Below are 129,120 nucleotides of genomic sequence, written 5' to 3'. Positions count from 1 at the left end.
ACGAGCAATACATTCCACATGAACCTCGTCTGGTTCCTTCTCCGATTGAGACTGGTATGCTTTGACTGTGAGATGCAACAGATATACCCTCTGTTCTCAAAGCAGCAGCACTTCAAAACTTGACACATGTTTATACCTAAAATTGCTTTAGTACACAACTGTCTTTTTCAAAGTTCTTGCTTCAGGATACTCTTCTAATGTAGCAGATCCCACAACTACGCTAGGAGAAAGCTTGTCTGTGTGCCAAATGGCGCTTATTTCCTTTATAGTGCATTACTTTTGACCAGCCATTATGGGGCTCTGCACTAAAAGGGAATATTGCACAAAAAATAGGATGCCATTTGGGGCGAACCCTTTGCCACGTCATGCAAACGAAGCATTCAAGCTGCATTTGTGAAGTCGATCGCAAAGATTTCCTATGTAAGGGATCAAAATTTCACTAAACCACAGAGCCTAGGGAAGGTTGCGGGATACTAATGGGCACTAGCTAGATCTGTTTGGCATAACTCGCATCTCGAAATTAAACATGGAAACCCTACACACACAGATTCCTAATGTCCTTGAGTGATCAAGCATCATGTAGAACCCCGACTTCAAACAGGCAGAGGTTGGCTTTGAAGAGTAATCGCAGGGGAGATCAGCTTTAATATTGCAGAAAGATTGTGGGTTCTATAAATGTAATTGTCTTCATCATTTCCCATACCACATATATATTTTAAAAACATTTGACTTCTTTATTATTTCCCCCCAAGCCTACCTCCCCTAATTTGAGTAAACCAATGGACAACAATACTTAGGCATCTACTCCTAGTTTATTAATTGCATTCGGAAAGTATTCAGACCCCTTCCTTTCCCCCACATTTTGTTACGTTAGTCTTATTCTAAAATATGTTATATGAAAAAAAAATCCTTACCAATCTACACACAATACCCCATACAAATGTGAGCAAATGTATAAAAATATAATTTTTTGCATATTTACATAGGTATTCAGTCCCTTTGCTATGAGACTCGAAATTGAGCTCAGGTGCATCCTGTTTCCATTGATCATCCTTGAGATGTTTCTACAACTTGATTGGAGTCCACCTGTGGTAAATTCAATTGTTGGAAATGATGTGGAAAGGCACACACCTGTCTATATAAGGACTCACAGTTGACAGTGCATATCAGAGCAAAAACCAAGCCATGAGGTTAATGGAATTGTCTGTAGAGCTCCAAGACAGGATTGTCGAGACACAGATCTGGGGAAGTGTACCAAAACATTTCTGCAGCATTGAAGGTGCCCAAGAACACAGTGGCCTCCATCATTCTTCAATGGAAGAAGTTTGGAACCACCAAGTTTCTTCCTAGAGTTGGCCACCCGCCCAAACTGAGCAATCGGGGAAGAAGGCCCTCGGTCGGGGAGGTGACCAAGAACCCGATGGTCACTCTGACAGAGCTCTAGAGTTCCTCTGTGGAGATGGGAGAACCTTCCAGAAGGACAACCATCTCTGCAGCACTCCACCAATCAGGCCTTTATGGTAGAGTGTCCAAACGGAAGCCACTCCTCAGTAAAAGGCACATGACAGGCCACTTGGAGTTTGCCAAAAGGCACCTAAAAGACTCTCAGACCATGCCCATGGTCACGTCTGGAGGAAAAACGTGGCACCATCCCTACGGTGAAGCATGGTGGCTGCAGCATCATGCTGTGTAGATGTTTTTCAGCGGTAGGGACTGGGAGACTAGTCAGGGTATAGGGAAAGATGAATGGAGCAAATAGATCCTTGATGAATACCTGCTCCAGATATTTTTTATATATTTTTTGAATACATTTGCAAAAACATTTCTAAAAACCAGTTTTTGCTTTGTCATTATGCGGTATTCTGTGTAGATTGATGAGGGGGGAGTATTTGAATCAATTTTAGAATAAGGCTGTTACATAACAAAATGTGAAAATGGTTAAGGGGTCTGAATACCTTCCAAATGCATTGAATTGAAACTTCAGGTTTCAACAATTTAAGTATATGTTTTATTAAAAACGCACAGGCCTACTCCCTCCAGCTCATTACAAAGTGGTGTGTGATGCACTGACGAAGCCTGCCTTCCGTTGCCGTTTGATGCCGTGTTCAAAACAATTTGCAACTCAGAAATATCCAACTTCCGACTTCATGTGCGTTCAAGATAACTGGGGAGAAAAAACAAGCTCTGACTCATAAAAATAATTTTGAACAGTCGGAATTTAAACATCGGGAACTCGGGCCTCTTTCTAGAGCTCTGATTTACAGACCTGAAGATCACTGGTGGTGTCTGACAGATTTTCCATTTAAAGGCTCTGTATCTGTATGCTGTACACACTAGCCAATTTAATTCCACTAAATGTAGCTAATTAATCTATAGACCGACAAGCATGACCAGTCAAATGTATTTCCATCAATGAATTGGTTTAAAAAAACATTTTGCGCCTCCCTAGTGGCGCAGTGGTCTAAGGCATCACTACAGACCCAGGTTCGATCCCAGGCTCTGTCACATGACCGGGAGACCCATGAGGCGGCGCACAATTGGCCCAGCGTCGTCCGGCTTAGGGGAGGGTTTGGCCGCAAGCTGACTTCGTTTGTCAGGTGTACGATGTTTACTCCGACAAATTGGTAAGGTTGTCTTCCGGGTTAAGCGGGCAGTGTGTCAAGAAGCAGTGCGGCTTGGCAAGGTTGTGTTTCGGGGGACGCGTGGCTCTCGACCTTCGCCTCTCCCGAGTCCGTTTGGGAGTTACATTGATGGGACAAGACTGTAACTACCAATTGGATATCATGGAATTGGGGCAAAAAAGGGGTAGAAAGTATTAAAAAATATATATTAAAAAAACGTTGCGATGGGCTTTTTTCTTCTTCTCCCAGCCAATTTTATTGATCAACTTTAGAATTTCTTTAAACGGATGAAAGCCAGCTGTTACCGGCTAACAGAAACCCTGGTGTGCTTGTGTGAGAGAGAGCTAGTGTGTTTTTGAAAATGTCTGTGTACGCGTGCATGAGAACTAGGATTGGGCAGTATCCAGATACCTTCCTACTGACCTTCCGCTAATACCTGCGCTGAACAAGCGGCGCTATTGTCAAACCCAACTGAGCCTCTGTAATCCGAAGGTTAGCACTTAGCTAGATAGCTAACTATCTACTAAATTAGCAAACCCAATGCACAACTACAGAGTATTTAGCACATTTTAGACAGTTCATTTAATAGTTATAAGATATCTAGCTGGTAAACATTTAGTTATGAGTTCCATACTGTAACTATATAGATCCCTTGGCATGTGCTGCACAACAGTGAGTGACTCAGAAGGCTCCGGTATCTCGTCGTTGTGCGCTTAAAAAGTAGCTTCAAATAATCAAATGTATTAAAAAACTTCAAATAATTAGGGTTAGGGTTAGAGATAACTTGTATTTCAACACGTGTGTGTGTGTGTGTGTGTGTGTGCCCTTCAGTTGCTGTGGTTTGGATAAGGACTTTGAAGGGTGTCAAGGAACACAGTGCACATGGCATTACCATGGAGACAGATCTTATGAAATTAGAGTTGGGAAAGGTAGAACATGATAGGATCAATGTTCCATTGTGGTCCTCTATTGGTAGGCAAGTGGCTGCAGAGCAAAACACGGGACATGGACACTCTGTGCCATACATCAAATCCTGATGGCGCCGACAGATGGTCGCCTCTCTTCAGGTCCTTAGGAAACATTTTTACAATGTATTATGTCTTACATTGTTAGCACAGAAAATCTCAAGTGTTATTACATACAGCCGGAAAGAAGTACTGGATACAAAAGCGACGTCAAATTACCAACATTACAACCAGGAATACGACTTTCCCGAAGCGGATCCTTTGTTCGGACTTCCACCCTGGACATGGGATCTAATCCCAGAGGCCGACCCCAAACAACTCGGTCGCCGCAGGAGAGGCAGAGGGAGCGGCTTCCTGATCATCACTAGCCACGTCCCCAGAGCATGCGCAAACCAGCTGTCTGGTGTTGTGCCTACATGCTTCAAGATGGCCACCATTGTTCCTGTTCCCAAGAAAGCTAAGGTGACTGAACTAAATGACTATCGCCTCGTGGCACTCACTTCTGTCATCATGGAGTGTTTTGAGAGACTAGTCAAGGATCATATCACCTCCACCCTACCTGATGACCAAGACCTACTCCAATAGGTCCACGGACGATGCAATCGCCACCCCACTGCACAATCCCCTAAACCATCTGGACAAGATGAATGCTGTTCATTGACTACAGCTCAGCATTTAACACCATAGTACCCTCCAAACTTGTCATTAAGCTTGAGACCCTTGGGTCTCGACCCCGCACTGTGCTACTCGGTCCTGGACTGTCTGACGGGCCGCCCCCAGGTGATGAGGGTTGGAAACAACATCTCTACCCCGCTGATCCTCAACACTGGGGCCCGACAAGCGTGCGCTCTCAGCCTCTCCTGTACTCCCTGTTCACCCATGACTGCGTGGCCGCGCACACCTCCAACTCAATCATCAAGTTTGCAGACGACACTACAGTGGTAGGCTTGATTACCAACAACAACTAGACAGCCTAAAGGGAGGAGGTGAGGACCCTCGGCGTGTGGTGTCAAGAAAATAACCTCTCACTCAACGTCAACAAAACAAAGGAGATGATCATGCACTTCAGGAAACAGCAGAGGGAGCACAACCTCTATCCATATCAACAGGACAGTAGTGGAGAAGGTGGAAGTTTTAAGTTCCTCTGCGTACACATCACGGACAAACTGAAATGGACCACCCACACAGACAGTGTGGTGAAGGCGCAACAGCACCGCTTCATCCTCAGGAGGCTGAAGAAATTGGGCCTGTCACCCAAAACACTCAGACTTTTTACAGATGCACAATCGAGAGCATCCTGTTGGTCCACAACCAAGACAACCCTCTGTCATTTTTATGTTGATTTGCAACATGCAGGTTAATCGCAAGATTGAACCCAACATGGGGGGACTGTCATGACATTGGTCTGGGGGTAGGTTTATGACAGTCATAAATACATCTTCCCCCCTTTTTCCTCTCTCTACCCTACTGATGTTACATTTGCAAACCCCTTTGGTTAACATAGAGATTCTGGGAACAACAGAAGGTGGGGGGAAATTAACTATATTCTGGTAATCCGACCATTGAACATATGCAGTGGTACTTAATGAATATGATGTCAGTTCGGTTGTCATCTGAGACATTCTCATCAGTGATAAGATGACATAAACTCTACAGTGGAAAGTCTACACATCAGAGTTATCGGATTCACATGGAATTGCTTTTCAATTTAAATGCTTGAATATGAAATTGTTCGTGGTGGGATGTAATGTGATTTTAGCTTCTAAAATGTGAGATTTGGGTTTTCATAAGGTTAGGGCTATGCTCAATCAGTGGCCCGCCCCTGTGAAGGGACATGGGCTATAAAACGTTTCAAATGCCCTCCTCTCCCTTCATATATAAAGCCTTGGCGACAAAATAAGCTCCTGTTCCGAGGATGTGAGGACGATGGTCCGATGTCAGAAAGGTCAGATAATATCTACAGAACGAAGCCAACATCAGCGGGAGCTTTGGTTGCGAATGGTATGAACTTTGAACTCTTATTCACTACAGAAGTGATACCTCCTAGCCGTTGAGTTAGCAACAGCCGCTGCAAACGAGGGTTAGGAAGGAACAGACAGAGTATCCCGTCTATCACACAACGACGTTACTACAACGTATCCAATTGACAACCAGAGACATTCTTCAAAGGACTCGGTTTGGCAACACGGCCTTCCATCAACCACCAACCTACTGAAGCGCAGCTCAGAGTAAATATTTATTGCATTTTCCTTTTCCAAATGTGCGGTAATTTAGAATGCATAAGATACTATATTTACGATAGCACAGCTTCGCCCTTTGTTCCTCAGTCTTCCCGCTCTTTCACTCAAACCCGCCCCTTTTCTTTTGTGTAACAAGCTGTCAAATCTCAAATCAAATCAAATTTCATTTGTCACATACACATGGTTAGCAGATGTTAATGCGAGTGTAGCGAAATGCTTGTGCTTCTAGTTCCGACAATGCATTAATAACCAACAAGTAATCTAGCTAACAATTCCAAAACTACTACCTTATAGACACAAGTGTAAGGGGATAAAGAATATGTACATAAAGATATATGAATGAGTGATGGTACAGAGCGGCATAGGCAAGATACAGTAGATGGTATTGAGTACAGTATATACATATGAGATGAGTATGTAAACAAAGTGGCATAGTTAAAGTGGCTAGTGATACATGTATTACATAATGATGCAGTAGATGATATAGAGTACAGTATATACGTATGCATATGAGATGAATAATGTAGGGTATGTAAACATTATATTAGGTAGCATTGTTTAAAGTGGCTAGTGATATATTTTACATCATTTCCCATCAATTCCCATTATTAAAGTGGCTGGAGTTGAGTCAGTGTGTTGGCAGCAGCCACTCAATGTTAGTGGTGGCTGTTTAACAGTCTGATGGCCTTGAGATAGAAGCTGTTTTTCAGTCTCTCGGTCCCAGCTTTGATGCACCTGTACTGACCTTGCCTTCTGGATGATAGCGGGGTGAACAGGCAGTTGCTCGGGTGGTTGTTGTCCCTGATTATCTTTATGGCCTTCCTGTGACATCGGGTGGTGTAGGTGTCCTGGAGGGCAGGTAGTTTGCCCCCGGTGATGCGTTGTACAGACCTCACTACCCTCTGTAGAGCCTTACGGTTGTGGGCGGAGCAGTTGCCGTACCAGGCGGTGATACAGCCCGACAGCTCTCGATTGTGCATCTGTAGAAGTTTGTGAGTGCTTTTGGTGACAAGCCGAATTTCTTCAGCCTCCTGAGGTTGAAGAGGCGCTGCTGCGCCTTCTTCACGATGCTGTCTGTGTGAGTGGACCAGTTCAGTTTGTCTGTGATGTGTATGCCGAGGAACTTAAAACTTGCTACCCTCTCCACTACTGTTCCATCGATGTGGATAGGGGGGTGTTCCCTCTGCTGTTTCCTGAAGTCCACAATCATCTCCTTAGTTTTGTTGACGTTGAGTGTGAGGTTATTTTCCTGACACCACACTCCGAGGGCCCTCACCTCCTCCCTGTAGGCTGTCTCGTCGTTGTTGGTAATCAAGCCTACCACTGTTGTGTCATCCGCAAACTTGATGATTGAGTTGGAGGCGTGCGTGGCCACGCAGTCGTGGGTGAACAGGGAGTACAGGAGAGGGCTCAGAACGCACCCTTGTGGGGCCCCAGTGTTGAGGATCAGCGGGGTGGAGATGTTGTTGCCTACCCTCACCACCTGGGGGCGGCCCGTCAGGAGGTCCAGTACCCAGTTGCACAGGGCGGGGTCGAGACCCAGGGACCCGAGCTTGGAGGGCACTATGGTGTTAAATGCCGAGCTGTAGTCGATGAACAACATTCTCACATAAGTATTCCTCTTGTCCAGATGGGTTAGGGCAGTGTGCAGTGTGGTTGAGATTGCATCGTCTGTGGACCTATTTGGGCGGTAAGCAAATTGGAGTGGGTCTAGGGTGTCAGGTAGGGTGGAGGTGATATGGTCCTTGACTAGTCTCTCAAAGCACTTCATGATGATGGAAGTGAGTGCTATGGGGCGGTAGTCGTTTAGCTCAGTTACCTTAGCTTTCTTGGGAACAGGAACAATGGTGGCCCTCTTGAAGCATGTGGGAACAACAGACTGGGATAGGGATTGATTGAATATGTCCGTAAACACACCAGCCAGCTGGTCTGCGCATGCTCTGAGGGCGCGGCTGGGGATGCCGTCTGGGCCTGCAGCCTTGCGAGGGTTGACACGTTTAAATGTTTTCCTCACGTCGGCTGCAGTGAAGGAGAGTCCGCATGTTTTGCTTGCGGGCCGTGTCAGTGGCACTGTATTGTCCTCAAAGCGGGCAAAAAAGTTATTTTTACTCTGCCTGGGAGCAAGACATCCTGGTCTGTGACGGGGCTGGTTTTCTTTTTGTAATCCGTGATTGACTGTAGACCCTGCCACATACCTCTTGTGTCTGAGCCGTTGAATTGAGATTCTACTTTGTCTCTATACTGACGCTTAGCTTGTTTGATTGCCTTGCGGAGGGAATAGCTACACTGTTTGTATTCGGTCATGTTTCCGGTCACCTTGCCCTGATTAAAAGCAGTGGTTCCCACGGTTTCTGGTTTGGGAATGTTTTAATCGTTGCTATGGGAACGACATCTTTAACGCACGTTCTAATGAACTCGCTCACCGAATCAGCGTATTCATATCTGTTCCGCCCGCTAGGGACGTTTTCCTTTATGACGTAATTTGTAATCAAGTTATGATTAATTATGTGTATATGTAATTCTGTGTGATTAGTTAGGTGTTTAGTAAATAAATAATTAAACCCAATGTTGTATAGCTGATTCAACTTGTTAGCCAGGGTTCGTGCAGATAACCAAGAATTTACAACTTTCAGATGAGACTGAATTAAGGTGACGATTAAAATGGACTGCTATTGATGTAAGATTCCAAGAACACAGGATGAGATGTTACTATCCTTTGTGCAAGCACTTCCAAGAGTTCATGAACAGTGAACCTGGCGAAATTTGGGGAGCGCATCGTCAGTAGTGTACCTTTGGTTCCTAGGGTGTTTCGGCCTTTCACACTATACACCCTCCCCAAAGGCGGCCAGCGACAGGGTGATCAATCCTACGTTTGCGTCCCATTCCCAATTAGTCATAGGAGTTGCCTTGTTGTTGATAGCCAACATCCCATGGGACTATGCATGGCAGGGGCGTCCTCCTCCCTGAGTCAAGCATTGTTGACCGCATACCTCCTGGCACTCTCACTTCGGGGCCCAGCTGGGGTCTTTCCTCTTCATCCAGAGCCACTGACTGCTGCCTTCTGCCGCCTCCGATACAGCTTTGATTGCCGAACGCTGGCTCTGGCCCTTAATTCCCAGGTCTCTAAGCAGTCTGGTTGTAGATGTTGCCACAAAACCTCTGCAGCCCACCTCCACTGGTCGGACTTCTGTGTTCCAGCCATGATGCCGTGCTTCGGCAGCTAGATCGGCATAGCGCAGATGTTTTTGCTCATAAGCCTCATCTACTGAGTCCTCCCAGGGTACTGTGAGCTCAATGATGAAGACCTTCTTGAGTGGAACAGGACCAAGGCACCATTTCAGGTCTTAGGGTGGTGGTTGCTATCTCTGGAGGAAACACAAGTTGCCGGCCAATGTCAGCTAGCATTTTCCAGTCGTGGGCCAAGCGCAGCTGGTCTCGCTCTAATGGTGTAGAGCCGCTCTTCGGTGGTTTAGCCCCTTCGCGGACAAAGGTTGTCCGTAAGGGGTGTGATGCTGCTGGGGGTGGTAGGGAGTTGGTGGCAGCTCGCTTGTCCTCCAGGGCGGACGCAAGGTTTTTAAGGACTTGGTTGTGACGCCAAGTGTAGCGTCCTTGGGTGAGGGTTAAAGACCTAGTAAAATATTACTAGGTCTTTAAGAGTTTATTCGGAAGATAACAGCTCTATAAATATTATTTATTGGTGCCCCGACCTTCTAGTTAATTACATTGACATGATTAGCCTAATCAGGTAATATTAATTACGGATAAATTATTTTATAGAATAGCATGTCATATCACTTAATCCGGCATAGCCAAAGACACGACAACAACCCATTACAATGAAGATCTGTGAAGTTATTTGTATTTTTACAAATTATCTTTGAAAGACAGTGTTCTGAAAAAGGGACATTTCTTTTTTTGCTCAGTTTATTTTATTTTAAAACATTTACATGTTTTGCAAGAAGAACGATTTCCCCAAAGATCCTCTTCACATGGACACATCTGATAAATAAATGCAGAAAATCGGCAATCAAAATAATCAATCAAAATCTACCACAGTGACCATGTTATTTTAGCGAAGTCAATTTGATTCTGAGGGAATCTTGTGCAGATCAAATACACCGCTGGATGCCAATTTAAGCTATTTACACTTCTTAATAATTCTAAAACCTGTTGCTGTAATTGGCGTATGCTTACTTCGATTTTGACATTATGCCAATTAAGATAAGCAGAGTCAATTGTTTACATGACTATTGCCATACTCGGCCTACTGAAATAATCAGTTTAATATCTAATTATTCATGTGCATGTAAACATACCCACTGATTAGTCAGTTAACCTTATAAAAGCATCGCAGACCCATATCCCCACTTCCCCAGCCTCTCAGCCCCCAAGCTCCACAAATCCCACATCCCAAACCCCACACCTCCAACTCTCCATACTCCCAGGATGCGTCCCAAATAGCACCCTATTAGTGCACTACTTTTGACCATGGTCCCATACTGGAACTATATAGAGAATACCGCACCATTTGGAACACACCCCCAGATTTGAATACAAATCCCCCTCTAGGCTAGACACACACCATAGAATTAGATTCTTGGATTGTATTCTTGGATTGTATTTCTATGACACACTGCCCCCTAGAGGGTAGTACTAGCAGAGCGCTTTGGAGCGGTACTCCACCACTTCTCAGTTAAACGGTGCTCAGGTGAGTCAGTCTCTCGCAATGAATGTATGTCCCTGAGGCAAATACTGCATGGAAAGATAACCACTTATCATACATGCAGCAGACCTGAGATGGAAAATAGTATGTCCCTTTAGAGTAGTGCACTGTAAATGGAATAGGGTGCCATTTGGGACACAACCCAGTCTGACATTTCTTTGGGAAACTATTTACCAATTATGGTAAATGTTCACCGATACATTCGAAAGCACTTTTCCCATCCCGAACTCAATCACAACAAGTCTCTGGAATCAAATCAAATGTGCTTGGAAATGTTCAGCATGCACAGCCTGCTACCACACGCCGTCAGCTAAATACATAACTTTTCTTCCTGTGAAATTGCTGAAAAACATCACCAGGTTGACCTCGAAGCAACTAGTTTCAGTTGTAGAATGCAAGAATTGTCATGCTTGTCAGTGACCGCCAATCTGGAAATTGTTAGTGTTTGACAGATGTAACATTTCCCTGGATGTTTTATTTGGAAGACTAATCTTATGCATATTCTAACATTATTTTCCTCAAGACATTGCCTCAATTAGTTCATAGTCGGTACCCAACTTTGATTGTCCATATACACAGTGTACAAAACATTAGGAACATCTGCTCTTTCCATGACATAGCCTTCACTTGGTCAGTCTATGATACTATTATTGACTTCACTTGTTAAATCCACTTCAATCAGTGTAGACGAAGGGGAGACAGGTTAGACTTTTAAGCCCTGAGACAATTGAGATTGCTTCTGTGTGCCATTCAGAGGGTGAACCGACAAGACAAAAGATTTAAGTGCCTTTGAACGGGGTATCCTAGGTAGTAAATCAAATCAAATCTAATCTAATCTAATTGTATTTGTCACATACACATGGTTAGCAGATGTTATTGTGAGTGTAGCGAAATGCTTGTGCTTCTAGTTCCGACAATGCAGTAATAACCAACAAGTAATCTAACTAACAATTCCAAAACTACTGTCTTATACACATTGTAAGGGGATAAGGAATATGTACGTAAGGATATATGAATGAGTGATGGTACAGAGCAGCATAGGCAAGATACAGTAGATGGTATCGAGTACAGTATATACATATGAGATGAGTATGTAAACAAAGTGGCATAGTTAAAGTGGCTAGTGATACATGTATTACATAAGGATGCAGTCGATGATATAGGGTACAGTATATACGTATGCATATGAGATGAATAATGTAGGGTAAGTAACATTATATAAGGTAGCATTGTTTAACGTGGCTAGTGATATATTTACATCATTTCCCTTCAATTCCCATTATTAAAGTGGCTGGAGTTGAGTCAGTGTCAGTGTCAGTGTGTTGGCAGCAGCCACTCAATGTTAGTGGTGGCTGTTTAACAGTCTGATGGCCTTGAGATAGAAGCTGTTTTTCAGTCTCTCGGTCCCAGCTTTGATGCACCTGTACTGACCTCGCCTTCTGGATGATAGCGGGGTGAACAGGCAGTGGCTCGGGTGGTTGATGTCCTTGATGATCTTTATGGCCTTCCTGTAACATCGGGTGGTGTAGGTGTCCTGGAGGGCAGGTAGTTTGCCCCCGGTGATGCGTTGTGCAGACCTCACTACCCTCTGGAGAGCCTTACGGTTGAGGGCGGAGCAGTTGCCGTACCAGGCGGTGATACAGCCCGCCAGGATGCTCTCGATTGTGCATCTGTAGAAGTTTGTGAGTGCTTTTGGTGACAAGCCGAATTTCTTCAGCCTCCTGAGGTTGAAGAGGCGCTGCTGCGCCTTCTTCACGATGCTGTCTGTGTGAGTGGACCAGTTCAGTTTGTCTGTGATGTGTATGCCGAGGAACTTAAAACTTGCTACCCTCTCCACTACTGTTCCATCGATGTGGATAGGGGGGGTGTTCCCTCTGCTGTTTCCTGAAGTCCACAATCATCTCCTTAGTTTTGTTGACGTTGAGTGTGAGGTTATTTTCCTGACACCACACTCCGAGGGCCCTCACCTCCTCCCTGTAGGCCGTCTCGTCGTTGTTGGTAATCAAGCCTACCACTGTTGTGTCATCCGCAAACTTGATGATTGAGTTGGAGGCGTGCGTGGCCACGCAGTCGTGGGTGAACAGGGAGTACAGGAGAGGGCTCAGAACGCACCCTTGTGGGGCCCCAGTGTTGAGGATCAGCGGGGAGGAGATGTTGTTGCCTACCCTCACCACCTGGGGGCGGCCCGTCAGGAAGTCCAGTACCCAGTTGCACAGGGCGGGGTCGAGACCCAGGGTCTCGAGCTTGATGACGAGCTTGGAGGGTACTATGGTGTTGAAAGCCGAGCTGTAGTCGATGAACAGCATTCTCACATAGGTATTCCTCTTGTCCAGATAGGTTAGGGCAGTGTGCAGTGTGGTTGAGATTGCATCGTCTGTGGACCTATTTGGGCGGTAAGCAAATTGGAGTGGGTCAAGGGTGTCAGGTAGGGTGGAGGTGATATGGTCCTTGACTAGTCTCTCAAAGCACTTCATGATGACGGAAGTGAGTGCTACGGGGCGGTAGTCGTTTAGCTCAGTTACCTTAGCTTTCTTGGGAACAGGAACAATGGTGGCCCTCTTGAAGCAGACTGGTATAGGGATTGATTGAATATGTCCGTAAACACACCGGCCAGCTGGTCTGCGCATGCTCTGAGGGCGCGGCTGGGGATGCCGTCTGGGCCTGCAGCCTTGCGAGGGTTAACACGTTTAAATGTCTTACTCACCTCGGCTGCAGTGAAGGAGAGACCGCATGTTTTAGTTGCAGGCCATGTCATTGGCACTGTATTGTCCTCAAAGCGGGCAAAAAAGTTATTTAGTCTGCCTGGGAGCAAGACATCCTGGTCCGTGACTGGGCTGGATTTCTTCTTGTAGTCCGTGATTGACTGTAGACCCTGCCACATGCCTCTTGTGTCTGAGCCGTTGAATTGAGATTCTACTTTGTCTCTGTACTGACGCTTAGCTTGTTTGATAGCCTTGCGGAGGGAATAGCTGCACTGTTTGGATTCGGTCATGTTACAGACACCTTGCCCTGATTAAAAGCAGTGGTTCGCGCTTTCAGTTCCACGCGAATGCTGCCATCAATCCACGGTTTCTGGTTAGGGAATGTTTTAATCGTTGCTATGGGAACGGCATCTTCAACGCACGTTCTAATGAACTCGCACACCGAATCAGCGTATTCGTCAATATTGTTATCTGACGCAATACGAAACATATCCCAGTCCACGTGATGGAAGCAGTCTTGGAGTGTGGAGTCAGCTTGGTCGGACCAGCGTTGGACAGACCTCAGCGTGGGAGCCTCTTGTTTTAGTTTCTGTCTGTAGGCAGGGATCAACAAAATGGAGTCGTGGTCAGCTTTTCCGAAAGGGGGGCGGGGCAGGGCCTTATATGCGTCGCGGAAGTTAGAGTAACAATGATCCAAGGTTTTTCCACCCCTGGTTGCGCAATCGATATGCTGATAAAATTTAGGGAGTCTTGTTTTCAGATTAGCCTTGTTAAAATCCCCAGCTACAATGAATGTAGCCTCCGGATAAATGGTTTCCAGTTTGCAAAGAGTTAAATAAAGTTCGTTCAGAGCCATCGATGTGTCTGCTTGGGGGGGGATATATACGGCTGTGATTATAATCGAAGAGAATTCTCTTGGTAGATAATGCGGTCTACATTTGATTGTGAGGAATTCTATATCAGGTGAACAGAAGGATTTGAGTTCCTGTATGTTTCTTTCATCACACCATGTCTCGTTCGCCATAAGGCATACGCCCCCGCCCCTCTTCTTACCAGAAAGACGTTTTACTTCCGGCGCCGACAGAGATGGCCGCCTCGCTTCGCGTTCCTAGGAAACTATTCAGTTTTTTGTTTTTTTACGTGTTATTTCTTACATTAGTACCCCAGGTCATCTTAGGTTTCATTACATACAGTCGAGAAGAACTACTGAATATAAGATCAGCGTCAACTCACCATCAGTACGACCAAGAATATGTTTTTCGCGACGCGGATCCTGTGTTCTGCATTTCAAACAGGACAACGGTATGGATCCCAGGCAGCGACCCAATAAAACGCCTCCGAAAGAGAGGGAAACGAGGCGGTCTTCTGGTCAGACTCCGGAGACGGGCACACCGTGCACCACTCCCTAGCATTCTTCTTGCCAATGTCCAGTCTCTTGACAACAAGGTTGATGAAATCCGAGCAGGCGCACCGGTTTGAGTGCATCAAGAACTGCAACGCAGCTGTGTTTGTCACGCTCAACAGTTTCCCATGAATGGTCCAACTGTTTTGTTCACTCAGTGCTCGTCAGGGATGGGCAACTGGCGGCGACACCCCTTTTGATGGCTCTCGGGAAAGCCCTGTAAAACAACTAATTTTCCTCTCTGCTATATGGCACAATGAGTACAATTGCATGAAATGAGTTATAAAATGGCAAAATCTTCTCTCCCACCACATGGCAAAATGTGTAGAATTGCACCAAATATTTTTTTTTATGTGGGTACGCAGACCTGCAAGCAACTGTGGCCCCTCATGATGAGTTAAACAATTGTGGCCCCCCACCCCCATCAAAGCTGCCCTTCCCTGGTATAAGTAATCTAGGGACAAACCTTAAAGTTAGTGTCACTCTTAAGTGCAATGCATCGGATTCTTGTTAATTCAATGTTTAAATTGTGTCTCTCCCTACTTAAATAACGGATTACCAAAATAAGTGCATAGAGCTGTGAGCCGGAACCTACAAGACAGTGCTACACCATGGCTCGCCCCCCTAGACCCCATTATCTACACATCCCCAGACTCAGAACGTAGCTCTACTCCTCATTCCTCCAGCCATCCAGCACCCACCCAGCCTCCCAGTCTTCTAGCAGAGGGGCCAAAGATATTAGACCCCCCTCCCCCTAGACTCACTCCTCAGCCCCCAGCTTTCCATCTACCCCGCCTCCCAACTATCCATCAATGTTGCCACCCGGCCTCCAAACCCACCAGCCTTCCATTCCCGAGCCACTCAGCCTCTCATTCATGTTGCTACCCTACCTCCCAAACATTCAGCCTTTCATTCCCCAGCCAGTCATCCTCATCCACCCAACCATGTTGCCTCAAGACATCCATTTACCCATCCATCCATCCATCAATCCATACTCCCACCCACCCACCCATTCATCAGTCTTCCTGCCCACCCAGCTGTCATCCCCACAGAAATAGGGCTGTAACTTCAGCATTTCTAATCAAACACACATCAACAGGCAATCATTGCTGATGCGTAGGGCTTTGTAGTTTGACAAGTGTGTGATTATATCCAAATGAACCATGCGCACTATGAGAAGGGAGGCATGTGTTTTGAGAGCGCTGCCATCACGCACACACTTCTGAGGTCTCACTGCCCACTAGTGGGAAAGTTCCTATAGGAAGTCTCACATGGGGTACATCTCAATACTTTCAAGTAGCTTCTTCTCTTTCCATGTATACACCAAGGTAGACACACACCCTCACGTAAACATACTATAACTAGCTTTGGGAAACAACATTGGGAGTCTGTGTATTGGTTGGACTCCCTGAGTTGTGCGCTGTTCTGGTGGGTGGCGACAGAAAATAAACCTAACCCAATAGGGGAGAGTGTGGTAAGCCGTTTTTTACATTCAGCATCACTGCATCAAGGGAAATGTAGTACACTTTCTAACAAAGATATCTACATATATATTTCAGGATGTTGTGTATCCCTGGAAATAATCAGAACGCACGTAAACATAATTGTTTTAAAAACATAGCTCTCTTGGCACAATTTACCCTTCGTATGGGATAAGTTGAGCCTCCTTGGGGTATGTGGGTGATGGTGTCCCGTGATGGTGCTGGTAGGTCGAAGTTTAATATATGGAATGGGGATGTGGTATATTGTATAGTGGGGTCTGAAATTGACCACCTTGATAAAGATGAGAAATAATGACTGTATAAAATAAGTAATTAAAATACTGAGCTACAGTGTATGCTCAACATGTGGCTGTTATTATTTTATACTAACACAATTGCTGAGAGTTTTTATTTATTTATTGTTAAACATCTCAAAAAGGTAGGGGTCCAAATTGACACCCCTAAAGATTTTTTTTGTAAATAAAGTAGTCAAACGTTCAGTATTTGTTCCCATATTCCTACTGTAGCACGCAAAGACTACATCAAGCTTGTGACTCTACAAACTTATTGAATGCATTTTCAGTTTGTTTTGGTTGTGTTTCTAATTATTTTGTGTCCAATAGAAATGAATGGTAAATAATGTGTTGTGTCATTTTGGAGTCCCTTTTACTGTAAATAATGTGTTGTGTCATTTTGGAGTCCCTTTTACTGTAAATAATGTGTTGTGTCATTTTGGAGTCCCTTTTACTGTAAATAATGTGTTGTGTCATTTTGGAGTCCCTTTTACTGTAAATAATGTGTTGTGTCATTTTGGAGTCCCTTTTACTGTAAATAATGTGTTGTGTCATTTTGGAGTCCCTTTTACTGTAAATAATGTACCATGATTACAGATAATCCTAATTGAATCGTGAAGAATAATGAGTGAGAAAATTAGATGGTCAAATGTCATAAAAGTGGCTCCAAAATGACACTACATCATTTACCAATTATTTGTATTGGGCACAAAATAATCTGAAACGCAACCTAAAACTGCAAATCCATCCAACAAGTTTGTATAAAATAACATAATTTCCCCCCAAAATGTAGAATACAACATAGCTCAGTATTTGAATGATTTATTTTATACAGCCATTGTTGCTCATCTTTATCAAGGGTGTCAATCATTTCATATCGTAAATATACCTACATTCAGATATAGAGCTCTCTGTTCAATATCACTTACATTTCCATTTCTTGACCAGTTGTCTGGAACAGCGATGCTGTATCGATGTGCCACGGTGTGTTTGTAGGCAAGTTCTCTGCATTTGAGCTTACTACGCCCAATGATATGTTCATCAAGCCCAGACTCCATGTCATCAGATAAGATCTTCTGCGCCTCTGCTGCTCTCTCACAGCCTCTCTGTCACACAGGTGCATGTTTTGTTTCCATGTTTTAGTCAATGTAACCCCCTTCAGTGTCATTCAGTCATATTTAAAATAAAAAATACACATCTCTTGCTGCTGCTCGAATGGACTTCTTGCTTTCTCTTACTTCCTTGGCTGCTCTATCAAGGACCTCAAGGGAGGGGGCATGATGTCCGCTCTGTAACAATAAAAGTGCACTAGCTTGAATTCATATGCACGATACATTGCATAAAACAGACTAAATGTAATCATCATTTCAATGGGGTATGGTGGTCATTGGCTCAACTTTCCCCAAAGCAAACATTTTTACTATATTAGCACACGCGGCTACAACGATGTTTCATGAGCTGAAAAATCCCAGGAATTTTTCATACTCACAAAAAGCTTATTTCAGGTATGGCATATCAAGAAGCTGATTAAAAAACATGATCATTACATGATCATCACACTCTAAAAAGTGCAGTTTGGTCACACAACACAATGTCACAGAAGTCTTTAGTATTGAGGGAGTGTGCAATTGGCATGCCGACTGCAGTAATGTCCACCAGAGCTATTGCCAGAGATTTGAATGTTAATTTCTCTACCATAAGCCACCTCCAATGTCATTTTAGAGAATTTGGCAGTATATCCAACCAGCCTCACAACTGCAAACCACGTGTAGGGCATCGTGTGGGCGAGCGGTTTGCTGATGTCAACGTTGTGAATCGAGTGCCCCATGGTGAAGGTGGGGTCATGGTATGGGCAGGCATAAGCTACGGACAATGAACACAATTGCATTTTATCAATTGCAATTTGAATTGTCGTGCTATTCATCCGCCGCCATAACCTGATGTTTCAGCATAATAATGCATAGCCCCATGTCGCAAGGATCTGTACATAATTCCGGGAAGCTGAAAATGTCCCAGTTCTTCCATGGTCTGCATACTAACGAGACATGTCACCCATTGAGCATGTTTGGGATGCTCTGGATCAACGTGTACGACAGCGTGTTCCAGTTCCCACCAATATCCAGTAACTTCGCACAGCCATTGAAGAGGAGTGGGACAACATTCCACAGGCCACAATCAACAGCCGGATCAACTCTATGCAAAGGAGATGTGTGTCGCTGCATGAGGCAAATGGTGGTCACACCAGATACTAACCGGTTTTCTGATCCACGCCCCTACCTATTGTTTTTAAGGTATCTGTGATCATCATGCATATCTGTATTCCCAGTCATGCGAAATCCATAGATTAGGTCCTAATGAATTTATTTCAATTGACTGATTTCCATATGAACTTTAACTCAGTAAAATCGTTGAAATTGTTGCATATTGTGTTTATATTTTTGTTCAGTATACTTTGGCTTAGATCAGGGATTCCCAAACTCGGTCCTTAGGACCCCAATGGATTAATGAAGGGATGTTCGACTGGCACTATATGGTTTTGTTGTAGTCATTTTAAGTGGACAAGGAGAGTGGTAGTACAGTCGGGCTAATCTATTGTTAAATGTTGTACATTGTTACAGATATGGGTTGTGTGCTAGTTTGAGTGTAGTTATGTCAGTGTTATGCAGTAGTAGATGCAGGCTACCTGATTATGGATAGTAGGGCGCATAAAACGTCAATTCTAAGTGGGATTCATAGTGAGCAGCAATATTTCAGAAAGTACCATGTACATTATGGTTCGAAGATGTGTAAGAGCAGTAGTGGTCACATCTACCAAAAAGATGTATGTTTATTTCTAAACTCCCAAGTATGTCTAGTAATCAAGTGACAAGTCGATTGAAGCTGGTAAGTTTGTAGTAATGCTGGTATTATTTTTTTTTTAGCTTTCTGGAGCTCTTACAGAAATGTGAGAAGTGAAAGAAGCGAAGATTCCATGGAATGTCACAAGCACTAATAAGGAAAGATTCCATAGAATGTCGTGACCACTTGCTCTTGAGGGTAAGGGACTAGATATAGGAAATTGGGGTTAGGTTTGGCCAGTTGAACAGCCTTTCTTAAACAATTAGGCTGAGTTCATACAGGCAGCCCAATTCTGATACATTTTCCACTAATTAGTATTTTGACTAATTACATCAGATCATCAAATGACCAACTAGTGGGGGAGGGGGGGAGAATATCAGAATTGGGCTGCCTTTGTAGACTGCAAGGCCCCATAACAACTGCAATGGCTGAGAAGAATCAAGCCCCTCCCTTGGACCTTTCCCTCCAATGCGTTTGAGGAGGTGAGGAGAGAAGACAAGGAATGGAGGAAATGTACACACATTTAAAAACGACACACTACTTATGTTTTTATCTATTGCGTTTCTTTTGTTTTAAAACCTTACTCAACATTCTTAGCTAATAACATTTCTTATCTAACTGTATGCATTTCCAATGGCTCCATTCAATCTGTATCATAGAAGTTCAGCTTTGTAGCATGTTGGACAATTAAAGACAATGTTCCCGTGGTCGCAGAGACCGCATTCACGGTAAACGCTGCACTAAATCAGGGCCCATATTCATAATTCCTAGAGAAGCAATGCTGATCTAGGGTCAGTTTGCATTTTAGATCATAATGATTAAGATGACATGGGATAGGACACTCCGAGACGCTATATGAATGTGGGTCTAGTTCTGTTTGATTCCAGGGCAACACTCCCACCTAGTGGTCTAGTCAGTTGGTGTGGAAAAAATAAAGCACTCCGCCCATGGGAAATACTGGGGAAGTTTACTTTTTGGACTAATTATGTCTTCTTCCTCCCAAAATGTGCACCTGCTCACTTTCCTTCACCGATTAAAGGAAATTTGAAAAAAAAAAATGTGGAAACTCCCACAATGTTTTTAAACTAGTGTACACTTCAGAAGATTGTTGCAACCCCTATTACTATCCTGTTCATCCTCTCTTTCATTTCGTCTGAGATTCCCAAAGATTGGAAAGCAGCCACGATCATCCACCTCTTCAAAGGGGGAGACACTCTAGACCCAAACTGCTACAGACCTATATCTATCCTACCCTGCCTTTCTAAGGTCTTCGAAAGCCAAGTTAACAAACAGATTACCGACCATTTAGATTCCCACCGTACCTTCTCCGCTATGCAATCTGGTTTCAGAGCTGGTCATGGGTGCACCTCAAGGTCCTAAACGATATCATAACCGCCATCGATAAGAGACATTACTGTGCAGCCATTTTCATCGACCTGGCCAAGGCTTTTGACTCTGTCAATCACCACATTCTTAAATCGGCAGACTAAACAGCCTTGGTTTCTCAAATGACTGCCATGCCTGGTTCACCAACTACTTCTCTGATAGAGTTCAGTGTGTCAAATCGGAGGGCCTGTTGTCTGGACCTCTGGCAGTCTCTATGGGGGTGCCACAGGTTTCAATCCTCGGGACGACTTTCTTCTCTATATACATCAATGATGTCGCTCTTGCTGCTGGTGATTCTCTGATCCACCTCTACGCAGACGACACCATTCTGTATACTTCTGGCCCTTCATTGGACACTGTGTTAACTAACCGACAGATGAGCTTCAATGCCATACAACTCTCCTTCCGTTGTCTCCAACTGCTCTTAAATGCAAGTAAAACAAAATGCATGCTCGTCAACTGATCGCAGCCTGCACCTGCCCGCCCGTCCAGCATCACTACTCTGGACGGTTCGGATAACAACAAATACCTAGGAGTCTGGTTAGACTGTAAACTCTCCTTTCAGACTCACATTAAGCATCTACAATCCAAAATTAAATCTAGAATCGGCTTCCTATTTCGCAACAAAGCATCCTTCACTCACGCTGCCAAACATGCCTTCATAAAACTGACCATCCTACCGATCATTGACTTCGGCGATGTCATTTACAAAATAGCCTCCAACACTCTACTCAGCAAACTGGATGCAGTGTATCACAGTGCCATCCGTTTTGTAACCAAAGCCCCACATACTACCCACCACTGCGACCTGTATGCTCTCGTTGGCTGGCCCTCGCTTCATACTCGTCGCCAAACCCACGGGCTCCAGGTCATCTACAAGTCTCTGCTAGTCTCTGCCTTATCTCAGCTCACTGGTCACCATAGCAGCACCCACCCGTAGCACGCGCTCCAGCAGGTATATCTCACTGGTCACCCCCAAAGCCAATTCGTCCTTTGGCCGCCTCTCCTTACAGTTCTCTGCTGCCAATAACTGGAACAAACGGCAAACATCACTGAAGCTGGAGACTTATATCTCCCTCGCTAGCTTTAAGCACCAGCTGTCAGAGCAGCTCACAGATCACTGCACCTGTACATAGCCCATCTGTAAATAGCCCATCCAACTACCTCATCCCCATACTGTATTTATTTATTTATCTTGCACCCCAGTAACTCTACTTGCACATTCATCTTCTGCACATCAATCACTCCAGTGTTTAATTAGTATATTGTAATTACTTCGCCACCATGGCCTATTTATTGCTTTACCTCCCTTATCTTACATAATTTGCACACACTGTATATAGACTTTTTTCTACTGTATTATTGACTGTATGTTTGTTTATTCCATGTGTAACTCTGTGTTGTTGTATGTGTTGAACTGCTTTGCTTTATTCTTGGCCAGGTCACAGTTGTAAATGAGAAAGTGTTCTCAACTAGCCTACCTGGTTAAATAAAGGTGAAATAAAAATAAATAAAACATAAAAAAGCAGATATTATTGGGATGCACTCATTGTTAGTACATTGAAAGAATCAAACTTCAGAAATACGACTTGAACTTTTCAGACTTATATAAAAACATAACACAAAAAACCAAGCCATTGTGTAGTTTTTTTCCCCTTTATGCATTTCTGTGAATATTTACAAAACCATAGACCTATGTACAATACCAACTCGCAAATGAACAAATAAACTACGGACAGCACAAACAAACCAGTTTACGTAACGATCATATTTTTTTATGTACACCGAAACTGGCAAAATGATAGCATGAAACAATGTAAGATTATATGTGATTATGTTAAATAAATTCAACTAGCTATCAAGAGGTGTTGTGCGGTTTTAATCCAATAAGACAAAATGCCGGGTTTACTTGGGGCTCCGGCAGACCTACAAAGAAGCCTAGCTCTGGTCCAGGGCGTTAGTGCGACTAGCTAAAGCTGTGAAGGCTCAAGCCGGGATTCCACCCGACCGCACTTTGTCAGCTATGCACCTTTTAAAGGCAATGTTTCCGCAAACTCTGTATATGTCCGCTTAATCGGAAATGACTTTTAAAAATGTCAAGCGCGCTATAATGCAAATCTACCACTGATCGGATTGAATGCCAGCCTAAGCGTTAGCAAGCCACACTAACACCCTGGACTAGAGCTACAAGCAGCTCATCATCTAACAGCAGTGAACGATAGAAACCAGAGTTGCTGAAAAAAGACTGGAGCTACACTGGTCAGTCTGAAAAGGCAAAACAATCAACACAAATGACGCAACAACACTGCATGTAAAAAAATAACCATAGCGTGGCATAGTATTCAGCTATGCCCACTCTTCTGAAAGATTGCCCCCCAAAAATCACTTTGAAGAACACAGCCAAGTTAAATACAGAACTCTGCTCGTCGCAGAAGACTGGCCCGACGGCCTAATGCACCTTTTCAAAGCGCTTTTAAGAAAACACGTGCAACAGGCACAAAATAAAAGAAAGATGCCAACAACAAGAATATACTTGGTGTATTTTAGGCAAAGCAGTATTCAACTGCTGCCTTGTAGTGTTCATTTTGAAGGAGGGAGCAGGGAAAAGCCCCAAACTGACTATACAGTGTTTTAGGTAGTCCAAAAAGAAAATGTACAACACACTGATGGTGGCGTTTCCCCCCCCCCCCCCTTCACTCTAACCCAGGGGCTCTCTTGCTCCACTCCTGGGGTGCAGGCTTTTGCTCCGGCTCAGCGCTATTAACACACCCGTTTTAAATAATGATCTAGCCATGGTCTTTCAGTCAGGTGTAGTTTCATCGGGTGAGTTAGTACTGGAACTAAAGCATGCACTCTCCAGGACTGGGTGTTGGAGACCCTATAACATCTTCTCAGCACTGGAAACACACACACACACACTACAGCCTCAAACCCTAATAGTGTTAACTTGAGTGTGTTCAGAAACGTCCATACAACACTTGAGTATGTCAAAAACACCGAAGTCCAAAGAAAATCTAAATACAACCATCTGTGGTGCGTTCTGAACATTGTTCGTCTCGTTTTCAAGCGAAAACTAAATTAAAATGTCCACATACACAACACAGGCTGTTGTCACTCCTATACAGTCACTCCTTCTCTCACTCCCCCAGTCTCTCCCTCTTTTTGTCTCCGAGGACAATATATAAGGGTATCAATAGCTAGGTTTCCATCCAATTGGTGACAGATATTCTCAAATCCGCACAAAAACAATCTGTGCATTTTCCCACCAGAGATTTTCCATCAAATTGACTGTGCGTGATGATGTAGTGCACATGCAAATACCTTTTGCTGTTAAATTCCCATGTACCAAATAAAACAAATAAGTTAAATGGGTTTCCATCACATTTTCAACTCTACAGATGGTTTTCCCACAAAAAACTGTTCTGTTATATAGCGAGTCTGGTACTGGCACGTGCGCACTGTTGGCTAGAACACACGTATAGGCTACATGAGATTATTATGGCCAAAAGAGCGGGTTTTCTTTATTTGTCAAACGGCTGCCACGCATCGATGATCACCAAAATAAGACCCTTGATATTTATTAAACAGGAGCATCAAGCTCATCACCACCCTGTGAAGTTCAACCCAATGTATTTAATCTGTAGCCTAATAAACTGCATGCTTTCCTGACGCGCCGTAGTGGGAGGGCCACACATGTCATCGCGCGACCCCAAGTTTACTTCGATATGATGGTTATGACATCAATAGTTCCACCGACATTTCTCGCATACTTCATTTTACCGACACAAAATATCCCACCTTGTCTAGCGTATTTCGTTTTGTTGACATTTGGAAAGTGTACCGAAAAATGTTGTTTCCATCAGGCATGTCACTACATTCTTGACCCGACATTGACCCATACTTTACTACATAAAAAGGTTGGATGGAAACCTGCTTAATGAGATATAGGCTACATTCCAATACCCACATTAGCGTACCACTTCAAAGACACGCCCACTACATTGCTTCCTTAAGCGTCAACTCTGTTCCTTAAGCATCAACTCTTGTTTTTGGACCGTCAGCGAAAAAAATATTACAGAGTTGACAGCCTCTGCTGTAACGTCACGGAGTTGACCACGCCTCTGTTTTGGCTTCCTTCATTCCAAGTAGCACGCTATTGTGGATACTGTGGAGCTATTGTTGTGTCTGTCCATCAATCTCTCAGTCTCTCCGTCAGTCTTCTCAGCACACCGTGATGGGCGTCCCGTCGTCCTCACGCCGCTGGTTCTTCTTAAGCAGCTGGATGCGGTTGTGACAGTAGAATTTGATGGCCCGCCAGTCGCGCCGGTTGGTGACCAGCAGCGGGCAGCTCTGCAGGCAGCGCTCGCAGTCGGCCTTGGCAGGCACGCGCAGCTCGGCGATGTTGCAGGTCAGGTGCTCCTCCACAGCGGCGCGCTCTGCGTCCGACCACGGGCGCTTGAGGACGCCGCGTTTTCCTGTGCGGGGAGGGGGTGGGTTAGTACACACAGGGTTGGATCTGTGTAGACATGTCTTTGTGGCGGGCTGTATACAGTACACACACACTACTGTGTACATACACACACACATGACACACACTTCTGTATTGGTCTTGAATGTCTCAGCTCTTTCGGAGTTTGAGTATGGAATGAACACACACACACCTGATTTGGGCCCACCTGAGCCTCTTTTGCGGCCGGGGAGCGAGGGGGAGAGGGGCGATGTGGAGGAGGGAGTGACCTTGAGTTTCCTGGCACGCGGCGTCCTGCTGTTGGTCCTGCCCTTCCGCACCATCAGCAGGCTGGGAGGGGCCACCTCGCCCTTCTCCTTCCGCCCCTCGCCGTCAGAGTCGCCCTCCGAGTACGAGTCGGCCGAGTTGCCTGACATCACTGTAAGGGGAAAAAGAGAAGGGTCAAATACATGTAAATGTTTCTCAACTTTAACTACAACGCTGGTCCTCATCATACTAAAGGGCAGTCCAAAATGAGACGACGCTAAACTGTTTAACCCTCTAGAGTTGATTGACCGAAGTAACATAATTTAAAAAAAAATCCCCATCAAAATGTCAGTTTAAGCTAGAGATATCTTTTTCAATCCACCGCATCCGACGATGTCGCACTTCCGCATCTGCGAAAGGTGGTCGTCTCACGAAAACTTCTGATCGGTTTGACCTACAGCTAAAATTTCTCTAACGGTCATCATGTTTTGTTCCATCCGTTCCATTATATCAAGCAGGTTGAATCAAGCATACTTAATACACAGTAAAGGAGAGACAAATATATCCACTTCTAGCTTGACTATTCAGGTCTGATGTACATGTTAATCCTCAGTGTCTCCTTACCGTCAAGCTCCAGACAGATGTGGTGGAGGCTCATCCCCCGGAACAGCACGCCGTCTCTCTCCCCGCACAGCACCACGCGCCCCACTCTACCCATCAGCCCTGGGTCCTGGCCAATCCCGCCGCAGCTCTGCGTCACGTGGTACTCACGCTCCAGGAAGTGTTCCAGGCGCTCTACGGCGTTCCCACCCGGCTGTCCTGGCTCCTCCCCCTCACCGAGCAATAGCAGCTGCGTCAAGATGGCGACCTGGCGCCGGACTCGGGTCTGGGTGAGAGCGCGGGGGTTCCGGGTGCCACTGGAGCGGGCCAGGCTCCGGAGGAGGTCGGTGCCACGGAGGGGGGTGGCTGGGGAGTGGTACGGCCGGGCGAAGACGTACGGGTTCTGGGGATCGACGCCGACATCTTGCCTGGTCTGGAGGAGTAGTTCCAGACATGGCTCGCAGTGTGGTGGCAGGATAAGAGGCTGGACTCTTCCTCGTTTGCCCTGGACACCTACTCGAGGCAAATGTGGAAGCACGAGACGCTCAAAGGGCGAAAGCGATGCCTCCAGGGGTGTGAGGGCGGGTGGGGCGCCGGGGGGCACTGGCACGGGGCACTGGGGGGTGACACGGGAGCGGTATTCGGCTATGGCCAGTTTGGAGACCTCGCACTCGCGGCGACGGTTGTAGAGTATGAGCAGGGCGAGAGAGGAGTGGCACAGGAGGCGCCAGGCCTCGGCGGATTGGAGCTGGCGGGACAGGGAGAGGAAGGCAGAGTGCTGGAGCCTGCGGAGGTACAGGACCAGGGAAGACAGGGAGGAGAGGAGGGGCAGCATGTGGAGACGTCCCGAACTGAGGGAGAGAAGGAGAGAAAGAATGAGGGAGAAAGGAGAGGGAGAGAGATTAGTTTCAATTTCAGGCGTCAGTTATTAATTTATCCAAAGCACAGCAAAAAAATAAAACATCTATTTAAAGTGTGTACGATACTCATAACATTTAATATATTGATAACATCACATCAGCAGTTTGGAGTTAATTTTAAGTCAGTTTCATTTGACTGATTTAGTCATCTAATTAAAGCATGATAAAAGCATTCCTGCTGTTTCACATTCCTCAATGCTAAAGCTGAGCAGCAGTTCAGTTTGCTGGCACTTTGCTGATCCATCAACTACTTTCTCAATATCCATTTGATGAGGTGAATCTGTCATTTAGGTGAACGAGTCCTTTAACGGAGTACCTCACCTCAATAACTCCTTCTCCTTATCCTCCGCTCCACTGTCGTCTTCCATCATACCGTTCGCCTCCTCCTCCTCTTCATTTTCATCCTCTTTCGGCAGCCGTTCCATCTCCTTGGGCGTCTGCTGAAAGACGTGGGGAAAAGCCGCCACTGCCTCTTCTTTGGGCTTCACCACCTCAACTTCCACCAGATCGTTCTCCTCTTCCTCCTCCTCTTTTTCCTTCTTCACTTTGCGCAGTCCCGCCTTTCTGGGCGGGGTCACAGCCGCCGGAGGCGGGCTTCTCTTCAGAACGGACACAGCCACCGCACTGCGCCCTCGGGGTGGAGTCAATACCAGGGGGGAGGAGTTTCCCCCAACGGCGGAGGAAGGGGATTGGGCGGCCAGACGTTGAGGAGACAGGGAGAACGCGGTGGTGCCCCCCGGTGGTGGCCTGTGGGAGTTTTGCTCCACTCCTGATGATGACCGAGGTTGCTGCTGGGACTGAGTGTGGTGTGTGGCGTGCGCGGCCGCCAGGTGGGGCATAAAGCGCTCGATGAGCGCGGCGCGGATCTCAGGCTGGTTGGTGTGGTGCTTGTCCAGGTGGCGTCCCAGTGAGCGGAAGTGGCGGCCGCAGTAGGCGCAGCTCAGCTTCTGGGGGGGCACGCCCATGCCGACCCCCCTGGCGATGTTAATACTGATGTTCGCCGTCGTGTTGGGTCCCAATGGAGCGGGGGATTTGAACAGAGAAGGGCGAGAAGAGGTGGAGGAGGAGGGAGGGGGGGAGAAGGTGAGGGGGCGGTATGAAGAGGAGAGGGGAGGGCGGCCCGGGGATGTCCGGTGAGGGGTGGTTCTCTTTTTGGAAGGGGTGGTGGTCCGGCGGCGTTTTCGGCGGCGAGGTGTGCATCTCTGACCCCCGTCCTCCTCATTCTGGGGATCCGAGTCGCTGGCGTTGGAGTGGGAGAGGGGGGAGGAAGAGGGGGACAGGGGCCAGGAAGGGGTGAGGTAGTCCTGGGCTGAGAGAGAGGAGGGCACGAGCCCGGACTCTTCCTCCTGAGAGAGAGAGAGAGTAGAGAGAGAAGAGAAAGAGAGAGAGAGACAAGATAAGGAATGAGGGAGAAAGGAGAGGGAGAGAGACAGCGAGACCGAGAGATGAGTGGTGTTTGAGCCAGTTGTGTGAGTAGAGTACAGACAAGTACATAAGACAGACTGTTTAGAGCAGCGGTTCTCAACCCTGGTCCCGGGGACCCAAAAGGGGTGCATATTTGCGTTTTTCCTTAGCACTGCACACCTGATTCAAATCATCAAAACTTAAAGCATTGATGATGAGTTGATCGTTTGAATCAGCTGTGTAGTGCTAAGGTAAAAACTCAAATGTGCACCCCTTTGGGTCCCCGGGACCAGGGTTGAGTACCACTGGTTTAGAGTGACTGTGAATGGTGGGTGCCTGAATGAGGAGTGTCCAATGAGAGCATTGAGTGAGCACTACTAGTATATTACAACCGTTGAGGGTATATTAGACAGGTGTATGGAGTGTAGACATATAAAACAAGCACATCAGTATAATATTGAGTGTTGTAGAAATATAGTCGGTGTATGTAGGCAACAGGCGTATTTTCGTACCTTTTTGATACGGTTGTTCTCAGGGTCAGCGATACACTCATATCTCCCTGAGGAGACAGTACCACGGAAACCCTGGAGGGATACAGGCTCCATTAACATCCATGAATTACCCCCCCCAGTGCTGTCAATCAGGCGGTCAAACCAATTACAGTAGCTACTCAAAAAGCACTAGATACTATAATCAGTCAAATACAGTAGTCAGCCCAGGTGAAAAGACCCAAATATGTATTACGGCGCAAAAAACAACGACTCAACAACTTCTGCGAGGAAAAAGAGGATAATTTCATCAAAGTAAAAGTAAACAGCGCAGAAATGTGTTGCAGTCGCTAGTTGCAGTACTTACAACTTGCCTCGGATAAACAAATCATGGATATTGTGGCATACTGTCTATTCAAAATGTAACTATTTTGTGGTTATTTCGATTAGGAAATGTAAGCTGTACGTTGAGTGCACTTGACTTGCATTTACGGTCCACTACATCCCAGGCTATATCGGTACCAGCCATCGCTATGGCTACAGTTACTTAGGCTCTAACAGGTACATCCTCATGGTTACTCACCATGGCAACAGTTACTTAGGCTCTTACAGGTATGTCGCCATGGTTACTCACCATAGTGTTGTCTCCCCACTCGGTCAGGCTGTAGTCAACGGTGATCTCCTCTCCCTTGGTGATGTCTCGGATCGCTATGACGACCAGACGCACCTGGCTCCCACAGTGTACCTCTCGGATGCGGCAGTTTGGAGGAGGGGGGTATATCAACGCCGCCCCCCTGCCCCCGCTGGATCCCTCCTCACCCAGCTCTGAAGACCCACTGCTGAAAGGGGGGAGGGAGGAAGAGAGATGGGGAAAGAGAGATAGAGAAGGAGAGGGAGGGAGGTAGATAGATCAGCACACGTGGACCTATGCATACAAAATCAGCAAAAATTGTGTCTGCTATCTGAAGCTAAGACACACACACACACACAAAGCTACCCCACGCAAAACAGCACAACTATACAAAACATTAGGAACACCTGCTCTTTCCATGTCATAGACTGACCAGGTGAAAGCTATGATCCCTTATTGATGTCACTTGTTAAATCCACTTCAATCGGTGTAGATGAAGGGGAGGAGACAGGTTAAAGAATGATTTTTAAGCCTTGAGACAATTGAGACATGAATTGTGTATGTGTGCCATTCAGAGGGTGAATGGGCAAGACAAAAGTTTGCCTTCGAACCGGGTATGGTAGTAGGTGTCAGACACTTTGTGTCAAGAACTGCAACGCTGCTGGGTTTTTCCCGCTCAACAGTTTCCTGTGTGTATCAAGAATGGTCCACCACCCAAAAGGACATCCAGCCAACTTGACACAACTGTAGGAAGCATTGGAGTCAACATGGGCCAGCATCCCTGTGGAACGCTTTCGACACCTTGTACTATACATGACACACACAATAAAAAGTACACAAATGTTATCAAATAAAAATCATTTTATCATAAAAATTACACCATGAAATGAAATCCCACTTACCAGATCTGAACAGGGTCATTGATGTAGCAAGGGCCATCCAGGGTTGGTCGTTTGTTCTCTGCAGCCCCCTTACCATCACCTGAGAGAAGAGTATAAAAGGATTACACACGAGCACACAAGCAAATGCACAAAGACACACATGCACGACTGCACACACACACACTGACACGCTCGAAAGGACACACACACACACAAGGTCATCACCCTTTCTCCACCTAAACACATATGCACATCACACACCACTCACACACAAACACAGTCAGTCACACAAACATTTATATAGATCAGCACGCACCCCCACCCCGCCCCTCTTCCACCCATAACACGCACAATCCCGGACGCATGCACACACACTCAAAAGGACACGCACTACACAACTATAAGACACACGCGTCAACAGAAGAATCGTCCCTAAAGGACAATCACACACCTGGACCGTAGCTGTGTTCGGAGCTCTCCTCCTCATCCTCTGTGACAAAGACGCGGTCGCACACTTTCACCGGCGTTCCCTTCCTTTTTCTCCCGCAACCGCGTCTGTGGAACACACACACACAGAGAGAGAGAGAGGGAGAGACAGAGAATCATTTTATCAATGCCCCAGGCGGACCAATCTTAACATCAATCCAGTAGGAAAAGCAATCAATATACTGATTACCAATAGGAACCCAGTCTCAATTTCTGTATCCAATTACTTTCAACCAATAACAACTGAATCATTGATTCATTTAGACTATGCTGAATGCTGACTGGACAGAATTTGGGCAGAATTGGGCCAAATTCTTACTGGGTAAATTGGTGTTGAAGGGACATTTGTGAATCAATCACAAGCCACAATACAAGACACTGATCCAAGGTCTGTGTTGAGTTTCACTCCACTACCAGGGATTCAGAAAACAGGGATGGTAAACTGATCCAAGATCTGTGCTACGGTGCAGATTCTAGCCATAGCGTAAAGCCACTTGTAAGTAAGAGCAGAGGATACACTAGGAGCTGATCTGAGCTAATCTTTCTTTGCCTCAAGCCTAGCCGTAACCATTCAAATCAAGGCACTAGAAACTGGCTTTGGATCAATGTGATTTAGGGCAGTTTTTCCACACACACACACACACACACACACACACGCACACGCTGTTTTCTGTAATTCTTTCTATTTTTTCCTTACATGACATTGAACGCTCTTAAAACTAGGCCATAGGAAGACAGTGCCTTGGTTTCTCAAGTGTTCATTAGTGCGTGTGTGTTTGTGCGTATGTGTGTGTGGGAGCGAGAGGTGTGTGAGAGAGAGAGAGAGAGAGAGAGAGAGATTCTTTGAGCAGAGATATCAACCAGACTTGCTGTCTTTGTATTGATCTGCCCCTCGCTCTCCATCTGGACTCGTGATAACGTGTGTGTGTGTGTGCGCGTGCGTGCTCGCTTGCACTTTCTTGTGTGCACACTCTCTCGTGCGAGTGTGTATGTCTGCATGGTCACTCATGTATGCCCATACTTTTGTCTACTAAGCTTGGGCCTAGTTGCTCTTTCTTAAAGTAACAGCGTTCTTTTAAATGCTTTCCACCCATTCCCCATTGTAAAAGGTAATTACATTATAAGAGGCATTAGCAACAACTGATTTACATACAGTACAGTGGTTCATAGTGTGTGTGTGTGTGTGTGTGTGTGTGTGTGTGTGTGGTAGCCTGTGTGTGTGGTAGCCTTTCTAGCCTGGTCAATTCTTCCTGTTAGATTGCATACGTGGATACATGGACCAAAAGTATGTGGACACTTGTTCGTCGAACATCTCATTCCAAAATCTTGAGCATTAATATGGAGTTGGTCCCCCCTTTGCTGCTATAACAGCCTCCACTTTTCTGGGAAGGCTTCCCACTAGATGTTGGAGCATTGCTGCGGGGACAAATGAGCATTACGCTTCAATCACACCGACAGCGTCATCGCATTTTTGGTTCACCAGAATTTCATTAATTTCCAATGAAACGCTGCGTTTGGCCTGCAGCATTGCGTCGCAGAGGCAGTTGCAGTGTGTTCGGTGTGGTGCATACGTTGAATTTATCAAACGTATGCGTCAAACTGTATGCATAGGTGGCTTGACGGAAATGGTAGCAGAAGATGAACGTTGAACTTTTGTTGCAGACGCTGCGTACTATTTTGCGCAAGGACACTGTCGGTGTGATCGAAGTGTTGATGATGGGCGATTACGCCTGGCTCGCAAGTCGGCGTTCCAATTCATCCCAAAGGTGTTCGACGGGGTTGAGGTCAGGGTTCTATGCAGGCCAGTCAAGTTCTTCCACACCAATCTCAACAGACCATTTCTGTATGGACCTTGCTTTGTGCATGGGGGCATTGTCATGCTGAAACAGGAAATGGCCTTCCCCAAACTGTTGCCACAAAGTTGGAAGCACATAAACATCTAGAATTTCATTGTATGCTGGAGCATTAAGATTTCCCTTCACTAGAACAAAGGGGCCTAGCCTGAACCATGGAAACAGTCCCAGACCATTATTCCTGCTCCACCAAACTTTACAATTGGCACTATGCATTGGGGCAGGTAGCGTTCTCCTGGCTTCCGCCAAACCCAGATTCGTCCTTCGCCAGATGGTGAAGCATGATTTGCTTCTATTTTTATTTATTTTTGACTTTACAAAATATATTTTGTCATTTAGCAGACGCTCTTATCCAGAGCGCATGAGTGCAAACATTCTCCAACCGTGGAAATCAAACCCGCAAACCTTGGCGTTGCAAGCGCCATGCTCTACCAACTGAGCCACACGGGACCTCCAGAGTCCAATGGCGACAAGCTTTACACCACTCCAGTTGACACTTGGCATTGCGCATTGGTGATTTTAGGCTTGTGTGTGGCTGCTCGGACATGGAAACCCATTTCATGAATCACCTGACAAACAGTTATTGTGCTGACACTGCTTCCAGAGGCAGTTTGGAACTTGGTAGTGAGTGTTGCAATCGGGGACAGGCGATTGTTATGCGCTTCAGCATTCGGCGGTCCCGTTCTATGAGCTTGTGTGGCCTACCACCTTGCGGCTCAGTCGTTGTTACTCCTTGCCTTTTCCGCTTCACAATAACAGCCCTTATAGTTGACTAGGGCAGCTCCAGCAGAACAGAAATTTGACAAACTGACTTGTTGGAACTGTGGCATCCTATGACGGTACCACCGCTGAAAGTCACTGAGCTCTCCAGTAAGACCATTCTACTGCCAATGTTGGTCTATGAAGATTGCATGGTTGCATGCTCGATTTTATACACCTGTCAGCAACGGTGTTGCTAAAATAGCCAAATACACTCATTTTAAGGGGTGTCCACATACTTCTGTTTATATAATGTATTTCCTAACCAATATGTTCCAATGGAATTTTGCTTATATCTCCTTGATGGTTTTAAGGGTCTTCAAATACAGCAGGAGGGACAAGTGTGAAATTGTCTACTACTATGCGTGTTTGTAAATTCTACATGATTCAATGCACTACTTTTGCACTACTTTTGACCAGGGACCAGTTACGACCACGGCATATCGCCAGTCTCTTGGATTTATCATGACATGTTTACGTAAGCCCAACCAGGATTGAGGAAGTAAGTCCATAGGAGTGTTTCTCTTGGTGATAGTCCATTGTGTGTGTGTGGTCTATTCTAGCACTGTCTAATCAGATGTCTCTCTTCTCCATTCCATCTGTCCTTCACTCTATCAATCTCTTTCTCTTCCTACCATTGATTCTCTCCATTCCCCTATCTCTGAACATCTCTCCCTCTCCCACAAACAAACACACACACTGCCATCCTCCTTTACCAACCCACATACACACACAAATATACAAACAAGTCCTCACTCAAGACCAACATGTGCACACACAAACACACACCCTCTCAGGCACACACACACATTCTCTCCAGCCAAGCTCACATGCACGCACACACACCCCTCCCCCTCTCTAAAGCTCACATGCTCTCTCTCTCACACACACACACACACACACACACACACACACACACACACACACACACACACACACACACACTCTCTCAAATATCCAAACCCACAGTCTCATGTTCCCTTCCTCTCACACACACACAAAATGCACACACACACACACAAAACACACACATACAATCTGCACTATACACACTCCTAGACTTCTTCATTTTTCCTGCAATACACCCACACTCAATCTCCAGAACACATGAGCCATCTATTTCTCTCATGAACGACAGTACTTTTTAATACACACACATCCTCTCACACACTACACGAGTCTCCATAAGGCACGCATGCACACACTCACGCAATCCTCTTCGCACACTCTCCCTCCTCCATGGATAACATTCTCTCTACACGCACACTCCCACCCTCCCCCCACTCAGTCACACACACACACTGTCCTTCCCTCTTTCATAAACAAAGTAGATGCATAAATACTCTCCTTTCCTGTCTCGTACACACAAGCAAATACACTGATCTGTCTAAATCACACACACACACACACACACACACACACACACACACACACACACACACAAAACCTTCTCTCTGTATCCCCCTTTCACACACACCCTTCCCTTTTTCTCTCTGCCTGCAGAACACACACACACACACACACACACACACACACACACACACACACACACACACACTTCTCCCTCTGCCTCCAGAACAGACACACACATTCTCTCTCCTGCTTGCTCTCTCTCTCTCTCTCTCTCTCTCACACACACACACACACACACACACACACAGCCTTTTTTTCCCTTCCCAGACAGACACTCATTCTCCCTCCCTTCTGTTTCAAAAGTGCACACGCACGCACACACACACACACACTTCCTCACCCTCTCTCCATCACACACCCTCCCCTTCTCTTTCCCTCTCACACACACCCTCCCTCATCTTGCTCTCTTCCCTTTAAACACAAACACACACACACACCCCTCTCTCTCTCCCTCTGTGTGTAACACACACACCCTCCCCTTCTCTCTTCGTCACAAACACACTCTATCCCTCCATTTCTTAAAGACAGACACACACACTTTTCTTCACCCATCTTCACTGTCAGTTTAAAATAACTAAACAAAAACTCAAATCTCTCACACACACAAAATATGATACCACAAAATGTTAGTCTCTTACTAAACTATTCTTTCTACTTAGAAGACAACACACAAATGGAAAGTCAGAAACACATTCTCTCTCTCTCTCATCCCCTTTGCTTTATCCCTTCTACAAACACACACACACCCACACATTTCTTGGTTACACATAAACACACTAGTCCCTCACACAGACCACTCCTCTCTCCCTCTCACACACACACACCACAAACAAACACTCATACACCCTCCCCCACTAAGCAACACACATGTATGCACAAACACACTCTTCCCTCCCCTTCCCTGTACCTCTCTCACACACTTCCCCTCTATCTATCCCTCCCTCACACACGCACACACACACTCCCCCTTTATTACACAAATATGCTCACCCTCACGTACACACATGTCCTTCAGTCTCTCTCACAGCTCTCTCCTCACACAAACTCTAAAAAAAAACGCACCTTATTTATTTTTTCTCTCCCCTTTTCCTCACACTGCAGCTCTCCCCCAACCCTTTCTCTCACACAATCTCTGAAAAACACACCTTTCCACTTTTCCCCCTTCCTCTCTCACACACACACACACACACACACACACACACACACACACACACACACACTCTCTCTCTCTTAAACACACACACTCACATACACACAACTCCTCCCCTCCTTTCTCTCTCACACACACTCCCTCTCTTAAACACACACACACACACAACTCCTCCCCTCCTTTTTCTCTCTCTCTCACACACACACACACACACACACACACACACACTCCCTCTCTTAAACACACACAACTCCTCCCCTCCTTTCTCTCACACACATTCATCCACACATGCCACCCCTCTAGCACACACACCACCCCCCTCTCTCGCTCACTCTCACACACACACTCTCTGTGCTCATTCCTCTCACACACACTCTTGTTCTCTTTGTCACACAGTCTCTCCACAACACGCACCCCCTCCCCCCCCTCACACACACACATACTGTGTCTGTCACGCACTCTCCCTCTCTCAACACACACCACTCCCCCTTGCTCACACACACACACACACACACACACACACACACACACAGTGTGTCTCTGTCACGCTAACACTCTCCCTCTCTCCAACACACACTCCTCCCCCTTGCTCACACACACACACACACACACACACACACACACACACACACACACACACACACACACACTCCCCTCTATCTCACATACACAGTGCTCATTCCTTTCTCTCACGCTCTCTCCTCTCCCTGTGTGTGAGCTCTCTCTTCTCACACAACCACACACAATTTGATAACTACACAAGTACAGCAGTTGCTAAATTTGCTAGCTACTATAGCTCGTACAGTTCTCTCTCTCTCTCTCTCTCTCTCTCACACACACACACACACACACACACACACGCACGCACACACGTTATATTTATAGCTGCTTTGTGAAGTGGGTAGCAACTATTGCAACTAATGAACACTAGACTATAATTTATACTGGTTTCTCACACAATGTCTCGCACAGAATACGTTAATAACGAATGTGTTACGCATTACAACTTTCCTTCAACACGGGGTTAGCTCAAACACGCCATCTCGCTCGCGCTGTCACACCTTCACCTCAGAAAAAATACCTTTAAATGTCGCCATGGCAACTAATTAACTAACTGACTAAAACCCTCACCCCCGAGGTGTCGGCGCCGGTTTGGTTCCCTCTCCGTCGCTGTCCAGGGTCGGTGGCTCCCGGTAGTCGAAGAGCGAACGTACGGTCTCCGCCATGTTAAAAACCGACTAGTCTTCTCCGTCAGTTTCTCGCTCTCCGGCTCTCTCGACTGGCTCACCCGAAGGTTATTCTAGCCACTCCCATTGCCTCAGAGCGGAGGGATGAACAAACACATCAACAACACGCTACTAAACGATACGTTTAGCTCACATAGTGTTTAGCTCATATATAACACGTAGTTGGTGACTGTTAAAAAAAGAAGAACATCCACACATTGTGGTAGTAGTGTCGTTTAAAGGGAGTGTGCTTAGAATGCTGATTATTTGGAAGTGCGGTAAAGATCCAACCCTACATATATAAGTAATGGACTCGTCCGCGGAGAGAGGACGAAAAAAAATTGTTGTTGCCTACTGCCTACCCGTTTCTAGGGGAAGACTTGATTATCTTGTTAACTGTAACTGGAAGAAGGGGAAACAGCATCTGTATTGGTCTCTTTCTGGATTGACCAGCGAATTTAAACACGTTTTCTTGCTTGCTGGGAGTAATGTTATTACCTCTGCAAGAACTCCAAGATATCACCAGAGTTGACTGAATTAAACTGCTGGGGCAACTTGATTGTTCTCAGTAGCGCCATCTAGTTTATTACCCTACATCAACGTTATTTACCAAGCACCCCTATCCTATCTCCAGTTTGAGTTATTCTGGTACAATCAGCGGCGATTTTAGCATGTAAATCTTGGTGGGGCAAAAAACAAAACAAAAATGGGATGCATGCCTGCAAAACCACAACACAACACTAAACAATACACAAATTGCACTATAACGGTGACAAACGGTGCCCACAAACTGTAACGGCCTACATAAAGCTGTCCCAACAGCAGAGTCCCAACACCTTACCACTGCTACACCTGGCTATCATCAGAGCCTTATCTGGCAGTGAAACAGTTCATTCAGCCCCATTTACTGGTTACAATTACCATTGAAGATGGACATAGGCTCACGTAACCATCCTCTGCTATCTCTTTTAGGGCTCCCGAGTGGCGCAGCGGTCTAAGGCAGTGCATCTTAGTTCTAGAGGCATCACTACAGACCTGGTTCGATTCCAGGCTCTATCACAACCAGCCGTGATTGGGAGTCCCATAGGGAGGCGCACAATTGGGACGGCAATGTCTGGGTTAGGGCTTGGCTGGGGTAGGCTGTAATTGTAAATAAGAATGTTTTTTCAACTGACTTGCCTATATAAAGGTTGAATAAAAAAATACAAGTGAATAATAGGTGAATTCAGGTCTCTAAAAAGTTAAAAACTCACACTGGCCACTTTATATTTGTCAGGTTGGATTGACATATTTCATTTGTAAGCTAATATATTTAATTTGTGAGCAGTGGTGTGTGTAGCCTCCTGTAAGATGAGAAAATTCACTGTGTGCTCTCATCCACGTGCACATACACACACGTCAAACAATAGTCACACACACACACAAACCTTTATAATAGAAGAGTAGGCTAACATAATTTTCCTTCAAAAGGCACCGGCACATTTTGTTGCACCGTAACACACACAAACACACACTACACACATATTTTCCCTGACATACAGTACAGATATTATTGCACTGTAACACACACACGAATACACACACACAGATACACACATACACACATGGATACGCACACACACACACACACACACACACACACACACACACACACACACACACGCCATTTGCAGAGCTCCTCTCTCCCCCTCTATCTCTGTCAGACACACACAAATATACACGCACAGACACACTCATTCTCCCTCCTACGCAAGCGCACAGACAGACACACGCACACACACAGCCAGACAGACACACACATACACGTTTCCCTCTCTCGCCTTTCACACACACAGCTCTCTCATACACCCATCCCCCTTTCTTTCTCACACACACATGTCCTTTCTCTCTCTCTCACTCACTCGCATACACACACATCCTCTCTCTCTATCTATCTCTCTCTCCCTCACTCACACACACATAGGCACACACACATCCAGGCACACACACACACACACACACACACACACACACACACACATACAAAAGCACACGTACAGACACACACACACACACACACACACACACACACACACACACACACACACACACACATACAAAAGCACACGTACAGACACACACTCACACACAGACGCATGCACACATTCTCTCCCTTGCTCTCCCTCACACACAAACACATGCAGACACATGTATGCGCACACACATTGCTTGCTCCCTCCCTCCTCCTCCCTCCCTCCCTCCCTCCCTCCCTCCCTCCCTCCCTCCCTCCCTCCCTCCCTCCCTCCCTCCCTCCCTCACAACACACACATACATTCTCTCTCTCTCTCTCTCTCTCTCGCTCTCTCCACACACACATTTTCTCTCTTGCTCGCTTTTACTCTCTCCTCCTCTCTCCTTACCTCTGTCTCTCACCCCCCCCCTTCCACAGGCATCCTGGCTGCCACTCCTTCTCTAACAACCACACACTCACACACACACATTCCCCCTACTATCTGTGCACACAAACACCCCCTCTCTCTCACACACACACACACACACACACACACACACACACACACACACACACACACACACACACACACACACACACTAAAACACACACCCCACCTATTTTACCCAAACATACATCCTGTCTTTCCTTTAAACTTAAACATCAACACACATACACACACACACACACATACACAAACTCAAATGTAACCCATCCTTTTTTTTCTTACATGAGCCTCTCCCTCTCCCTCCTGCTCCAAAATCATTAATGCGCACACACACACACACTCACCCACACAAATCCACCCCCACACATACACACACACACTACTCATCACTTGCATCGAGAATGTTCGTAAGCCATCCAGTCCTTAAGCCAAACAGATCCAAGAGATAATTCAAAATATAATCCACAGACATTTATTTCATCCTTTCTGCATATCTCAAAGTCATACATTAATAAAAAATATGGTTTCTATATCTTCCCACACCACACCAGAGTTAATATGAAACACAACAAAAGAAAATCAGCAACAGGAAATGTTAGTACATTAGTTTGGAGTGTGTTAACAAAGTATCCATCTGTCCTATGTCTAACTACTTTATATACCAGGGTTGGCTGGCCTTCTCTAGTCACTCGTAGGCTCAGTCACTGGTAAACTTTAATTTACAAAGTCTTTTTGGTTTACTAACATTTTATTTGTGCTTTTTTATTGTTCAGAAATGTGGTGGGTACTCTCTTCGTTCGCTGGACTTTATCCTGCTAACTGTTCCAAATTTCTGAACTGAATTTGGAAAAAGGGCTTTTATGTACTCTGCACCATTAGCATGGAACGCCTTACAAAAATACTTTCAAACTGGAAGAACTTGTCCCAATTGGTGTTTGTAAATCATTGATGAAGGATTTTGAGGCGGATTCCCTGACCTGTCAATATTTTTAATTCGCTGTTTTATAATTTCGTTATACTCTTGTGAATTCTATGTTGTTTTACTAGATTACCTGTAGTTTTTCATGTTGTCTGTCTGTAATTGTGTAATGACTTGGTGCTGCCTATCTTGGCCAGGACACTCTTGAAAAAGAGATTTCAAATCTCAATGAGCCTGGTTAAATAAAGGTTCAATACATTTTTTTAAAACGACTGTCTCTCAATCTCATCAATGTGCCTAACCAAAGGATACAGGGTTATATCTGTTTGCATCCTCCTACTGGTTAAACTTAGGATTGGGGATAAGGTCATCTGATCCTAGATCTGTGGTTAGGGGCAACTGGCACTATACCAAGAGGTCATGGAAAGGGCTAGTTTCTCCAGCAACCGTGTGTACTCAACTCAGCGTAAAAATGGAGGAGACTTTGCTACAGTGCATCTCTGTCTACAAAGGTAGACAAGAACAGCATATTTGAGCTGTTCTTGCCATAATATGGACCTGGTCTTTTACCAAATAGGGCTATCTTCTGTATACCAGCCCTACCTTGTCACAACACAACTGATTGGCTCAAAAGCATTAAGAAGGAAAGAAATTCCACAAATGAACTTTTAACAAGGCACACCTGTTAATTGATACGCATTCCAGGTGACTACCTCATGAAGCTGGTTGAGAGAATGCCAAGAGTGTGCAAAGCTGTCATCAAAGCAAAGGGTGGCTACTTTGAAGAAACTTTTTTGGTGTGTTGTTTCATAGTTTTGATGTCTTCACTATTATTCTACAATGTAGAAAATAGTAAAAATAATTAAAAACCCTTGAATAATTAGGTGTGTCCAAACGTTTGACTGGTACTATATATATATATATATATATATCGTTTTTTTCTAGCTTTAACAGGTTCAGAACTAGATTAGCAGAGTCTGGTGTTAGAGCAGGGCTGGAGCAAAAGCCTGCATTCTCAGTGGTTCTCCAGTAGGAGGAGCTGCACAGCTGGGATGTTTTGTTTTGGTTCCTCTACTCACCACTAGAGGGCAGGGCACAGTCTGTATTGGACAGCTAAACTCATCACATCACTTCAAGGCACAATATGTGAGATTACCATCCACCAGTAATGAAAAGTTCTGGGACGAAGTTTCCCCTGGGTACAGATCTAGGATCAACTTCCGCTCCCCATTCCTAACCTTGACCATTAGTGGGGAAAAATGCTAAACTGACCCAAGATCTGCTTTAAAGGGCAACTACACCCAATGAAATAGCCTACCCTATCTCATACCTTGTCATAACCCCAAAATGACCAATGTTCCATTGTTTGTAGTATCTAAATGGGTAGGAAGCCATTTAAGACTATTGGGATGCATCTTAAATGTGAAACAATTTGTGGTGATTTCCATCTAATGCTGGTCCTTGTACCGGCTCACAAGGACTGGAAATTGATATCACACAAACCATCGTCTTGAACCGGAAATCTACACTCCATTATCAAAGTGGATCCTGTAGCTGTCACCAACATTACATCTCATTTGTGAGATTGTTTTGGGATCAAGGGGCCAGTTTATCAGAACATTTAATCCATATCAAAATGATCCTGTGTTGTACAAAATTCTGTTTCCCTAATCAGATTGGAAATGGTAAGGCAATGCCAAACCAAATCTCTTACAATAACCACACCAAATTTAACAATCAAGATCATGCTTATATTAATGACCACATGACATATGAATATTGCCTTTCAGTTAGCATGAAGAGAGAACAGCCACAGACGTCAGTTCGACGCCTAATTCCACGTTGGTTCAACGTAATTTCATTGAAATGACGTGAAGACAGCGTTGATTCAACTAGTGTGTGCCCAGTGGGAGGAGACTAAATGAAATGTTCTGAAATACTGGTCCTTGTATGTCTGGAGTAGGCCAAAGGACGGCCATGGTTGAATACTTTGACTGTAGGCTGTAAAACCAGGCAGAGAACACATCTTGATACCAGGTGTAAACAGCGAACTTCTTCTGTAATAACTTTATTTGATTTTTACTGCATCAAACCGTGTGGAACTACAGCGATTTTTTTGTTTGTTATTGACACATTTTAGCTAGTTACTAGCCTAACGTTCTAACCGCTAGGCTACGTGCCACCCAGTGTCCTATGTCTGTTAGCAGCAAGCGGAGCTACAGCGCAGGGCCCTTGTTAGGAAAGTATGTCTTGAATGACCAAAATTGCTTCAAAATCAACACTGTTATGTCACACATTGGTTGTACAGTATGTAGTAATATACTTTCTCATGCTTTCTCTTATGTCCTTGTCACCACTGTATATATTTATTTATTAACTTAAACATATACTCCTCTCCCTCTTTTCACAGAATCTTTATACTGGCTGTTGTCACTCTTTTCCTTCTCCTCTTGTTTCCATCTCTCTCTCAGACTTTCAGACTCCTGCATGCCTTCACTCTTTCTTCTTCCACATCAGACCCTCCTACCTCATCCTCTCAAGCTACCTCTCTATCTCTCTCCCATTCTTTCCATCGCTACCTCTCTCTCTCCCTCTCTCTCCCCTGCTCTCTCATTCCTCACTCACAGGCTACTCTTTCCAATCTCTACTATCTCATCTCCGGGTCCTCCTCCCTCTTGGCCTCCCCTTCGTTCTGCTCTCCTTGGGGGTGGCTCCATCGGGGTGCAGGGCCTTCAGGGTCCTGGAGGTGGTGAGCGTCCAGTGCTCCAGCTCGCTGAAGATGCGGTAGATCCAGAGCTTTAGCGCAAACGGGCTGTCGTTCACCGGACTAGCTGTCTACTCGGGGGGAGGGGGGGGGGGGGGGGGGGCAGACAGAGAGAGGGAGAGGAAGGGAGAGGAAGAGAAAGATGTGTTAGCACAGTATTTCCCAATCTGTTTTCCGGAGATCCCGAGGGCTGTAATATTTTTGTTCTAGCACTAGCACACCCGATTCAGCTGGTGGACTAACTAACGCCTGGTCAACCCCGGGACGTGCACCATGAATAGATTAGGAAACACTGCACTAGAACATACAGTGGGGTCTGAAATTATTGATAAAGATGATCATACATGTCTGTATAAAATAAATAATTCAAATACTGAGCTATATTGTAACCTCAAAAAAACGGGGAAAAGACATTATTTTATAATAATACATTTGCTCAGAGAAAGAGATTTTGTTTTACAAGTAATATTTTTCCTGATATCCTTCGTCTGCACTTATAAACTGCCCTCTTCTATTCAAACCACAGGTTTTCAATGGTTTGGCAAGATGGCGCTAACAGACATGTCAGCTCTGCTTCTAGCTCCTAAGCAACTTTGCAGTATTATGATTGTTTTGTGTGTTATTTATTACATTATCAGCCCAGAATGTTTTTGTGCTATTACACACAGACAGAAATAATTTTTGCATATCAGTGCGGCGGTAACTCACCAGCATTACGACCAGGAATACAACTTTCCAGAATTGGATCCTTTGTTTGTACCCCCCAGGGCAATTTAACTTATCCCAAAGGCTGCTCCAAGACGCCGCCGGTGGAGAAGAGGTATTCGGAGTGGACTTCTAGTCCGAATAAGGAGGCGTGCACACCATCCACTGCTTCCGAGTATATTACTTGTTAATGTTCAGTCTCATGACAATAAAGTAGATGAGCTCAGGATGAGGATCTCCTTCCAGAGAGACATCAGGGACAATGGCAAGACATGTGATGTCCACCCTTGTTCCTGTACCCAAGAAAGCAAAGGTAACTGAACTACATTACTATCTCCCTGTAGCACTCACTTCTATCCTCATGGAGTGCTTTGAGAGGCTAGTTAAGGATCATATCTCCTCTACCTTACTTGACAACCTAGACCCACAATTTGCAGACCACCCCAATAGATCTACAGACAATGCAATCGCCATCGCACTGCACACTGCCCTATCCCATTTGGACAAAAAGAATATCTACGTCAGAATGCTGTTCATTGACTATAGCTCAGTCTTAAACACCTTAGTACCCTCCAAGCTCATCATTAAGCTCTGGGCCCTGGGTCTGAACCCCGCTCTGTGCAACTGGGTCCTGGACTTCCTGACGGGCCACCCCCAGGTGGTGAAGGTAGGAAACAACACCTCCACTTTGCTGATCCTCAACACAGGGGCCCCACAAGGGTGCGTGCTCAGCCCCCTCCTGTACTCCCTATTCACCCATGACTGTGTGGCCACGCATGCCTCCAGCTCAATCATCAAGTTTGCAGACGACACAACAGCAGTAGGCCTGATTACCAATAATGACGAGACAGCCTACAGGGAGGAGGTGAGGGTCCTGGCCGGAGAGGTGCCAGGAAATTAACCTCTCCCTTAACGTCAACAAAACGAAGGAGCTGATCGTGGACTTCAGGAAACAGCAGAGGGAGCACGCCCCTATCCACATCAACGGGACCGCAGTGGAGAAGGTACGGCAACTGCACCGCCCACAACCGCAGGGCTCTCCAGAGGGTGGTGCGGTCTGCCCAACGCATCACCGGGGGAACACTACCTGCCCTCCAGGACACCTACAGCACCCGATGTCACAGAAAGGCCAAAAAGATCATCAAGGACATCAGCCATCCGGGCCACAGTCCAGAGCCTCCAACGACGGTCCCCAGCTCGGGCTCTCCAACGACGGTCCTGGGTCTCCAGCGACGGTCCCCGGTCTGGGGTCTCCAGCGATGGTCCGGGTTCTCCAGCGACGGTCCCCAGTCCGGGGTCTCCAGCGATGGCCCCTGGTCCAGAACATCCGGCGATGATTCACGCAGTTATCTTTATTTTCTTTATTATTTGGTTAGGTCAGGGTGTGACAAGGGTGGTTTGCTTTTGTATTGTCTCGGGGGTTTTGTATGTCTAGGTGTTTATATGTCTATGGTTGCCTAGATTGGCTCTCAATCAGAGGCAGCTGTTTATCTTTGTCTCTGATTGGGAACCATATTTAGGTAGCCATATTCCTTGGTTATTTTGTGGGTTGTTATTCTATGTTTAGTTGCCTGTTCTGCACTAGCCATATTGCTTCACGGCTCGTTTTGTTGTTTTGTTTAGTTCTGTTCAGTGTTCTCTTTTTAATTAAAGAGTTATGTTCACTTACCACGCTGCGCCTTGTTCTCCTCTTTATGACAACCGTGGCATAAAGATGGCACGTTGTGTTAGCTCATCCAAGTGGAAGATCCACTTGTGGCCAAGTTTTAGCCTCCTGGCAGAGGCAACCAAGTTTTTGGCTAAAATGTCCTGGTACTTGGTAGTTCATGATGCCGTTGACCTTAACAAGGGCCCCAGGACCAGTGGAAGCAAAATAGTCCCATAACATCAAAGATCCCCCACCATATTTTTACAATAGGTATGGGATTTTCTGCTCAGACATTCTCATTTCGATGCCAACCCCACCACTGGTGTGTGTGGCCAAAGAGCTCTATTTTCATGTCATCCAGCAAATGTCCAACAAATTGTCACTTGTATTCGAGCCACTGTTTTGGTCAGATTACATGAAAATTAGGTCTTTGGCCACGCACACCAGTGCTGCAAGTGGATCTTCCAGCAAGACAATAACCCCAAGCACACATCAAAATCACGTTGACTCGGTACCGGTACCCCCTTTATTTTGCCTCGTTATTGTTATTTTACTGTTACTCTTTTATTTTTTTTAAACTTTTGTTTATTTAGTAAATATTTTCTTAACTCCTATTTTTCTTGAAACTGCATTGTTGGTTAAGGGATTGTAAGTCAGCATTTCACGGTAAGGTCTATCTACATTTACATTACATTACATTTAAGTCATTTAGCAGACGCTCTTATCCAGAGCGACATACAAATTGGTGCGTTCACCTTAAGACATCCAGTGGAACAGCCACTTTACAATAGTGCATCTAAATCTTTTAAGGGGGGTGAGAAGGATTACTTTATCCTATCCTAGGTATTCCTGAAAGAGGTGGGGTTTCAGGTGTCTCCGGAAGGTGGTGATTGACTCCGCTGTCCTGGCGTCGTGAGGGAGTTTGTTCCACCATTGGGGGGCCAGAGCAGCGAACAGTTTTGACTGGGCTGCGCGGGAACTGTACTTCCTCAGTGGTAGGGAGGCGAGCAGGCCAGAGGTGGATGAACGCAGTGCCCTTGTTTGGGTGTAGGGCCTGATCAGAGCCTGGAGGTACTGAGGTGCCGTTCCCCTCACAGCTCCGTAGGCAAGCACCATGGTCTTGTAGCGGATGCGAGCTTCAACTGGAAGCCAGTGGAGAGAGCGGAGGAGCGGGGTGACGTGAGAGAACTTGGGAAGGTTGAACACCAGACGGGCTGCGGCGTTCTGGATGAGTTGTAGGGGTTTAATGGCACAGGCAGGGAGCCCAGCCAACAGCGAGTTGCAGTAATCCAGACGGGAGATGACAAGTGCCTGGATTAGGACCTGCGCTGCTTCCTGTGTGAGGCAGGGTCATACTCTGCGGATGTTGTAGAGCATGAACCTACAAGAACGGGCCACCGCCTTGATGTTAGTTGAGAACGACAGGGTGTTGTCCAGGATCACGCCAAGGTTCTTAGCGCTCTGGGAGGAGGACACAATGGAGTTGTCAACCGTGATGGCGAGATCATGGAACGGGCAGTCCTTCCCCGGGAGGAAGAGCAGCTCCGTCTTGCCGAGGTTCAGCTTGAGGTGGTGATCCGTCATCCACACTGATATGTCTGCCAGACATGCAGAGATGCGATTCGCCACCTGGTCATCAGAAGGGGGAAAGGAGAAGATTAATTGTGTGTCGTCTGCATAGCAATGATAGGAGAGACCATGTGAGGTTATGACAGAGCCAAGTGACTTGGTGTATAGCGAGAATAGGAGAGGGCCTAGAACAGAGCCCTGGGGGACGCCAGTGGTGAGAGCGCGTGGTGAGGAGACAGATTCTCGCCACGCCACCTGGTAGGAGCGACCTGTCAGGTAGGACGCAATCCAAGCGTGGGCCGCGCCGGAGATGCCCAACTCGATCTACAATTCAATCTACAGCTGTTGTATTTGGAGCATGTGACAAATAAAATGGGATTAGATTTGAAAATCCACAGAAATTGTTCATTGGCCGTAAAATTGGTTGTAATACTATGGCTGACCCCATAAAACAACTAATTTCACCTATCTGGTGTGACAATATAAATAAAAGAGTCCACTGTTACTGTGCCTCATCCACTCCAAACCCTCATATTGTTTCCAACAGAGCCTGTGAAGTGCCTTTTATAAATGCAGAAAGTTATGTCTCCGGACTTGAAACCCATTGGGAAGTATTCTGTATGGAGGAATAGTCTAAGATCCCTCCCAATGGGATCTCCAACTCATAAAATATTTTCAAAAAGGTTAAGTGCCGTTATCGTCATAAGGTAAGGTATTGAAAGGTTTCGAAAAAGGGGTGTCAAAAATGTTGAACCCTACCTTTTTAAAATAAAAAAAATATCTTGTTACACTAAAACTATTTCTCTGAGCAATTGTATTAGTATAAAACAATATCATTTCCCATTTTTTTGTAGCATAATATATAGCTTAGTGTTTGAATGATTTATTTTATACAGCCATTATTGTTCATCTTTATTAAGGGTGTCAATCATTTCAAACCACATTGTATATACAGTTGAAGTCGGAAGTTTACATACACTTAGGTTGTAGTCATTATAACCTTGTTTTTCAGCCACTCCACAAATTTCTTGTTAGCAAACTATAGTTTAGGCAAGTTGGTTAGGACATCTACTTTGTGCATGACACAAGTAATTTTCCAACAATTGTTTACAGACAGAATATTTAACTTATAATTCACTGTATCACAATTCCAGTGGGTCAGAAGTTTACATTCACTAAGTTGACTGTGCCTTTAAAAACAGCTTGGAAAATTCCAGAAAAATTATGTCATGGCTTTAGAAGCTTCTGATTGGCTAATTGACATAATTTGAGTAAATTGGAGGTGTACCTGTGGATGTATTTCAAGGCCTACCTTCAAACCCAGTGCCTCTTTGCTTGACATCTGTTACGTCTCTTGTCAGAAGGCATCGACCAAAGGGCAGCGTGGTAAGTGTTCATGATATTTATTGATCAAAACACTCAAACAAAATATAACATATATATATAATATATATAATAACAAAATAACAAAATAACAAAGTGAAAAACAAACAGTTCTGTCAGGCAAATAAACTATACAAACTATACAACTACCCACAAAACACAGGTGGGGAAAGGCTAAACAGCTGCCTCTGATTGGGAACCACACTCGGCCAAAAACAAAGAAATAGAAAACATAGAAATAAAGAAACTAGAATGCCCATCCTAGTCACACCCTGGCCTAACCAAAATTGAGAATAAAAGCCTCTCTATGGCCAGGTTGTGACAACATCATGGGAAAATCAAAAGAAATCAGCCAAGACCTCAGAAAAAAAATGGTAGACCTCCACAAATCTGGTTCATCCTTGGGAGCAATTTCCAAATGCCTGAAGGTACCACGTTCATCTGCACAAACAATAGTACGCAAGTATAAACACCATGGGACCACGCAGCAGTCACACCGCTCAGGAAGGAGACGCGTTCTGTCTCCTAGAGATGAACGTACTTTGGTGCGAAAAGTGCAAATCAATCCCAGAACAACAGCAAAGGACCTTGTGAAGATGCTGGAGGAAACAGGTACAAACGTATCTATATCCACAGTAAAACGAGTCCTATTTCGAGAGAACCTGAAAGGCCATTCAGCACGGAAGAAGCCACTGCTCCAAAACCGCCATAAATAAGCCAGACTATGGTTTGCAACTGCACATGGGGACAAAAATCATACTTTTTGGGGAAATATTCTCTGGTCTGATGAAGCAAAAATTGAACTGCTTGTCCATAATGACCATTGTCATGTTTGGAGAAAAAAGGGGGATGCTCGAAAGCCGAAGAACACCATCCCAACCGTGAAATACTGAGGCGACAGCATCATGTTGTGGGGGTGCTTTGCTGCAGGAGGGACTGGTGCACTAAACAAAATAGATGGCATCATGGGTAGGGAAATTATGTGTATATACTGAAGCAACATCTCAAGACATCAGTCAGGAAGTTAAAGCTTGGTTGCAAATGGGTCTTCCAAATGGACAATGACCCCAAGCATACTTCCAAAGTTGTGGCAAAATGGCTTAAGGATAACAATGTCAAGGTATTGGAGTGGCCATCACAAAGCCCTGACCTCAATCCCATAGAAAATGTGTGGGCAGAACTGAAAAAGTGTGTGCGAGCAAGGAGGCCTACAAACCTGATTCAGTTACACCAGCTCTGTCAGGAGGATTGCGCAAAAATTCACCCAACTTATTGTGGGAAGCTTGTGGAAGGCTACGCGAAATGTTTGACCCAAGTTAAACAATTTAAAGGCAATGCTACCAAATACTAATTGAGTGTAGGTAAACTTCTGATCCACTGGGAATGTGATGAAAGAAATAAAAGCTGAAATAAATCATTCTCTCTACTATTATTCTGACATTTCACATTCTTAAAATAAAGTGGTGATCCTAACTGACCTAAAACAGGGTGTTTTTACTTGGATTAAATGTCAGGAATTGTGAAAAACTTTGTTTAAATGTATTTGGCTACGGTGTATGTAAACGTCCGACTTCAACTGTATACAGTACATATAAACAACTGATTTGACCGAATCGTATATAAATAATTATTAACAAACTATGATTAATAAACAATATAATATAATCAGTTTGTTTAAACTAAAAAGTATTGTCCTTGAATAAACAGTTTATAGGCATATCATAAATTCTGAATAACAAAAGCCTAATTTCTTCCTCTCCTCCTCAAACTCATCAGTGAGCTGAAATATTAGGGATATCTGAAAGCAAAATGTTTCCACCAGTCTTATCTGTCTTCTATACGTGTCAGTTGATAAACTGCTTTGTTATTATTAAAAATCAACATGTTTCGGCCAGTAGCTTTCATCAAGGTTTACACTACATTATGTTCACCACACCAGCCATGTCAGATCAAGGATGACTTCCAAGGAAGGAGGTAGGATTTTACAGGTATTCAAGTACTGAAATGAGGCCTGCTGGGTTAACTGAGGGTTTCCAGTAGGTACTGTATCTTAACCTTAAACATTTGTGGGGGAAATTCAAAACTGACCCCAGATTAGTGTCTAGGGGCAACTTTATCGTACACTAGTGATTCTGTACCTCAGTATTCTTCGGATCAGGAGTGAAGGCTGCAGTTCCAGCTCCGTCCTCCAGGAGGAGCCGTGTGCTCGCTAGCAGGTGCCCCAGCCGGTCCCTCACTGTTTTCCTCTGGCTTTCGTATTCGGCCCTGTCCCCGCCGTTTCCCACCCCCTCTTCCAGGCCAATGGCACGCTCCAGGAGGTTCCGGCACTGTTGCAGGGCGGAGTAGAGGCGCCACAACCTGTCATTCGGCGAGAGCTGGGAGGAGAGCGGCGGCACGGTCACCAGGCGCTCCCCGCCGACGGTGAGTTCCTCTGCGAACGTCTCCTTTTTTCTCTGAAGTGAGGAGGAGGTATGGAGGTGGAGAGGAAGATGAGGGTAATGCCGTGTAAAGAAAAAACACATTAGCAGTGTTTAAAAGTACATTTCCATGACAGTGAGTGGAGAAAAATATATATATATTTTTTTTGCAAAACGAAACGGTTACACTGCAAAGGAATCACCACAGATGACCAAAGTCAGGCATAACACAACAATTAGTGCACAACCAAACTCAATATGCTAATGCAACTCAAAGGCAGCACTGCTAATCCAATTCTCTAAAAGAGACGAGGCATTGACAAAGGTTTACGGCCACTACTGTATTTTGTTCATAAAATATAAAGCGCTAGTCACAGCCTTAACACATTTGGAAAAGCCTTTCTAAGACACCACTATTTTGTATTTTGAAATACCACCATGGACACCACGTTTAACTGCTCCTGAGTCTGTCCGAATATGGACACCGTAGTAATGGGAAGCTGTGGCCATGAGGAATGCATATATGAATAAGTCACTCATTCCGAGTTAGTATTGAAACCAAACTGCACGTGGGATGTTCAAGGAAGTACAAAAGAGCTGACCTAAGAGACTGTGCAGTAAAGAGCATGTTTGCCCATTTTCCGATGATAGTCTAGCCATTTTCCTTGATGAGCAACAACTGGCAAATGTTTAAACCCTATTGCGGTTAGGACAACATCCGCCCTGGCCCCATTGGAACAGAGGGGGTTAGTGGTTCAAAGAGATGGCTGGTTCAACTACCAGAACCAACCTTCCCCAACCACTCCAGGGGGGAAAACAGGCAGGATGTGTGACATCACAGGTGACAAGTGCCGTGTGTGTGTGTGTGTGTGTGGGGTAGGAAGTTATTATATTCTATTGCATCTAGATCAGAGAATAGTGAGTGAGCTGAGATTCCCTTGAGCACTTAACCCCCAGTCAGGACATTATACCAAGGTGCTGACATTCTGACCGCCGTGAGAATTATTCTGTGCCTGTGTGGTAGAATGATTACTGTGTAACATTGACAAGGCAGCCCTGCTTATACAAGAGCAATGGTCAAGTAAATGTGTATATTGGTTTGTAATAGGCTACTAGACAGGGAGCAGTGGAGTGGGTTATGAACTTTGAGGGATAGGCCTTATATTGTATAGATAGGCCTGTCTAGAGGGAGAGGCAGAGGTAAGGCAAACCGGAGACAGCAAGCTCTTGATCTGACTGTCATGATCTATTTCAACACCTTATTATGAGTGAGGACTACGTGGTAAGAATCATAAAACACGGGACGAGATGTTAAACTGTCCATTGTGCCAGTAGATGGAATGCACTCACATGAGATTTGCCGTGATGTTGACAGAGTGGCATGGGAGGTTTATTTCTTAGACTGGGGTAAGATGTCAATTTTGGGACACATCCTCAGTAGTGTGCCTTCGAATCAGTGGGTGTTTCGGCCTTTAATCACTAAACACCCTCATCAAAAGTGGCCAGCTAAAGGGTAATCAAGCCTTAGCTTGTGTCCCATGCCCAATTAAGATGTCCCACGGGACTATGCAAGGCAGGGGCGTCCTCTTCCCTGAGCCAGCCATACAGCTGACCGCATACCTCATATGCCCTCCTCAAGTTGGAGGGATCTGATTTGGGTTGGGTGGGGGTGGGGGGTCATGAAGTTATAGCCCAGCAAGGGTCCTTCCGTTTGATCCAGATCCACTGGCTGCCTCTTTCAGCTGCTTGAGAAACTGCTCTGACGGTCTGCCGCAGAGCCTGTCCATGGATTCCAAGTTCTTTCAGCAACCTGATGATGGAAGAAGCCACGAATCCTCTGCATCCCACTTCAACTGGCCAGACCTTTGCATTCCAGCCACACTGAGTTGCGTCTGCTGCCAACTCTGTGTAACGCAGTTTCTTACGCTCGTAGGCCTCTTCAACAGAGTTTTCCCACGGGACTGTGAGCTCTATGATGTACACAGCCTTTCGTGAAGGGGACCAGAGTACCATGTCTGGCCTAAGGTTGGTAGGAGCAATCTCAGGTGGAAAAATGAGTTGCTGGCCAATATCGACAAGCATCTTCCAGTCCCGGGCCATGGCTAGGTGTCCAGTTTCTGGCTTTGTAGGAGGATACTTGGGCCTTTTCTGTCCCTCCCGGATGAATGTTGTTGTTTTGACGGGATTGCTTGTTTTTGGAGGTAATGAATTGGTTGCACTCCTCTTGGTCTCAAGTGCTGCAGCCAGGCTCTTGAGGACCTGATTGTGCCTCCAGGTGTAGCGGCCTTGTGAGAGGCTGGTCTTGCAACCTGTCATTATATGCCTGAGAGTCGCTGGAGCTGGGCAGAGGGGGCAGGTCGAGTCCTCGCCATACCATTGATGTAGATTTTTTGGTGATGGAAGCACATCATAAACAGCTCTTATGATGAAGCTGATGTTGCTTGCCTCCATTTGCCAAAGCTCACTCCAGTTGATCTTTCTCCTCTCCAGGCCTTCCCACCGCGTCCATTGACCTTGTTTAGCAAGAGAGACAGCCTTTGCACTTCTTGCAGTCTCCTCCTGTCTGCGCACCTCCTCGACCACCAGTTTCCTGCGTTCAGATGTTGTTGCCTTATGGAACGTTGGTTTGCTTGCTGCCAGGCCAAAGCCTCCTCTTCCATGCTGGATATTCCCCACAATGTCTTGGTGTCTCAGGGCTGATGTTGCTTGCTGCACAGCCTTGGATGATGTCCATTTCCGTCCAGTAATAGATAAGTTGAAAATTGTGGACTATATCTTGAGTGAATTTACATAAACCGCATGTGTGTATTATGTTGAGTAATCTACCTAAACCAAGATTATTATAGTTTTGTGTTTTTATATTCATTTTTATTTATAGTAGCTTTAAGATTTGTGTTTTACATTCAGTTTAGTTTGTTTTTACATAAACCTTACTTGTTTTATTAAAACATTTTTTTTGTGTGTGTTAGTGACAGAAAGAAGCCTATGTGTGGGAGGCTAGGAGACATGTATGTGTTGTATAGTTTCTGTGTTTTTTTGGGATGTAACTTCTTGCAACTGTGGGGAAGTAATGCATAAGGTGTCACACCCTGATCTGTTTCACCTGTCTTTTTTGATTGTCTCCACCCACCTCCAAGTGTCTCCTGTTTTCCCCATTAGTCCCTGGTGTATTTATCCCTGTGTTTCCTGTCTCTCTGTGCCAGTTCGTCTCGTTTTGCCAAGTTAACCAGCGTTTCTCCTAGCTCCTATTTTTCCCAGTCTCTGTCTTTTCCTAGCCCTCCTGGTTTTGACCCTTGCCTGTGAGGACACCATATCCGCCTGCCTGACCACTCTGCCTGTTCTGACCTCGAGCCTGCCTATCGCCTGGTACTGTTTGGACTCTTACCTGGTTTATGAAATCTCTCCTGTCTCTGACCTGCTTTTTTCCTACCCCTTTTGGTATAATAAATATTGGAGCTCAACCATCTGCCTCCTGTGTCTGAAATTGGTCTTGCCTTGTGCCCTTATATAAGGGGCAATTCCATGCTTTGACTCACATTTTTCTCTTTAAAATACATGCCAAACAAAATATTGATCTCAAAGTTTAACAAACCATACGATTCTACGCACAAGGACTAGTTTGAATAATTTACAAAGAATTTAACAAAATTTTCCAAAAACTCTGTTTAATATTAGGAGATAGTGAACTACAGGGAAAGAGGCCCGAGCACGCCCCCATTCTCATTGATGGGGCTGTAGTGGAGCAGGTTGAGAGCTTCAAGTTCCTTGGTGTCCACAACACCAACAAACTATCATGGTCCAAACACACCAAGACAGTCGTGAAGAGGGCACGCCAAAACCTATTCCCCCTCAGGAGACTGAAAAGATTTGGCATGGGTCCTCAGATCCTCAAATTTATACAGATGCACCATCGAGAGCATCCTGACTGGTTGCATCACCACCTGGTATGGCAACTGCTCGGCCTCCGACCGCAAGGCACTACAGAGGGTAATGTGTACAGCCCAGTACATCACTGGGGCCAAGCTTTCTGCCGTCCAGGACCTCTATACCAGGCGGTGTAAAAGGAAGGCCCTAAAAATGGTCAAAGACGCCAGCCACCCAAGTCATAGACTGTTCTCTCTGCTACCGCACGGCAAGCGGTACCAGAGCGCCAAGTCTAGGTCCAAAAGGCTTCATAACAGCTTCTACCACCAAGCCATAAGACTCATGAATAGGTAACAAAATGGCTACCTGGACTATTTGCATTGTCACCCCCCTCCCCCACCATATTTTTACACTGCTGCTACTCTGTTAATTATCTATGAATAGTCACCTACTTGTACATATTACCTACATGTACATATTACATAAATTACCTCACCTAACCTGTGCCCCCGCACATTGACTCTGTACATAAAATATATATAATTCTGCCCCCAAACAAGACCACGTTTGTTTTTTCCGGACCAGACCAAATCTGAACCAATCATAGACGTCTATGTCACAGTACAGCACAGCAGATCACAGTAGATTGGTGTATTTCTAATACCTTTTGTAAGATGTTAGACGCTGTTTACGACCAGTTTCCAGCTATTTGACAAGAAATCAAAGCCTTTGCTTATTTTTGCCAAATTTTTAGGTTGAAAAATGTATATATACCTTAATTTAAAAAAACTCTTGACTTTCATTTGACACCCAATTTGACATGCTCCTATGAACTTCACATGTTGGTGCTCATGGGTCCGTTAAGATGGATATGCTCTAAGGTGATGGGTCAGGTCATAGGTTAGGTTAGGTTAGGTTAAAAGGTAGACTCAGTGAGATAATATAGATGCACGAAGTAAACAGTAAACATTTTTGCAACAACCAGGAGCACTGAAGAGTGAGGCGAAACATCTCTGCTGTTTTAGTCCCGTAGCTGCCATGTTGTAGCAGCGTGAAGCGCACCTATGCCAATATCCAGATACTATGTGTGACTGTGTATGAGCATAGTTGTAACGGCTGTCGTCGGAATGAGACCAAAGCGCGGCGTGGAAAGTGTTCATGATTTAATGTTCAAAAAACACTCAAAACAAAATTACAAAAGGTGAAAACGAAAGCGAACAGTTCTGTCAGGAAAAATAACTAAACAGAAAACAACATCCCACAAAACCCAAACGGAAAATGACAACTTATATATGATCACCAATCAGAGACAACGATAGACAGCTGCCTCTGATTGGGAACCACAATAACATAGAAATAAGGAAACTAGAATGCCCACCCTAGTCACACCCTGACCTAACCAAAATAGAGAATAAAAACCTCTCTATGGCCAGGGCGTGACAGTACCCCCCCAAAGGTGCGGACTCGGGCTGCAAAACCTGACTCTAAAGGGGAGGGTCCGGGTGTGCATCCATTCACGGCGGCAGCTCCGGTGCGGGACGTAGACCCCCCCTCCGCCCGTAGATCCCTATGCTTTGGTGGCGGCCCTGGTGCATGGACCTTCACTGGAGGAACCGGGCCGCAGATCATCGCCAGAGAAACCAGACCACCGATCATCGCCGGAGGCTCCAGATCGGGAACCGTCGCTGGAGGCTCCGGACCGCGGATCATCACTGCAGGCTTCGTGCCATGGATCATCACTCGAGGCTCCGGGCCATGGATCATCACTAGAGGCTCCGGGCCATGGATCATCACTGGAGGCTTCGTGCCATGGATCATCACTGGAGGCTTCGTGCCATGGATCATCACTGGAGGCTTCGTGCCATGGATCATCACTGGAGGTTTCGTGCCATGGATCATCACTGGAGGCTTCGTGCCATGGATCCTCACTGCAGGCTCCGGGCCATGGATCATCACTGCAGGCTCCGGGCCATGGATCATCACTGGAGGTTCCGGGCCATGGATCATCACTGGAGGCTTCGTGCCATGCATCATCACTGGAGGCTTCGTGCCATGAATCATCACTGGAGGCTTCGTGCCATGGATCATCACTGGAGGCTTCGTGCCATGGATCCTCACTGCAGGCTCCGTGCCATGGATCCTCACTGCAGGCTCCGTGCCATGGATCATCACTGGATGCTTCGTGCCATGGATCATCACTGGAGGCTTCGTGCCATGGATCCTCACTGCAGGCTCCGTGCCATGGATCATCACTGGATGCTTCGTGCCATGGATCATCAGTGGAGGCGAACACACTAACATAGAAATAAGGAAACTAGAATGCCCACCCTAGTCACACCCTGACCTAACCAAAATAGAGAATAAAAACCTCTCTATGGCCAGGGCGTGACACTAGTCTTGCATCATGCTCATCTCAATGGACACGTTTGAGCGGATCATTTTTGTTAAGTTGGTGACAATCGTTGTTCACTGCCTTTCAAATTGTGTTGCTTTCTGAGGTAAAGTTCATCCTGCAGCCATTGACTGCATTGTTAAGGCTCTATTGTCAACCAATCATTAGGTGGTTTTTGTTTGACCCATGTGACCAAAAACAAGAACCAATTTGCTTTATGTGTACGGTGGATATACAAAATCAATGGGATATTTGAATCTCTCTCTCACTAATTGATTGTACAATGTGTAAACACACAATATTATATTATGATTTCAGTTTGTGTGATATGGGGGTTAGATACATGTTTATTTCATCATTACGAAGAAAACCTTTTATAATAAATGGCAACACTGTCATGTTGATTTGAGCCTTGCTGTTGGAAAATCACTTTAGTGTCCGACTTTCATTTGTCGCAGATGCACCTCCCCCCAGACTTACTCCTCGACTTTCGTCTACTGTCGGGTGCTTTAGCCGTACAACTCAAAAACGCCTGATATGGTGTTGTTTGTGGCAATGTCATCTTGCCGAGAATACCTTTCAATTACCTTTCAATTACGAATTCAATCTCAATGTGAACCGTCAGATTCAGAAGCTTGAAACTCCCATAAGAAAAATGTGAAAGTCCAAAACGCAACATGTAAAGTGTTGGTTCCATGTTTCATGAGTTGAAATAAATAGTTTGTCACACAACACAATGCCACAATTTTGAGGGAGCATGCAATTGGCAAGCTGACTACAGGAATTTCCACCAGAGTTGTTGCCAGAGAATTTAATGTTAATTTCTCTACCGTAAGCCACCTCCAATGTCATTTCAGAGAACTTGGCAGTGTGTCCAACATTTTTCAAATGGGTTTGTTAATGATTTTATTATATTTTTTATGATTAGTTAGACTTTCACAGTTCCACTATAACCTTAGCAGATAGCTTATTGCCTAATATTTTGCAGGCTATTGGGAAAGGGGCAGTGACAAATTTAGGCACAGGCGACATGGGCAGCCGCCCGGGGCGGTATGGGGCACCCGCACAAAAAAAATAAAAAATAAATATATATATATATGTATTTTTTTTAAATAATAAAAAATATTTTAAAAGTATTTTATATTTTTTATTTGCACATCACATCATGTCACCGCATGGGACTGTGGGTCAATTAACCTTGTCGGAGTGGGCGCCCTGATTCTAGTTTGTGAGCTAGGCAGGCTACTGCCTGGGAACGTGTCCCACTCAGAAGTACGAGATGGGGAGGGGGCGGGGGTAGGTTGACCTCAGTCCTCCCCACTGGAAGCCCGAGGTAGGGGAGTGGGGGAAATCTATCAAATAGAGCACCTCTATCTTTGTACAGTACTAATGCAATTAGTTGTGCAATTTAGTTTGTGTGTTTCTTGTTTGAAGTGCAATAGTGTAATAATCAGGTTCTCTTCTTTATAAGTGTGTTATTCTATTTGTGTATTTGTGTGTTATAGGATTTGTGCAACTTAGTGTTGTGTGTGTTGTGTGTGTATTTTGTTAGCAATAAGGTAGTGTAATAATTCATATGTCTTTTTTATTTGTATTTATATACTACAATTTGTTTCTATTTGTATTTGTTACTTTTTAAAAATATTTATGAGTCTTGTTTTTGTATTCATTTTTATATTTATATACTTTTAAATGTTATGATTATTTATTTGTGTTGTTCCAAATGACTGAATAAAACTAACAGTTAGTGCAGAATGGCGAGGGGGGGCTGAGGTGGGGGTTCACCAAGGGAGCCATATCAGCTAGAAACGCCACTGGGGGGATACCTAGTCAGTCGTACAACTGAATGCCTTCGGCATTTAACCCAACCCCTCTAAGTCAGAGGTGCCTTAATTGACATCCGCGTCTTTGGCGCCCGGGGAACAGTTGGTTAACTGCCTTGCTCAGGGGAAGAACGACAGATTTTTACCTTGCCAGCTAGGGGATTTGATCCAGCAATCTTTCGGTTAATTGCCGTATAATTAGTCGGCTAATAGACAAAGGTTACATTCCTAACCGCTCCCTTCCTCGCAGCAAAAGAGGAAGGGAGCTGCAGGTTGAGATGTGTGCGTATGAGAGGGAGGATATACTGTATCTGGCTATTTGGCGGAAAACCATGAAGAATTTCATCATTCGCACCCCATCATTTACATAGTTCATTCATTGAGTGAGAACGAGATGCACATGGAAAAAACGTGTGCATGTCCGGACATCGACCTGTGCGCCAGAAACCCCCCCCCACCTCTGTCATTCTTGTTATATGGGGCGTACATTAGTATTCACATATTCACCCCCTCCTTATCTAGTTACATTCCTGGACCCACACTCCTGGATCGGATGCCACACACACACACACACACACACACAAACACAAACACATCAATACACGTCCATTATCGCAATCCATGTGCATCAACACATTTCCATATCCCAATCTTCCATATCCCTTTCATAGGCTAGGCTACTGGCTAAATAACATGTTTTGTCAAGCAACCAGTAGGCCTAATAACAGGTTAATTACTGCGAAGCAGAATGCAATAGCCTGTCCAGACTCAACACTAGACCGAAATACTTACATAAAGTTCCAATAAGAGAGTGCATTCATGGTGCAACTCCTCAGCAAGAGCAGCTGCCCTCGCAGTTCGGGACTGTTCCGAACCAGCCACTCTTCTTGTACGTGTCCCTGCCATATTCAGTAGAGAAGCAACAGACAGGCACCGAATAGCAATAAGGTTTTTTAATATATATATATTTTTAACTTTCCCTAATGTCTGCTAGTTTTCCTGTTTCATAGTGCTCAAAGTTAGACAGCCATCAAGAAGCGCGTCTCCGCCCTTTCTCAGGCTTCAACCAAGCCCGTTAATTCAATACCTTTCTGTGTACGAATTCCTTCCCTTACTTCCACAACTTTACCCGTTGTGTTACTATGTTACAGTATTAAATATCCTTGTCTAGTGCCACACCTCCCCTTCCCCCGGTAGGCTTATGTCAGGCAGGCATGTGGAATTTAACGGGATAACTCAAGCGGAGGCGTGGGAATGGGAGGAGTCGCACGTTGGTAAGCTATTATTTATTCATGACGAGTTTAAACGAATTAGCCTGACATAATGACGAATCTATTCAACAAGACTAGTGACCCGTGGACGCGCTAGTCGGGACTGGGAAACTCGGAAATGTCAGACTTGCTAATTGGTTGTAGTTATACACGTCCCGCGTTCAACCAGTTAGCAAGTCTGGCATTTCCCCTAGTTTCCTAGTTCCGACTAGCACTTGAACGCGACATTTTTTTTTTTATAACCTTTGTTTAACTAGGCATAGGCTACATCAGGGGAAAGTCCGTCACAGGTTACTGCCTAAATTAGTAACTCAGCTGATTTGATAATCAAGTAGTCTTTATTATTAGGTTATTGTGTGGCTCTATAGTTATTGCTTGTCAATAGACGGGAAAGTGGGTTTTTAACCATAGCATCGGGCCTCATGGCTCGCAAGATTTATCATAGGCTAATATGCATATGCTTAAACAATAACATTTCTGAACCGTTGGGTGCGCGTTTTTCTTTTCCCTTTCCCGGAACGTTCTATACTGCTGCCCGGACGGGATTAGTAACATTGTTGTCAATCGCGGAGGATAGAGGAAGCCTGTTGTGTCAATGCATTAGAGAAATAACGAGGGCTCAAGGTCTGTAAACATCTAGAATGCGTTCGCAATAATAGCCTACAGCCAGAAACAAACTAATCATTTTTGAAATGATAGGTGATAAATAGTTTCTAATAATGGAAGTTGATTATGTAGTTTTGGTAGGCCAAGGGTGAAATCGACTTTATATAGACCGTCATTGTAAATAAGAATTTGTTCTTAACTGACTCGTCGAGTTAAATAAAGGTTCAATAATAAAAATATAAATGCATATATTGTCTTGAGGCCTTGAGTGTGAAAGATAACACCTTGAGGGGCGCTATTTCAGTGTAATTCTTAAGCTAAAATCACGCTAAACCAGTTCAATGGGACATTCTGAGGATTAAATGTATTAACTAAAATGTCAGACGTTTTATTCCTTCCAAAATGTCAGATGTGTCTCGACTTGCATCATTCAGGTATGTTCCAAAGTGTAATACTACTTCGATACTCCGGGTGACATAGTGTCCAATTCACAGAGAAGCCATTTTGGCTTATATGGACGCGTCTTTCTTTTTCTCAACTCAGTTGAGCCAAAACTACGCCCCGTTATTCAGCGCAGAGACAGTGGCCTTCCAAGGTAACAATTAGCTGCCTACCGTAATGCAGGCCTATTATTAACATGTTTGGTAACATTTGCCCATGTATTTATTTTCAGAGTTTGGATGAGTTGTAAAAATGTCTCAGTGAACTCGGCTGAATTCCCACAATTGAAGGTCAGCTAAATTAACCTAGGCTACTTAACGTTACTATACGGACAAGTTCCTTATTAGCGTCATTTCAGCAACATTAGCGTCTCGCCAGCAACATTAAGACTTACAGCGTTTCCGCTTTTGCCTTCAAAATCAAAGTTTGCAGTAAAACGCAATGTGTATGATAACTAAAAATTTTTTTTTGCAGCTTCACATTGTGCATAATATTAAAATGATGTTTCACATGTAAAACTACATCAGGGAAAATTTAATATTGTGACTATTTTACCCATGCAACAGAAAATAGCAATTGACTGGAATACATATTTGACTTTAGAGGAAAAAGTTTACTACCTGTCTCACCTAAAGACTCAGTAGGGTCTCTACTAACCGAATATGCTTAAGTTTGCAAGGATACTGTGTCCTACTGGCTGTTGCTAGCTTTTTACTCTGCCCCGTTCATAGCCTCCTATGCAATTCCCTGTATTGGACTGTCTACTACCTGTCTCAGCTAAAGTGGGGTGGAAAACACTCAATAGTGTTGAGTTTGTACAAAAAGCTATGTCATAAGAAGTGTTGCTGGACTTTTAGCAGGTCAAACAGCTAAAATGGGGTGCCTGGACACTATACGGTTCAAATATAGCACAGTGACATAGGATGCATATAGTATATTGTCATACCCAAATACTGTATAATCCTCCAGTGATGATATCTTACAATCTTCCTTTTGGTGGAAACTTAAGAAAAAAATAAAACATACAATATGTTTATTTAGAAAATCAAGAGAGATGCAAGTAAATTAGGTCCAAAAAAAGTATACTTTATTCATAAAATATTACAATGACGTTATTAGTTAATCTAAATGATCATCAACAATTACACAGGTTTCAAATTAGTTTCAAGTTTTATTGTCACGTGCACAAGTACAGTGAAATGCTGACTTGCTAGCTCTTTCCCAACAATGCAGTATTCAAATAACAAATAGTATAAAGTCTTCTTTTTTTTAACACACAAGAAACAAGAAAAAGATGAGAAAGTAAGCTATATACAGGGTCAGTACCAGGGATACTGGCATGGTTAAGGTAGATAGGTACATGTAGGCAAGGGTAAGGAGAAAGTGACTGGTAGCAGGATAAATAATAATAACATTCAACATAGCAGCAGCATAAAGGAGCCCTAATACGAGGTTGGGTTTGCACCTACCAGAACTTGGCTAGCTGAAGCAAAGTATATTTAATCCCTTAAATATACATTTGCTTCCAAAACAAGAAAAAATTTGCAATATTATAGTTTGTCCCTCTTGAGACGCCGCAGCAATAACATTGCCATAACACTTCCTCAAAATATTCCTATTCAATCAAAGATAAATACAGGCTTTAGTGGTGGGTGGGGGTGCTGGTGTGTGCGTGCATGGTGATGAGTGTGTGAGTGTTGGTGTCAGTGTGTGTGCATGGTGATGAGTGTGTGAGTGTTGGTGTCAGTGTGTGTGCAGGAGTATCAGTACGTGCATGTGTGAGTGTGTGGGTAGAGACCCCTAAGTGGCATATAGTGCAGATAGTCAGTGCAGATAGCTGGCCATCCTCACCCACGGTCTATTTCCTAGCTGTTCAAAAGTCTCAGTGCCTGGAGTCACCATTATACTCAATGAACCTGATATACACATTCTTACATAACATTAATGCAATAATCTTTTTTTCCCCTGATAATTCATACAAAATCTCATATTGTTGTGAATGGATTCATTGATGTTATCTCCAAATAGGACTGCTTACGTGAACAAACACACATAGGGACTACAACTACTTCCATCTACTCCTCCCTTCACCATACTGAGCCGCACCAAAACCAAACCCTTAACCTACCCCTTACCCACAACCGGGTTCGTGTCCTAACCCCAATCCTGCCCCTTACCCTAAACTGGGTTCGTATCAAAATCCCCGACCCTACCCTCCCCATACACTCATACATCACTCTTTGCCTTCTTTGAGCCCACCCGTCTTCATTCATGTTTTGTATAGTCTGATGTTTTGACTCCTGTTTATTTTGTCTTTTCATTTCTATAATTGTAGTGACTTTGGGTCCTTGAAAAGCACTAAGCATTATCATTATTATCATCATCCTCTACCTGAGCTTTGAAATTCCCACAATGATTCGAAAATTCATATTTCAGAACAATGTCCACAAACCTTTCCATGTAATGCCAAATACTGTAGAGACAGATATTTCTGTTGTGCGTGAAGAATGCCCTCCATTTCCTTCTCATACTGCTTTATGGAGTGCATTATTTTAACACTCAATGTAATACTATTGCGAGCACATTACTTTCTTTTTCATTTGTATTGCTATGGCCATCCAAAGTGCTTTTAAATTCACAGGTATTATTAAATATTTTAAAAGCCACCAATTGCTTGCTATTCTAGGTACCTTAGGCAGAACATCAATATTCTCAGAACAGACATTCTGTAACTGTTGGCTAACAAAAGAACAAGAAGCACATAAATACAATGTGAATCTCCAAATGAGATTTTACAAGATCAAGGTGCACATCAATTTAGTGGTGGGTGGGTGTGTGCGTGGTGATGAGTGTGCGTGTGTACAGTACCAGTCAAAAGTTTGGACACACTTACTCATTCAAGGGTTTTTCTTTATTTGTACTATTTTCTACATTGTAAAATAATTGTGAAGACATCAAAACTATAAAATAACACATATGGAATCATGTAGTAACCAAAAACGTGTTAAACAAATCAAAATATAGTTTATATTTGAGATTCTTCAAAGTAGCAACCCTTTACCTTGATGACAGCTTTGCACAATCTTGGCATTCTCTCAACCATCTTCATCTGGAATGCTTTTCCAACAATCTTGAAGGAGTTCCAATATATGCTGAGCACTAGTTTTCCTGCTTTTCCTTCACTCTGCGGTCCAAAACATCCCAAACCAGTCTTTGCCCAACAAAGTGATATTAGGATATATAAGTTATCCTGTATGAGCTTTTGTGACGAATACATTACATTGTTACAGGTGTCAAGCTTATGGGCATGTGGCAGCAGTGTGTAGGAGGGGGGTTCCTATGTGTGAGAAGTGTGCAGAAGCACATGAGACAAAGGAATGTGTAGCATTGGGGAAAGTAGTGGTATGTGTTGATTGAAGGGGTGCCCATTGGGCTGGGAATCTGAAATGTCCCGTGCGAGAGAGGCAGGTTGAGATTTCCTGGGTTAGAGTAGTGCAGAAGTTGTCATATGCTGAGGCAGTGAAGAAAGTAGAGGAAGTCGGGTCAAGGAATCCTAAGAGGAGTGGTGTGAGTAGTAGATCTGTACTAGTAAAGAGGGACAGGCCAACAAGTGATATATCTTTCAGTAAGATTGGATTTTTTAAAATGTATAGCAATGGTTATCAACTGTACTGCAGGGATGGAACGTAAAGTCGCAGAACATTGAGGTTGTGGCGGCAGCTGCAGAGAAGTATTTGGGTGCCCTAGACTTGACATCAGAAGAGTTACAGGGCGTCTTAAGTGGTGGTGGTGACCCTTCCTTACAGGTTGTTGGCCTGAGGTAGGACTAAATAGATTTGAATAGTGGAGTAGGGAGGTGTTATTTTTTGTTGTTGTGTTTTTTCAAATAAAGTACAAGGGAGTTGTACTCCAGTCTAGTAGGTGGCGGCAATGCATCATTAGCTGGATGCCAACCGCCGTTAAACCTAATCGAATAAGAAGTAGTAGAACGCGGGGAACTTTTATTTTGAAGTTTTTCGAAATTCGGTGACCCAGAGGTACTTACACTTTCATTTGGATTAGCAAATTGTAACTACAACAACAGAACTACAACAATTCATAAATGTATTGAGCAACAAACACCTTCATACGGAGTATAACTGCTAGTTCAATCAAACATAAGACGCAGACCGCAATTTGTGACTGGATTAAAGCGAAAGAAGGACGAAAAGACGGAAAAATATAGATACTAGTTAGCTAGCTAACGTAAGGCTAGCAGCAAGCTGACACATGAATTCTCTCGTTGGCTATGGCGTGTCCTCTGATTCTGACAGCGATGGGGATATTGGAAACAACAACAAGAAGTACGTTACAATTCAGGAATACAATTGAGCAAATATTTCTTTGTGGAAGAATCATTGAAAAGATAGACGTGTGTTCCATAGAGCTCGCCAAGTTGTCCTTAAACCCGGGAATTAGTTACCTCTGGTTCGTTCAGACCGAGGTAAAGTTGGTTTTATATTCACACATTGACATTCTTCAAAAGCCATTTACAAACGAACTAATCATGAACTAATTCACCGTTTGTCACAGAATCATTCAACTAGATATGATGTATTCTATAAATGTCCAGCATACTTTTACAATCTTTTTTTTAAATGAAAAATTCCAGTTTAGATTTGATAGAAATACATAATCTATTAAATGCAATTTAAAGCTGTATAAATCAATAACTAACCCACCGTTTGTCACAAACATCAAACTATGTATGATTTATTCTATAAATGTTTAGCATACTTTTACAATCTTTTTTTAAAATGAAAAATTCCAGTTTGGATTTGATAGAGGGCAGATTCATATATTACCCACAAAACACCAGTCTCAACGTCAACAGTGAAGAGGCAAATCCAGGATGCTGGCCTTCTAGGCAGAGATGCAAAGAAAAAGCCATGTCCAGTGTCTGTGTTCTTTTGCCCATCTTAATCTTTTCTTTTTATTGGCCAGTCTGAGATATGGCTTTTTCTTTGTAACTCTGGCTAGAAGGCCAGCATCCCGGAGTCGCCATGTTTTGCTGGTACTATTTAATGAAGCTGCCAGGTGAGGACTTGTGAGGCGTCTGTTTCTCAAACTAGACACTAATGTACTTGTCCTCTTGCTCAGTTGTGCACCGGGGCCTCCCACTCCTTTCTATTCTGGTTTGAGTAGTACACATCGTTGTACGAGATCTTCAGTTTCTTGGCAATTTCACGCACGAAATTGCCTTCATTTCTCAGAACAAGAATAGACTGACGAGTTTCAGAGGAAAGTTCTTTGTTTCTGGCCATTTTGAGTTGTAATCGAACCCACAAATGCTGATGCACCAGATACTCAAGTAGTCTAAAGAAGGCCCGTTTTTTGTTTCTTTAATTAGAACAACAGTTTTCAGCCATGCTAACATAATTGCAAAAAGGTTTTCTAATGATCAATTAGCATTTCGAAATGATAAACTTGGATTAGCTAACACAACTGGAACACAGGAGTGATGGTTGCTGATAATGGGCATCTGTATGCCTGTGTAGATATTCCATAAAGAATCTGCCGTTTCCAGCTACAATAGTCATTTACAACATTAACAATGTCTACACTGTAATTCTGATCAATTTGATGTCATTTTAATGGACAAAAAAACAAGGACGTTTCTAAGTGACCCCAAACTTTTGAATGGTGGAGTATGTTATGGTTCACTCTTAGTTATCCTTATCTCCACTGTGGAATGTCCATGTTGATCCTCTTGGTTGTCTTGGTCCTCTTGATCCAACCACCTGTCTTTGTTAGTCAGACCTGACCCCTTCATCCTGTAGATTTTTCCTGTAATCTAATTTAACATGACTGAAGATGCAGAATTTTATGCCAGGCCCCTTCTAATAGGGTATAACAGACTCGTTAGAACTTTGACCACATGCCCTCTAGGCTGAATTTTTACTTAAAACGAAAGTTGTAAAAGTATGCTAGACATTTTATAGAGTAAATCATGCGTAGTGTGATGTTTCTGTGACAAATGGTGAATTAGTTATTGATTTATACGGCTTTAAATTGCATTTTATAGATTTTATGTATTTCTATCAAATCAAAACTGGAATGTTTATTCAAAACTAAGGTTGTAAAAGTATGCTAGACATTTATAGAATAAACCATATCTATTTTTCTTTTTCTGTGACAATCAGTAAATTAGTTATTGGCTTTTGGCGAATGTCTGTTGAATGTGTGAATATAAAACGGTCTTTACCCCGATTTCGTTCAGCCATTCCTATGGGGAAAGAATAGGGTTTGTGGATAAATGCAGAAAATAAGGTTAACTCAGGTTTAAGAGATCTTATACGATTTGTTCTATGAGCTAGTATCAGTCAGTTTTATTTAATTTAACCTTTTATTTTATCAGGGAGTCATATTGAGACCAAGATCTCTCCGAATTACATAAATGACAGAAAATACACACATCAAAACATATACACAAAATGCAAGCAGAAATAAAGACATGGTCATAAAAAACAAACACATTAATTATCTTCGAGGCACCAAAACATTATTTTAAGAACATTTTAGAAGATAACTAAAAGCTAATTCACCTAACTCCGTAGAGACCAAAGGAATTTCCTGGGTTAACCATCCCTGAGACCAGGTGTGGTAACTCGTATGTCTGAAGTTTAGTAAAGGGGTTAGGTACAGTGGGACTTTTTGTAAAATAGCTTTTATAAACGAAAACATAGCAATGTATCAACCTACGTGACATCAAACGAGGGCCAGCCAACTTTCTGGTAGAGAATGCAGTGATGAGTCCTACAATTGTCGGGCCGTAATAAAGCGCAGTGCGCTATGATAAACTGCATCTAACGGCTTTAATGAAGTGGCAGCTGTGTTCCTATAGATGACGTCGCCAATAGTCTAGGACCGATAGGAACAGCATATATTTCTATAGAAGAATCCCGTTTTTATTCTCCGCTTCTGCACTAATTTGTCGATATGCTTTTTGAAAGACAGCTTCTCATCTATCCAGATGCCTAGATATTTGTAAGCCGGGACACGAGCGATATGGGCACCAACCAAAGTACATATGCTTTGATCATCAGAGTTATTTTTATGCGCTCTAGGGAAGTTTAGTTTTACCTGCATTCATTACTCATTTCAGGTCAATCACGTTTTTCTGTAGTACAATGAAGGCAGACTGTAGTTCAGACAGAGCCTGCTCAACCGTGGGGGCAGTAGCATACCCAACACCACAACACCAACACATCATTGGCATATTATGTGCAGGTTGTAATTGAATGTATACAGTAAAAAGTACAGGACCCAAAATCGACAACTGCGGGACACCTTCTTTAATATCCGGAAAACCTGATTTAACACCGTTAAGTAGATACACATGACGAGTTATTTTTAAACCAGTTACATGCAGCCTGGTCTAGACCATTTTGAGGAAAGCCTCTGGATTAGCAGTGAGTGATCACAAATATGGAAAGCCTTTGACAGGTCAATGAAGAGGGCAGCACAAGGTTGCCTTTTATCCATACAGTTAACCGCTAAAATATTTGAATCCTTTGTTAATTCTCGGCTAAGATCTTTACACTACAGCTAGTATACCAGATCATTTATACATGTTGTTTATTTGAAGGACTGAGAGCAAGGTGGATGGAGAGACCCAGAAGAAGGGCCGCAATTTCCTCCTAGAGTCCGGGTCAGCCTCCAGTGAGTCAGACTGTGACTTCGACCCAGAGGAAGAGGGGGACCCCGTATCTCAACTAAAACCTAAACGCCCTCCTCCTGCCTGTATGGCACCCCCCTCTGAGTCCCGGACCCCTCTCTTCCCCGCACCCGCTAGTTCCCTCTCCCACAAACTCCCCCCTCCACCCCTCGGGGCCTCGTCCAAGAGTGGCGTATTCGCCAACCCCTTCAAGGCGCAAGCCGACCAGAAGCTCAACGTCTTGCAGAAGCACGTCCCTCTCACTCTGCTGGCCCGGCCCTCCCAGATAGGAGGCAAGAGGATGTGCGTGGCGTACAGGAAGGACGGGCGCTGCAGGTTCGGGATCAAATGCAAGTTTGCCCATGACAGCGACCTCCAGAGCTCCATCATTCCCAATGACTATGACCCCCCTGCGGGTGACGATCCCAGATCGGAGCAAGCTGACCCCAACGCGGGGGGCTTTTCATACATGGGTCGCCAGAACTTTCACCACAACCAGGGAGGAGACCCTGAAGAGGAGGGTCAGCAGTCTAGGAAGAGGAGAGTAGGGCTGAGTAACACCCTAGTGCCTCCTAAAAGGTCCATGAAGAATTATGCAATGCAGAGGAAGAGAGAACAGGTCAAATTGAACTGAGTGACTTGCAAAGGGATACTGTCAGCAGCAATTGTGTGTGTGTGTGTGTGTGTGTGTGCCCCCTCACATCGTTTTAGTGTGTGACAGAGAAAAAGTGGAATGTGTTCCAATTTTTGTACCCTTATTCTGCACTCATTTACTCCCCTCATGGATGTAAAAGGAATTGACTGGTGTAAAATAGGGTTTAAACTTCTCCCTACCTATGATTACATCACTGTAATGGAGTGCGCAAGTGCAACCTTCTGTTAGAAGAGAAGATAATCAGACCACAGCCAGAGAGCATTCTATAGGATACCTATAGCACACTTCTAAACTTCTGTTCAGTCCAGTACATATACTTCAGATTGGTCGTTTCTACATGAAACGTTTTTTTGTAGTTTCATTGAAAACGTATTCCTTTCTGTAAGAAACTGTCCATTGGAAATATAAGCTACAATTTATCATTGTTAAATAAATGCTTAAAATGTTTGTAAAAAAAAACTGTTTGTAATAGGAACTGGTACGAATAAAGTTATGGATCGAGTTTAGGAAAATGTAGAATTATTGATTTTAAAGTGGATTTTTAAACGGTTTTGCTTCGATTAGAGAAAGATTGAAAGAAAAGGCAGCACAGGGTTACTTTTTTGGATCAGTTGCAACCCACTCCGGCATCAGTCACAATGGAAGCACACACACTTAGCTCCTGCTTTTTTGGGATGAACCCTCAATATCGATAACATCCAAAAATGATCAAGGTTGTCACAAGAAGCAGGACAATCAGTAACAATAATAATCAATAATGTTTTTATTTTACTAAGGCACCTTGGCTGACTGACTCCCAGCATTCTCTGCATTGATTGTAAAGTTGCTCTTGATACAAGCATCTGCTAAATGACTAAAATACCACATGTAAATGTACTAGTAGTGTAGACAGTGAGTTAGCCTGGGCGCCATGTCTTCTTGGTCTGACAATTCTACAAGCAGTTGGCTAGAGAGCAGAAACGCTCCTTAGAGGAGTGGTGCTCCGAGTGGTGCTCCGAGGAGAGAACAGGGAGGTGCAGAAGCGCTTCAACAAAAAGGTCAAAGGTCAGTAACACTTTTTTTTGTGAATTTTCTTTAATAAACACGAGTTAAATACTGGGATTGGGACAGACAAAAGGCTTTACAGAACGACTCTTATGATCCTCACTCTGACACTCATAAGTCACCTAATAGAGATAAAACCTACCAGCTCCAGTGGATTGTGGGAAGCGGGTGATGCAGTTTTTGTTTATTTACTGATTTAAAAGCACCTGCACACTAAGCTTGCTAAGTATCACTTGTGTTTATTCAGCTTACTGTACATATTAAATGGATTGGATTGTTATTTACTCTGTTGTGAACAGAGCTGTGTCGTGCAGTGAGGACCAGTGTGTGGACAAAGGACACTAGTGCTCACCAGCACGGCCCTGAGGAACTAGTGGATGAAGAGGATCTCTACAGGAAGGTCTGTAACACCTGTGGACACGAACTGTCCTATGAGAAGATGTAGCTTAGTGTCCTTTAAACCTTATCTCGGGGTCCCACAGGGTGAGTTATTTGTGGACCACTGGTAGACGCCGGACACGAAACTGAGATTCAAATGACTTACGATGTACTTGACCCAATTCCTTGCTGAAGCAAAGAGGCAGGCCTTCCTGAAATCTTATACATGCCATACACAATGTGGCCACAAGAGGAAAGACATACATGAACATTCCTCTACATGTTGTGCTGCTCAGAAGCTGGGGATAGCTGTCATACTACAACATATCAACTTAATCATTTGCCTTTTATATTGACCATTTGTAAGGTAATATGTAGAAGGATATATGAAAAATGTGATGTTTTTAGTTGGATTACTGTGGATAAATAAAGCCAGGATTCAATCTAGAGTGGACCGTGGAAGTTCTCGAAAGTGGTTGAAGTCATTTCCGATTGAGCCGACATATGCAGCATTTACTTTGAATTTGTGATTTCGGTGACCTCTGTAACATCGCCATAAACATCTCATGCCTGATCTACGGGCTTGATTGCTCAGCTGGTGTTTCGGTGGTGTAACTGCGTTAGAGCTGTCGAGTCAGTGAGCAGCTGCTCGCGGGGTCATTGTCACGAAGACACACCCGTCCCACTTGCATTAGATGTTCAGACTGAGAAAGTGTAGAGGGTATATAGAAACAATGAGACTCTGATAGAAATTCTCAAATTTGTTGAATGATTTTCAATCAACCTGATCATGGTTCGGGCTAGATCTCAAGTTCCAGTGTTCGAACTTGTAAACAAGGCTGCACTGGGATTTCTTTCAATGTGACTCTGTGCAGCCAGTGTCAACTCTTTGTATAATGCCGTAAGCCGCTGGTGGATTGGACAGCTATAACGCAGTTCCAACACCGCTATAAGGGTGTTGGCTAACACAGATCTGATAGAATCTAGGCCCTAATGTCAGTGCATATGGCTGTTTTGTTCCTGTTTTCTTAGTTTGCCATGGAAAATTCAGGACTGTAGTATTGTGATACTGGTATCATGAGAACCAGAGGAGGATGGTGGGAGGAGGGGCTCATTGTAATGGAATATTGGAACAGAGTCAAACACATGGGGAACAACGTGTTTGACTCAATTCCATTCCAGCCATTACAATGACGTCCTTTGTGAATTTAAGTATGCTCTCTCTAATTCTCTTCTTTTGGAGGAGGATCCTGAGTCCTAGGACCATGCCTCAGGACTACCTGGCATGACTCCTTGCTGTCCCCAGTCCACCTGGCTGTGCTGCTGCTCCAGTTTCAACTGTTCTGCCTGCGGCTATGGAACCCTGACCTGTTCACCGGACGTGCTACCTGTCCCAGACCTGTTGTTTTCAACTCTCTAGACACAGCAGGTGCGGTAGAGATACTCTGAATGATCGGCTATGAAAAGGCAACTGACATTTACTCCTGAGGTGCTGACCTGTTGCACCCTCAACAACCACTGATTATTATTATTTGACCATGCTGGTCATTTATGAACATTTGAACATCTTGGCCATGTTCTGTTATAATCTCCACCCAGCCCAGGCAGAAGAGGACTGGCCCCCCCTCATAGCCTGGTTTCTTCCTAGGTTCCTGCCTTTCTAGGGAGTTTGTCCTAGCCACCGTGCTTCTACATCTGCATTGCTTGCTGTTTTAGGCTGGGTTTCTGTACAGCACTTTGAGATATCAGCTGATGTAAGAAGGGCTATATAAATACATTTGATTTGAATAAGCCCATCCTCCTATAGCTCCTCCCACCAGCCCCTGATGAAAACACTAATCTAACACACAAACACAGAAGGCCAGTTGATGGGTATAGATGGCTACATCACTTTATGTACAAAGGCAACAACTCACACACAACTGCCCTGATGCGGGTAGATCTAAAAAGCTACCAAAAGTGACTATAAATACATATTTCTGTGATCCTATATATTTCAAATGATGCCACAATACATTAGGAGGGACATAGCTAGACCTCTCCCTTAATTACGGTCTTTCCACATCGTTCGCAGTTTCCCCTAACCTAAATCCGGACTGAATCATGTTATTTCACTTTCCTAATTAGTGATAGTACAGTGAAACAGAGCTGAATTCAGTTTGAATATCCAGACTAGTCTCCCCCCCACCCACGCAGACTAGTCTAGATAAGTACATGTTGCATGTGTACTTCTGTGGCATCAGTCAAGACATCCCCCTCTTCTACTCCATCTCCCTCTCCGCCCCCTTCCCAAACTACCTCTCCCCCCCCTACAGTCTCACACTGTTGAAGGGTGTTAGGGGAAGGAGAGGAGGCAGAGGGAACAGAATCGTCCAGAGTGTAGCTTTCGCTACAACCCACAGTGGTTGGGTCCTGAAGCTGAATGTCCTGAGGTTGTGGTTGGACCTGGGCCATGAGAGGGAGGTTGGCAGTAGAAATATGGGAGCTACTCTGGAGGGTTTGGAGTTGCTGGGGGGTGGCTAACAGGGGTATGTGCTGGAGATGGGTCTGTGACCCGTCGACGTTCTGGAAGGTCATGTGGAGAATCTGCGGCTGCTGATTCTGCTGATAAGACTGCAGGGTCATTTGCTGGAGCTGGTGGGGCTGATGCTGCTGGGTTACCACCGAGCTGGAATGAAGGGCCAATTGCTGGATCTGGGCCTGCTGCTGCTGCGACTGCTGCTGATGCTGCTGAACAAAATGAAGGGGCATCTGGAGCTGGAGGGTGTGGTGGGGTTGCTGCTGGGTCTCTGAGGGCGACGGGGGGTCGATGGGAGACAGGGCGATGGTTAGGGGCATCTGCATGGCATGGAGGCCCTGGTCCTGACTCACTACTACCACCTGGTGGCTGACCTGACTCATCTGAGCTACCTGTTGCCCCATGTGGGTCACTTGTTCGCCCACTTGGGTCACCTGCCCCAGCGGAGCCACCTGTTGCCCCACTTGAGTCATCTGCTGGGCGGGCTCCAGTCGTACCAGCTCCCCCTGGTTCCCGACAGAACCCATTCCAGAGGCCTCCAGCAGGGAGGCGGGGGTAGTAATGAGGGCCCCGGCGTTGGCCGCCAGGGCCTCGGCGATGAGCACCTCCGGGTGGCTCTTGGCCTTGTGGGCCACCACACTGTCCTTCTTCTCAAACTTCTTGTTACAGATGGAGCAGGAGAACTGGTAGGTGGCATCAGCGTCGTGCTTCTTCATGTGCCAGTTGAGGGAGGCCTTCTGGCGACAGGTGAAGCCGCAGATCTCACATCTACAGGAAGTGAGGGAGAGAAAGAGGGAGAGTGAAGTAGAATGTAAGAGAGAAAAGGAGGAGGGTACATTCAGGGGGTCAGATGAGGTGCAGGTGCAGACAGGTGCAACATTTACAGCTGAAGTCAGAAGTTTACATAAACTAGTTTAAATGACTCCAACCTAAGTGTTTCAACCACTCTAAAAATGTCTTGTTCAAACTATAGTTTTGGCAAGTCTGTTAGCACATCTACTTTGTGCATGACACAAGTCATTTTTACAATTGTTTACTGACCGATTACTTCTCTTAATCACAATTCCAGTGGGTCAGAAGTTTACATACACTAAGTAGACTGTGCCTCTAAACAGCTTGGAAAATGCCAGAAAATGATGTCCTCTGGTCTGATGAAACTAAAATAGAACTGTTTGACCATAATGACCATCGTTATGTTTGGAGGAAAAGGGGGAGGCTTGCAAGCCAAAGATCACCAGCCTCATGTTGTGGGGGTGCTTTGCTACAGGAAGGACTGGTGCACTTCACACAATAGATGGCATCATGAGGAGGAAAATGATGTGTATATACTGAAGCAACATCTCAAGATATCAGTCAGGAAGTTAAAGCTTGGTTGCAAATGGGTCTTCCAAATGGACAATGACCCCAAGCATACTTCCAAAGTTGTGGCAAAATGGCTAAAGGACAACAAAGTCAAGGTATGGTAGTGTCCATCACAAAGCCCTGACCTTAATCCTATAGAAAATTTGTGAGCAAAACTGAAAAAGCATTTGTAGGAGGCCTACAAACCTGACTCAGTTACACCGGCTCTGTCAGGAGGAATGGGCCGGAATTCAACCATCTTATTGTGGGAGGCTACCCGAAACGTTTGACCAAAATTAAACAATTTAAAGGCAATACACCCAATTAGTATTTGGTAGCATGTAAATGTCTGACCCACTGGGAATGTGATGAAATAAAAGCTGAAATAAATCATTCTACTATTATTCTCCATTTCACATTCTTAAATAAAATGGTGATCCTAACTGACCTAAGACAGGGAATTTTTACTAAGATTAAATGTCAGGAATTGTGAAAAACTTTGTTTAAATGTATTTGGCTAAGGTGTATGTAAACTTCAACTGTAAATAAATGGAATTAATGAACAACCAAGTAAATGAGGTTGGAGATGGAAACTCACTGCAGTGGTTTCTCTCCGGTGTGGATCATGCGGTGCACGGCCAGATTGTGGGAGCTCTTGAAGGCGCGGGCGCAGAACTCGCAGATGTAGTCCCTCTGGTCTGAGAGAGGGAACAGAGTGAGTTAGCAGTAGCTCAACACAGAAAACAATGACAGGTCAAGCGCTGGTTATGTGTGATTGTATATATATATATAAATGTACCTGTGTGTGAATGTAAATGTTAAGTGAGGATAGTGAGACATAGTATTCAGTGTGGGTGTATGTGGATCTCTCCGTGTGTGTTTACCTGTGTGGTGCTTGGCATGGCGAAGTAGCTGTTTCTGCAGCCTGAAGAGTCTTCCACAGGATGGGTGAGGACATACAAACTTCTTCTTCAACAGGTGCTGGTACTTAATATGGTGCTGGGAATTACAGGAAAAAGAGAGTCCGAGAGAGATGAAGGATGGAGGAAAAAAAGCTAAATACTATTCACCAGTGTTGGGGTCAATTCCATTTCCACACCCAATTCAGGAAGTGAAATTGAAATTCAATTGCATGCATTGAAAAAAATTCTGAATTTAAAATCGACCCCAACCCTGTACATGCACAACGCAATCTTAGAATAGCTTGGGTGCTTAATCGTCGCCATGGCGACCACTACAGTTGCTATGGCAGACCTGCAGGTAGCGAGGGTGAGCCAGGACTGTGCCACACCCCTCCATCTCACAACGCACGTACTGCACCGGGGGCTTCTTTCTGTGGGGGCGGGACATGACAGAATTGTCAATCATCATGTATGTCAGAGGTGAGGGTTTGGCTTTTATACATATGATTTCACTAATGTTTTGTTAGTTGACTGTAAAAAAAAGATATATATATAAAGCGTATTGTTGCAGTTGAACAGCAATGTCAACTTTACCTTCTTTTTGGGAGCCGGGGACTTTTATCATCTTTCCTTCTCCTGCCTCTCCTGAGGGAAATGGAGAGAATAAAAGAAGTTGGAGAACTCTATTCAAGCAAGTAGTTAAATCAAGAGACCAAACCAAAATGTCCATTAACGTGAAAGAAGTCTGCCCTTGCACACCCTTCCTTTAAAGTCTGAAATTGCACACTCTCCGTTATGGATTTAACAATGGTGGAAACACCAGCCACATCCAAAGCTTTTAAATACATGATGGGGAGAGTGAAAGTACACACTTTGGGAGAAGGTTGGGGGGGGCTTACTTTCTGGGCACATCCCCCTCTCCGAACTCATTCTCCAGCTTCACATCTGTGCCCTCTATCTTGATTCCTGGCTCCTTCTCTTTCTGTCTCGGAGGGGGTTTGCGCCGCGGTTTGGGGACATCCCTGAGAGACGGAGGATCCATTTGGAAGGTCAACAGACAGGTCACATGGGTAAAACGAACATTTATATGCACGCACACACACCCCTATTCACAAAAAGGGAATAATTCATTGAAGCTGACATACACACACTCACAAATGGAATGCATTACGACAGACACATATACACACACACCTAGTAGTCTCAGCCTCTGGGTTGTAGCTCTGGTCGTTGAGGTCATCTCTGAAGGGAATGTCATCGTCACTGCTGATTACCTCCTCCCCACTGCAACAACCACAGTGCTCAAACTCATAGCCTTACACACACACACACAATAATCCTACCACACCTCCACTAGCTAAACATTTGTGGACCATTGCTTATTGCCTATTCTGATCAACACACACTGCTGTCTCGCCAACATTACCTCTGTGACCGTGGCTGGAAGCTGAGGTCTTTCGGGTCATCTTGGAAAGGAGGCTCATATTCTCCTCCCAAGAGAACATCTTCCTCATTCTCCTCTTTTTTCTCACTGAGGCGAGAGGAGGCAGTGTTACTACGGTAGCACAGAGAGACAGCCCCAAGCCCCTCTCACACACACACACTGAGTAAGAATGTGTGTGAATACTCACGTCCCAACTGTCTTCTTTTCGACTACCTTTGCCTCCACCACCACTGGAAAAATAAATCACATAATGCCAATACAACAATTACAATTTAATTGGGCTTTTCAGGATCCCACATTCCTCTCTGTCTCGGGAACGGCCCAACCCCCACAGAATAGAGGTAACCGACCACAAATCGAACCCCAGGTGTCCATGCAACCCAAGACCTTGTTAGCCCCACCCAGTTTAATCTCAAACACAATTTAGCTGGTTGGTGTGCCTACCGGTTGGGGTGTCGGTGCCAGGCTCACTCTTGCACACAGGTTTGGCGGACCCCCTTGTACCCCGGGCAGAAGGGGCCTTGGCACGCGCCTGAGCATTCTGTGAGTAAGGGGGGGCTGGAAGGGGAAAAGTGAGTGCCATCATACACACCTTGAATTAGAACACTGCAAACAAGTCTTATTTGTTTGTTACTGTAGACACATGTCTGTCTAGTTTTATCAAGCAATGTATGAGGGTGGTCACCTACCTTGAACAGTGGGTTTCTTTGGGTCCCCTGAGCTGCAGAGAAAGATAGTTATCAAAATAGTGAACTTCTCTGCAAACTCTGTTAATCTAGCTATGTGCAATGTGACATCATCATTGAGTTGATGTGGTTCAAGACTGCTACATACAGGTCACAATTTGACAAAAACCGCTCGCACCAGGAATTAGGAGAGAACAGGTAAAGTACATTAGACATTAAAACCAGGTATTACCCCTCCCTATTCCTCGTCCCTTATATAAAAAGGAACTGTGCTGGAATACGTACATTTCAGAGAATACAATTAGCAACAATGCATTCAACCGGTTTTATGGCATTAAAATGTTGATAAGCAAACTTTGCTGGCTAACAATTTCACAGGCATTTAAAGATGTTACGTGTATTGCAGAGGACACGGCTATATTGCAATGTATGGTGTACTAAAGGCGTATACGAACGTACTCATGAGCTTGACTACTGTCGTCATTCCCGACCTCTTCTGTACTCTCTGTTGGAGCTGCGGAGGAGGCATTTTTCCTGGGTCGTGGACAAGCAGCCTTCCTCCGGCGGTTTACGGCTTTGTCGGGGCACGATTCTTCTGCATCGTCACTCTTCTCGCTCTGCAACCAAGCTGGTACCGTTCGTGTAGACCGGTCTCGTAACACTCGTCCAGAACTCGGAGTGCCTGGTGTTGCTCCATTCGTACACGGCGAAGGAGAAAACCCCTTCTTCCGGCCGACTCCGCGGTCTCTCGAAGTCCTGCGCGGGGTGACCGCTGCACTCGAGGTCGGGGATTGGACCGTGGCCTTGTCGTCTTCGGGCTCTTCCCTTTTATTGTTATCGCCGATTTGCGGCTCCATCACCGCGTGTTCCTGGTTCCTACCCTTTTGCCCGGGATCGTATCTATGACTTTCTCTGATACTGTACTGACAGGAAAAAAAGTATTACATTTGATACATCGATCAAACGCTTGGATTGCTAGCTAAAGGCCGTAATCCGACTGTGACATAATTCACAGAATTCGGGCCTTGTCCGCAAATTATAAGCATTAATTTATTGATCAATAATAATAAATAAAAAACTTTCTTAATTCTTACTATAATAATAAACCAATATCCATTTTTAAAGAACCAGACACGATTTTGCATTCTTAAAGCTATAGTAAACCTAACTATTTGCACGGGCCATGTCGCGTTACCACTTTGTTGCGTCTCCTTTAAGCCAAAATAAAACCAAGGTTAAATGCATAAGCAACATATTGTTCAGCAGTTGCACACGTTCGCAGCATCATCACCCCAAAACCTATATATACAGACCACAGAGCACGTGTTGGTCCCATCCCGAGTGTTTACAGATCTGTGAAATCGGACAGCAGGAGCTGTGCAAAGAGTCCGCACGCACAGACAGCCTTCCTAGTCATGGGAAATGTAGGCTGAGTGCAAACATCATATATGCTATTTTATCTGATTTTATTTTGAGTGTAAAGTCTAACACACAGTACAGTGAATGTAAGAAAAGTACATTGTGTTATCCAGTCCTTTCTTTGTAAATGATACCATGTTTTATTATTGTATGTTTTTCACGTTTTTTCGCCACTAGATGGCTGTGTAGCCTTAAGTGGAACGACTTTTCTAAAATGAGTGGGTAGCAGACAGGGGGCGCTGTCCGGAAGCCACTACCAACAATCTCTCACAGTCTTACGTCAGAATTAGACGTTCATCCATGTTTCTCAAACATATAACAGTTTAGGCATTAACTCTGAATGGTTAAGGAAGGGTTAAAGACTTAAAACAAACATATCAAACAACTTTATATTGCTGGATTCAGACTTGCAACCTTTGGAATCAGAGGCGGATGCTCACTGTTGACCCTAGTGGCTAGTTTCCAGGTAATCTCCCTAGTGACTTGTATCACTGGTGACCTGGCTGACCGCAACTACCTGGCCTACACCCTCTCAGCCCATTCACTTTCATTCATTTTGTAGTACAGTATTCCAATAAAAACATCTTTCTTTGGTACATTTGCTTGTTGTACATATATTTCTTTTGACAGATTGTTCATATACATCTTTGTAATTTATCAGTCGAAAAAGGGTTCATTTATACAACGTGTATTACACTTTAATACAGTGAATTATAAAGCCTTTATGCTGGCTTCATCTCTAATGACATATGTCATTCTCAGTCCAGTGATGTAACATTTTCTTGTTTAAAGGTCATATGCAGACGTTTTTATCTCAATATCAAATCATTTCTGGGTAACAATTAAGTACTATGATCGTTTCAATTAAAATGGTAAAAAATTAACAAAAATAGCTTCTTAGCAAAGAGTGATTTCTCTGGCAAAAAGGTTGCTAGGACTATCTGGAAGTGGTCTGAGTGTGGAGGGGAAAAAAGAAAACTAGCTGTTATTGGCAGAGGGGTTTGGAACTCTCTTTCTTATTGGTCTATTCATTAATTTACCACCTGGTGACATCACCAGGCAGGCCCAAACTCAACCCCACCAGGTTTGCCTGTTCAATTTTATAGATTTTTTCATTGTATTTACAGGAATGTCCCTGTATTGATGTGTATTATTGTTGCAATACAAATAAAGTACAAATCACGTTTTTGACTGCACTGGATCTTTAAAATGGACTTTCACATTAAATGTATTTATTTAATTATATATTAAACATGAACAAAAAATAAAAACATTGAAATATACTGAGAGGAGTACATAAACTCAACATAGACAGGTATTATACGTCAAAAGAAAATGTACATTTGTCAAAATGTTTGGTATGTACTGCATTTTAGTTTATACATTTTCTGATCATTTCAAAATAATGTTTCAGTTCCACCTTAAACATCTTAAAAAGCGGTTTGTTCTCCACCCACTTCATCTTCTGAATAATCTTCCTAGAAAAATAAGTAAATTAACAATTGAATCGGGGTCCATATCAGTTGGGGTCAAAATAAAACATGTCAGTATTTTCCATAGAAACATTAAAAGTGGTTTCCCTTAAAATAAACTATTCTAAATCAATCCAAAATCTTCTGACATGAGAGCTGACATGCACCTGTTGGAGTGTTAGATAAAGGACTTAATAGCACCACTGGGCTGCGGTGTTGACTACCATCTTTATCACTATGCGGCTTTGGTAACCAGTCGGGAGAGAGAAATCGGTATGATGCTTTTCAACAAAGGGCACCTGTTGGAATGCTGAATGGAGGACTCACCTTTCTACATTTCACAGCCACTTGGTGGCACGTCAATACAATATAGAATTTTTGGAGTGGCACGCTACATGCTGCTGATTCTGTGCTGCCTCCAGCCTCTTAATGTGCTTGGGCACGGGCTGACCTGGACAAGAATTTGGCCCTGGTAGTTTATCCACACCAGCCCACATCACTACACACACCGCCAACTTTAAAATGGTTTATGAGATTGAAGAACACATTGGGAGGGATCTTAGACCATTCTTACATAAATTATATTTTCAGATCCTTGATATCCTTCATCTGCAATTATGGACTGCCCTCTTCAACAGGGACGGACATAATGACCCCAGGCAGAGGCCAGTCTGAGGCCCCCCCATCTACATCTTTTTAATGGGTTTTATAGTAAATACATGTAATTTGACTAAAAAGGTATTACATTTGAGTGTGCCATTAACACAACCAAACATGATGTTTTCATCTGATTTGTCAAACAAATCACTTCATGTTTATCCCCAAAATTCCAGCATCCGAACAGTGCACTGTGCACCTGCCAACTTTCCTTCAATTCGCAAGTGGCTAATACTATCTCACTGGAGAAAGCATCCGAGCTAACTAAACGGCGACCCTCTGTCTCACTATATGTAGGCTTGGGGGGCCGTACTGTCACAGATTTACACACATAATATTACGAATTGGCCTGAGACCACATTGACCTTAATTTTTAATTATTATTACAGGGCTCAAGACTAACATTTCCCCCTGGTGCCACTGACTTTTACAGTTGGTGGCACCAGGCCATGATTTGGTTGGACCCAAATCATGATTTGGAATCATCTTATAAAGTCATTCATAGTGCTTTATTAAGAACTATAATAAATAGACTACTGATTCAAGAAATATGTTTTCATCTAACATGTCCAAGCAGGAATGCATGATTCAAGATATTTTGATGTGCAACTTAATTCAGTGATTGAATTTGTGATGCATTTTGTTGACAATTACACTATAGTTGCTATATTTTACTGTCAAAATAGGACTCCAGAATTTCCTGCAATTGCATTTTTAAATGTTATATGATCAGAACGCATTTTTCTCTCGAGCGCATAGGGAGAGAGGAGAGTGGCTACGTCATCATAGCAGCAGCCCCCAGCAAGGGCACAGGCACATTAGGCAGGGCAGACACTTTCATTACCGGAATCATGAGGATATTTCACTTTACTGTTTGACCAAATCATGGTTTTAGCCTCCCAAAAAAGAGGACGTTTTGAGTGAGGTGACAATGTAGAATATGCTCTTTCTACGTTAATAAGCACCCTTTCCGTTTTTAATGATCTTGGCTGTCTAACTGATGACAGAGTCAGAGCAGGTTTCTTTGCTGATGTTTGACTTTGAACGTGAGGCTGAGGTCATACAAACTATCAGAAGAACCCGTGCCAGCCCATCTTGATAAGGGGGCCGGACGTTGCCGACGGATCAGGCAAAGGTTCATTATAGATTAGTATAAAATAAAAATGGCAAAAAAAATCTTTACAAAATGCATCTTAACAAATGTCAAATTTTGTATCATTTTATTTTTATATAAAAATATATTTTGTGTGTGACAAAGAAATTGTCCAGCCGATCTGGCATTTGCCCCATTGCCCCATTGTCAATCTTCCCCTGTGTGTAGGGGTTTGGTTAAGTTCAATTAAATCTCCAAATTGATGTACTAAAAGAGACAATATCTAATCCTGATTTACTTAAATGCACTACAGGGTGATGTACATGACTCAGTTTTCAACAATGTCTTTATTCCATTATTCCTGTTTCTTGTTGCTAAATTTGGGACTATGTACACAGACAGTTATTGTCTTTTTCCACATTTTGTTGTGTTACAAAGTGGGAGTAAATTTGATTCAATTGTCATTTTCTGTAATGCCAAAGTGGAAGAAAGATTATAATATTTGAAAAATAAAACGCTAGTATATTTTGATTAGATAAGTATTCACCCCTCGAGATAATACATGTTAGAAAAACACCTTTGGCAGCGATTACAGTCTTTTGGGGGTAAGTCTCAAAGAGCTTTGCACACCTGGATTGTACAATATTTGCCCCCATAATTCTTTAAAAAATACTTCAAGCTCTTTCATGTTTGTTGTTGATATTTGTTAGAAAACGATTTTATTGTCTTGCCATAGATTTTCAAGCCGATTTATGTCAATACTGAAACTAGGCCACTCAGGAACGTTAAATGTCGTCTTGGTAAGCAAATCCAGTGTAGATTTGGTTATTATCCTGCTGAAAGGTGAATAATGAATAATTGAAAAAGTAATAAACTTCTTACACAAATAATAAGGAAATATAAACAATGAATTGTTACTTCATAAATGTTCTGCATTTCAAGACTATAATTCTTATTTTAACTAAGTATAACTGTCTTCAGATGTTCATTTGAAATATCCCTGTGTCTGTTGGATTTTGCCTGTGCTTAATTGTATTCCATTTCTTTTATCCTAAAAAAAACTCCCTAGTCCTTGCCGATGACAAGCATACCCACAACATGATGCAGCCATAACCACGTGTGAAAATATGAAGAATGGTACTCAGTGATGTGTTGTATTGGATTTGCCCCAACCTGTTTGCCACAAAAAGTTCATTTCTTTCCCACATTCTTTCCAGTATTACATAAGTTCCTTGTTGCAAACAGGATGCATCTTTTAGAATATGTGTATTCTGTACAGGCTTCCTTCTTTTCACTCTGTCATTTACGTTAGTATTGTGGAACATCTACAATGTTGTTGACCCATTCTCCGTTTTCTCATATCAAAACTATTAAACTTGGTAACTGTTTTAAAATCACATTTGGCCTCATGTTGAAATCCCTGAGCAGTTTCCTTAATCTCCAGCAACTGAGTAAGAAAGGACTCATGTATAGTTGTAGTGTCTGGGTTTATTGATACACCATCCAAAGCCTAACTGTCACACCCTGAACTTAGATATCTCTGTTTTCTTTATATTTTGGTTAGGTCAGGGCGTGACTAGGGTGGATACGCTAGTTTTTGTATTGTCTAGGTTTTTTTGTATGTATAGAGTTTTTGTAGGTCTAGGTGATTTGTATGTCTGTGGTGGCCTGATATGGTTCCCAATCAGAGGCAGCTGTTTATCGTTATCTCTGATTGGGGATCATATTTAGGTAGCCATTTCCCTTTGGTGTTTGTGGGATCTTCTCTATGTGTAGTTGCCTGTCAGCACTCGTTTGTATAGCATCACGGTTCGTTTTGTCATTTTGTTCAGTGTTCCTTCTTAAAATAAATAAGAATGTACGTATACCACGCTGTGCCTTGGTCCGATCCTTATAACGAACGTGACAGAAGATCCCACCACAAAAAGACGCAGCGTTTTCAAGGTAAGTGAACATCCTGGGCCCGGGAGAAAGATGAGTGGAGGACATCCTGGACCTGGGAGGAGGTAATGGCAGGGGACAAGACCCTGCCATGGAAGCAGATGGAGAAAACGGCGATGAAACGAGGGGACACGGCTAGCACGGTAGCCCGATAGGCAGCTCCCCCCAAAATGTTTTGGGGGGGAACACGGGGAGATTGTCAGAGTCAGGGGTTAGACCTGAGCCAGCTTACCGTGGGGAGCGTGTGACTGGTCAGACATTGTGTTACGCAGTTATGTGCACGGTGTCTCCGGTTCGCATTCATAGCCCGGTGCGCTCTATTCCAGCTCCACGCATTTGCCGGGCTAGAATGGGCATCCAGCCAGGACGGAGGGTGCCAGCTCAGCACTCCTGGTCTCCAATACACCTCCTTGGACCAGGATATCCTGCGCCGGCTCTGCACACTGTGTCTCCGGTGCGTCTGCACAGCCCAATGCGTCCTGTGCCAGCGCCCCACACTTGCCGGGCTCAAGTGAGCATCCAGCCAGGACGCATTGTGCCAGCTCTATGCTCCAGATCTCCAGTGTGCCTCCACAGTCCAGTACGTCCTGTGCCTGCTCCCTGCACTCGCCCTGAGGTGCGTGTCTTCAGCCCGGTGCCAACTGTACCGGTACCACACACCAGGCCTCCAGTGCGTCTCTCAGTCATGTGCCTCCTCCCCGCACTCGCACTGAGGTGCATATCTTCAGCCCGATGCTACCTGTACCGGTCCCATGCACCAGGCTTCCAGTGCACCTACACAGTCCAGAGCTTCCGGCGACTGTTCCAAGTCCAGATCTTCCGGAGACCGTTCCCAGTCCAGATCTTCCGGAGACAGTTCCCAGTCCAGAGCTTCCGGCGACAGTTCCCAGTCCAAAGCTTCCGGCGACAGTTCCCAGTCCAGAGCTTCCGGCTACGTTTCACAGTCCAGAACCTCCAAAGACGGGCCACAGTCCAGGGTCTCCGGTGACGGGCCACAGTCCGGGGTCTCCGGCGACGGTCCCCAGTCAGATGTGGTTTTAACCCTCTCTTTAACTGATGTGGTTCTAACCCTCTCTTTAACTGATGTGGTTCTAACCCTCTCTTTAACTGATGTGGTTCTAATCTGCTATTTAACTGATGTGGTTCTAACCCTCTCTTTAACTGATGTGATTCTAACCCTCTCTTTAACTGATGTGATTCTAACCTTCTCTTTAACTGATGTGATTCTAACCTTCTCTTTAACTGATGTGGTTCTAACCCTCTCTTTAACTGATGTCGTTCTAACCCTCTCTTTAACTGATGTCGTTCTAACCCTGTCTTTAACTGATGTGGTTCTAACCCTGTCTTTAACTGATGTGGTTCTAACCTTCTCTTTAACTGATGTGATTCTAACCCTCTCTTTAAATGATGTGATTCTAACCCGCTCTTTAACTGATTTGGTTCTAACCCTCTCTTTAACTGATTTGGTTCTAACCCTGTCTTTAACTGATTTGGTTCTAACCTTCTCTTTAACTGATGTGATTCTAACACGCTCTTTAACTGATATTGTTCTAACCGTCTCTTTAACTGATGTTGTTCTAACCCTCTCTTTAACTGATGTGGTTTTAACCCTCTCTTTAACTGATGTGGTTCTAACTCTCTCTTTAACTGATGTGGTTCTAACCCTCTCTTTAACTGATGTGGTTCTAACTCTCTCTTTAACTGATGTGGTTCTAACCTGCTCTTTAAAGAGAGGGCTAGAACCACATCAGTTCACCGGTCATTTGTGTCTTATGTAGCAAATGCGTTTTCTCTCTCTCTCTCTCTCTCTTTCTCTCTCTCTCAGCCTCTACATTTTATGTAATTTGACTAAAAGGATTTAAAACATAGTTTTTGATCTCTTTGATACATACAGTAGCTTAGGCTACCTGGTTTCTTGGCAACACTGGTAGCAGGTGGCACTGCCACCGTACCTGACAATACAATTATAACCACTTGAGATAAGAAAACAGGATGAATGACTGTTAATAAAACAAATGTTGTTTCATTCTCAGGTTACCTGCTACATCATGTGTTTGCACAGCTCCAATCTGTATTTTACTATGCAGAGAAAATCACATTAAACAGAGTCCATTCATTTTAGGGATGTGTATTTGAAAAACAATAGAAAATGTGAAAGAAAACAAATGAAAAGGCAACCATGTTTACATCACGAGACAAATGTCATCCTGGCTCCAATACAAGTATAACCACTTGAGATGAGGAAACAGGACGGAATGACTGTGAATCAAATAGATGTTTTCATTTCAGGTCACACGCTATGTCGTGTTTGCGCAGCCTTTCTAACATTTTTTTAGAGACCTTTCAGAACTCCTTTTGTTGTAGAAGAATTTCGACCTTTCGGGACATGGCTTTGACATCTGCACCGAGCCTCGGTGTCGGTTTGTCTCTTCTGATCAAACTCTTCCTGTGTGCACTGAGGTATGCACCTACAGGGTGAAGCCAATGGGGTGGTGGGTGGAGGAGGAAGGGAGTGGTACCTCTTTGGGGAAACTTTCGTTTTCCCCAGCAAGGTGGCTAAACAGGATGCAAGTGGTTCTGAGATGCTTTTGGAGGATGTGCCTCTGGGGTTTTCGGGCTGGATAATTCGGGCTTTGTGTAGTTCTGGGTGTTGTTCACCACTGTTTGCCTTATGATGTTCACAGAACAGGGAAGTTGGCCGCTTACTGTCACGTGTTCAGGAAATCTGTCAGACCTATTATTCAAGATGGGGTCTGGACTGGAGACGAGAGTTTGTTATGTTGATGTTTTGAAAGCAATTACGCTTTTATCGTCATAAGTGGGATTATCATTGTCTTCATTGTTATTGATAACATTGCGAGCCAGCGAATAAAAAATAAATAAAAATACAAGTTGAACCTGTTGTAAACATGCTAAACAACATTCCTACAACACCTAGCAACTTCAAGAGTTTTTAGCCTTTTGGGAATGGTTTTAGAATGACAGTCACAGGTACCAGGGTTTGAGTCCCAGTCAGAGTATTGTGATTAACTACGTTCGTGTCAGCAGTTGGATAGCACTATTTAAAGCAAGTCATGGCCGAGGTTTAGTAACAATTCATTTTTCAAGATTGATGTGCTTGCTGAGTACACCAAACATTAGGAACACCTCATTTGCCCCCAGAACAGTCTCAATTTATAGGGGCATGCACTCTACAAGGTGTTGAAAGCGTTCCACGGCTCTATGTCCATATATGGAATACCTTACTAATTGGCCGCATTCCAATATTGGTGTCTGGGGCCATATATGGAGTTCCTGCTCCAGTGCCACATTCCAAAATGAAAGTCTATGCCTATATATGGAGTTCCTGCGCCAAGGCTGCATTCCAATACGGCAGTCAATGCCCATATATGCACGTTCCTGCTGTGGATTAGATGGGTTGTCTGAAGCCTGAAGAGGTCTACAGAGAATACACAAACAGGGAGCGTACCACAGCTACATCATCCAATGTTTTTTTTCTACCTGAAATCTGAGACATGACTCCTGCAATTAAACATTTCTTGAGTAGACTATATTTCATTTATAAACATAATTATCATTCCTTGTGAAGAATGAGGGGTAGTATTGAATGAGTTTTGCAAAGGAAGACCCGCACCTGTGTCTACATCACATCTGGTATAAACTCAGAAGAGGTCAACGTTCTGCTACTTCACTTCTGCTACTTGTAAGCTTCCTTTTTTGTGATTTTATTTTGACATTTGATACGTGCAATTTGGTTGTATTCGGAGAATCGCGCAAAATACAACAGTGTCACAAGTGTAGTGAGGAGGAGGCAGTCGCAGGTTTAGAACTACTGAGTTTACTAAAGCACTATAATTATAAAAAGCGGAACGAAACCCAAAATGCAAAATAATAAAGTACCCAGGAAATAGTAGGAGAGATTCCTCTCAGGAAAAACAAGTAACATTTACAATGACCGGCAAAGACAAATGACAGAGGGAGTATATATACAGTGATAGAGTGGGGATTGGAACCAGGTGTGTGTAATGATGACAAGTCTGGAGTTGATGAGTGAAGGACGTTTCCCAGCAGCAGGTTCGGCAGCAGCTAGAAGGCCAGGGACACCGAACGCCTGAGCTGGACAGGAGGGGGGAGCCAAAGCGAAGGCTGGTGTGACAAACAACTGGAGGGAGATATCACGAAATTTGAAAATCGATACTGATACTGTATCAAAGAAACATGGAGAATAATTTGGGACCGGTATGTTCGCAATCTGAAAAGGGTGAATGAGACGAGGAGTGAGGCTGCTGCTGGTGTGTGTGTGTCCCACCGATTGTGCAATAACTGGATTGCCTTTGTGATCACGTGAAACATCGTCAGAAACACACCAATATGCCAGATATGGTATGGTAACTCGTCATGCAGCAGAGTCCTTTTGTACTATGTTTGTGATCTCATGTTTAGTAGACGTAGTTAGAACATGTGAAACCAGCTCTTTTCCGGATGGGAGAAATTGTGCGTGGGAAGCATTATGTGCCTGTGTTGTCATAATGATTAGAAGGGCTAGTTCAAACATCTGGAAACAGACACTGTGGTGTGTGTGCTAATTAGATTGAGCTGTTTATGAAATCAGTTATTTTGCGTAAGCATTTTAACTCAATGGAACCCATGGAGATGTTTTAATATTGCCTGCAATGTATTCTCATGTATTGGCTATCTGCTTGTAAGTGTTGTAGGTAAGTGCTTGTACGTTTGTTGGACAACCCAGAGACAGCGCTAAGCCCAGAGGGCCCATCTACAGATGGTTTATCACCCCTTGGTTAATCAGCTCTCTCTCCGGCCTGGTTCATCATCTCCCCAACGCCCAGGCCCTTTCTCACCAATACCCAATGCATCGACACCCAACGCACCGTCCAGGCGCACCCTTGCTCTCTGCCCTGCAAACCCATCGACCTCCACCAATGGCTGGGAGAGGAAGACGGCTGAGGATCCTTTGGATACTGACATTACGCAGTGGGTGGATGACTTAAAGACACGGCAGCATGAGTTAAAAAAAAAACAGCAGCAGTGTCCAGCAAAGGTTGGCTATGATGTCATGGTACCTTGGATGGCGTCTACTCCTGATCAATGTCTCTCTTTTCTCAGGGACATGGCCATGTACTTTCACAGGACCATCGTTCAGTGCTGTGTGTCCGCTCTGTCCACTCTCGAGTGAGACAGAGCCCTCTGCCTCACCCTAAAAACTGGCGTTGTGTTCTTTTCTTTCTTTGCATGTTTTTGCATTTACTTATTTCCTAATTCACGTTACTTTGTGGGTTTTTCCCCCCTTTAATTCACACTTCTCACATGTTTATTGCATTGTGTTTCACATTGCACTATTTTCCTAAATGAATATCTATCTGCAAATGTATTTGTCTGGTTCGTTGTACTTTGGCATAAAATATTACTGTTCAGTCACTCAGTAAACTTGTATTGCTTTGTACATGAGCTATTTAGAATTGAACAGGAACACGAAGGCTATCAAATGTGCACCGTAACAACTGTGTGGCCTATGCTTTGCACATAGGCCCCCATCCTCTTACTGGGATGCCAGATTACTTATGTGAGGCATATAATTACCACGTCTACATTGGTATAATTTTCACATCATATGTATAGTCACATGCATTTAGCATATCTTACCTGGATATGGTCAAATCAGGTTTACCGTCATAGGGAATGCCTCGTCTCCCACAAAGACATATGGGTGCGGTGTTTGGGTCCCCGACAAGCACTCAGGCCTTGGTAGCGGCAGCTGGCCTGCAATGATTTGGAAGCTGAGCTTGCTTCAATGAGAAGATTCCCGCATTTCCCTCCAGACCACATGCGCCCACGTTGTCCACGGCGAAGACAATTTTGCCGCGGAGGGATAAGCAAACAAAATCCTCCTTCAGGACAGGCACACTTCCACGATGATGGCCTAAACTGTGGAGATTCCTAGCTCATAACTCGCAGTGATACTTTGCTGTGTGCTTCCGCTCGCCAAAAGCTGGCGGGTCACAGTCCTGCAGCACTTAAGGGCAAGCTGTGCGTTCTCTTGTGCGAGATGTGAGGGGCAAGCTGTGCGTTCTCTTGTGCGAGATGTGAGGGGCAAGCTGCTGAAGCAGGTCTTCAAATTTGGCAACTGACACCCAAAAGAAATGTGACAATGTGTTCCCTTGTCAATGCTTCGCATTGGTTGGACAAGAGATGTGTATTCTCCACCGCCCACTCTCGTAGTGTTTAGTGGATGAACCATTTTCTCCGTCTTTTTCTTTTCTTCTCCTCGTGAGTATTAAGAGCAGTTCTGGCTGTTCAAGCTCAAGCAATTGCAATTCACAGAGAGACATGTTTGCTTCTGCTTATGTGGCTAAAAAGTAGTGTCGTAAAGCATAGAACACCTGACTAGCTTGACACGTAGCTAGCTAGTATTTGTTAGCAGGCGCATAACACCGAATGTGGAAGTTCAAATGTCGTCGCGAGCTGGAGTCAAAAATAATGCCTTGGTCCCTCTTGCTTGGTAAGCTCCTCTGGCTTCCCAAGCCCCCTAGTGGATATACACTACACACGGTGGACTTCCTCTTCAACGAAAAGAGTCAGCTATCCCCCCCCCAAAAAAACGACTCCACCCACATGCACGCACGCATGCATGTAGATCAACTGAGCGGAGCTTGTAGCCACCTTAAAGCTCTCCTCCCAAACCTGTGTTGTAAACGGCACTATATAGATAGTACAGTGAAGAAGTATAGAATGCCTCCAAGAGCAATCTGTAGTGTGGGCGCAGCAGTACCAACAATAGACCAGCCTCCCTGCACAAAATATTGAATTCTTTAAGTTCTTTTGATTTTGCCGTGCAAACCTTGTGACTCTAACTTGCAATTTACCCTCTGGGAAAACTGGGCGACAAATGGAGCTTTCGGCATTTGTCATCCTGGATAGCTGCAAATAAAAAAATATCTCGTTTTTTGCCTTTGAGTAATGGTAGTTAATTTTTTTTGTGTAATGAAGTGAGCAGGCCTGGAACCTGGTTTTGCTAGGGGGGGGGGACAGTGCCTCATCCACTGACGAAGTGCTCTATTTGTAGATCAAGAACAAGCAAACGTATAACCCCTGGCTTGTCATGTAGAATTCCAAGCTGGGCTGTGCAGCAAGCAAAAAGGTAGGGAGCTTGGGTCTAAAAGATGACTGGAGGGATTCAACTAGCAAAAAAGTGGGTGAAATGTACAGTAAAATCATCTGCCTCAGACAAAAGAAACTAACGAAGAGCCCTCAGAAAAAAGGTTTTGCAACAAGGCGCATTTGGTGGCAGCAAACCTTGTAGAAGAGGCTAGAGAGGACACCCAGGTTATAGTTAACGCTCAAAATGAATTAAAAAAAATAGACTCTACAGCCAGAGTCTTCCGAACAGCCTTAGAAGGAGGCTAAACGTCACTGCTACAGGGCGCTCATGGCTTTGAGCAAGAAATTGACTGTCAGTAGTTAAATAGACTTGACATGGGGAGAGTCATTGTGGGTTTCATTGAGGTTTTTAAAACTTTGGCAATTCTTTTTTCTTTTTTTACTGTACTGTGAAAAAATGTTCTGTACTGTGAAGTTAATCCCAAATTAACTTCATATTATCACATAGGCAGGAGGCATATATAGGCCTATGTATTCTCATACGTGTGTTCTGCTGTAGCCTACATTGGTTTGTTTCGTTTGAAGTTTTACATTCCGATATTGTGATATTTGTTCTACTGCTACATTGATGTCTTGAAAATGATATGAAATGTGGATCTTGTGAGCCCCACAGCGGAGTATGTGTGCATATACATATGGCCGGTGTTCTGCAGTGACGCCTAAAAATGCTGCTGTACATTGATATCTAGAAAATGAGGCTATAAGAAAGTCAGACTTGTGTTAGCCCTGCAGCTATATTCAAGTATGTAGGCATACTGCAGTGATATCTAAAATGCTTGGATTTAATCAGCACCTTGGAGAGTGCTGTCCATTTCACCCTCATAGATAGTAGGTTGTTTACTCTGTCTGCTGCTATGCTACCATTGTGTTTGACACTTTTTTTCTCCCAACGTGTTCCAGGACCTCCCGATTTTCAAATTAAGCACTAGCATATATTTTCTCCGTGTTTTTTAAAAATTGATCTCAATATCAAATCATTTCTGTGTAAAAATTAAGTACTGTGATGTTTCCAATTTAAATGGTAAAAAAATAAACAAATATAGCTGCTTAGAGAAGAGCAATTTTTCAAGCAAAGAGTTTTTCTAGGACTGTCTGGGAGGGGTCTGAGTGGGGAGGAGGAAAACTGAAAACTAGCTGTTATCGGCAGAGGGGTTTGGAACTCTCTTTCTTATTGGTCTATTAACTCATTTACCACCTGGTGACATCACCAGGCAGGCCAAAACTCCATCTCACCAAAACAGGCTTTATACTACAGGGAATTAGCATAATTTTCACAATTTCATAGTATTATTCCAACCTCATAGTGTGGAAATGTAAAACAGAGGAAATCATGTTTTTTGACTGCAATGAGTCTTTTAAATTTATTTAATTATATACTGGATAATAACAAAAAATACAAAAAGGTTAATATGCTGGAAAGAGTACATAAACTTAGACAGGGCTATTACATTTGTCAAAACGTTTTATGGTATGTACTGCTTTTTTGTTTTGACATTTTCTGATCATTTCAAAATAATGTTTCAGTTCTACCTTAAACAAATTAAAACCTTAAACTTAATCTTATGAATAAATAATCTTCCAAGAAAAATATGTTAATTAACAATCAAATTTGAATTGGAGTCCATATCAGTTGGGTCAAAATAAAACATAATATCAGAATCTTCCAAATGAACCTTAAAATTGGTTTCCCTTAAAATAAACTATTCTAGATCAATCCAAAATCTTCTGACATGAGAGCCGACATGCACCTGTTGGAGGGCTGGATAAATGACTTATTCATTCCCAAAGAACACCACTGGGCTGCGGTGTTGACTACCATCTTTATCACTATGCGGCTTTGGTAACCGGTTGGGAGAGAGAAATCGGTATGATGCTTTTCAACAAAGGGCACCTGTTGGAATGCTGAATGGATGACTCACCTTTCTACATTTCCCAGCCACTTGGTGGAATGTCAATACAAGAAAATACAATATAACATTTTTGGAGCAGTGTACTACATGAAGCTGATTCAGTTCTGCCTCCAGGCCTGAGCAAAGGCCGGCCCGGGGGCAAACTTTCCTTCAATTCGCAAGTGGCTGATACTATCTCACTGGAGAAAGCATCCGAGCGAGTGAAACAGCAGCCCTCTGTCTCACTATATGTAGGGTTAGGGGGGCCTCGAGCGGATCATGGGGATCCTCAAGTGGAGAAATTATGTTAAAAAAATAAAAGATTACCTGTATTATTTTTTCAATTATGCTGCGCTCACAAACGAGGCCCCTTGATGATGTGATTTTTATTTTATTTATCAGATATCTTAACAGGTAAATTAACTGAGAACACGTTCTCATTTACAGCAACGACCTGGGGAATAGTCACAGGGGAGAGGTGGGGGATGAATGAGCCAATTGTAAACTGGGGATTATTAGGCAACCGTGATGGATTGAGGGCCAGATTGGGAATTTAGCCAGGACACCGGGGTTAACACCCCTACTCTTACAATAAGTGCCATGGGATCTTTAATAACCTCAGAGAGTCAGGACACCTGTTTTAATGTCCCATCTGAAAGACGGCACCCTAGTGCAGTGTACCCAATCACTGCCCAGGGGTATTGGAATATTTTTTTTAGACCAGAGGAAAGAGGGCCTCCTACTGGGCCTCCAAAACCACTTCCAGCAGCATCTGGTCTCCCATCCAAGGACTGACCAGAACCAACCCTGCTTAGCTTCAGAAGCAAGCCAGCAGTGGTATGCAGGGTGGTATGCTGCTGGCAATGCTGATGCCTGAGGCAACTGCCTCTTCTGCCAAATGTTTATTTAATTGATTTAACCTTTATTTATTTATTTATAACTATGCAAGTCAGTTAAGAACACATTCTTATTTCCAATGAAGGCCTACCCCAGCCAAACCCTCCCCTAACCCGGATGACTCTGAGCCAATTGTGCGCCGCTCTATGGGACTCCCGATCACAGCTGGTTGTGATACAGCACGAGATCGAACCAGGGTCTGTAGTGACTCCTGGTGACACCTTGATTTTGTGTTCAATTAACCATTTTGGGGATTTTGATGTGGGCTTGGGGTTATTGTCCCACTGTAAGATTCATTCTGCCACAGATTTACACACATAATATTACAAATTGGCCTGAGACCACATTGACCTTAAGTGTTAATTATTATTTCAGGGCTCCAGTCTAACATTTTCCCCTGGTGTCAATGGTGACACAAACTTTTACAGTTGGTGGCACCAGGCCATGATTTGGTTGGACCCAAATCATGATTTGGAATCATCTTATAAAGTCATTCATAGTGCTTGATTAAGGACAATAATATATAGACTACTGATTCAAGTAAAACGTTTTCATCTAACACGTCCAAGCAGGAATGTATGATTCAATATATTTTGATGTACAACTTAATTCAGTGATTGAATCTGTGAGGAATTTTGGGTTGACAATTAGACTATTGTTGCTATATTTTACTGTCAAAATAGGACTCCAGAATTTCCTGCAAAATGCATTTTAAAATGTTATATGATCAGAATGCATTTTTCTCTCTCGAGCGCATAGCAGCAGCCCCCAGCAAGGGCACAGGCACATTGGGCAGGGCAGACACGTTCATTACAGGAATCATGAGGATATTGCACTTTACTGTTTGACCAAATCATGGTTATAGACGCCCAAAAAATAGGGCATTTTGAGTGAGGGAACAACGTAGAATGTAGCAGGTCTCTTTTCTGATGCCGCGTTTGACTTTGAATGTGAGGCTGAGCTGAGGTCACACAAACTCTCAGAAAAACCGGGCCAGCCCATCTTGGTAGGGAGGCTGAAAGCAGACTGAATCAGGTTTTCCTCTCTGATTTTGCCTGTGCTTAGCTGTATTCCGTTTCTTTTTATCCTAAAAAAACTCCCTAGTTCTTGCCGATGACAAGCATACTCACAACATGATGCAGCCACAACCACGCGTGAAAATAGGAAGAGCGATACTGTGATATATGTGTTCTGTTGGATTGATCCCACACTTTGTATTCATGACAAAAAGTTGATTTCTTTGCCACATTCTTTACAGTATTGCTTAAGTACCTTGTTGCGAGCGGGATGCATCTTTACTAATATTTGTATTCAGTACAGGCTTCCTTTGTTTCACTCTGTCATTTAGGTTACTATTGTGGAGTAACGACAATGTTGTGGATCCATCCTCCGTTTTCTCATATCACAACTAATAAACACCATAACTGTTTTAAAATCACCATTGGCCTCATGGTGAAATCCCTTCATCTCCAGCAAATGAAGAAGAAAGACTCCTGTATCTTTGTAGTGTCTGGGTTTAATTAATAACTTCACCATGCTCAAAGGGATATATATTTTTTTGTTATATTCACACACCAATCATGGCCTTCTTTGCGAGGCATTGAAACATCTCCCTGGTCTTTGTGGTTGTATCTGTGTTTGAAATTAGCTACTCTATTATTGAACAGAATGAATCCATGCACTTATTACGTCATTTGTTAGGCACATTTTTACTCATGAACTCATTTAGGCTTGCCATAACAAAGGAGTTGAATATTTATTGACTTAAGACATTTCAGCTTTTAATTTGTATTAATTTAGAAAATGTTCTACAAACAACATTCGACTTTGACATGATTGGATATTGTGTGATTAGTGACATAAAATCAAAATTTTTATCAATTTTAAATGCAGGCTGAAACACAACAAAATGTGGAAAAAGTAAAGGGGTGTCAATACTTTCTGAAGGTACTGTAACAGTGACTGCCCAACGTCACAAAGCAAAAGCAGAATTTCTGAAGAAGATGTGAGTTGGCTGCATTTCAATTTAGTACAATGACTTTTAAAATGGAGATCGGTAAATACAAAGTTGTAGGACTCATCATGGCTGCATTGTGTACATCTGTACACCTAATCCCATATTGTGTGACCGAAATACATGACTGAGAGTTCAAGAGAGGGTTAGAACCACATCAGTTAAAGAGAGAGTTAGAACCACATCAGTTAAAGAGCGGGTTAGAACCACATCAGTTAAAGAGAGGGTTAGAACCACATCAGTTAAAGAGACAGTTAGAACCACATCAGTTAAAGACAGGGTTAGAACAACATCAGTCAAAGACAGGTTTAGAACCACATCAGTCAAAGACAGGTTTAGAACCACATAAGTTATAGAGAGGGTTAGAACCACATCAGTTAAAGAGAGGGTTAGAACCACATCAGTTAAAGAGAGGGTTAGAACCACATCAGCTAAAGACAGGGTTAGAACCACATCAGTTAAAGAGACGGTTAAAACCACATCAGTTAAAGACAGGGTTAGAACAACATCAGTTAAAGAGAGGGTTAGAACCACATCAGTTAAAGACAGGGTTAGAACAACATCAGTTAAAGAGAGAGTTAGAACCACATAGGTGAAGACAGGGTTAGAACAAGATCAGTTAAAGAGAGAGTTAGAACCACATCAGTTAAAGACAGGGTTAGAACAACATCAGTTAAAGATAGGGTTAGAACCACATCAGTTAAAGAGAGGGTTAGAACCACATCAGTTAAAGACAGGGTTAGAACAACATCAGTTAAAGAGAGGGTTAGAACCACATCAGTTAAAGAGAGAGTTAGAACCACATCAGTTAAAGACAGGGTTAGAACCACATCAGTTAAAGACAGGGTTAGAACCACATCAGTTAAAGAGAGGGTTAGAACCACATCAGTTAAAGACAGGGTTAGAACCACATCAGTTAAAGACAGGGTTAGAACCACATCAGTTAAAGAGAGGGTTAGAACCACATCAGTTAAAGAGAGGGTTAGAACCACATCAGCTAAAGAGAGGGTTCGAACCACATCAGTTAAAGAGACGGTTAGAACCACATCAGTTAAAGAGAGGGTTAGAACCACATCAGTTAAAGAGAGGGTTAGAACCACATCAGCTAAAGAGAGGGTTCGAACCACATCAGTTAAAGAGAGGGTTAGAACCACATCAGTTAAAGACAGGGTTAGAACCACATCAGTTAAAGAGAGGGTTAAAACCAAAGTTCACGGGTCATTTGTGTCTTATGTAGCAACTCTCTCTCTCTCTCTCTCTCTCTCTCCTTGGCAACACTGGTAGCAGGTGGCACTGCAGACAATGCCACCTGCTTAATGACTGTGAATCAAACAAATGTTCTTTTATTCTCAGGTTACACACTACGTCATGTGTTTGTACAACCTTTCTTTTCTTTTCTTTAGAGACCTTTCAGAGCTCCTTTTGTTGTAGAAGAATTTTGAACTTTCGGCACATGGCTTCGACATCTGCACTGAGCCTCGGTGTTGGTTCGTCTCTTCTGATCACACTCTTCCTGCGTGCACTGAGTTATGCACCTACAGGGTAGAGCCAATTGGATGGTACCTCTTTGGGAAACTTTCGTTTTCCCCAGCAAGGTGGCTAAACAGGATGCAAGTGGTTCTGAGATGCTTTTGGAGGACGTGCCTCTGGGGTTTTCGGGCTGGATAATTTGGGCATTGTGTAGTTCTGGGTGTTGTTCACCACTGTTTGCCTTATGATGATGTTCACAGAACAGGGCATTTGGTCGCTTACTGTCACATGTGTTCAGGAAATCTGTGTCAGACCTATTATTCAAGATGGGGTCTGGACTGGAGACGAGAGTTTGCTATGTTGATGTTTTGAAACAGTTTTTATCGTCATAAGTGGGATTATCCTCGTTAACATTATTATTGATAGCATTGCGAGCAAGCGAATAAAAAAAAATGAAATAAAAGTTGAACCTGTTGTAAAAATACTAAGTAACCTTTGAACAACACCTAACGACTTCACCAAGAAAATGTTGCCTTTTGGTAATGGTTTTAGAATGGCAGTCACAGGTAACAGGGTTTGAGTCCCAAATAGGGTACCCCTGTGATGAACTACATTTGTTTCAGGCAGGAGTTGGATTACACCATTTAAAGCAAGTCCCGGCTGAGTTTTGGTCACAATTCATTTTTCAGAGGTATTGTTTTGCCATTTTTCATAATTGATGTGCTAGCTGAAAAACACTGAGTAAACCAAACATTAGTTGAGTTGCCGACGCATGGACTCTACAAGGCGTCGAAAATGTTCCACAATGATGCTGGCCCATGTTGACTCGAATGCTTCCCACAGTTGTGACTTGTGGCCAATTAAGATTGGTTGCAGTTGACCAGATTGGTAAAAAAAAATGTTTTGAATCAAAAGCCTCTCCTTTGAAGTGAAGTGCGACATACGCCTAGTTTCTTGAAACGGGTCACATATGGTGACAACTATGTTTTTGTTCGCCTGGTCACAGACATCTGATGTGTTCTGCACTGAAGTCCACAAGCGAAGGGAAAAAGTGAGAGGAGGAGAGCGAGTAGATGCAAGAAAAAAATTATACAACGAGCACTTATCTGGTGTCCTGTGTGAATTTAAGTATACTCCCTCTAACTCTCTCTCTCTCCCTCTTTCCCTCCCTTAGGACCTGAGCCCAAGGACCATGCCTCAGGACTGCCTGGCCAGATGACTCCTGGCTGTCCCCAGTCCACCTGGTTGTGCTGCTGGTCCAGTTTCTGTTCTGCCTGCGGCTATGGAACCCTGACCTGTTCACCGGACCTGCTGTTTTCAACGCTCTCTCTCTACCACACCTGTTGTCTAAACCTCTAAATGCTTGGCTATGAAAAAACCCAACTGACATTTACTCCTGAGGTACTGACCTGTTGCACCCTCTACAACCACTGTGATTATTATTTGACCCTGCTGGTCATCTATGAACGTTTGAACATATTGAAGAACAATCTGGCCTTATAGGCCATGTACTTTTATCATTTCTACCCGGCACAGCCAGAAGAGGATTGGCCATCCCTAAGAGCCTGGTTCCTTGCTAGGTTTCTTCCTATGTTCCTACCTTTCTAGGGAGTTTTTCCTAGCCACCTTTCTTCTACATCTGCATTGCTTGCTGTTTGGGGTTTAAGGCTGGGTTTCTGTATTAGCACTTTGTGACAACTGCTGATGTAAAAGGTCTTTATAAATAAATTATATTGGAAAATTATCATGCTGTTAATATGTGAACTGTGTTTGCTTGTGATCAGGGGTGTATTCATTCGACCGATTCGGTTGAAAAACCTTCCTTAAACGGAAGCAAACAGAACGAAACGGGGATTATCATACCTGCATTTGTCCAGTAGAAACTCTCGTTTGCAACTGTTGGACTAATGATTACACCCTATGTCAGGTATAGATGCAGACAAGACAGTGCTATTGAATGTGTCACTGTCTGTCACCTTGATTACTAAAATGTATATCTCGACCTGTGCACCTACGTTGTAAACTTTCATTTATTGGTTAGGTTGTAGCAACCTCATAGTGGGTATAGGGAAAACTTGAGCCTAAACCTATCGATGTTACATTGAGCTGGGTGAATGGAATAGGAATTACAGTAATCCAATATGTTGTAATAGAAAAAGAAATGATTGTCCTCCATCATCTTAATGTCACCGACCGCCACTGGTGTACACATTGTTTGCAGTGTACATTCTGATGTCTGGAAGTTCCCAGGGAGGGGCTGGTTTCTCAACATCCAAGATGTGAATGCCACAAACACGTGTGCCTTGTGGTGACCACACCCTACGTCTCACTCTCTCTCTCTCTCTCTCTCTCTCTCTCTCTCTCTCTCTCTCTCTCTCTCTCGCTTTTTCTCTCTCACTCTCACACTCTGAAATTCTATGTGATTTAATGGCAGTAATGACAAGGTCACTGTTGTCAAAGCGAAGTGAAACATTATGAAAACAACAGCAACAACAATAGGAATAGTACATTTAGTAACAAATACATTATATCATATAATATAATATATAACAAATACATAACAAATAAAACAAATCAATATCCAATACAGAAATGCAATAATGGTCAGCTTTCAGAATGTAATTCAATAAAAAAAAAATACTGGTGGTACTGATGTTATTTATTACCTATTTAAAAACAAAATTAAAAAAAATTATTTCACCTTTATTTAACCAGGTAGGCCAGTTGAGAACAACTGCGATCTGGCCAAGACAAAGCAAAGCAGTTCGACTCAAACAACAACACAGAGTTACACATGGAATAAACAAACTGTCACGTTCTGACCTTAATTTCCTTTGTTTTGTATTTATTTAGTATGGTCAGGGCGTGAGTTGGGTGGGTTGTCTATGTTTGTTTTTCTAGGTTTTGGGAATTTCTATGTTTCGGCCTAGTATGGTTCTCAATCAGAGGCAGGTGTCATTAGTTGTCTCTGATTGAGAATCATACTTAGGTAGCCTGGGTTTCACTGTGTGTTTGTGGGTGATTGTTTCCGTGTCTGTGTTTGTTCGCCACACGGTACTGTTTCGGTTTTGTTCACGTTTATTGTTTTGTATTCATTGAGTGTTCAGTTCATGTTTTTAAATAAACAACCATGGACACTTACCACGCCGCATCTTGGTCCGATCCTTGCTACACCTCCTCTTCAGACGAAGAGGAGGAAAACCCTTACACAAACATACAGTCATTTACACAATAGGGAAAAAAAATCTATATACAGTGTGTGTAAATGAGGTAAGATTAGGGAGGTAAGGCAATAAATAGGCCGTAGTGGTGAGGTAATTACAATTTAGCAAATAAACACAGCAGTGATAGATGTGCAGAAAATGAATGTGCAAGTAGAGATACTGGTGTGCAAAGGAGCAAAAAATAATAATAATATGGGGATGAGGTAGTTGGATGGGCTATTTACAGATGGGCTATGTACAGATGCAGTGATCTGTGAGCTGCTCTGACAGCTAATGCTTAAAGTAAGTGAGGGAGATATGAATCTCCAGCTTCAGTGATTTTTGCAATTCGTTCCAGTCATTGGCAGCAGAGAACTGGAAGGAAAGGCGACCAAAGAGGAATTGGCTTTGGGGGTGACCAGTGAAATATACCTGCTGGAGCGCGTGCTACGGGTGGGTGCTGCTATGGCGACCAATGAGCTGAGATAAGGCGGAGCTTTACCTAGCAAAGACTTATAGATGACCTGGAGCCAGTGGGTTTGGTGACGAATATGAAGCAAGGGCCAGCCAACGAGAGCATACAGGTCGCAGTGGTGATGCTGGATGGGCGGGTAGGTGCGGGCAGCGATCGGTTAAAGAGCATGCATTTAGTTTTACTTGTATTTAAGAGCAGTTAGAGGCCACGGAAGGAGAGTTGTATGGCATTGAAGCTCGTCTGGAGGTTAGTTAACACAGTGTCCAAAGAAGGGCCAGAAGTGTACAGAATGTTGTTGTCTGCGTGGAGGTGGATCAGAGAATCACCAGCAGCAAGAGCAACTGTCACGACTCCTACCGAAGGTGGCTCCTCTCCCTGTTCGGGTGGTGCTCTGCGGTCGTCGTCACCAGCCTACTAGCTGCCACCGATCCCTTTTCCCTTTTCTGTTTGTTTTGTCTGTTTAGTTTCACCTGTTCCTTGTTGAGGTTGATTAGTTGGGCTATTTAAGCCGGTAGCCCCGCCTGCTCTTTGTGCGGGCTTAACTATTTTTCCCACTGTGTTTCTGTGTGGCAGTACGTATTGTGTTGGGCATTTGTTATTGTGCGCCCGGTATTCTTGGCGAGTACTATTTTTTCCCTGTGCGTAATAAACGCTATCCTGAACTTTCTGCCTCCTGCGCCTGGCTCCGCACCCACTATACCCATATCGTTACAGCGACATCATTGATGTATACGGAGAAAAGATTTGGCCCGAGAATTGAACCCTGTGGCACCCCAATAAACACTGCCAGAGGTCTAGACAACAGGCCCTCCGATTTGACACACTGAACTCTGTCTGAGAAGCAATTGGTGAACCAGGCGAGACAGTTGTTTGAGAAACCAAGGCTGTTGAGTCTGCCGATAAGAATGTGGTGATTGACAGAGTTGAAAGCCTTGGCCAGGTCGATGAATACGGCTGCACAGTATTGTCTCTTATCAATGGCAGTTATGATATCGTTTAGGCGTGGCTGAGGTGCACCCATGACCAGCTCGGAAAACCAGATTGCATAGCGGACAAGGTACGGTAGGATTCGAAATGGTCGGTGATCTGTTTGTTAACTTGGCTTTCGAAGACCTAAGAAAGGCAGGGTAGAATAGATATAGGTCTGTAACAGTTTGGGTCTAGAGTGTCTCACCCTTTGAAGAGGGGGATGACCGCGGCAGCTTTCCAATCTTTGGGGATCTCAGACGATATGAAAGAGAGGTTGAACAGGCTAGTAATAGGGGTTGCAACAATTACGGCAGATAATTATAAAAAGAGAGGGTCCATGTTGTCTAGCGCAGCTGGTTTGTAGGGGTTCCAGATTTTTCAACTCTTTCAGAACATCAGCTATCTGGATTTGGGTGAAAGAGAAATGGGGGAGGTTTGGGCAAGTTGCTGTGGGGGTGCAGGGCTGTTGACCAGGGTAAGGGTAGCCAGGTGGAAAGCATGGCCAGCTGTAGAAAAATGCTTATTGAAATTCTCAATTATCATGAATTTATTGGTGGTGACAGTGTTTCCTAGCCTCAGAGCAATGGGCAGCTGGGAGGAGGTGCTCTTATTCTCCATGGACTTTACAGTGTCCCAGAACGTTTTGGAGTTTGCGCTACAGGATGCAAATTTCTGCTTTAAAAAGCTAGCCTTTGCTTTCCTAACTGCCTGTGTATATTGGTTCCTAACTTCTCTGAAAAGTTAGATGCTAATGCAGTACGCCACAGGATGTTTTTGTGCTGGTCAGGGGCAGTTAGGTCTGGAGTAAACCAAGGGCTATATCTGTTCCTTGTTCAATTTTTTTTGAACGGGGCATGCTTATTTAAGATGGTGAGGAAAGCACTTTTAAAGAATAACCAGGCATCCTCTACTGGCGGAATGAGGTCAATATCCTTCCAGGATACCCGGGCCAGGTCGATTAGAAAGGGGCCAGGTCGATTAGAAAGGCCTGCTCGCTGAAGTGTTTAAGGGAGCGTTTGAAAGTGATGAGGAGTGGTCGTTTGACCGCAGACCTATTACGGACACAGACAATGAGGCAGTGATCACTGAGATCCTGGTTGAAGACAGCAGAGGTGTATTTACAGGTCAGGTTGGTCAGGATGATATCTACAGTGGGGGGAAAAAGTATTTAGTCAGCCACCAATTGTGCAAGTTCTCCCACTTAAAAATATGAGAGAGGCCTGTAATTTTCATCATAGGTACACTTCAACTATGACAAACAAAAGGAGAAAAAAATCCAGAAAATCACATTGTAGAATTTTTTATGAATTTCTTTGCAAATTATGGTGGAAAATAAGTATTTTGTCACCTACAAACAAGCAAGATTTCTGGCTCTCACAGACCTGTAACTTCCTCCACTCGTTACCTGTATTAATGGCACCTGTTTGAACTTGTTATCAGTATAAAAGACACCTGTCCACAACCTCAAACAGTCACACTCCAAACTTCACTAAGGCCAAGACCAAAGAGCTGTCAAAGGACACCAGAAACAAAATTGTAGGCTGGGAAGACTGAATCTGCAGTAGGTAAGCAGCTTGGCTTGAAGAAATCAACTGTGGGAGCAATTATTAGGAAATGGAAGACATACAAGACCACTGATAATCTCCCTCGATCTGGGGTTCCACGCAAGATCTCACCCCGTGGGGTCAAAATGATCACAAGAACGGTGAGCAAAAATCCCAGAACCACACAGGGGGACCTAGTCAATGACCTGCAGCGAGCTGGGACCAAAGTAACAAAGCCTACCATCAGTAACACACTACGCCGCCAGGGACTCAAATCCGGCAGTGCCAGACGTGTCCCCCTGCTTAAGCCAGTACATGTCCAGGCCCGTCTGAAGTTTCCTAGAGAGCATTTGGATGACCCAGAAGAAGATTGGGAGAATGTCATATGGTCAGATGAAACCAAAATATAACTTTTTGGTAAAAACTCAACTCGTCGTGTTTGGAGGACAAAGAATGCTGAGTTGCATCCAAAGAATACCATACCTACTGTGAAGCATGGGGGTGGAAACATCATGCTTTGGGGCTGTTTTTCTGCAAAGGGACCAGGACGACTGATCTGTGTAAAGGAAAGAATGAATGGGGCCATGTATCGTGAGATTTTGAGTGAAAACCTCCTTCCATCAGCAAGGGCATTGAAGATGAAACGTGGCTGGGTCTTTCAGCATGACAATGATCGCAAACACACCGCCCGGGCAACGAAGGAGTGGCATCGTAAGAAGCATTTCAAGGTCCTGGAGTGGCCTAGCCAGTCTCCAGATCTCAACCCCATAGAAAATCTTTGGAGGGAGTTGAAAGTCCGTGTTGCCCAGCAACAGCCCCAAAACATCACTGCTCTAGAAGATCTGCATGGAGGAATGGGCCAAAATACCAGCAACCGTGTGTGAAAAACTTGTGAAGACTTACAGAAAATGTTTGACCTCTGTCATTGGCAACAAAGGGTATATAACAAAGTATTGAGATAAACATTTGTTATTGACCAAATACTTATTTCCCATAATTCCCATAATTTGCAAATAAATTCATTAAAAATCCTACAATGTGATTTTCTGGATTTTTTTTCCAATTTTGTCTGTCATAGTTGAAGTGTACCTATGATGAACATTACAAGGCTTTCTCATCTTTTTAAGTGGGAGAACTTGCACAACTGGTGGCTGACTAAAAACTTTTTTGCCCCACAATCTTCCCTGCTCTGCAGATTTTGCTGTAAGGAGGCGGAGTCTTTAGATCATTAATTTTGGTACTGTCCATATGTAGCTCATTTTTTGGTCACAGGTCCAGGAATTGCTGAAGAATTGTAACATTTGCCTAGAACTAACGCTGCAGATAGCAATACTGGGTGATTTAAAAAGTCATAGTCAATCAATCAATAAAATTATTATTATTTTGGCAAAAATGTTAATCTTTGATTTACAATCTGTAGAAGCTATGAGAATAGAAAGGTTCAGTGCTTTTGTGAAGCATCACAGCACAGTTGAAAAATATATGGCAAGTAGAAATCCAAAATGGATGGTGTTAAGAGATAGATGGGAGGGGATGAATGGAGCTGAAGGGTGGGACTAATAACAAGGTAACTAATGTAACATACGGGGTCTGTAAAATGTATATAGGTTCAGAAATATTATGAAATAGCACCGTTACAAAATAAAATCAAACTGGATGAACATTAGAAATAGAGGAAGGACTAAAAACAAACAAAATATATCTATTGTGAAATAGATTGTGTCAGCAAAATATGTATAATATGTATAAACTGAAGGTAGAAGCCAAAGTGTTAGTATGTATGTATGTATGTATGTATGTATGTATGTATGTATGTATGTATGTATGTATGTATGTATGTATGTATGTATGTATGTACAGTTGAAGTTGGAAGTTTACATACACTTAGGTTGGAGTCATTAAATCTAGTTTTTCAACCACTCCACAAATTTCTTGTTAACAAACTATAGTTTTGGCAAGTCGGTTAGGACATTTATGTTGTTTTATTATTCCTTGCCCATGAACATTCGACCACCCATCAGAGATGATTGCAATACAATCTGTTTTCTCTATGATTTGCATGACCTTCACTTGAACTCTGTTTAACTCTGCATCCAGCAAATTAGAAGATAAAGCATGTCTGGTTGGAGGGGTGTATGCTGGGTGAAGAACATTCAGAAATCTCTTCTAATACACACTGCCTGTTAGCATCAGAGCTGAACCAGTTGCATACAGAGCTTGAGCAAGACATTCATCAGCATTTCTCTGACTACGTTCCTCCATTGAGTCAAAAGAACGTCTGGTTCCAGGAGGACCATGAGCTATTGCTATTGTTAAGGTGTCTGATTCATCATTTTCACCTTGAATAGAAGTAGAGGGACTTCTGTCAGAGGTTGCTTGTTGTGAGCGCTGAGGGAACTTTATGCACTTGGCCAGATGATTCTGCATCTTTGTGACATTCATCACATATGATTTGGCACAGTGTTTGCTAATGTTCACAGGTTTTTCTTCTACATTAGCTGCAGTGAAATGTGTTCACACATCAGATAGTGCCTATGGCATTTTCCTGTAAAGATTAGAACAAAAATGAGTAAAAAACAACAAATACAATTTCATTTACAGATAAATAGTTAAACAGTTAGATTAAACAACTAATTTGTAAGATAAATGTTTTAAAATTAAACATGTATGGAAACAGGTGAATTAACACTCCTCAGTAAGCAGGCTCAAGCAAGCTAAAACCCATATGGTAGCAAAAACTAACTAGCAGAAATGGTTAACAAGTTAGAAATGATTTAAACACACTGTAGGCTACTATTTAGTATTTAACAAAAATCATGTGTCATTTAAAATATATTCACCCCACCCAGTATTGTAATCAAAACTTACCAGAAAACATGTGTCCTTGGCTCAGACAGTGTATTAGTGTGGGCTCAATAGCATCTCATTAATGTGCAAGATCTTGAGAATCAGATGCACATGTGATGGAAGAGTGCACTGCACATGTGATGGAAGAATGCACTATGCATGCAGAGGGTTGCAATTCCATTGAATTGGGGATAGTTTCATTAAAATATAACACAAAACCTAGATTTGCCTTGTGTGTATCCCACAAAAACGTTTCACTGTTATAAGCTAACTTTTTGTTGTTGAATTTAAGCAAAATTCCCCAAATTCCCGAGCTTAACTTCACATGGAAAATTTGCGGAAAATTTGTGGAAGTTTACAGGAAATTTTCCGACCCTTTCAAATAAAATAAAATAAAATTGTATTAGTCAAATGCGCCAAATACAATAGACCTTACAGTGAAATGTTTACTCACGAGCACCTAATCAACAATGCAGTTTAAAAAAATACGTATAAGAATAAGAAATAAAAGTACCAAGTAATTAAAGAGCAGCAGTAAAATAACAATAGCGAGACTATATACAGTGGGGTACCGGTACAGAGTCAATGTGAGTGGGCACCGGTTAGTCGAGGCAATATGTACATGTAGGTAGAGATATTATTAAAGTGTGTCGTAGCTGAATCAGAATTAGTTAGGTAACATAGATAAATAAGATGTTTTATTTACTTTGAGATACTTGTCATTAGAATGTCTCTTTTTGGACCATACTGTCGGCAGTTGCATTTTTCCTTTCTTCTCTAGGGAAAAGTCACTTGGGGCCCAGAGAGGGGAGAGGTCAGGCTTGTCTTTTACATGTCTGGTAATATGCAGAATATCAGAGGAAGAAGTCAGAATGGAACAGTGTCTTCCAATGTGAATGTATCTGTTAAACCATGTGATGGGGAGATGTCGTGGAAAATTGCAAGATTATGTTATAGTGCTTGTAAGATTATTTTATAATCTTTGTATTGCATTAGAATGGTTGTCTTATTCACAGAATATAATCTGTCGAATATTGTGTGTGTGTGTTCCACTGAGGATGGGCCTCTATGAGATAGCACTGATAGAGGAGATTTACGATGTCTTTGGCCAATAAAGCCTAAAGAGCATTCCAGATAGTGAGGTAATGTTTTTGTACTATGAAGTACCAGGAACGAGATTAGAATCTCGTCTCAGAGACCAAATTGAACGATAATTTATAGCTAATGCTATTTGGCTATGGGATACTGTTCTCTCAAGTAAAAGGCCCTTTGTGAAGTTTTCCCTAAGATCTGTGGTTCGTCATGTAAGTTGAGAGGGGTGGATCTTTGCTATAAAAGATCTCAGTTGCCATTATGTTGAGACTCTCAACTTTTCATTAGAGATACTGAAATGTTGAAAGTCAAATGCTATTGCAAAAGCTCATATTATTAAAAGATGAAATTTAAGTATAACTCTGACTGGTGTGTGGTTTATAACTCTCCTCATTTAGTAATACGGCAATTGACATTAGACAGGTGGAAATTTGTCCTTTGGTCTGGAGTCCAAATTGGAGATTTTTGGTTCCAACCGCCGTGTCTTTGTGAGACACGGTCTGGTTGAACGGATGATCTCTGCATGTGTATTTCACACCGTAAAGCATGGAGGAGGAGGTGTTATCATGTGGGGGTGCTTTCCTGGTGACACTGTCTGTGATTTATTTAGAATTCAAGGCACACTTAACCAGCATGACTACCACATCATTCTGCAGCGATACGCCATCCCATCTGGTTTGGGCTTAGTGGGACTATCATTTGTTTTTCAACAAGACAATGACCCAACACACCTCCAGGCTATGTTAAGGAGAGTGATGGAGTGCTGCATCAGATGACCTGGCCTCCTCAAATCACCCAACCTCAAATCATCAAATCACATTTATTTATAAAGCATTTATAAAGCCTTTCAGCTGATATCTCAAAGTGCTGTACAGAAACACAGCCTAAAACCCCAAACAGCAAGCAAATGCAGGTGTAGAAGCATGGTGGCTAGGAAAAACTCCCTAGAAAGGCCAGAACCTTGGAAGAAGGGGGCAACCCAGACAGGAAGATCACGTCAGTGACTCAACCCACTCAAGTGACGAACCCCTCGTTGGGACGGCATGGATGAGCACCAGTAAGCAAGTGACTCAGCCCCTGTAATAGGGTTAGAGGCAGAGAATCCCAGTGGAAAGAGGGGAACCGGCCAGGCAGAGACCGCAAGGGCGGTTCATTGCTGCAGTGCCTTTCCGTTAACCTTCACACTCCTGGGCCAGGCTACACTCAATCATAGGACCTACTGAAGAGATGAGTCTTCAATAAAGACTTAAAGGTTGAGGCAGAGTCTGCATCTCTCACATGGGTAGGCAGACCATTTCATAAAAATTGAGCTTTATAGGAGAAAGCCCTGCCTCCAGCTGTTTGCTTAGAAATTCTAGGGACAGTTAGGAGGCCTGCGTCTTGTGACCGTAGCGTACGTGTAGGTATGTACGACAGGACCAAATCGGAAAGATAGGTAGGAGCAAGCCCATGTAATGCTTTGTAGGTTAGCAGTAAAATCTTGACATCAGCCCTTGCCTTAACATGAAGCCAGTGTAGAGAGGCTAGCACTGGGGTAATATGATCAAATATTTTGGTTCTAGTCAAGATTCTAGCAGCCGTGTTTAACACTAACTGAAGTTTATTTAGTGCTTAATCCGGGTAGCTGGAAAGTAGAGCATTGCAGTAGTTTAACCTAGAAGTGACAAAAGCATGGAGTAATTGTTCTGCATTATTTTTGGACAGAAAGTTTCAGATTTTTGCAATGTTACGTAGATGGAAAAAAGCTGTCCTTGAAACAGTCTTGATATGTTTATCAAAAGAGAGATCAGGGTCCAGAGAAATGCTAAGGTCCTTCACAGCTCTATTTGAGACGACTGTACAACCATCAAGATTAATTGTCAGATTCAACAGAAGATCTCTTTGTTTCTTGGGACCGAGAACAAGCATCTCTGTTTTGTCCGAGTTTAAAAGTCGAAAGTTTGCAGCCATCCGCATCTGCCATCCAGACCTCAACCCAATTGAGATGCTTTGGGATGAGTCGGACCACAGAGTGAATGAAAATCAGCCAACAAGTGCTCATCAGATGTGGGAACTCCTTCAAGACTTTTGGAAAAACATTCCAGGCAAAGCTGGTTGAGAGAATGCCAAGAGTGTGCAAAGCTTCACTAAAATAATAGTGAAGAATCTAAAATATAAAATATGTTTTGATTTATTTAACATTTTATTGGTTGCTACATGATTCCATATGTTACAGTTTTTCTCAGTCGCTTTGGTGCATTTCTTAGATTAAAAGTGCAATTCTTGATACTACTTGTACAAATTCCAAATAATCTAGTCACTTGTGCACATCATTAAAGCAATTTCCTATTCCTTTGAACAAATTGCTATTCATAATGTACAAGTGTCAGCTTTTCTCCACATTATCAATTGCTCATGTCATGTTGATCAAAATATAGTAGATGGTTCTCTGTTGAATAGTCTTACCCCTCAAAACATCTAGGCATTAGTTCCTTGCATAAGCCATTACATGCAAAATTGTTGAACTATTTGTCATAAACTGTCAAGCATGGTTTTACACATTTCTATTAGACCTTTTGTACAAAAACATGAATTGATGAATTGTGCAGGTGAAATTGACCCTCACTCATGAAGGAATGCAAAGTGTTAGTTCAACCAACAATCAACCAGTTGTCTAAATTGCTCAAAGGTGCATCTCATGAAGAATCAATTGGCAAGCATATATAGACAGACCACAACACAGAGTTGCAATTTTCCAATAATGGATTGACCAGGAAACGAACATGGTCAACAGCCAAGAGGAGGAAGAAGAGGAGCAAGGATGCGTGGTGGAAGTCAAAACAGAGGAAGAGGCAGAAGAGGACATAGGCGTATATCTGATGACATAAGGCCCACTATTGTAAACCATGTTGTCAATCATGGCCTTACAATGGCTGAGGCGGGTCGAAGGGTGCAGCCCAATATTGGGAGATCAACCGTGTCCTCAATAGTTCAAACGTTTCGAAGAGAGAACAGGTATGTCCACCAATGTTACTGTATATAAGCAGTATACTGTACACTTCCTACAATGCTTCATATTACAGTAGTCCACTTGTATTTCACAGAATAAAAATAGACGGACGGACGGGTGGACAGTCACATACAGAGACGGACGGACGGACAGACAGAAAGATCAACAATTTTTCACTGAGCTGCACAACCTTCCCCACATGTTTAGTGAAAGACATTCTCCTGATCCAGACAATTCTGTCTATTCACTCCTCAGCAAGGGAGAAATATGGGCCATTTGCTCGAGGCAAAGAAGACTTGGCATATGGTTTCAGGTTACAGAAATTCCTACCATATAATGTCATGTACCCTGTCAATCCTGAATTAGCTAACATGTATCCTCAGAAAGCAATTCTGTCGATACATACAGTACGTACTGTATGTGTTGTCCTAGACCTAGAATATTCTTTCGCATTTTTGTGCTGTGAGCGTCATTAGTTCCGTTACCTTTACACCTTTTGCATATTTGGAATGCCTTGCACTATCTGACCGATCATCTCAGTTCATTAGCCGGAGCTCTTTTTCACAGAGTGCACATTCCCCAACAAACCTCCCACTGAGTGACTGAAAGACCAGTTTAGGTTGGGCTGTCTGAAAGGGTCAGAGAGGACACAAGAACAAAAGCAGTCACTCATCACAGGCGGCAGTCACTAGGGACTTGAGTCCAAAATTAGATTCATATTCATGTACCTGCACATTCTTGATTGATGCCTCAACACCTAAACAGCAATAAAAACGTATGAAAGGTCAAACATGTGAGTGCAGCTGATGGAGACAGAAGACAGCTGCTACGACCGGATAAGAAGTTCAACCTGTTCTGGCCATCCTCCCTTTACTGCTACACACGTTACTACTCAATGATCTGTTGTTGTATTGGTTGTAATGTTGCAATGTTTTATTTCAAGGGTGGCCAACCATCCTCCTAGTGAGCTACTGGGTGTGCAGGCTTTTGTTCCAGCACTCTTCTGACACAGCACATTCTACAAATCAAGCTGCTCAGCAGGACCTTGATAAGCAGACTAGGGTGTCAGGGCTGGATCAGAAGCCTGCATACCCAGTAGCGCTTCAGATGGATGGTTGACCACGTATTTTACACAGTAAAGTTGTCCGTAGAGCTCTGAGACAGGATTGTGTTGAGGCACAGATCTAGGGAAGGGTACCAAAAAATGCATATGCAGCACTGAAGGTCCCCAAGAACACAGTGGCCTCCATCATTCTTAAATGGAAAAAGTTTGGAACCACCAAGACTCTTCCTAGAGCTGGCCACCCGGCCAAACTGAGCAATCGGGGGAGAAGGGCCTTGCTCAGAGAGGTGACCAAGAACCCGATGGTCACTGTGACAGAGCTCTAGTGTTCCTCTGTGAAGATGGGAGAACATTCCAGAATGACAACCATTGCTGTAGCACTCCACCAATCAGGCCTTTATGGTAGAGTGGCCAGACAGAAGCCACTCCTCAGTAAATGGCACATGACAACCCACTTAGAGTTTTCCGAAAGGCAGCTAAAGGACTCAGACCATGAGAAACACAATTCTCTGGTCAGATGAAACAAAGATTGAATTATTTGGCCTGAATGCCCCGCGTCATGTCTGGAGGAAACCTGGCACCATCCCTACGGTGAAGCATGGTGGTGGCAGCATCATGCAATGGGGATGTTTTCCAGCTGCAGGGACTGGGAGACTAGTCAGGATCGAGGCAAAGATGAACGGAGCAAAGTACAGAGAGATGCTTGATGAAAACCTGCTCCAGAGTGCTCAGGACCTCAGACTGGGGCGAAGGTTCACTGTCCAACAGGACCGTAAGCACACGACCAAGAAAATGCAGGAGTGACTTCGGGACAAGTCTCAATGTCCTTGAGAGGCCAATGCTGTAATCGCTGACAAAGGTGCTTCAACAAGTATTGAGTAAATAGTCTGAATACTATTTCTGTTTTTTTTTTAAAAACCATTTTTTGGGGTCTGAATACTTTCCAAAGGTGCTTTGTACCTGGATTCGTGTGGTATACAGCTGTCACACAATTCTCCCATACCACAAAAAGTACAACATTATGTGGTACCACCAAATTACCACACACAAAAACATAAAATAATCACATAAAAACCACAGGATTTGTAACATAGCAATAACAAATTCCTGTGCTAAAATGTCCCAAAATACACACAATGGCTTGATACCAGAAGAATACCACAGGACAGGTACCACCTGAATAGCCCAGACAACATTAAGACTACCACTGGAGAAGTACCACAGGAATACCTGACTGTATGTGGTAAAATTACCACAGGATTACCGCAATACATTTTTGTAAGGGACGTCAGCACATAAATCTGGTATTTGTTTAAAAAAATAAAAAAATAAAAGGTTGAATAAAATATGGTTAGCCTCATATACATTGCTTGCTCAACAATATATAGCTAGCTCAACATTATGTAAACAATGTCTGATTTGAGCTATTCTCTGCTTCAGATGTACAATGACAAGGGGTGCACTGCCCCCCCCCCATCCAGTGATGCCATCATACTTTTGGCATATAATACGATAAGCCGCAAAATTAGTACACATGCCTCATGTCCTGAGAGAGAGTGACAATCAAACAAAACAGATTGGAGAGCTTATAACTGGACCAAAGGCAATGTTCATTTTAGAATACAACACAGAAACACAGACAAATTAGAGACACATCACCCCTTTAAAATTGATTAAATTGATATTTTCTGTCTCTGGCTGACACACAATACGCCATAACGTCAAACTGGAATACATTTTTTAACCAAAATTGTCCAAATTAAGAAAAATGAAAAGTTGAAATGTATTCAACCCCTTTGTTATGGCAAGCCTAAAGTTCAGGAGTAAAAAAGAGTTTCAGCCTTGATTTTTGAAAAATTAGCTAGAATTTGAAGTTTTTCTAGGTGGCTCCCATTTTGGCTGTGGTATTGTGGCGGGCGTGGATGAGGGCGCGCACTTCATTGATTATCTCCGGTAATGAACATACAATTCTCCGTCTTAAATTTGATCGTTTATTTACATATTAGGGTACCTGAGGATTGATTAGGAACGTTGTTTGACTTGTTTGGATGAAGTTTATTGGTAACTTTTGGGATTCATTTGTATGCATTTTGAATGAGGGAAACCGGTGGTTTACTGAATCAAGCGCGCCAACTAGACCGACTTTTTTGGGATATAAAGAAGGACTTTATCGAACAACAAAACGACCATTTGTTATGTAGCTGGTACCCTTGGGATTGCAAACAGAGGAAGATCTTCAAAGGTAAGTGATTTAATTTATCGCTATTTCTGACTTTCGTGACACCTCTGCTTGGATAATGTTTGTAATGCTTTTTTATGCGGGGCGCTGTGCTCAGATAATCGCATGTTGTGCTTTTGCCATAAAACCTTTTTGAAATCTGACAAAGCGGCTGGATTAACAAGAAGTTAAGCTATTAAACGATGCAAGACACTTGTATTTTCATGAATGTTTAATATTACGAATTTTGCACTTTGAATTTCGCTCTCTGCAATTTCCCCCGGATGTTGTCGAGGTGGGGCGCTAGCGGCACGCCTAGCCCAAAGAGGTTTTAAGCTTGTGGTTCTTCAGTGATAGATTGCTACATTCCCTTAGCTCTATAGTAAAGCTAACTAACTAGCAGCTTGTACACAGTGGCCTCAATATATTTGCTTACAGAAATAAGTTCTCCAACTGCCTTTTGGTCCTTAAAAAAACAAAATACTCTGCAATCATCTGATTTTTTTGCCTCTCTATTTCATCCAATGGAAAACCTAATTATTGTGAACAAAATAGTGAGAAGTGAAGCTTGACTAGAGCAAGGGTGATATTTTAGGATGACAATTGACCAATGCAGAGGTGAGAGTTGAGGAGGAGGGGTGACATTTGACGAGTGCAGGCTTGATTCCTGACCACGGGAGGGGTGAGGGTTGAGGAGGAGGTGTGACACTTAACTACTGCAGGGTTGATACTTGACTAGGGGAGGGTTGACTTGTGCAGAATAGGGCTGCAACAAGGGGTTCCGAAAGTGGATTCTCAATCCTTGTAACCCGTGGTGATATCAAATAAATATAGCGATATTACTGTGCAGCGTAGACATTCTATTTTCTACCGAGATTGTAAAACAATTCGTATATTGATGTAGTGCCCATTGGTAATGAATGTTTCAACATCTGTGTTGCGAAAGAGCACTAAAACCTCCACTCATCATAATCCTCGCGGTCTGTATCGTCCAATCACGCATGGTGCGCCATCACGTTTGCTAAAAGATCACGTGACTTGTGTCTGCTCTGTCATTGGACGATACTGCAGCTATCGAGTGCCATCATGTGATCGCTAACAGATCACATGACTTGTATATGCTCTCTAATTTAATGATACAGACCACAATGTTGTATGGAATGAGTAGTTTGTTTGCCCCCTAACTCTGGTATGTACACAGTGTTGTACCCTTGGGTTTTTCTTCTTCATACATCAACTTTTTTTTTAAAGGGATTTCTAATCTTTTAAATTAATGGTTCACCCCAGAGATTTCTTTTAGCTATTGAACGTTTAAACCACAATAACCAGCATGTTGTTGAAATGTGTAAGCTAAAAATTATACTTGATGAGAAGGGTTGAGGTCTGAGCAGGAGGAATGAGGAAGTTCCTTATATATATTATGTTTCATCATCGCCACTGCATCTCTACCTGGATTAGAGTAGGCTACCCAGTGGATATGCTTTTTGACAGGCATGAATGATGCTCAGCAATGGCAGCTGCCAAACAAGTCCTGCAAGTCTGAACAACCTAGCCTATAAATGGGTTAGAACCTCAATTTCAAGTGTCATTCTTTGCCATCTTCCCAGAAGTTGTTCATCTTCAGTTCACAGAAAGCGAGGAGGATACGTTCTTTGTACATCATTTCTCATTTCATTAAGCTACAATCTGCAGGTCCTAGCTGACAACGTCTCGGATATAGGACGATTTATTCTCAGGTAAAATACAGCTGCAGTGAATTTGATGGCCATGATTGCTTGTTCAAATTTCAAAGCATTTTATCTTCATGTTTCAAGACCCTGTAGACTTACCTTTGCAATTGAAAGCTGGCACATCTGCACCATCTGTTATTAACGGGTCATCTTCCAAAGACAACATAGCCAATTCATTCTGATGTACTTTCGATATGTTTTGGTGGCAATTAAAGGCATGGTTGCATCTACAGGGTAAACCCATGGATGTACAACTGTCAAGGGATTGTTTGACAGGATATTTGAATAGCGGGGCACAAAGATGCTGATATAGCCATTGTTTCTCAAACCTCTCCTTCGGGGACGCCTGAACTGGTTTGATGATTAGTTGACAAATTAAATCAAGTGTGCAAGCTCTGGAATAAAGCAAAAATATAGAGAGGCTAGGAGAGGTTTGAGAACCACTTATAGGCTATGGAATATTTGTGGTTTAATTGATATTTGGAATAACATCTGCAGTCATCTTTGACATATTTCCTGTTGGTCAAACACATATTTCAGAAAACGTCCTTAATTGGGTCATAAAAGTATGTTTACACGCACACTAATCATTTGATAATAAACTGATTATGGAAATATACTGAACAAAAAGAAATGCAACATGCAACAATTTTCAAAGATTTTAATGAGTTACAGTTCATATGAGGAAATCAGTCAATTGAAATTAATTCAATTGGCCCTAATCTATGGATTTCACATGACTGGGAATACAGATATGCATCTGTTGGTTACAGATACCTTAAAAAATGGGTATCACAATGGGCCTCAGGATCTCGTTGCGGTATTTTTGTGCATACAAATTGCTAATCGATAAAATGTAATTGTGTTCGTTGTCCGTAGTTTATGCCTGCCCATACCATAACCCCACCGCCACCATGGAGCACTATGTTCACAATGTTGGCATCAGCAAACCGCTCGGCCACACAACACCTTACACATGATCTGCCAAATTCTCTAAAACGACGTTGGAGGTGGCTTATGGTAGATAAATTAACATAAAATGATCTGCCAACAGCTCTGGTGGACATTCCTGCAGTCAGCATGCCAATTACATGCTAACTCAAAACTTGAGACATCAGTTCCATTGTGTTGTGTGACAAAACTGCACATTTTAGAGTGCCATTCTATTGTCCCCAGCACAAGGCGCACCTGTGTATTGCTCATGCTGTTTAATCAGCGTCTTGATAAGCCACAACTGTCAGGTGGATGGGTTATCTTGGCAAAGGAGAAATGCTAACTAACAGGGATGTAAACACATTTGTGCTCAAAATTTGAGAGAAATAATATCTTTGTGCGTCTGGAACATTTCTGGGATCTTTTATTTCAGCTCATGAAGCATGGGACCAAGACTTTACATGTTGCATTTATATTTTTGTTCACTGCAGTATGGAAATAGTGATTTAAACACTTTACTTTGCTTAATCGGAATATCAGATTTCAAGGTAAGACCCAGATGCAGACCGTGTCGAAGTAACAATGTTCATTACAGCAACAGAGGCAAAGGTACAGGACAGTAGGCAGGCTCAGGGTCAGGTCAGGCAGAGGTCAGTAATCCAGAGGTGGGGCAAATGTACAGGACGGCAGTCAGGGGCAGGGGCAAGCAGAGTGGTCAGGCGGGTGGGTACAGGGTCAGGACAGGCAAGTGTCAAAAACCAGGAGGACGATAAAAGAGAGACTGGGGAAAAGCAGGAGCTGACACAAAACCGCTGGTTGGTTTTACAAACAAGACAAAAAGGCAACAGACAAACAGAGAACACAGGTAAAAACACACAGGGGATAATGGGGAAGATGGGCAACACCTGGAGAGGGGTGGAGACAATCACAAAGACAGGTGAAACAGATCAGGGTGTGACACGGAGTAAGGTCAAAATCGAATGATTTAATGGAAACTGTAGTGCGCTTCCAATATTTTGAGCCATCCTTTCCTCAACAGCCTCCTGTGCATCTTGAAGTAGTTTTCACATACTTATTTTATATGTCCCTGAACTCAGAATTTAAAAGGATGTGGTAGAACGTTTAATTTGATTGATAATTTTCTCCATTCATCAAGTCTTATCACAGAGAGAGAGAGAGAGAGAGATATTTGGCATTATCACATATCTTCTCAAGACTGGTTCTGTGAGGTTTGTTCGAATGCCACACTGCAGTTATAGATTGCAAGAGAGATGGACCAAAAGCATTTCTGTTTCGGCCTCCTTTGCAGTTCTAGTCTCTTATGTGTTTTAAAGAGTATTTTAAATGTAGGAGTTGTAACAGTGTTCAGGACACCCACTGAGATAGGATCTTCAAAGATTACACAGTAACAAAGAATTGGGATGCGCAGGTTTGGATGTTATGAAGTTCTGATCTGGCTGGATAAACTCATCACTGTGTGTGTATATTACTGTCAGTAAAATACCAACCTATGGTTTGTCAATTGTAGTCAGCAGGAATTCTCTGTTGGAGTTTTGAGCTGTCACCCTTAGGTGTTGAGTCCCGGTGGTAATCCTTGAAGTCACAGATCCCTGCTTCATAACATATAGAATTGCAAAATGCAGTTATCAACAAATCTACATAATTACTAATAATTGGCTGCAAAGGCCAAACATATATAATATTTGAATTTCAAGCCTTGCTTACATTTGTATACAAACACATATATATCTGTATTATGCATGGGGATACTTTGGAATAGATTTCCAAAATTAAAATCACTTGGAGCTGATTTGCTGGTATTTTTACAGTGTTATCTTCAACAATAAAAAAAATGTAATGGAGCAGAAAGTCCTTCAATTTGGGTTAATGTCATTTAAGATTTGATGTGCGTGGATTGATGTTGTACACCTCAACAGGGACGTGGCGGATATGGAACCTCTGATGATTCTCCTTCTGCTAGCAGGTAATACACTGTGTGTGCGTACATCAGTGTGTGTGTTTTGTGTGTGTGTGTGGGGGTGGGTTGGGTGGTTGTCTGTGGGTATGTTCCTCAGGGGTTAAACCTCACAGGTTAAAATAGCTATTTGCTCATGAGGGTTTGCACAGCCACCTTTTACCACTATTGTTGGAAATAGTTATGACTTTCTTTTTCTAACAGGACTAGTAGGGAAGACATCAGCAACGACCACAAGTGTTTGGGCCAAAACAACAACGGGTAATGTACCTTTATATGTATCAACATTCCAACTACTTCAACACAATCCATTGCAAGGAAACCCAAATTGATAAATGTGACCACACTAGATGCAGTCGAAAATCCCTGCTTCCTAACATTTAGAATTGCAAAATGCAGTTATTATTAACAAAGCTACCGAACAATGCCTCAAAGAGATGCTACCAAGTGGTTAGGGTAAACGTAGAAAACGAAGCCACACAAAAAACAAGCCTGCATTCAATTCATTGCCACTTGTGGGTGGTGTGATTTCAGGCTGAATATGACTGGAGTGCCACCAGATACCAACCGTACGTAAACACTTGGACAAAATAGTTGGTAGCCGGAGTACTTGTCTTATCTTTGCATGCAAAATTTACTTTGGATCCCACTTCACAATAAATGTCCCGAATACCTTTACATGGTAGTTACATACAGTGAATTTGGAAAGTATTAAGACCCCTTGACCTTTTCCACATTTTGTTACGTTACAGCCTTATTCTAAAATATATTTTTTTAATCATCAATCTACACACAATACCCCATAATGACAAAGCAAAAACAGGTTTTTCGAAATTTTTGCAAATTTAGTAAAATAAATGCAAAACTGATGTATTCAGACCATTTACTCAGTACTTTGTTGAAGCACCTTTGGCAGCAATTACAGCCTTGACTCTTCTAGGGTATGACACTACAAGCTTGGCACACATGTATTTGGGGAGTTTCTCCCATTCTTCCTTGTTGAGCGGCCTTTCAGATTATGTCGATATAGGACTCGTTTTTACTGTGGATATAGATACTTTTGTACCTGTTTCCTCCAGCATCTTTACAAGGTCCTTTACTGTTGTTCTGGGTATGATTTGCACTTTTCGCACCAAAGTGCGTTCATCCCTAGGAGACAGAACACGTCTCTTCCTGAGCGGTATGACGGCTGCGTGGTCCCATGGTGTTTAAACTTGCGTACTATTGTTTGTACAGATGAACGTGGTACCTTCAGGCGTTTGTAAATTGCTCCCAAGGATGACTCAGACTTGTGGAGGTCTAACATTTTACTTTGCTGATTTATTTTGATTTTCCCATGATGTCAAGCAAAGAGGCACTGAGTATGAAAGCCTTGAAATACATTCACAGGTACACCTCCAATTGACTCAAATGATGTCAATTAGCCTATCAGAAGCTTCAGCCTTGAGTTGATAATCAGTCTTTTATTTTTTACCATAGCTGTTTCTACATCAACCTCAGATGCGGCTAAAACAACTACAGCCGTCTCCACAACTCCCACAACAGGCCCAGCTACTTCCAAAACAACCACATCTGCTCCCACAACGACCATAACTGTTGCTCCATCAATAACAGATGCGACAAAAACAACTACAGCCATCCTCACAACAACCACAGATGCTCTTACAACAACCACAGCCATCCCCACAACAACTACAGCCATCCCCACAACAACCATAGCAGCTCCCACAACAACCACAGCAGCTCTCACAACAACCACGGCTGATGAAACATCAACAACCATCCTCACAATATCCACGGCTGCTGCAACATCAACAACCATCCCCACAACAACCCCAGCTGCTCCCACAACAACCACAGCAGCTCTCACAACAACCACAGCCATCCCCACAACAACCACGGCTGCTGCAACATCAACAACCATCCCCACAACATCCACGACTGCTGCAACATCAACAATCATCCCCACAACAACCACAGATGCTCTTACAACAACCACAGCCATCCCCACAACAACTACAGCCATCCCCACAACAATCCAAGCTACTCCCACAACAACCACAGCAGCTCTCACAACAACCACAGCATCTCCCACAACATCCACGGCTGCTGCAACATCAACAACCATCTCCACAACAACCACAGATGGTCTTGCAACAACCACAGCCATCCCCAGCCATCCCCAACAACCCCAGCTGCTCCCACAACAATCACAGCCATCCCATCTCCCACAACATCCACAACAACACAGCCCATCCCCACAACTTGCAACCATCCCCACAACAACTACAGCCATCCCACAACAACCCCAGCTGCTCCAACAACGACCACAGCAGGTCTCACAACAACCACAGCAGGTCTCACAGCAACCACAGCCATCCCCACAACAACCACGGCTGCTGCAACATCAACAACCATCCCCACAACATCCACGGCTGCTGCAACATCAACAACCATCCCCACAACAACCACAGATGGTCTTGCAACAACCACAACCATCCCCACAACAACTACAGCCATCCCCACAACAACCCCAGCTGCTCCCACAACGACCACAGCAGGTCTCACAACAACCACAGCAGGTCTCACAACAACCACAGCCATCCCCACAACAACCACGGCTGCTGCAACATCAACAACCATCCCCACAACATCCACGACTGCTGCAACATCAACAATCATCCCCACAACAACCACAGATGCTCTTACAACAACCACAGCCATCCCCACAACAACTACAGCCATCCCCACAACAACCCCAGCTGCTCCCACAACAACCACAGCAGCTCTCACAACAACCACAGCATCTCCCACAACATCCACGGCTGCTGTAACATCAACAACCATCCCCACAACAACCACAGATGGTCTTGCAACAACTACAGCCATCCCCACAACAACCCCAGCTGCTCCCACAACAACCACAGCAGCTCTCACAACAACCACAGCCATTCCCACAACAACCACGGCTGCTGCAACATCAACAACCATCCCCACAACATCCACGACTGCTGCAACATCAACAATCATCCCCACAACAACCACAGATGCTCTTACAACAACCACAGCCATCCCCACAACAACTACAGCCATCCCCACAACAACCACAGCAGGTCTCACAACAACCACAGCCATCCCCACAACATCCACGACTGCTGCAACATCAACAATCATCCCCACAACAACCACAGATGCTCTTACAACAACAACAGCCATTCCCACAACAACCACAGCACAACAACCACAGCCATCCCCACAACAACCACGGGCTGCTGCAACATCAACAACCATCCCCACAACAACTACAGCCATCCCCACAACAACCCCAGCTCTCAACCACAGCCATCCCCACATCCACAGCCATCCCCACAACAACCCAAGCTACTGCACAACAACCACATCAACAACCCATCCCACAGCATCTCCCACCATCCACAGATGGTCTTACAACAACCACAGCCATCCCCACAACAACTACAGCCATCCCCACAACAACCCCAGCTGCTCCCACAACAACCACAGCAGCTCTCACAACAACCACAGCAGCTCTCACAACAACCACAGCTATCCCCACAACAACCACAGCTGCAGCAACATCAACAACCATCCCCACAACATCCACGACAGCTGCAACATCAACAACCATCCCCACAACAACCACAGATGGTCTTGCAACAACCACAGCCATCCCCACAACAACTACAGCCATCCCCACAACAACCCCAGCTGCTCCCACAACAACCACAGCTGCTCTCACAACAACCACAGCCATCCTCACAACAACCACGGCTGCTCCAACATCAACAACCATCCCCACAACAACTACAGCCATCCCCACAACAACCCCAGCTGCTCCCACAACAACCACAGCCATCCCCACAACAACTACAGCCATCCCCACAACAACCCAAGCTACTCCCACAACAACCACAGCAGCTCTCACAACAACCACAGCATCTCCCACAACATCCACGGCTGCTACAACATCAACAACCATCCCCACAACAACCACAGATGGTCTTGCAACAACCACAGCCATCCCCACAACAACTACAGCCATCCCCACAACAACCACAGCAGCTCTCACAACAACCACAGCCATCCCCACAACAACCACGGCTGCTGCAACATCAACAACCATCCCCACAACAACTACAGCCATCCCCACAACAACCCCAGCTGATCCCACAACAACCACAGCCATCCCCACAACAACCCAAGCTACTCCGACAACAACCACAGCAGCTCTCACAACAACCACAGCATCTCCCACAACATCCACGGCTGCTACAACATCAACAACCATCCCCACAACAACCACAGATGGTCTTGCAACAACCACAGCCATCCCCACAACAACTACAGCCATCCCCACAACAACCCCAGCTGCTCCCACAACAACCACAGCAGCGCTCACAACAACCACAGCCATCCCCACAACAACCACGGCTGCTGCAACATCAACAACCATCCCCACAACATCCACGACAGCTGCAACATCAACAACCATCCCCACAACAACCACAGATGGTCTTGCAACAACTACAGCCATCCCCACAACAACCACAGCAGCTCTCACAACAACCACAGCCATCCCCACAACAACCACGGCTGCTGCAACATCAACAACCATCCCCACAACAACTACAGCCATCCCCACAACAACCCCAGCTGCTCCCACAACAACCACAGCCATCCCCACAACAACTACAGCCATCCCCACAACAACCCAAGCTACTCCGACAACAACCACAGCAGCTCTCACAACAACCACAGCATCTCCCACAACATCCACGGCTGCTACAACATCAACAAACATCCCCACAACAACCACAGATGGTCTTGCAAAAACCACAGCCATCCCCACAACAACTACAGCCATCCCCACAACAACCCCAGCTGCTCCCACAACAACCACAGCAGCTCTCACAACAACCACAGCCATCCCCACAACAACCACGGCTGCTGCACCATCAACAACCATCCCCACAACAACTACAGCCATCCCCACAACAACCCCAGCTGCTCCCACAACAACCACAGCCATCCCCACAACAACTACAGCCATCCCCACAACAACCCCAGCTGCTCCCACAACAACCACAGCCATCCCCACAACAACTACAGCCATCCCCACAACAACCCCAGCTGCTCCCACAACAACCACAGCCATCCCCACAACAACTACAGCCATCCCCACAACAACCCAAGCTACTCCGACAACAACCACAGCAGCTCTCACAACAACCACCACACGCTCTCCATCAACAACATCCCCACAACTCCACAACATCAACAACCATCCCCATCAACAACCACAGATGGTCTTGCAACAACCACAGCCATCCCCACAACAACTACAGCCATCCCCACAACAACCCCAGCTGCTCCCACAACAACCACAGCAGCTCTCACAACAACCACAGCATCCCCACAACAACCACGGCTGCTGCACCATCAACAACCATCCCCACAACAACCACAGATGGTCTTGCAACAACCACAGCCATCCCCACAACAACTACAGCCATCCCCACAACAACCACAGCAGCTCCCCACAACAACCACAGCCATCCCCACAACAACCACAACTGCTGCAACTCAACAACCATCCCCACAACAACTCACAGCCATCCCCACAACAACCCCAGCTGGTCCCACAACAACCACAGCCATCCCCACAACAACTACAGCCATCCCCAACAACCCAACAACCAACAGCAGCTCTCACAACAACCACAGCATCCCCACAACATCCACGGCTGCTACAACATCAACAACCATCCCCACAACAACCACAGATGGTCTTGCAACAACCACAGCCATCCCACAACAACTACAGCCATCCCCACAACAACCCCAGCTGCTCCCACAACAACCACAGCAGCTCTCACAACAACCACAGCCATCCCCACAACAACCACGGCTGCTGCAACATCAACAACCATCCCCACAACATCCACGACAGCTGCAACATCAACAACCATCCCCACAACAACCACAGATGGTCTTGCAACAACTACAGCCATCCCCACAACAACTACAGCCATCCCCACAACAACCACAGCAGCTCTCACAACAACCACAGCCATCCCCACAACAACCACGGCTGCTGCAACATCAACAACCATCCCCACAACAACTACAGCCATCCCCACAACAACCCCAGCTGCTCCCACAACAACCACAGCCATCCCCACAACAACTACAGCCATCCCCACAACAACCCAAGCTACTCCGACAACAACCACAGCAGCTCTCACAACAACCACAGCATCTCCCACAACATCCACGGCTGCTACAACATCAACAACCATCCCCACAACAACCACAGATGGTCTTGCAAAAACCACAGCCATCCCCACAACAACTACAGCCATCCCCACAACAACCCCAGCTGCTCCCACAACAACCACAGCAGCTCTCACAACAACCACAGCCATCCCCAACAACAACCAACCATCCCCACAACAACTACAGCCATCCCCACAACAACCCCAGCTGCTCCCACAACAACCACAGCCATCCCCACAACAACTAACCATCCCCACAACAACTGCTCCCACAACAACCACAGCCATCCCCACAACAACTCAGCCATCCCCACAACAACCCCAGCTGCTCCCACAACAACCACAGCCATCCCCACAACAACTACAGCCATCCCCACAACAACCCAAGCTACTCCGACAACAACCACAGCAGCTCTCACAACAACCACAGCATCTCCCACAACATCCACGGCTGCTACAACATCAACAACCATCCCCACAACAACCACAGATGGTCTTGCAACAACCACAGCCATCCCCACAACAACTACAGCCATCTCCACAACAACCCCAGCTGCTCCCACAACAACCACAGCAGCTCTCACAACAACCACAGCCATCCCCACAACAACCACGGCTGCTGCACCATCAACAAACATCCCCACAACAACTACAGCCATCCCCACAACAACCCCAGCTGCTCCCACAACAACCACAGCCATCCCCACAACAACTACAGCCATCCCCACAACAACCCCAGCTGCTCCCACAACAACCACAGCCATCCCCACAACAACTACAGCCATCCCCACAACAACCCAAGCTACTCCGACAACAACCACAGCAGCTCTCACAACAACCACAGCATCTCCCACAACATCCACGGCTGCTACAACATCAACAACCATCCCCACAACAACCACAGATGGTCTTGCAACAACCACAGCCATCCCCACAACAACTACAGCCATCCCCACAACAACCCCAGCTGCTCCCACAACAACCACAGCAGCTCTCACAACAACCACAGCCATCCCCACAACAACCACGGCTGCTGCACCATCAACAACCATCCCCACAACAACTACAGCCATCCCCACAACAACCCCAGCTGCTCCCACAACAACCACAGCCATCCCCACAACAACTACAGCCATCCCCACAACAACCCCAGCTGCTCCCACAACAACCACAGCCATCCCCACAACAACTACAGCCATCCCCACAACAACCCAAGCTACTCCGACAACAACCACAGCAGCTCTCACAACAACCACAGCATCTCCCACAACATCCACGGCTGCTACAACATCAACAACCATCCCCACAACAACCACAGATGGTCTTGCAACAACCACAGCCATCCCCACAACAACTACAGCCATCCCCACAACAACCCCAGCTGCTCCCACAACAACCACAGCAGCTCTCACAACAACCACAGCCATCCCCACAACAACCACGGCTGCTGCAACATCAACAACCATCCCCACAACAACTACAGCCATCCCCACAGCCATCCCCAAACAACCCCAGCTGCTCCCACAACAACCACAGCCATCCCCACAACAACTACAGCCATCCCCACAACATCCACGGCTGCTACAACATCAACAACCATCCCCACAACAACCACAGATGCTCTTACAACAACCACAGCCATCCCCACAACAACCCCAGCTTCTCCCACAACAACCACAGCAGCTCCCATAACAACCACAGCTTCTTCCCCAACATCCACAGCTGCTCCCACAACAACCACAACTGCTTCCACAACGACCAGAGCTGATTCCATAATAACCACAGCATCACCAATGACAACTACAGCTGCAGGTACAACAACTACAGCTGCACCCACAACAACCACTGTAGCTCACACAACAACCACAGCTGCAGTTACCACAACCACAGCTGCTACAACAACAATAGCAGATCCCACAACAACCACATCTGTTTTCACAACAAATACACCTGCTCCCACAACAACAGCAGCACCAACGACAACTACAGCTGCGGCTACAACAACTACAGCTGCTGCTACAACAACTACAGCTGCACCCACAACAACCACTGCAGCTCACACAACAACCACAGCTGCAGTTACCACAACCACAGCTGCTGCTACAACAACAATAGCAGATCCCACAACAACCACAACTGCTTCCACAACAACCCCAGCTGCTCCCACAACAACAGCAGCAGCACCAACGACAACTACAGCTGCGGCTACAACAACAACAGCTGCACCCACAACAACCACTGCAGCTCACACAACAACCACGGCTGCAGTTATCACAACCACAGCTGCTGCTACTACAACAATAGCAGATCCCACAACAACCATAGCTTCTCCCACAACAACCACATTTGCCCCCATAGCAACAGCAACAGCAGCTGCTGCAATAACAACCACAGCTGCGTCAACAACAACCACAGCCATCCCCACCACAACCACAGCTGCTCCCACAACAACCACAGCTGCTGCTACGCCAACTACAGCTGCTCCAGCAACAACCACAGCTGCTCTGATCAAAGCTACCACAACACCGGCACCTCCACCACCGGAGGTGAAGTTGGAGTTCAAATTAGAGCAAAACTTCACGGCAGACTTGAATAATACATCTTCAGCAGAGTTCCATGCATTAGCAACCATTGTGGCTAAAGCGGTAATTTCAGTTTTATATTCTTTACTACTGTTCATATTTAGTAGTACTTTCTGTCAGGTTCATAAAGAGGGATATTATCCCCCAAATAAGTTTTCATATTTGCCATTATGTCAGACACTTTCCCTCAAATTGTGCATGTCAACATTTAAGTTTTCAAGATAAATTGCTAAAATTGGTTATATTACATTTACAGTTGGACACAGTTTACCAAAACAAATATGGATCCCGTTTCAATCGCACAGAGGTCCTAGGTTTCAGGTAGGTAGTTATTCTTGAGTTTGTATTTTTACTTTGGGCCATTCTTGGAATTAATTTTAAGATAGACATTGTATTCATTAATTATTTTTACGGTAAATGATTCATTTGTGTAAGTGTTCATAATTGTCATAGCATTTAAATATGAATCTGCTTTACTGACGGTATCATATTCATTGTTTTTCATTTTGTTGTTTTCCAGTAAAGGTTCGGTTGTGGTAGACGCTAAGCTGATATTTAACAATGCCAGCTCAGTCCCTGAGTCCAGTACGGTGGTCACAACTTTGACAGAGAGTGTCTCAAGCAACAGCTCTAATTTCTCTCTCCCAGTGAACACAGCTTCTATCACGGCAACAAGTATGACACCTTCATATTCTCAATTCTGAACTCTTAGTAACTCAATATTTCCCTGCACTCTCTCTACCTCATGTTCGTAAAATACCAAGTTATCATACAGCTGCACTTCTTTATATGTCTGCATTTTACTTTTCTATGTTTCATTATATTATATTAATTATATTGATCTGGTCTCTATATCACTTAACTGTTCAACATTATAAGAACATTATGACAACTGACACAAATTCCTGTAAACAATTGTTGATTGGATATTAAAGCCATCTATTCTATCTTTTCATGTTCCAATATAATTCTGATAGTTAACAATGATCAGATGTTGTTGAAGCTGTGTGCAATGCTTAATGTTTTATAGAAGACCTATTTTCTTTGAGACCAGTACATCTTCTATTATACGTACATCATGACGTCTGATGATTTGCTG

The 129,120-nt window shown here is 44.0% G+C and overlaps 4 protein-coding genes across 7 annotated transcripts; 1 reads left to right on the top strand and 3 right to left on the bottom strand.

Annotated features, from left to right (window-relative positions):
- Positions 1 to 22,286: 22,286 nt before the first annotated feature.
- On the bottom strand, positions 22,287 to 37,213 carry LOC115145849 (uncharacterized). Its single transcript, XM_029687406.2, has 9 exons — positions 37,082 to 37,213; positions 30,741 to 30,844; positions 30,311 to 30,389; positions 29,412 to 29,616; positions 28,802 to 28,873; positions 27,207 to 28,231; positions 25,990 to 26,816; positions 25,313 to 25,537; positions 22,287 to 25,126 (listed from the first exon to the last, which is right to left on the bottom strand). Exons 1-9 carry the CDS (start codon positions 37,174 to 37,176, stop codon positions 24,873 to 24,875), a joined length of 2,886 nt encoding a protein of 961 aa, XP_029543266.2. The 5' UTR covers positions 37,177 to 37,213; the 3' UTR covers positions 22,287 to 24,872.
- A 2,857-nt stretch (positions 37,214 to 40,070) lies between these two features.
- On the bottom strand, positions 40,071 to 60,277 carry LOC115145850 (uncharacterized). The gene is made up of 3 exons (XM_029687407.2): positions 59,891 to 60,277; positions 50,741 to 51,055; positions 40,071 to 43,368 (listed from the first exon to the last, which is right to left on the bottom strand). Exons 1-3 carry the CDS (start codon positions 60,002 to 60,004, stop codon positions 43,186 to 43,188), a joined length of 612 nt encoding a protein of 203 aa, XP_029543267.1. The 5' UTR covers positions 60,005 to 60,277; the 3' UTR covers positions 40,071 to 43,185.
- Positions 60,278 to 65,418: 5,141 nt separating this feature from the next.
- Positions 65,419 to 70,214, top strand: LOC115145851 (uncharacterized). Its single transcript, XM_029687408.2, has 2 exons — positions 65,419 to 65,759; positions 69,044 to 70,214. The coding sequence occupies exons 1-2, from the start codon at positions 65,686 to 65,688 to the stop codon at positions 69,744 to 69,746; spliced, it is 777 nt and encodes a 258-aa protein (XP_029543268.1). The 5' UTR covers positions 65,419 to 65,685; the 3' UTR covers positions 69,747 to 70,214.
- A 2,840-nt stretch (positions 70,215 to 73,054) lies between these two features.
- LOC115145852 (E3 ubiquitin-protein ligase ZFP91-like) lies at positions 73,055 to 90,897 on the bottom strand. Of its 4 annotated transcripts, none has more exons than XM_029687409.2 (13): positions 90,324 to 90,897; positions 78,540 to 79,003; positions 78,084 to 78,115; positions 77,839 to 77,952; positions 77,582 to 77,624; positions 77,377 to 77,481; positions 77,145 to 77,234; positions 76,850 to 76,972; positions 76,545 to 76,595; positions 76,303 to 76,381; positions 75,933 to 76,047; positions 75,647 to 75,746; positions 73,055 to 74,475 (listed from the first exon to the last, which is right to left on the bottom strand). In XM_029687409.2, the coding sequence occupies exons 2-13, from the start codon at positions 78,935 to 78,937 to the stop codon at positions 73,392 to 73,394; spliced, it is 2,334 nt and encodes a 777-aa protein (XP_029543269.2). In that variant the 5' UTR covers positions 78,938 to 79,003; positions 90,324 to 90,897; the 3' UTR covers positions 73,055 to 73,391. The 4 variants fall into 4 exon arrangements, with proteins under 4 accessions (XP_029543269.2, XP_029543270.2, XP_064860129.1 ...); XM_029687410.2 differs by having other exon boundaries at positions 78,540 to 78,998; XM_065004057.1 differs by lacking the exon at positions 90,324 to 90,897 and adding an exon at positions 79,175 to 79,311.
- Positions 90,898 to 129,120: the final 38,223 nt, after the last annotated feature.

Source organism: Oncorhynchus nerka, linkage group LG18 (assembly GCF_034236695.1).
Source record: "Oncorhynchus nerka isolate Pitt River linkage group LG18, Oner_Uvic_2.0, whole genome shotgun sequence".
In the NCBI taxonomy this organism is placed as follows: domain Eukaryota; kingdom Metazoa; phylum Chordata; class Actinopteri; order Salmoniformes; family Salmonidae; genus Oncorhynchus; species Oncorhynchus nerka.
The sequence above is the reverse complement of the archived record's forward strand: the minus strand, read 5'-3'. Positions and strand labels throughout refer to the sequence as shown.

Excerpts from the sequence above, each read along its gene's own strand:
- LOC115145850 (XM_029687407.2), bottom strand. The coding sequence starts at position 60,004 with ATGGCAGGGACACGTACAAGAAGAGTGGCTGGTTCGGAACAGTCCCGA. Across the intron at positions 51,056-59,890 it reads CTCTCTTATTGGAACTTTAT|AGAAAAAAGGAGACGTTCGC; the intron begins GTAAGTATTTCG and ends TCCTCACTTCAG. Across the intron at positions 43,369-50,740 it reads CTGATCCGAAGAATACTGAG|ACAGCTAGTCCGGTGAACGA; the intron begins GTACAGAATCAC and ends CCCCCCGAGTAG.
- LOC115145852 (XM_065004057.1), bottom strand. The coding sequence starts at position 79,225 with ATGCAAAATCGTGTCTGGTTCTTTAAAAATGGATATTGGTTTATTATT. Across the intron at positions 79,004-79,174 it reads GATATTGGTTTATTATTATA|TACAGTATCAGAGAAAGTCA; the intron begins GTAAGAATTAAG and ends TTTTCCTGTCAG. Across the intron at positions 76,596-76,849 it reads GAGGGGGATGTGCCCAGAAA|GAGAGGCAGGAGAAGGAAAG; the intron begins GTAAGCCCCCCC and ends CATTTCCCTCAG.
- LOC115145851 (XM_029687408.2), top strand. The coding sequence starts at position 65,686 with ATGAATTCTCTCGTTGGCTATGGCGTGTCCTCTGATTCTGACAGCGAT. Across the intron at positions 65,760-69,043 it reads ATTGGAAACAACAACAAGAA|GACTGAGAGCAAGGTGGATG; the intron begins GTACGTTACAAT and ends GTTTATTTGAAG.
- LOC115145849 (XM_029687406.2), bottom strand. The coding sequence starts at position 37,176 with ATGGCGGAGACCGTACGTTCGCTCTTCGACTACCGGGAGCCACCGACC. Across the intron at positions 28,232-28,801 it reads AGAACAACCGTATCAAAAAG|GAGGAAGAGTCCGGGCTCGT; the intron begins GTACGAAAATAC and ends TCTCTCTCTCAG. Across the intron at positions 25,538-25,989 it reads CATCTGTCTGGAGCTTGACG|TGATGTCAGGCAACTCGGCC; the intron begins GTAAGGAGACAC and ends TTCCCCTTACAG.